The sequence below is a fragment of the Rhyacophila brunnea genome, unplaced genomic scaffold (genome assembly GCF_057557595.1).
Source record: "Rhyacophila brunnea isolate RB1 unplaced genomic scaffold, BYU_Rbru_1.0 scaffold_23, whole genome shotgun sequence".
In the NCBI taxonomy this organism is placed as follows: domain Eukaryota; kingdom Metazoa; phylum Arthropoda; class Insecta; order Trichoptera; family Rhyacophilidae; genus Rhyacophila; species Rhyacophila brunnea.
Genome location: NW_028232893.1, coordinates 19,680,236 through 19,824,414, shown reverse-complemented (window position 1 = coordinate 19,824,414; position 144,179 = coordinate 19,680,236). Strand labels below are relative to the sequence as shown.

At 33.7% G+C, this 144,179-nt stretch overlaps 3 protein-coding genes and 1 long non-coding RNA gene across 4 annotated transcripts; 2 read left to right on the top strand and 2 right to left on the bottom strand.

Moving 5' to 3' along the window:
• The first annotated feature begins 26,092 nt into the window (after positions 1-26,092).
• LOC147069664 (alpha-tocopherol transfer protein-like) lies at positions 26,093-37,587 on the top strand. The gene is made up of 7 exons (XM_085950463.1): positions 26,093-26,245; positions 29,118-29,277; positions 30,887-30,945; positions 31,503-31,702; positions 33,416-33,526; positions 34,509-34,611; positions 35,689-37,587. The coding sequence occupies exons 1-7, from the start codon at positions 26,107-26,109 to the stop codon at positions 35,838-35,840; spliced, it is 924 nt and encodes a 307-aa protein (XP_085806589.1). The 5' UTR covers positions 26,093-26,106; the 3' UTR covers positions 35,841-37,587.
• Positions 37,588-38,234: 647 nt separating this feature from the next.
• LOC147069663 (uncharacterized) lies at positions 38,235-46,265 on the bottom strand. Its single transcript, XR_015071173.1, has 3 exons — positions 46,133-46,265; positions 44,414-44,479; positions 38,235-38,394 (listed from the first exon to the last, which is right to left on the bottom strand). It is a non-coding gene; the product is annotated as an uncharacterized LOC147069663 (long non-coding RNA).
• An 819-nt stretch (positions 46,266-47,084) lies between these two features.
• On the top strand, positions 47,085-109,753 carry LOC147069662 (uncharacterized). The gene is made up of 9 exons (XM_085950633.1): positions 47,085-47,356; positions 92,326-92,690; positions 97,758-97,942; positions 100,849-100,942; positions 101,765-101,945; positions 103,375-103,489; positions 105,021-105,233; positions 107,829-107,968; positions 108,500-109,753. The coding sequence occupies exons 2-9, from the start codon at positions 92,348-92,350 to the stop codon at positions 108,867-108,869; spliced, it is 1,641 nt and encodes a 546-aa protein (XP_085806759.1). The 5' UTR covers positions 47,085-47,356; positions 92,326-92,347; the 3' UTR covers positions 108,870-109,753.
• Positions 109,754-115,704: 5,951 nt separating this feature from the next.
• LOC147069661 (putative odorant receptor 85e) lies at positions 115,705-142,419 on the bottom strand. The gene is made up of 6 exons (XM_085950864.1): positions 142,315-142,419; positions 128,925-129,114; positions 126,627-126,761; positions 123,655-123,957; positions 122,115-122,274; positions 115,705-115,789 (listed from the first exon to the last, which is right to left on the bottom strand). The coding sequence occupies exons 1-6, from the start codon at positions 142,417-142,419 to the stop codon at positions 115,705-115,707; spliced, it is 978 nt and encodes a 325-aa protein (XP_085806990.1).
• Positions 142,420-144,179: the final 1,760 nt, after the last annotated feature.

Sequence of the window (144,179 nt, the reverse complement as noted above, 5' to 3'; positions counted from 1 at the left end):
TTCACGGTACATATTAATATTATTATCCATTAAAAATCACATTGTGGGGTTGAATGTTTTTACAATTAATCGTCTCAAAACAACTTTACTGTTAAATTATCAACGTCACATCGGTGTATTTATTGATCAATAAGGTACGTATATACATATTATATGAATACGTGTATTAATTAAGGCGCTAAGTACCAAAAAAATAAAAACTGTCATTTTTATAGAAAAATGTTCTACATACCAACGCCAATAACTTCAACTATAGTCTAAGTGCCTCAAGCAAGTCAAAAAAAATACAGCAAAATAATTAAACCTGTCGACGTTGTAAGTCCGTTGGCGTGTTTTATTTATAATGGTGTAAGTAGCACTGCAGTGGTCAACGGAATTCAATATAAAATAGCTGACGATGGTGTATTGACACTATAAAACTACATTTTTCAAAAGGTCTGCTTCATGAAATTTTACTGCACTGACTCGGTATTTTGTAACTACAGGCAATACTACTTTTTGGTACTTAGAGCCTTATTTAATACACGTATTCATATTATTATATAATATTGGAAGAAAAATACCGAAGTATTAGTAAAAACTATTAATACTTTTTTAACGTGCCTATTCTTGGACGATCGCCTGTCACTGCGCAAAATAATATAAAGAAATAATATTATTTTATTGTATTAAACTGCATAATTATAGTTACGATCATTCAACTATGATGTAAAGAATTTTATCTATAGGTGAGGAAAGAGGAGTATTTTGATGCACGCTACTGATTTTACACAATATTTAAACACATAAAATACATATGAAATTTTCGAGCCTTGGGCAGATAGTAATTATAGTGAAACTCATCATTTTTGCAAACCTTATCGTGTATTGAATGAGTTTAAATATTTCCGATTATTAAAAATTATCTAGGTGGCAATTATCAACATGTAATTTTTCTGACCCAAAAGTGATTACTTAAGGGTGATCGTAATAATACCGCGAGTAAATTATAAGACTTCAATATAATATATTTCTTATAAGTAAAACAATTAACGTTTAATTTATAAAACCTGTAGGTATAAAATATGCAGTTTTTTGGAAGGCAGATTTTTATTACTATGTCGTATTTTATAAATATTTTTATCAATAAAATATGTTTTGATAAATTCTTTAGATTTAAGAAGGAGCCAAATAATTTTTGAAGCTATAACAGTGTTGTGTATTTTGTTTCTAATTGTAAAAACATTGATTTCATAAAAAATGGATAATGTAATTTGAAATCCTTTTTATTTATAGGTACGAGTATCTATTCGAGCTTTGATATTGTGGCTATGCCAAAGCTTAATTTTATATACTTACCTACTTAAATAAAAAATAAAAACATGCTAGACATTTTTTTATTATTTTTAAAAATCTATATTAAAAGTATGTTAAGTATAACAATACATTTGAAATAATCCTGACACACGGTTAGTAATTAAGGTAATTTAATAGTTTGATACCTATACATATGAAATTTAATACAGATTGCCAATAAGTAACGCAATTTAGAAAGGATTGTTTATTCAGAGAGTATTGTGCAAACCATTAGTAAAAATTTGTCACAATTAGATAGTCGGTATTCCTACAGCACAGTGGTCAGTACACATGGGCGCGATTCCCGAAGTGCGCAGGTTCGTAGTTGTTCAAGATGTCGTATTTTTTTCAAAAAGATTCTTTCTAGATGTTAGCCGGCTCTCACATCGAAGCTCGTCCGCTTGCAACTTGTCGAATACGTTGATGTGACGTGATCGTTATTCACAAAACACACGTTGCCAAATGGAGTTCCGCAAATTGGTCGAATGCGACTTTTTAGTTTGAAAAAAACATCTATTGTTGCAATCGACAAGCTACACGCTTCTCAGACTGCGAGTCTAAGACACCAGGACGCATACAGACACCTACGAATTGGTCATTCTTATACCGGCCCGCCGATCGCCGCATCCAAATATCTATACGTTTCGAATGTTACGTGCGACTGTCGCTAGTTAGATGTGCGCGGTCTTCATATGTGACACCGCATCGTCGTTCCTGGAAGATTTTATTTATGGCTTTGCGGCAGACAAGGCGAGTTTAGATGTGAGAGCCCACCAGGAAAGCCGTGGAACCGGCTATGTATTTTTCTCAGAAGTGTTTTCAAATTACGTATGTTCAATAAAATAATGTTACATTTTTAAATCTTTCAAACTATTCATTGAGTTTTGAAAAATAAGCTTTTTACATTTTACCGATATTTGGGGGCAATTTTCGATGTACCTATCAGGTTGTTATTATCCTGATATCTTCCAGTTACAAGGGCACGACTGTTCATTAATGGATTCGCAAATCAAAACATATTTTTGAATATTTGCCACTCTAATCTGTTATTTACGTGATAATTTTGTAACTCAGGTATTTCCATACTACTTCGCAACGTTATAATATTATACGCCTATAAATATAGTGACTTTAGGTCAACTTAATATTATAAACGGCATACGACCAAGATTTTTTAGAGAGGAATTGAAATTATAGCATCCAAACTGGCTAAAATCAAAACCGGTTAACCGGGTAACCGTGCGTTTCGAAACTAACCGAAAACTAACTGTATTTTTTCTTTGTTAACCGACAGAATTCTTAGTATCCACCGTATACACTCTATATATAGTTTTTAGTGGCCTTCCCGGACGCCAGAATCCGGTCGGCTTGAAGAACAAGCAATCTAGGTTGAGGTTCTCTTCTGGCATCCGTAGCACGTGGCCGAGTCAGGTCCAACGTTGCCTCTTCATTCTCAGCATGATGAGAGGCTGCTTGATGCGTTCTCTTATCTCCTCGTTGCTCCTAAAGTCATACCACCGCACACCCGGTATCCGTCGCAAACATCTGTTTTCGAAGCTCAGTATACGGTTGCTTTGAGCCTTTGTAAGGCGCCATGATTCGCTACTGTAAAGCAGCACCATCAGAATGCAAGCATCAAATAAGCGGCATTTGGTTTTGACCGAGTAGAATTGTGAGTCCTAGACATTCCGCATCGAGTTGAATGTTGCTCCAGCCATTCCCATTCGGATAGCGAGCTCTTTCTGCAAAATGCTATCTTCCGCGTTGTGTACCCCCAGGTACTTGAAACTGTCGAAGCTCTCGATGTTTTGTCCGTCGCTAATTAGAGGGAAATCTGGATCAGGACAGGTGCTATTGCACAAGACATTGGTTTTCTTCGCGTTGATTTTCAAACCAACGCGAGATGAGTTGTTATGCAACATGTCGATTGTCTCTTGAATGCCAATTGTGCGGCCACAGTTAAATTTCACGTTAGAACCACTGCTTCAGATATTAGACCCATATTCAAGAATACTACGCACAAACAAGACGTAGAGTGTTCGCATGACATTTGAATTCTTAAATGGATTAGCTTGTCGCATGATGAATCTTAGAAGCTTACTTGTACATACATATAAATGTAGAGGTTATATAAAACGGTGAAAGGATAATGAAGAGTTAAAAGTTATGCCAAGATCTTTTGACATAGATTGACGCTACATTGAACTCTTTGACATTACATAATTATATTTAATCGGGGTTCTTGACCTAGAAAAAGTAATAAAGAAACATTTGTCAATTTTTGAAAGTTGTACAATATTCTTACATATTCAGTGATTGATATTATATTTTACCAATAAGATACTCATTCATTTATGACACTACAACCCTTGGCGGGTCTTGGCACCCTTCGAAAACTTCCTCCATCCTGGACGATCTAGCGCCGACATTCTCCAGTTACTTTGATAGAGCATTTTTAAATTTCCCGTGGCGGAGTCCAAGTCTTCTCCTGCAATCGGGGGTTGCGTACATAGCCCGCCTCGCCGGTATATCCTCCAGCATTTTATGCACGTGGCTGATCCAGCGCAGTCTCTGCATGTTATGCCACGTGATCTTTTCGCCGCCATAAAGTGTGTGCAACTCATAGACTATAGATACATCTAGACGCCACCCGTTGCATTGCTAAATGAAGCTACGTGTCGTGCGCTTGTTTTGTGGGCGAGCAAACGCATTCGCCTACTAATGTTCGAGACCATAGACCATTTCGCTAGTGCTCGCACTAGACGCTCAGAATTAAAATATAATTTTCTATTTTTTTACATTATATGGTATTTTCAAGCGGTCAAAATCCAACCAATTAGGTAAAGATAACCATAATTTAAGTAATTTTAAAGAAACACTAGATCACTGATATTAAAATAAATAATAATATACAAATAAATTGTCACGAACATGTATTAACTTACCTATCAAACGTAATACCATCTTCTTGCTTATCAGTACGGCTACCATGTTTTAATACAACACGCAGAACCACCTTTCCTATGTAATTAACTAAAAATATTTACCACTGACTTTATGTTTAACACAAAAAATAGCAAATTTAGCAACACGAACTCGTAGATTATCGACGCTGCGTGAAGCGATTCAGCACGATTTGCCGGCGATACTTTTGGAAACTAACTAAGAAAGAGGTAGACCTTTTATCTTACTCTAGCGCGTGTCGCAGAGATTATAAGGGTGCCGAATACTTTCTCACTCGCATTCATGCATCGTTTTTGTTCAGGCCTTGGTGCAACTCCTAATTGAGTGGTTTACAAGCATAGTGAACCAAGTCCATTCTGGTTGTTTTTGAGTAAGCTAGGTTCAAACCTAATATTTGAGTATTTCTTGTTCTGTAAGGGTATGATTTCCCTGACATAATAATTTAAATGTACTCAGACTAACACTTCAGAAGTGCAATCATACCCTTACAGAATTAGAAATACACAAATATTATGTTTGAGCCTAGCTTACTCAAAAATACACAGAATGAAATTGGTTCACTATGCTTGTGAACCACTTAATTATACCTTAGGTACATTATTTACAATTTTAAATATATTTTTAGATAGACCTCTATGACATTTATTCGTGTTAAATACTACCGAATTAACCGGTTAATTATTCGTAAAAAAACCGTTACTCGGTAGTTTTAGCTCGGTAGTTTTTCTGGGTTGAGAATCTATGGAGGCACAAATAAACACGTGGTCGAACCAGGTGGAATGTGATTATATTATTAATATAACATAGGTAATTATTATTACAATATAATTATATTACTTTGACAATACGTTGCTAAGAGAAAAAAAATAAAAATACTTAGGTATATTCTTTCAAAACGTTTTTATTGCAAACGAATTCGAATCTTGAAAAACCAAAATATAGCATTAATATGTTAATACGAGGAGAGCTTCATAAGTTCGCGGAATGGGACAGAAAGAAAAGAATATATTATATTAGAATATGCTTTATTTTTCAATATAATCTCATCGGACATGAGTACACTTAATATATCTATTGATTAATTTTTCTAAACCTTCTTAGAAAATAATTTTCCGGTTTGCCTTAAAAATGCTTGTTTACGGCTGCCTGTAGGAATTCATCATCAAAACGTTTTCCACGTAAGTTTTTCTTCAAATTTGAAAACAGATAATAATCACTAGGTGCCAAATCAGGACTGTAAGGTGAGTGAGATAATTCCTGTAAGCCGCATTTTCTCATAGCAGCCATTGCAATTTGAGCCTTGTGAACAGGTGCGTTGTCATGAAGTAAGAGGATGCTTTTTGTTCATTTTCCCCTCTTTTCTACTTTAATAGATTCTTTTAAGTGACTTAAAATATTAGCGTTCTACTGTTCTGTGATGTTGGTGCCTTTTGGTTTATAATCTATTAACAGGATTCCTTGTGAATCCCAAAACACTGTTGCCATCACTTTCCCAGCAGATGGTACGACTTTAAATTTCTTGGGGGCTGAACCACCTTTTTTATGCAACTGCATAGACTCCTGTGTTAACTCAGGTTCATAATGATAAACCCACGTTTCACCTCCCGTAACAATTTTGTTGACAAGCTCATCTTGATTGACGTCAGTCAGCTTTAAAAACTGCTTAGAACATTCCACATAGTAACTTTTTTGATATGGCATAAGCATTCGTGGCACCCATTTTACGCTTACCTTTGACATCCCAAGATTTTCGTGTATAATTCTGTAAACTGTTATTTTGGATAGATTGAAGCTTTCTGCGATTTTGATTAGTTTTATCTGACCATTTTCCATAAGGGCATCTTAGATTTTTAGTACCATTTCATGTGAAGTGATGCCACTTGGCCTTCCACAATGGTAATCATCTTCTAATGACTTTCTACCTTGTTTAAATAAACGTGACCACTTGGTCCTGATTTTACCACAAGAAAGAGTGCCATAAACCAATTTCATTTCATTTTGGATAGTTTCCACAGTTTTTCCCTATTTTGTGAGGAATTTAATTACATTGACATTGTTAAAATTATCATAGACTTCCATTATTTATTCGTTTGAATTGGAAGCGATTTAATGGAACATAAACAGGATTACCTTACACTAAAAAAAAAAATTGTAACCCCAATACTTGCTACTTTCACCACCATTCTGCGAACTTATGGAACTCCCCTCGTACCTACCAATGCCATTTTTTTCTACGGAGATGTCAATATGCGGCATAATTTAAGCGGCACGTTTGTCGTTTTTGCTTCATTCCAGTCTAAACCGTTGTAGTGATAGCACATGTTAACACGTAAATTCTAAGGCTGTAGAATTAAAATAGTGCCCTATACTAATTCCATACAAATTAATTACATAATTATTACCTACCACATTAAATCCAATATTAGTGATATTTTTGTTAATACAATTAACCTTTGTTTAAATTATAGTGATAAATAATAATAATTAATGAATAATTTTACATTTTTCGGTATATTAAAAGTGTTTTGAATAAGTATACAAATATTTTAATATCTTATAATACTATAAAATATTACATTTAATCGAATTAAATTCACCAAATTTAGTGACGTCAAATATAGTCATTTTAAAAGTTTGTGTGTGTTTCAAACCGACAAGGAAAATATCATCATTTCCTAAGGTAAAATATATTATTTTATAATACTTAAAATACGTTGATTGTGTAATGAAATCTGAATAATTTTAATTGGTTTATTTTCAAATATCGCGTAGAATAAAAAATATTATTCTTCGAATGCTTTTTTTATGGCATGGATGTATTGATGCTACATTATTTATCTTTATTATTCTTTTATTTATCAAGAGAGTTTCCAGACGGTAAAGTTTGAAATAAGGAATATTTTGGTACTAACTCAATATGTCATTTTTTCGAATTAGTGTCTTCTGCCAGAACAGTGACGAAACAAAGATCGTCTTGAAAATGGCCAACTTCCGATAGATAGAAAAGACAAAGAAGAATTACTAATTTTATCTTTCCCCACATAAGAGTAAGTCTTACATCCCACCATATTTGCTCCCATAGGCAGCATTACTAGCAGCTTTTAATTATATATATTATATAATACTAGCTGACCAGGCAAACGTTGTTCTGCCATATAAATTATTTCTAGTGAATATTTTGGTTGTTAAATAAAAAGTAACGAATGTATCGTAAGTGTGTGGGGATGGGATCTATGACAGAAAGAGGAATAGAGCGCTGTAGACGATGACCGCCGATAAAAACAAAAAAACATTAACCATTTATTTTCTCAATTTAAAATGAGTAATGATGTTCATAATTAATGAATTACCTGTGACAGGATCTCGTTGTTTAATGTTTATGCAATATCCGTCTTGTCCCTTACATAAAATTAGCGGATATTGCAGAGCGTCGTATGAACGGTGTGTGTCAGCGATGAACTCCAGATTATTGTTTCTTCTTCGAATCACGATTTCTCGCGTCGATGTGCGGTCGCCAACCATGATTCCAGCAATGTCGTCAACAACAGTCGCATTGAATCGACGTACGTGCTCTCCAGCTGGTGTTTTATCAGGATTGATGACAATAGCGTGATTGTCACTTTGCGATTCGTGCATGTGTGCTTTGAAGAATTTCAATAATTCATTGTGCTCATTCAACAGGGCGTCCAGTTCGCCGACGATGCGCCTGGCATTAGGCGAATTGAGGCTATTGTAGCCGCAACGTGCATCCACATGATTGATGTCCTCACCGCCGCGCCCATGAAGTAGATTTGTAAAAATGTATGTGGTTCGTTTGGCATTAGCAGTAATGTGCCTACTTTGTGGTATAGTTGACCTTGATTTTGAACGTAGAATGGAATTGTTGACCATTTGCCGCAGTATTGTGAACTATTTCTGTTGCTCCGGACGAAGTCATTTGGAAGCATGAATTGAATGTGCGAATGGACTTCAGGAACAGGTTTGAATCTGGAACCGTGCCAATGAGCAAGCTGTTCAATGGTTCTGGTGGTATCTCAATTTCTGATAGTTGCACTTTTCCTGATGCGCAACACATCCCGGCTGACTCATGTTTGAATTTGAGCGCGTGACAATGGGGACATTCTTTGTCCATAGCACCAATCAGCACTTTCGGATGAGCGGAATATTCAATATCTGGCTCGTACTCGAATGCGAGACGAAGGAACGAAGCGGATGTAAATGTTCGATGTACTTGTTGGCGTTGTCGGTCATTTGCTCTGCGTGTGTTAACTACGAACCGGCGCGCTTGGCTCCGTTCCAATTGTCGTTGTTGATTTCGTTCAGCTCGTGCCTCTTGTGATTGAGATGCACGCAATTGCGACATGCTTACACGCACGTTTTTGTTATCTTGTTGGATTTGTTCGTCTGTTCTTTCTACTCTACTAATTCGCATGTTTGTTGCTTTATTCGTTCGACGGCCCAAATGGCCCCCCTTGCGTCTTGCTGGCATTATGCACTGTAATACACGCACATAAAAATAGATAAATTAAAATAAATCGTACAAAATTTTGCACGCACTGCGTTGTGATTTGCCGAATGAAATGTCAAAATGACTAGACGCTTCTCTTGAATTCTTCTCGGACGTAGTGCCATCTGTCATTCAACAACATAAATAATTTCGTTCTGTTTGAAATACGAACGACGGTTAAATTTGTTCATACAAAAATAATATAATCGCGATTAAAAAATGGGAGGATGGGGGTAGGAAAATAAAAATTTGAGGTTATAGGTATTTTTATATGCCAAATAATAAAAAAAATAGAAAAAAAAATTGTCAAAAAAAAAAAAAAAAATTTATTTGGATAGAGATACCCTAATCACCTAGCGGTATGAAATATACTTGTTGACCTATTCTCATACCTAACAAATATACATAAAAAAATTCATAAAAATCGGTCGAGCCATTTCGGAGGAGTTCGACCACAAACATCGTGACACGAGATTTTTATATATATAGAGATAACATATTCGGCAGTATTGGTGTATCATGAAAATTTACTGGGTTGATGACATTTTACCAATGAACAGGTTTTAAGAAGCCAAGTGAACTTTCATCCATTATAAAGGGTAAAAAAACGGTTTCAACGGTTACATGTAAATTGTACGTAGAACATTTCACCGTGGCACAGTTCGCCGTGAGCTTTCTTATCGGAAAGAGATAACCGTATACTATACGGTCTCCAATTTCATTAGATTCAATATGAACATTAATTCAATTTTCATAGCTGATTTTGGCAAAATTCATGAATTTAAGAATGAAAACATAACCTCACAAATAATCCAATATATCGGCTATTTCAAAATTTGTTTGCCGCTGGCTTCCTGTAAACAGACAAGAACCGTGTTTTATTTAGACATGAATGTTATGTCAGCACTATACGACCCAAAGACCGGTTGGACGGTCTTTAATATGCGGCCATATATATCCGATACAACATTTCACGGTGAAGTGCGATACGGTGAACTGCATATTATGTACAAGTTTTTTTTATTGAGAGCAATGAATAATTAGAGTAATTATTACTCTAGCTCACAATGCAGTTAAAGGAATAGGGTAGAATAAGCTATACAACTTTTAGTAAGTCACAATGTCGAAAGCGTTGCTGAAATAATACGATTGGACATAAGGAAGGAAGATCTTTGGAAGTGCATGATGAGATGGAGATAAAGGAGAGTGTATTGATCATTACAAGAATACACTGAATACAATCATAAGGATGCTTATAATTGCGGGTAAATGATTGGTGATAGCGATGTGACCAAGAGATTATATTAATGAACTGAGAGATTTGATTCGGGTGGAGTGATGGTTAACTATATCGAGTAAAGGACTCGTGAAAATAGACAATAATAGTGACAGACTCGATGAGTTGAGTGAGGATTCCTGCATTTTCCGTCCAATTTATACAAATGTAGTAGGTACATATCATCACCTTACTATTAAAACCTCGTAAGTCTGATTGAGAAGAGTGTTGAGGGGAAGAAAAAACGTAATAAAAACAGTATTTTAAACACCTCTCTAATCGATGAATCTGCTAACACTGGTTGTGAAATACGTGGTTTTAATTTAATGTTTGAAACCACGAGACATACAAGTTTTAAATTGTGTCGATAGATGAACAGCATACTAGTCTAGAGAACTGAGGTTTTGATATGATTTAAAATGTTTTTTTGTTTAAATTTTGTCAAGCAAACTTCATTTTCCCCAAATATCGGAGTGACAAGGTCTTAATAGTAAGATGACGATAATATATTATCGCAAGAGATATTATCGCAATTATCAATCATAACAGACCTTCTGATCTAGTTAGGATTGAGGAAATGTTGACGAATATTATCGCTCTATTGTTTTGTTTCGACAATAAAACGTACATAATATTAAAGTATTTCACTCATGTAATGCTGAGTGGTATAATTGATACATATCTCACTGCATTTTGGTCGCCAATATTCGATAGAATATGAAACCAAAGACTGATTCGAATTTTACTTGAAAATGTGCGAAAACTACTAAGTGTAAGAATTAAATTTATTACATACATTAAAAACTGAAAGCCAAGCGAGCGAGAAAGACCAAGATAGTACACCTAGATTGGAGCTGTTGTCCCAAGAAGCCACAGTACCTACAACATAGCTTGTCACTTCGCGAACACGAATAGGTATCATTCTCGCCTTTCCTCCTCGGATTGTTCGACATAACATTTATTGACGTAAACAATATAATAGGATACTATATTTTTTTAAGTTCCAAAAATAAAAAAAACAACAATAAAAAGAAATAGGCAAAACAGAACAGCGATAAATAGAATTATGAAAATTCACAACAGAGGTCGAAATAATTATAATAATATTTAATATTGAAATTCTCGTATTTCTATATTGATATGTTGTATAGATTTTTAATGACACAAGTTTTTAATACGCCGTAAAAAATCAAATTAAATAAGTAGTTTGTGCATTGAAATCGCCGGAAAGCCTTAATTAAACGGAACTCTATATTTCATCGTACTCAATTTAATATGTTCAAAATACTTGGGTGACTAGAATGTAATAATCAGTTTAATAATTCTGTAAATATAAAAAAACAGACATTTACCAATTTGAGTATGTATTATGTTCTGAATTTTCATACTTCTTTTTATCGCTGTTCTGTTTTATCACCGTTCTGATTTGTACGGTTACCATTTTTCTCGTTGTGACCAAAAGATAGAACATTCGTTTCGGCAAATGACATTCTATAAATATTAAACTACAGTAGTATAATTGGCGAAGACCCCACCCCATACTAGGCGATTATTTAGAGCAGGGGAGGGCAAAGTTTTTGGATGGGGGGCCAAATTCAAGAATTCAAAATGAGCGTTGGTTGAATTTGTCTGAATTAAGGGCATTGTAAAATTTGGAGATTTCTTCGAGACGATGCAATTCTCTTAAATCAGTGTCACACTGCAGATCAATAATCTCAAGTTGTTGTCTGTCGGCACACTATCAATATCTATTGAAATCGATGTTCAACGTAGAAAATAGTGGTTACATAGTGTGAGACGAGACGCAAGGAAGACGTACTGAGATAATACATTTACGAAACAACAAATTCTTCAAATTTTAATCTATTGTCAATATTTTTTAAAAAATTATAAAAAAGTTATTCATAATCAGAAGTACAATTAAATGATGGTGGGCCGCAAAAAAATATCCGGCGGGCCGCAGTTTGCCCTCCCCTGATTTAGAGCTTACCTTAATAAAAATAAAAAAATCTTAATGACAAGAACTCAATAGCAAACTCTTATTTAACAATTATAGTATATAGATAATAATGATATAATAGAAGGTAAGTCAATATAACCTTAGTAAAAAAAAAGTTATAGACAAAATATAAAAGAATCACTGATGATAGTAAGGAATTCGCGGGTCTAGGACTATTCGGCGCCGGGACAATTGGGCGCAATAAAAAGGATTTCAAGTTATACACATTTATATTTTTTATAAAAATTGATGTTTTTTTAAAATAAATATAAAAAATATTAAATCTATAAATTAGTCAAAAATCTAAGCCCTAAAAAATTGAAAACTTAATAAACTAAATTTTAATTATAAATATAACCATAAAAATAATGTAATAATAACGTAACCTATGTACCAAATATGTGACCAATTCACATTTTTTTTACAATTGTAAGTTTATCTTTGACTTAAAAAAAATCTTTTCAATGTTTTCAGATATATAATATTCATATTTATTAATTAATAGAGTTGAAATTGTAAATTATCAATAAAAAAAATCTTAAATTGCAAGCTTCGTATTATCCGCTAGGTTCTCTGTTGGCATATGGGATCCCCCGTAAGCGGTGGTTTTGGGTACCTACGTGGAGTGAGGACTGTGAATAATTTTGCCTGTGATACGCCGCAATATGTATTACAATACAACAGCAATTATTGTTATGATATCATGATTATGCTTCATTTAGTTTTTAAACTAAGATTATTTTTTTCAAATTTTATTTATTTTATTATATTATATTTATGTCTGTACTTATAAGCGGTCGCATTGTCTGCTTCATGGGATACTTCAACTGCTCTCAAAAGTTGTAATATTTGTATACGTTTCTTCATTCGTCACCCTTGATAATGTCCCTCCCCTTAGCAACGCCTGACCTGCCTACGTATCATATCGATATCCGAACCTATTTGGTTAAGTGGTAAAATCAGTTTCGAAGCGCATTTTTACGTCCAATTAATAATAAAAAATAATATTAATACAAATCGTTTAAAATATATAAGATAAATATTTATAATACTAGTATTTGTATGAATTTATGCTAAAAAAATATTCAATCTTTGTTCGTTTAATAATAAATCAAATGTTTAGAGGTTACTTAAAATCTATGCAAACGAAATATCCAAACTTTTCGTGGAAACATTGATTGGTACTTTTTGTTTTTTTTTATAATCTTCGTAATAATAAATCATTGAGACATTATTATTATTTGAAATATTACAGCAATATGTCATCTTTTTTTTTTTTAAATATGAGGTAATTACGCAGTCAGGGCTTGTCTAGCAACATCTGGAAATACATTGTATTTCCGTGGATTTATTTTTGTTCATTTGATCAAATGCAGTATCGAGGCATTGGTTCTGTGTTCCTTCCTGGAGACCTTCGGCTTAGGCAGTCGTCGCCAACGCCGTATCTCGAAAATGTTGATTATTTTCTTCTCTGGCTTGTTATATCTAGGATTACACCACATACATGAAAATAGAAAAAATCAAAGACTTCATTAGTCATATTATATTTTTATTTATTGAGATATTGCGATCTATTCATATATTATGAAGATGTTTTATTTTCTTCTAGCACCAACTCGAATCATTATATAAAAATAGTCGAATCCTATTATACACTATCGCCAGCTCTCGGTGGCAAAGGGTGGTGATAGGCATTCAAGATCCGGCATTAATAGTGCACACTAAACATTATCAGTCAAACGTATAATTATGTTTCCATTTAACTAAGATACAATGTGTCGATAGTGTTTGTTAGTTTTTAAAATTCAAATTAAGCCCTGCCTATTCCAATCCATAGTTAATAAGATGTCACATACATAATTTTAGTTAATTTATAAATGAATTAATATTTTTTATCTATTATGGGTTGGTTTAGGAACGACTTAATGAATTTAAAAAATCTAACCAACACCATTTGTAATTTGTATTCTTAATTCAACGAAAACAAATAAGTATTTAGTGCACTATTTATGTCGAATCTTAATAGCCTGCCTCCACCCCTCGCTACTATAAGCTCTATTCCAACTTGTTAATTCAAAAACCAATTATCTTTATTAAAAATATCTATATAATAACTTGTAGATCAATTCTATATACGAAACGGTTATCTACATTGTTAATAATTAACACGTAACATTTGCTATGCAGTAGCACCGCGCACTGTTTTATCCGTATATTTTCTGGTATAGCGATCTGAGTATTAATAACTCAATTATCGTCCTCTATATCGCTCTATCTAATTAACGCGACTTTCAGCGGGTCTATTCTATACACAAGCCTGCGTTCGGTCCACTACGGCAGCTAAATAGGGTAGGAAAGTATAAAATGATTAACATTGTATTGTAACAATTACAATTAATAATTAACCATCTGAACTGTCAAAACTGTCTATCTCGGTCTAAAATTTATCGCAGCCAAGAGAAGTTCTGTTAAAACATAGTACTTATTGTAACAATTATAACTAAATTATTGTAATAATAATTTGATACTTTCTAACCCTATTTAGCTGCCGTAGCGGACCGAAAGCAGTCTTTTATTTATAGAATAGACCCACCCGCAGGAGTGCATTAAAGAAAAGTTACATTTGACAGTTAATATCACTCAAGATAGTTAACTATTAGAATGCATCATAGCATTTTTATCACTATTTTATATTGATTTTAGAGTTAAGTGTTACCTTGCAATAGAGCTGTTATACACTTTTTTGAAGTTTTGTAACATGTTGTTCTGTAACAGAAGACCTTAATAGTATAAGGAAAAATTGGAAATATTTTTTCATTTGTGTGTTTGTGTTGGTGACGTGTTGTGGATAGTTTTGTAACTAACTTAACTCTTAGTCCTAGCAGACAAAGCTATTGCCCTCTAAATAGTTGATTGATTTTGCAATCGCCACCTTCGGAAAATATCAACAAGATTATTCAGGGACATTAATAATAAATAATAAAATTTATGATTTTTGTGTTAACTGCTTTATTATGCAAATCGACATGCCGTCTACATCTCACAACATATTGTGTTTATTGTGTAAGTTGTCCTCTCCAAATCGTATACCCACGAACTTTTTCAATGTGTCTGCCTATTATAATTTATTTATTTTCTCACATACTATTAAGGTGGAGAATACACAGAGAGAAATACAACAGAATACGTAAACACCGAAATAAAATGAGTTTTACAAAACTACAAGTTGTTTCAATACATATTTCTACACTACTTGTGCGTTTTCCATGCGCTTAGGCTTACCTTTATTGCACGGCCCCCTTTTCAATACTGTGGCGCAGACAATGACATTAATATGGACGAAGCATCTGGAAAAAAATGACATTCACTTTTTTGTCGGGTCTGCCGAATGGCATAATCTATTCTAACGCCATTAAAATAAAAGTGATATTGCTATAAATTCCCGATGCTTTTTGTCGGGTCTGCCGAATGGTTCGGTTCGAACGAGTTCGCTCAAATGAACATTGATACTAGAAACACTGTTCTAACGCCATTACAATAAAGGTGATATTGCTATAAATTCCCGATGCGTCCGATTGCATGACGTCTACCTATACATGTGCGAATGTCGCTATGAGCGAATTTACTTATACCTACTGTATTGAGTGCGTTGTCCATTAATAATGTCATTGGGCGCAGGCATATTCAACACGTCGATCGCGCCATAGATCCTTGAGGAATTAAGTTGTGAAAATGTATGAAGCATGTTAGTTCAGTTGTAATATGACATTTTGAATAATTAGCAAATGTGAAAGATATTTCAAATTAACCATGAGTAATCCCACGTGACCTCACATCACTTGATTTGTATTGTATTACCCAACGAACTGACGCAGGAGTGAGAGAAAGAGAAGATATAAATTCCCACGCTTTAAACTGATGCATAGTTTCTTCTTACCGTCACGTAGTAGGCTCTCTGTACAGTACGAGAGTGGTTTGACTATGATTGCAATGGGTGCCTAAAATAAGACTGAAACTTATCATTTCCACGACAATTAATGAGAAATTGAGTATTGTTTTTTACTAGTGATTGACTAGTGTTGCTGTTTAATTTGTAACACCTGTGTCCTCAGATAATATATAATATGTTTGTTTAAGTTTAAGCATGCTAATGGGAAAGTGTGTTAGATCACCGACAGACAGTTTTGAATTTTTTTCGACCATGGCCGATCCTGATTAGATCATAATATGGACCTTTACATAGTGGAGGTTTGTATTAACATATTTTGTTTTTACGAGAAATGGATGTCAGCCACTTGCTCAACATATTAGGTCCATACTCTGACTCATACTCAAATTTAAAAACAAAACGTGTACTTGCCAGATCCAGAATTCGAATCTGGGACCCTAGACGCTGTAAGCCGACGCTTAAGCCGCGTGGCTATCGTGGGTGGGCGTAGGTGGGTATTGATAATGGATAGTAAATCATGGCTTATTTAAAGTTGGGCATATATCCTCTCTAGCTCACGTGCGTCTACTGGCAGAAGATATCTACTCGATATTCCGTGCAACTTCGTAATTTTTTCAGTCACTTCAGTCGGTATCCATTGCTCCTTTAAAACGAATATTTTGTTTATCTTTGGCTCCACTGTCTCCTAAAACATGTCAAAAGGTTTCTATACATTTGTAAAGTTCTTAAAAATAGCATTTACGCTCAATTCTATTTTTAAAAAATTCCGACAAAATAAAACAAAACATGATAATATGTCAAACTTTTGTTTTTTTTTCATTTAAATTACAGCGCTGTCTAATAAAGCAGAATTGGTCACATCTATTACAACTTTAGGTCTATAAAATAGTACACAAGTGATTTTTTTTAATGGCAATAAAGTTGGTGGCATATTACATTTAATCGTGTGCTAAAAAATTCGATGTTGAAAAACACAGTTAAAAGTTGTAAATGAAAGTGTACAAATGTGGACACAATGTAGTAAGTCTCCAATGAAATTTATTAATAGTATTTGTCTCATCAAAAGGCTCATAAATTCTTCTAAATCGTCAATATATCTTCTTCTTAGTCCATGTCCGTGGTTAGTTTTTTTTAAATTCATTTAGCCCTGCCTAAACCAAACCATAATCAATAAAAAATATTATTTTATCTATAAAATATCTAAGTTTATCTATGGTTTAATGGCATAACTATATATGATGGATATTTTATAGATAATCGAAAATCTTTTGACTATTATCGACTATGACGTGAATTAAGCAGGGTTTAATTGAAGTTTAAAAATAAAAAAAATGTCTACACATTGTAATCTAATAGCGCCTGTACACGTGCACGGATTTACAGGCAGCAGTAGTGCGTATTTTATACCCCGTTTACACGTGCATAGATTTACTGTGCACAGAAAGAAAATGTATGGGGAAACATGTATAGTCCTGCAGTTGGCAAGATTGCGTGAATAGATCAAGCAAGATTGAAAGCTTCCAAATTGTGATGATTTTTAAGTAAAATCTGCGCCTGCGCAGTTGAACGATATTGGCGAACCTGCCGGTAAAAAAACGAACTACCCATTTCGAGCTCCGATTTTCAATACGACCTGTCAGATAGTAGTATAAAATGATAACCTCGCATCTCGCTTACTCTTGAATGAGATGTGAGAGACAGTCAGCACTTTTGCGTGTAAACAGTTATTGTCATGACAGTTTAAAATAAGCACAATTGCCGACAGTAATTCCATGCATGTGTACAGCATTAAACTATCATGACAATAACGGTATACACGTAAATGTGCTGACTGTCTCTCCAATCTCATTCTTTAAGAGTGAGCGAGATGCGATGTTGTCATTTTATGGTACTATTTGACAGGTAGTGAAAATCGGTCAACTTAAAAATTCGTTCATAGTACGTTTTTTTTTGCTGGCAGGTTCACCACTATCGTTCTACTACGCAGGCGCAGATCGAAAAAAATCCTATTGTCGCATGACAATTTAGAAGCTTGCAAACGTTTTTGATTCATGCATGCAAGCTTGCAATTGCAAGATAATACATGTTTACCCTTACATTTTCTTATTATGGCCGCGATTATACGTACTGTCAACTAACAGTAAATCCATGCACGTGTAAACGGGGTATTAGTTCATTGAAAACAAATACTTTTGATTGGCAAAGTTCAGTGTGCACTGTTTATGTCGGATTTTAATAGCCTACCTTCACCATTCGCTACTGCTGAATATAAGTATTGAACATCCATGATGTTGACATCGCAGAATGTGTGAAAAATTAAAATTAATTATGAGGTTACAAAATATTTTTCGCATGTCAATATAAAAGTGAATCTTTACTATCTAAGCTTTAGAGTTAGAGGGGTCACGAACGTTGAAAATAAATTTGACAGTTTTTAAAGGTCAGCTGTTCGCCTTGACTTTTGGGGTCTTTAATAATTCATTGTTTTATATTATTTTCAGCCAAGTTAAGTTAAAATTTCTCAATACCCAATTAATCAGTTGACACACTTTAGTATAGGATTTTTTTCTAGGTTTGCTTAATCATAATATTGCACAAAACGTTGTTTTTCTTCGCGTTGAATTTTAAACCGTATTAGGTTGGTTGATTTTTATTCTCTCTGGAATCTAGTATGTTAAAATCAAAATTATTCATTACTTATTGCAAAATTTGTGTGGGTAAACAATATTTTCGCAGAAAATATTCTGTTTATAATAGGAAATTCGTGGTTTAAGGTAAAAAAAGGAATATATTTTATTTAAATGAAGGTAATAAAATGTCATTTAATCATCATTATCATCAAACCAGGATCAATCTGCTGCAGGATGAAAATATCCTTTACTGCTGTCACTCTTCTCGGTCCCTAGTTCTTCGCTGCCATGTACGTCTAAAGATTTTTGTGAGTAGCACTGTGTGACATCATTTAACCAACGTTTGTTATTCCATCAAATGCCATTTTCATCTACTTAGCAACCTCTTTTACATCCGGAAATTTGTACATAAACAGTTCACCGCAGGTACGCATCGTGCGCCGCAGTACGTGAAACATGAGTTCGTGTAACATTTAATCAAATGACGAGTTCTTCGTTGAACATTTCACCGTGGAGTATATTTGCACGTATGCTACAATATGTGGCGAATTTAATGAGATGTTTTTACTAGGTTAGGGTTAATCTAATTGGAACAGTACTATTTGCAAAATATCGCCGCATTTTGTAAGATACGTACAAATGTATTCCACGGTGAAATGTTCAACAAAAAACTCGTCATTTGATAAAATGTTATATACGAATTCATGTTTCACGTACTGCGGCGCACGAATAAGTGTCCCACGATGAACTGCATACGTACAACTTACATGTAACCCTTTTACATAGCGTAGTCTTGTCTGCCTCCTTATCAATTAGTTGATATTTTTGTGATCTTTCCGCGTTATCCTCAACATGCATCTTTTGATGCTACGTTGTGCTGCTAGTAATTTTCGATATCTTTTCAATTACGGGGGCAAGTTTCACATGCATGCGTGATCGCTGATAGCATAATTATTTTAGATTGAACACAATGTGACGTCAGATACTACTCATAACTAAATCTCATAACCAAAACAATCAAATAATAAAATCATATCTAAATATTATTTAGGTATGGTCCCAATACTCTCAATATTGAAGCTCGATTTGATATAAATAAAAATTATTTTAAGTTATACACATTTATATTTTTCTAAATATCGATGTTTTTTTAAATAAATATTCTTCTTCTTATTGTGCCATACCCTAGCTGAGATCGGCCACCATCAAGGCGATCTTATCTTTGTCGTCTGATACCCGGAATAGTTAGGTGGAGCTGCACTCGTACCAATAACGGAGGTTCCTAAGCCACGAAATGCGGCGCCGTCATCTGCTACGCTTCCCATTGATCTTTCCTTGAATGACAAGTTGGGGAATGCCGTATTTTTGTCCTCTCATAATGTGGCCGAGGTACTGTAGTTTCCTGGTTTTAATACTACGTAAAACTTCTCGGTCATTCTCCATTCGATTGAGAACTTCAACATTTGTCACCCGGTCAGTCGCAAGGAATTTTGAGGATGCGTCTATACAGCCACATCTCGAAAGCTTCAAGTCTCCGTGACATCTCTTGGTTTAGCGTCCATACTTCCATACCATAGAAAAGAATTGAGAGAACATAACAACGTACCATACGCAGTCTCAGACCTAAGTTAAGATCTCGATTGCTAAGGAGGCGTCTAAATATTAAAACTATGAATTAGTCAAAAATCTGTTAGCATAGAAAACTTAATCAAGTGAATTTTAATAATAAATATGATGATAAAATAAATTGTAATAACAAGATGGTACCCTTTAACAAATTCACATTTTATAATTTTTTTTTTAAATAATTGTAAGTTTATCTTAAACTTAAATTAAAAAAATATTTTTTTTTAAATGTGTTCAGATAGATACCTACATATTTATTAAGGCTATACTTCAGCTGGGGCACGGTCTAAAACGATCGTGACTACGCGACGCGAAGATTGTGCAAACGACGCGTGCAGAACAAAATATAATCTGTCATAAAAATTCAACATGCATGCGTCCATTTAATGTTATGTTAATTATTCTATTAGTAATAATAATAATAATATATTCATTGACATGTTTTCTTTTTCAAGTAAATGGATAACTTTTTTTAGTCATCTTTACACGATTTAAGAATAAATCCCCCGACGCCATCACAAAACAAATTGACGTGTTCACAGCTCGACTGTCGCTCTCCGATTGGCAGCGAGTCTTAAATTTCGTCGCACCTATAGTTGAAAATTATTTGCCGTTTCACTGAAGTATGCTTTTAATAATTAAATTGTAAGTTATCAAAAAAAAATCTCAAATTGCAAGCTTCGTATTTTTCCGCTGGGTGCCTCTGGTAGGTAAAGACATCGCCTTTTTCTGTCGTGTTATAGAAGAAATGAAAAGATTAAAAAAAAATTGTATTAAAACATCGTAAAAATTACATTATAATAGATTGAACATTGGCTAAAAATAGACATCCAATTAATTGCTAAATAATTAATAAATGATATGCTGTTGAAAATGAATTCAACACGAATTATAAAAATGATCCAAAAATATGACATTTTAATTTAGTAGGTTAACGGAAATTGAAATTATTTTTGTATTTACAATATAAAAGCCATAGAATTAAATTGATTTGCATAAATTCAAATATTTTCACATCTCCCATCATGGGGCTTTGTGCAATATGCGCAAAAGAAAAGACAAAAATGTAATATTTAAGCTATATTATCTCAAAAAGTAGACCAATGACACATATTTAATTAAAAATTTGTATGCGGAAGCCGTTCACGATGAATATATTAATATAGATTTCAGATGATTTCACAATAAAGTTATTTTTTTAATATTGTATGGATACCCATGATTTGAGTTGATAATGATCGCCTCCAAATTTTAATAGAATATCATCATCATCAGCCAGAGTCGATCCACTGCTGGATGAAGGTCTCTCCCAGCTCCACCCACTCGCCTCGGTTCCTAGTTATTTGCTGCCATGTACATGCAGCAGTCTATCCAGCGGGTTTTAGGGTGTCCTTGTGGGTACTTATTGACCCTTCGGTACCACTGTATGATGGCATTTATCCAGCGTTTCGTCGCTCCAAACCAATCGGTTTGTCGAATAGACCAAATGTAAAATGTTCAGGAGACGAAAAACAAATTTGATTATCCTATATTTAAATACATGGAGGTATTTAAATTGTTGTTTTTACAGCATATGAATGCTGTATTCATTACAAAGTAATTTAAAGAAAAAGGTGGTTCTGGTCCATTTAGATACAAAAAATCATTCTGCTTTAAAAGGTCGATTTCGACAAAAACGGATATTCGACAAACCAATCCTATAGCGACGGTTTGTCCAATCGCCGAGCTACATGTCCAGCCCATTGCCATTTAATCTGCCTTAAAACGTATATCACATCGCGTACTCTGTTCTGATTCCTTATACATTGGTTTATTTTGTGATATTACCGCGTTATGCCGTTAACATGCACCTTTCCATGCCACGTTACGCTACCTATAATTTTTGGATTTCTCTTAGGTTCATTAAGAGTCCATATTTCGCTTTACGTTTTAGACACAATGTGATGCTACTTTTGAAGATACTATTCAGGCGCCCAAATTGGAGTGCATTGTCAGTTTGGTTTTGAGAGCAACCTCGTCATACATAATATTTTCATAGCAGTGACGATGGTATGTAATGGAATATATTGGAATTCGATCATGGCCTTCACATCCTGAAGCGGGCCCCAAAGCTAGGATATTTGTCGGGCCCCCTACCTATCGCCAAGGTTAAAGGCAGTGTGACGCTCTACAGTAGCGTTTTCCAAATGGGGTTCACGGTAAAATTGTCGGTATTTAGTATATTTTTAATACTTACATCCACTTTAATTATGAAGTTAGTTATCAAGTAATGACACAATTCAAAATTACATCGTACTATTAGATATTTTAAAATATAATCATTAATAAAGAAAAGGCGACTTTTTTTACTATTATAGCAAATTTTTAATGTGTGTTTATCTTACTTTTGACTTGGTCGACTCGCCATGCCGGGCCCCCCATGAGCCCGGGCCCCCAGGCTAGAGCCCTATCAGCCCCCCCCCCTCCTCTTGTGGGGACCATGAATACGATATATAATATCGTCTCTGTTCTGGCAAAACACACTAACTGGAGAATACTAGTTTTGAGTCATTTGAGTTTGAAGTTGTTAAAATGGTCTATCATGTGAGTTTATTAAGTAATCGTAAAAAGGATGACTTTAAAATAAAGACTGTTTATTTATTAAGAAGGTTTCCAGATGGTATAGTTTGAAATAAGGAAAATTTTGGTATAACTAACCCAATATGTAATTTTTTCGAATTAGTGTTTTATGCCAGAACAATGACGATATTATCATAGCAATGACGATGGTGTGTAATGGAATATATTGGTATTCGATCATGGCCCCCACATCCTGAAGCGGGCCCCAAGGCTAGGATCTTTGTCGGACCTCCTACCTATCGCCAAGGTTAAAGGTAGTGTGACGCTCTATAGTAGCGTTTTCCAAATGGCGCTCACGGTAAAATTAACGGTATTTAGTGTATTTTTAAACTTACATCCATTCTAATTATGAAGTTAATTATCAAGTAATGACACAATTCAAAATAAAATATAATCATTAATAATGGAAAATAGCGACTTTTTACTATTAGAGCAAACTTTTGATGTGTGTTTATCTCACTTTTGACTTGGTCGACTCGCCATGCCGAACCCCCCATGAGCCCGGGAAACCCAGGCTGGAGCCCTATCAGCCCCCCTCCCCCCTCCTCCTTGTGGGGTCCATGAATACGATATATAATATCGTCTCTGTTGTTAAAATGTTTGAAATGGTCTATCATGTGAGTTTATTAAGTAATCGTAAAAAGGATGACTTTAAAATAAAGACTGTTTGTTTATTAAGAAGGTTTCCAGACGGTATAGTTTGAAATACGGAACATTTTGGTATAACTAACTCAATATGTCATTTTTTCGAATTAGTGTCTTCTGCCAGAACAGTGACGATATACTTTCGTGCAAAACCAAATTGACATTAAGTATATCACATTCGAACGTCTCAATAGTATCTTGAGAATCATGCGAAAAGGCTAAGGTGCTCAACAATAAATTTATGTACACTACCATTGCTTACGTATGTATTAAAAACATATTATAGGTATCTTTAAAGGAAGATAAATCAAAAAATTACGATTAGAACTAAATTCAAAATTTTAGCCGGAAAGACATCAAAAGAAACCAATGAATAACATGTTAGTACTCGATGTGGTAGACGTCACCAAACTAATAAAACGGCAATGTCAAGGTCGGACATGTCGCTCGGCGAGTGTAAAACAGCTATACTAAACGACCATAAAGAAGACTGGAAGGAACTAGAGGAAGCCTCCATTCAAAGGTGGATTGATCTCTGCCGATAATAATATTGATGATAATGAATGTGTGAGTGTCCTACGAAAATGAACCACCCATTATAGACGTGAAATAGTGTGTGTTGCAATCAGTGCATAAACCGAGAGAAATTGTCAGTATTTGACGTATGACGTATTTAAATTTATCCAGATTCTTCCACACTCGAGATCAGTGGCCTGCTTCTTCCATACCCGTTAAGTATTTCAGTTCCCATTATTTCTGAGTTCACTGGTCAAAGTTTTATCAGTAGTAATGTAACGAATTTAAAACCTCTGGGTTTTTAAAGTTGATGTTTTGAGCGGGCTATTTTTGATTATCTTTTTAACACTTCAAATAAATATAATATATTATTTGTGTTTGCAACATATTTTTTTTAAATTCTATTCCCAAATACAAAAGTATTACCAATAATAACTTGTTTTATTTTATTAAATTATTTCTAATGGGCTTTTCCTTGACGTTCAGTTAGTGTTGAATTAACAAAAAATTTATTTAAATATCCAAATTTATGTTGCCATGTTTATGATACTTATAATATCAACGAGAAAAAAGTTAATTTGAAAACCAGTTACGTAATACAGTGATTCCCAACCGAATTCCGCGGAACGGGGGCTTCGCGATAGTTCGCAGAAACTTTTTAGTTATATAGTTTAAAAAAAAGGGTTTAATTTTAATACGACTATGTATTAATACAGTAAAGTATGTCAAGCTTGTCATTTCGACTAATTCTGCGTTGATTATGAATCTGCCAGGTGCTACTCTGGCGTTGTTGAGCAAACGATGCCATCTTGCAAAAGTGATGGTTAAAAACGATTTTTGGGTAATATTTTATTAGAACATGAAATAAAAATCATTAAAATCTACACAAACGGGTATATTACATAGTTTTGGTTTAGTCAAACGGGGTTTACAACGACTTATAACCTATAACTGACAACGAAAATTAATGTTAGCATTTAGTTGTTTTCTCGATTTTTTGCCTTTTATTGGATTAATTCTTCATCTCTATACAACAACTAGATAACTCTGATTTTGGTGATTGTTGAGAAAATTAAATTTAAACTTTACTTGATTAAAATAAATAATCTTCTTCTTCTTTGGCCATATCCGCCCCTTAATTGGAGCATATGGACACCACGCGGCGCCTCCAAGAATCCCTGTCGCTCGCCAGTTTTCTTGCTTCGTTCCAGGTCAAACCAGCATCCCGTAGCTCCGCCGTATACTCTCTGTAGATAGTATTTAGCGGCCTTCCAGAACGCCGGAATCCGGTCGGCTAGATCTAGGCTATAATTACTATTTAAAATAAAAATGGAAAATTGTGCTTGTTTAATTGCGAACAATTAAATAATGTTCACTTGTATGAAAAAATATTGTAGATAATTATATAAGTTTATTTAACACAAAATTATTAATACAGTTCCCATTAACTTCTGACTTAGGTACCTAGTTTTATCATTTTGTAGAGAAGGAAATATATAATATTCAATAGCTAACTCAAAAACAATGTAAATCAAGTTATCTAGATAGTTGTAGTATTGAGGTGACGAATTGTATTATCATCAGTATGTTTAAATACACTGCAGTAAACCTTCTTTATTATTCATTGCAATGATTTAGAACCTTAATATTTCGTCAATCCAACGTACCTTAGACGGCCTTTCAGTCATCGTACTTATGTAAGATGGGGGGGGGGTATGAATATTACTATTTTTATCGATAGTACCTTACTTAGGTATTCACTGATTACTGACTTACATAATATATGCCTTTTGTAATTAATAATTTATCCCTTATTTAAAATTTATTTTATTTAATTAAACGTGCAACATAATCGCAAATATAATCGGAAATTCCCAGTAAGACAGATGCCCGTAAAACCAAATTTCACCCTGCGAGATGATGTTTTAAGTTGGCTGACATGATTATGGTGAAATCAGCTACACAACGATTAAAAAAGTAAAACAATACAAAAAGTAACACTATTTTTTTCTATTTTTATAGTTACTAAAACAAACCAAGATGACTCTCGTCCGACCATCCCAAGAAATGGAGTCGCTGATCAGAAAAGAGCTGAACGAAAATGTTGACACTAGAGACAGCGACCTCCAGCATATCAAGAAATGGCTGAAGCAGGAACCACACCTTCCTGATACCTGGGGTAAATATCACTATCATCATTCAATGTATATTGTCTATTCAAAGATTTTCCTTAACTTTCATGCAGATAAATCATTGCACTAGCAACATTGAATGAATTGTTTTTAAATTAAAAATAATATGGACATAATTAACGCCTTTGGTTTGGTTCAGGGAACTCAGAAATAATTACTTATATTAGTACCTATTTGAGAATTTTCGTGTTTCTCCTTAACGGCCCACATGCTCAGCGTAGGTTAAAATGGAGCTTTTATGGTATTTTAAGACCATAACCCTGGACATTCTTTCAACATTAAAGATAATCTATTTACATTATTTTGAAAGCTTATTATCCTTTATATTTATTTTAAACATTTGATGAGTATATAAAGTATTTTTATAAACCGATTTTTTTAAACGGTACATGTTCAAACACGAGCGATAACATGGTATTACTCCCTACTTCATTTATCGTTTGTCAATTTATGGCTACGGCCGTATGTTGTAGCTTAACCACTGGGAAATGCCAATAGAAATGGCGTATTTCAAAAATATACTACCCTATTATTAGGTCAATAATTAGTTAATAAAGCAATCATTATTAGTAGCATGTTTATCACATTTGAATGGTCAAAGACATAGCTCATAATCAGTATCTTTTGAATTATCTTCAAATGTGTAAATTTTGCCCTTTTTTGAATAATCAAATGCCTAATTCTTGTCAAATTTGGGATCACAAAGATCATAAAATATAATATTTTTTATCGATTTTTATCGGATGTACTGAAATATGACTATATTCTAAAACATTAGAGCGAGAGGTTTAAAAGAATACTATTTATATTATAAAAATACTTTATGCAGTCATCAAATGTTTAAAATAAATATAAAGGATAATAAGGCTTCAAAATTATATAAGTAAATAGATTATCTACAACGTTTAAGGAATGTCCAGGGTCATGCTCTGAAAATACAATAAAAGCTCCATTTTGACCTACGCTGAGCATGTGAGCCCTTAATATAGCATTGAAAAAATATCTCAAACCATAATACTTGTGAATTTGATATAAATAATTCTGCATTGTGGAAAAATAACTACTGTTGACTATATCAAATTTGTAACAGTGTAATGAAAATTATACTATGGTTCACAAGGCCGTTTATAGTCAAGCCGTAGCACTAAATGGCGAGCTCCGATGGTAGTGCTAGTTATTGCTTAACTACGAATGCAATGCCGTAACCTGTATATTTTCGGTTGGATATTATTTCGTTTATATTAATTAATGTTACTTAATTATTATTCTGGCGCTACAGACCATTCAGATCCATGGCCGACTTCACAACCGTCTTCCAGGAATCTCTATCGCAAGATGTCTCTCTCCAGTTGGTTACACTCAGTCTCTCCACATCTCTCTTGACGTTATCCGCCCATCTCCTCCAGGAGTAGCCCAGGGTTTCTTCATAAACTCTATGGAGAGCTCTAGACCCTTCGCATCGAACAATGTGATCGGCTTATATCGGGATTAAATTGTTAGCAGAGCTTTTTTCTTATTTTCTAAACTCTTTCTTCAAGTACCAAGGTGCATGGTTTCCACATCAGTCCCGTGCAGTTTCGGTTCGGAAGGAGGAGGTGAGGCACTAAAATCTTTTTTAAAAGTCTTGATCTTCGTTTGGGAACCCATAGCATTTATTGTTATATTAGTATATTACTGCGCAAAGAGCCTACTGCGTAACGATAAGAGAAAAATACGCCTCAGTTTGAATCGCGGGCGTTCACATCTATTCTTTCTCTCACTCATGCGGAAAACTGTGAGTGAATACTAATTAATTACTGACGAGGCCACGTGAGCTTCCTCACAGTTAATTTGAAATCTACTTCCAAATTAGGCTGTTCTCGTATTCCAGCCCAGATATTTTCATCCGGGGACTCCAAGCTTGATTCCCTGTGAAGTCAGAATATATTTACTTGATTTTCTTAAAGCATGGGTGGGTGAAGATTGTTTCACTTATATTACTGTTTCACTACACTACTGTCATTTTAAAAATACAAAAAGATAAAGAGTACTTAAATCATAATATTATATTGTAATTCAATTTACACGCTTCTTGTATTTCCATGACTCAAATCCTGCGTGGTGATTCAATGGTGCGATCGACCAGAATCCATCCTGCGATCGAACAATCGCATTACTTAGATAATAATATTATATGAATATGAAGACATGCTTAGATAATATTATATAAAACAATTTTAATCCTCATAATAAATCTGTTAATATCACTTCCATCCTGTCGAAATCATCATCATCATCGGCACTACAACCCAATGTGGGTCTTGGCCGCCTCCAGGAAACATCTCCACTCCCCTCTGTCTTCCGCAAGCTCCCTCCACCACCTTAGTCTCAGTGATGCTGTGTCTCTTTCTATAAACCCTTCTTTTCCCTTCTGGTCTGTTGAAGAGAACCCTCTTTGGTGGTTGGGTGTCTTCCATTTTTGAGACATGGCCTGCCCAACGAAGTCGCCCCACTTTCACGTGTGAGACTACAGGGGGATCTTCATACAACGTATATAATTCATGTTTGTACCTTCCTCGCCACGTGCCATCCTCCTCACATACAGCTCCAAAGACTCTTCTTAATATCTTTCTTTCAAAGATATCCAGCTTCCTCTCATTTTCTTTTGATAAAGCCCAGCATTCCGACCCATAGGTTAATATGGGTCTGATGAGGGTTTTTCTGTCAGTTTCTTCCCTGTCGAAATCTGTATGTTATAAGTAAATAAATATTGTGGGTAGTTTTTATTTCGTTTTATTAGTTGAATATTTGGCAAATGAATATTTTCGCACTCAGAAACTTTGTCACAGTATTAATTATTTACTATTTCACTCACCACAGATGATGGGAGATTGATGACGTTTCTTCGTGGATCTGACTTCTCTCTAGAGATATGCAAGAAGAAGCTAGACATGTACTTCACGATGAGGAATGCTGCTCCAGAATTTTTCAGTAATAGAAGCCTAGACAGACCTGAAGTTCAGGAGACTCTTAAAGTTTTGTAAGTTTAGTTTTCTTTATCTTTCCAAATTACCAGAGTAAGTAAGTTGTCAATGACATATTAATATAAGAATATTATTCCTTACTATTTTTGACGTTATTTTTTAATTAATTCATAATCATTCGAACTGCCACAATTACTGTCAAATACGAAGTTTGACATATTATGTCCGGTGGCGAAGGGTGGAGGAATGCAATTAAGATCCAAAATAAATAGTGTACAGTAAACTTTGTCAGTCAAACGTATTTCTTTACGTTGAACTGAGACTACAATGTATAGATAGTGTTTGTTAGTTTTTAAAATTCAATTAAACCTTTTCTAATCCAAGCCATAGTAGATAATAGTCAAAAATATTCGTTTATGTATAAAATATCCAAAATTATGCCATTAACCGATGCATAATTTAAGATATTATATAGATAGAAGAATATTTTTTATCGTTTATGGTTTGGTTTAGGCAGGTTTTAATGAATTTTGAAAAACTAACCGATACCATCCATAATATTATGTACTTATTCTTAATTCGTCAAAACGAAATAAGTATGACTGAAAAACTGTGCACTATTTTTGTCGGATCGCCCATAGCATATTTTATTAATTAATCTGTTATGGTTTGATTTAGGCAGGGTTTAATTGGACTTTAAAAACTAACCATCACCATCAGCAAATTGTATTCTTAGTTCAATAAAAACAATACTAAAATTATGTATGACTGATATAGTTTAGTGGGTTACATGTAAGTTGTACGTATGCAGTTCATCGTGGGACACTTATTCGTAAGCCGCAGTACGTGAAACGTGAGTTCGTATAACATTTTATCAAGTGACGAGTTCTTCGTTGAACATTTCACCATGGAACCGTTGAATATTTGTACGTATCTTACAAAATGCGGCGATAGTTTGCAAATAGTACTGTTCCAATTAGATTAAACCTAACCTAACCTAACCTAATAAAGACATCTCATAAAATTTGCCACATATTGTAGCATACGTACAAATATACTCCACGGTGAAATATTCAACGAAGAACTCGTCATTTGATTAAATGTTACACGAACTCATGTTTCACGTACCGCAGAGCACGAATAAGTGTCCTGCGGTGAACTGTTTACGTACAAATTTCCTGATACGAGTTTAGTGTGTACTATTTATATCGGATCTTAACAACCTACATCCACCCTTGCCACTTATTATTGTTAACATTTTCGTAATAAAGAGATCGCTATCAAAATTAGTCTCCCACTGTAACGGTAAGAGGGGGCTACGTCTCAGTTTAAAGCGCTGAGATTTACATCTTCTCTTTATTTCACTCCAGCTGCAGTACAATAATATGGTACTAATGAAGTGGTACAACGAGGTCATGCGGGTTAATTTAAAAACGACTTTCATAATAACCCGGTTAGTGAAATAAGAATTAAAATGGTTAAGGCTTTCTCTAAATAATTTATAGTTTAAATTTAAGTATTTTTAAATTAAAAAAACATATTTTTGAAAACAAAGTTTGCATCCATTGAATTCCGGGCGTATATATATCGTATAACGAATGTAACATTCTTAAATTTTGTGAATTATTCATAGAGCTTATTATATGTTTTATTTTCGTTTTTCAGTCAATGCCCACCATTACCTGGTCTTACTGCTACAGGTAGACGAATCTGCATGATTAGAGGTAAGCATTTCATCTGTTTACTTTCCGAGATAATTAAAGACAACCATTGTGGGAAATGACACCTCCGATGACGATATCGCGTCAAAACTGAGGAATGCTATGGACGTCTCTTTCTGTGAGCGTACATTGTAAGTCATGGCTACCACATCCTGAAGCGAGCACTAAGGTTAAAGCCAGTGTGACGCTCTTAAGTAGTATTTTCCAAATAGTGTTACGAGGTAATGTTAAGGGTATTCTGCTTGAATTGTGGAGTGGAGTGGAGAATTGTCGAATATCAACATATTATTTTAAAATTGCATCGCACAACCACTTGTTTTAAATAGGTGACCTATTTAATATTAAAGCAAATGTGTGATGTGTGTTTATATCACCTATCTGGTCAATCCGCCACGCCGGGCCCTCCCCTGAGCCCGGGTCACCAGGCTATATCCTGTCAGCCCACCTCCTTGTGGGGGCCATGTTGTAAGCCTTATGTGTAATTCTAATTTTTTAATCATTATCTGACTATTTATACTCATTTTGACACATCGATCTATTAAAACTCAAGATAATTGCAGGTGCCAAAAGGGACGATAACATCACCCCAAATATAGCAGCACTGATAAAGGTTGGACTCATGATAGGAGACATACGCCTGGCCGAAGAGTTGTGCGGAGTAGCTGGAGACATATATGTTATTGACGCAAGTCAACTGCTTACTGTGCACACAAGCTTGCTGACACCTGCTGTCATTAAAAAGTTTCTTATTTGCATAGAGGTACGATGGATATTTTCTTATTTTTTTTTTATCACTTTATAGTATTATAGCATTTCTCGAAAAATATGTTCCAGCAAACGTTTGTGATGGTTTGACAAGTGATTTCTGATGAATGGCGTATGCGCAGTAACTAAACCAGATACGGTTTGAGATTTGACATTACTGTATCTGTTCCCGTGGGATTCTGACCAGTTCTGACGGTCAGAAATAGTTTGACTTGCAAAAGACAAGCCACTTTCTTCCGACGCTTCTGTCAAAGTGATGGTTATCAAGACAGAATCTAATCTAAAAACGATATTAATTTTTTTTGTACGAATATTACATATTATTTGTAATTTTCTCGACGTATAATTTATTACATGTTACCTATGCAAATTATAATATTCATATGCATGTATAGATTATTATTATTTTAGACATTTACGGTTAGAGATTCATTGAATTAGATAGGTTACCTATAACTTGGTAATTGATACAAATTATGTATACGTAATTGTATGCAAACAAGAAACCGCTTTTGTCCTAACTATCCCATAATTCCAACCTATCATTATATTAGCTTGTCTAAGTGAATTGAATTGAATGAAGACAAATAAATAAATTTGTTCTTGTATACAACGAGCTATATCAGGTTGGAGTTTCATTACAAGTTGACATTTGAATATTGCAACACTAATTTAGTTGTCGAACATCGCGTTTCCGCAAAATATCAGTCAAACTAATTCTCGTCTGACGAACCAGGTTGATTCAGTTTGAAGGGTTTGGACTAGTTTCGTTTGACATGCTCGAACAAACCTGATGTAAGTGCATGAATAGTTGCCATGTATCAAGTTTTACCTAAAATGTAAATTGAATAATATAAATTTTGAATGGTTAATTTATCAGTGATTCATTGATTAAATGCACCCACCGTATATTTATTACAATATTGTTCCTAGTATTTGGACAATATTTCTTGAATGGCAAGTATTACAAAACTTTGTCGACACTAGGGAATCCAATCCCGGGATCTGAACATTTTTTTATAAACCTTCGGGATTGGTTTTATTATCAATCACAATCAATAAGTATATGTACAAAATTATATTAATGAACTATATGTACCTGCACAAGGGGAATCGCCGGTTGCTCACGTATAATAAGTAACCATTTTTGTTATCATACGCAATCGTAAGAACATCAGAAAAAAAATTAATTCGTTCATTTAGCCAGCTAGACGCCGCTGACGTTCTGGCACGCGAACGGTATTACAATATTATTTACTCCAACCCGTGTATTTCCAAGATTGAACGTACACAATATTAACTGACATACAAAATGTCTTAAATAGTATAAATTATACAAGACATTTTTTGACCTATTTTATCAATGCTATTTGTTTAAATAAATAAAATAATATTAACTATCGAAAAAAACGCCAATCCCGGGTTCGTCAAATTGTAATCCCGTAATCTGGGATCAAAATTTTGTCTCGGGATTGGATTCACTTATTGACATAATGCTTACAATGTATTTTAAATGTTAATTCAGAGGTATTCCTAAACTCTGCTGAATAACGTATAAGGTTACTTATTTAAATAAATATTACTATGTATATGGTCACATTTTCTTCATCTTCTCTTTCATAATAATCTTCAATAATACCATTAAATCCAATTTGATACAAACCATTTTAATTCTAACTTAATAAATAATATATTATCTATGTTTCAGGATACGTACCCAGTGAAAATAAAAGAGATTCACGTGATAAACGTTATTCCAATTGTAGAAAAGGTGTTTGTATGGATGAAGCCTTTGCTCAAAGAAAAAATGAGGAATAGGGTAGGTTTATTTATAAAATAATATTAAAAATTTATTCCATTATTATATTGAAATATTGACTCACGATATTCATAAAGACAAAAATGACATCACATCAAACAAATGGTCGGCCCTCTGTCTTCAGAGTATAAAGATGACGTTCCTGTCAACCAATAAAAGGATTTTTATCTAGTGTATCTTTATCTAGTGTGGTGCACTAAGTAAGATATTCATTATTCCCCAACCTGCCACACAGTTATTATCTTATCTAGGGATTGCAATACCGAATGAAAATGTCAATACCGGTTTTTCGGTATTTCTTATTGAATACCGGTATTTCTTAAACATTAAAAAAAACAGAAGTAGGTGCTTATCAATAAATATAGCGATGAAAATCTTTTTAACATATTATTTTATAGCAAAAATCTATAACTACATTTATTATGTTAACATTTAAAAATATGTATTGATCATTATTGTAGAACTAGTAATTTTTTACAAATAATTTGAATGTATTGATAATTTTAACTAAAGCTCTCAAAATTCATCAAGTGCAAATAAGTCCGGCTGCAGGAAAAGCTTCTTAAATTCAACGCCTGTAGGTACAGTCATCAATAATTATTATTATAGAATATTTGAACATTTTTGTCACGGATGTTTTATATTTCGAAATAATATTATGATAATTCATCGCGTTAATAAAATTACTTACCTATATAAAATATATTTGATGAAATTTGTTTTATTATTTTTTCACGTGAGTCCAAACTCAATATATTTGCATTTTAGCAGCACATAACTTATAGTTCATTTTCAAAAACGTGGACGAGTGTGTTTTCTTAATACCGAAAATTCCGGTATTTTGGATTTTTAAAACCGGTATTTCGGTATTGATAAATACTGGAATACCGGTTTTGAAATACCGGTATTGCAATTTCTAATCTTACCATTATACTGTTCGTGCCACTAATAATAAGTATTTCTTTGAATTTTATTATTTCAGATTTTCTTTCACAGTAACATGGATTCTCTATACAAATACGTGCCACAAGAATTACTACCCATTGAATATGGAGGCAATGCGGAATCATTGGATGACATACACGGTATGGTTTTGTTACATAATGTGTGTTTTTTTTTACTAAAATACAGATACCAGTGGCGAGGGATGGATGTAGACCAGTGATTCTCACGCGTGAAATTTAACTGTGGCCGCACAATTGACATTGATAGTTATATGGAAACGTCTGGTGGCCGCACCAAATTTCACTTTTGTTGTGATTGAAAAAAAATAAAGCTAAATTTTATTTAATAAAAAATCGGATCAACTTATTTATAGATAAGTCCATTTAATAAAATACATTTAAAGATTTTAGTACATACCTAACTATCTATTTATTTAAAAATCCTGCAAATGGAAAATACCCTTTTTTCCAATGCGAGCCGCATAGCTACGTCTAAGCTTACACCTGTCAACTCTGGCTTCGATATTTTTTTTTATGAAGTGCATTGCACTGAATAATCTTTCACAGTATACAGTAGTAGGAAAAATCGACAATATTAATAAAGGAATTATTGCCAATTCTTTGAATTGACTTTATTCTCAGAAACGAACTATTACACACACGATCTCATCACAAAAACATATTATTTGAGCGCGGCGAGAAATTTAAGAGAAGTCATGTGTATTCAACCAATATCATAATTTTATAAATACATTATTCTGTAAAGCGCTGGTGGCCACCAGGGCCGCACATGAGAACCACTGTTGTAGACTGTTAAGATCTGACATAAATAATTTCCTCTTATTAAATTGTGTTTGTAGGCTGTAGCTGTAATAGGTACATTATAAAGTTAATTTTTTTTTTTAATTTTTGCTTCACAAGCAAGAAAATGAAATGTTCTACTGATTTTAATAAAAATCTACCTATAATAATAATCAATGGTAAATAAAGTACTGTTGGTTAGGTACTAAATACTAAATTTTTTGGGGAGGGAGCCTTCGATTTTTATTTTCTGATTTCGGGGGCCGCGATATGAAAAAGTTTGGGCAGCACTGCTATAGATAACTAATTTACAAATAATAATAATATGTGAACTTCTATTGTTTGAGATTTCATTGTCTGGCTCCTAAAATATAGGTACATCTAAGCCTACTAAAATGTTGTTTTTAACACTTACAGAGGCTTGGATAAAGAAACTCAAGACTTATGCAGAGTGGTTCAAGGAACAGGAAACTGTGAAGGCGGACGAATCTCGAAGACCAGGAAAACCAAAGACCTACGATGATCTCTTTGGTATGGAAGGAAGCTTCCGACAACTGAAAATCGATTAAATTGACGTCAATGACTTTGCTAATAAAATACTTTATTGCACATAGAATAGCGTTTCTCAAAGTGTGGTGTGTAGCCAAATCAATGGTGTTCGGTATTGCTTCTTCTAGTGTACCAAAATGTCTGTTTTAACCAAAGAGATTTAATTATTCATATAGAGTGAGTAATAGTAACACAACTCTAAAACTTCTTTAGTCACTATGGCTGAGTTGTTATCTATAGAAAAATCATATTATTGGTATTGGCAGCATTGAATCTATAATTTGTAAATAAGAAAACTTAGAAATCAGTAATTTTTCAATTTGATGGCCAGAATCTTAGGTAATTCTGTTAGAACATTATATATTATCTAGTATGTATTATTAAATAATATACTTTAACTTGAGAGGAACTGCATGGCTGCGGTAATCCTACTAGAGGCATCTAGCGGCATAATACGAAACATGCAAATTAATACAATTTTCTGATAATTTACATTTTTATTTAAATTTATCAATACGTAGGTGCCTCCACGTCATTAAAATTATCAAAAAATCATGATTAAAGTTAGTTGTTACATATAAAAAATGGCGGCTGATGAATGTCAACGACTTTGCAATCAGATTCTATTACAATAAGTAACGCAGGTGGATTTGATATTTGTATGAATATACATAATGATGGCGGAAAAGTACCGGTACTGTTCGGTTATACGGAATACAGCGGAAAACGCATTTTGAAAATAGCCGATAAAATGGATTATTTGTTAGGTTAACCTAACCAAACCTAACCTAACCTAAACTAACAAATAATCCAGTTTATCGGCTATTTTCAAAATGCATTTTCCGTACCTACTTAAAAATCAAAACCCAAAATTTTTCAATAAAGGTAAAAATTGAGGTTACCGACTTTGAAACTAATAGCATCAATTTATGACAATATCAAACATCGATATCAAGTTGTAAACTTACCTTTTTTATTCCATAAATCTATATTTATTATAAAATACATAGACTTACATTAAAAACAATAATTAGGTAGATGTTAAAAATCCATGTAAATAACAATATTATGCTATAAAACTTATAGAGACATCTAGCATTGAAAAGTAAAAGCCGACTATCGACTGACGGACATAATATTATTTTTTATAACATACTGCTCAGTCGTTTCTTCTATGTTTTACCGCTAGATGTCTCTATATACTCTTAAACGAAATTTATCTTTGAATCATTTTTTTAAATCTTTTTATTGGTTTTATATACCACACGTATTAATTAATAATTAAAAAACATTGAAATGCAAGTGATCAGTAGATTCTATTAATTTCCATGCTTCCAATTCTGCCACTGGAAGCCCATAACAGGCTGAGGCTCGCCCCAACATGAAGAATCTGTGAGCACTAATGGGCAACACTCCATGACGACATTCATCCACCACCTATCTACTCTTCAAGCAACACAAACCATCAATTAATCCATCATCATCAATAATTTATAATAATAAGTTCCAAAGTACCTATCTATTTTTTAAATTTACATAAGATATTATAATATGTCTGCACTGCTAACTTCAAGGGAAACATGGGAATATGGCAACCAGTGGTATTGGTAATTTGTACCTACATAATACTTATCCCAGATATTACAGTTTTTATGTTTTGTTAATATAGTATACTTACTTATATTTTTTTGTATATTTTAATGTGGGTATATTTGTATTAAATATAATAAACCATGTTTCTAAAAAACCATTGGTAAATAATTTTTATTCCAGATTATTCATTTCTTCATATTCCTAGATTTTTTTTTATTCTACAACGTTTACTTCCTTTTTACAGCGTTTTTATTTGGTCTTATTCTTATTTGTCCGGTACAAATCTTGCAATCTTAGAATATATCAGAATACGATACCAATGCATTCTTTTAATACTTTTAGCCATCTTTAAGTAGAATTAAATTCATTTTCAGTTAATTCTGTTTTGTATGAAAAGTTATTTCGGAAGAAATCCTTAATCCAATCCACTATAATTGGTTGCTAGGAAACTATTAATATATACTATGGAAATCAATATGAGTGTCAAAATGACATTTCAGTATTATTTCTATCAAATACATTTTTTTTCGATCGTTTAAGCTAGTCAAGTTACGTTTATATGATTCAACAGAAAATTTAAAAACGTATATAAAAAGTTCTTTTTATCTTATAATTATTTGTAATATGCAATTAGATTCACTTATTGACAGTATAATTGAAAACAGACAATAGATAATTATTTATTTATTTAAGAAAACAAAACATTGTGTAAGTACATAACAAATGAAACTTCAGGACGACAACGTGACATTTCCATTATAACAAATATTGCTCTAACAAGAGAGAAGAAGAAAAAAAAACATACATACTTACAGACATACAAAGTTATCTGTAGAATGGCCAAAAATGGAACTACAACTTACCATAGGACGCCATTTTTTAAATTTCATTTGAATGTCAGATTTTGTCCAGTTACGAATCTTGATTGGGTAGTTTTCGACAGTGGCTCCCCCTTCCCATTCTTCAGATAAGTTTGTAGGTCTGTAAACAATTTTATACAGTGAAATAAATAAAATGCACAGTACATGCAGTACATCATTGAAAATGTCCATGTCTTTTGGGAGTGCGTTGACTAGTCTTGCACCCCTCGCTGATGGTGCCTGATAAGCTTGAATCGAGGAAATAGTATTGACACAGAATAGGTGATGGGCTGCGACCACATACAAGGCGCATATAACTTTAAAAAAATAATAAATAGGCAAACAATAATAATACCAATAAAAGAGTAAAATAAATTAAGTAACAAAAGGTGTAAAATTTAACCATATAAATACAAATATTATATAAACCAATAAACTAACAATTATTATAATACTAAGTTTTCCCAAGTATATAAAATACCTCATCTAGTCCCCTGGATAGGTACCTGAAGAGTAACTAAAACAGCAACTGCATTATCTCTTTAGATGTCAGGTAACACCTGTTTGATCAGTCATGCGACGACCGATCTTGGCCACCGTCTTCAAAGCAGAGGATCCCCATTAGGTGACAGACAGTAGTATTTCTTGGCTTTCTCATAGATTATCGTTCCGTCTCATGGAAAAAATAAGTTGACTTTCTGAGCTAAGTAGGTCATATAATAAAAAATCTAACATAAATATGTACCTTCATGAACTATGTAAACTCACTAAATATAAATGCAATTATCAACGTGCATTTACTATTTTGTTGAGTGTGTGTCTTAGCAATCGAGGGTATCCGTTGTTTGTTCTCCCAAGGAATCTGTCATTGGTAATGGCAATTGGGATGGCAATAACTCTGTTCAACCAAATCACTTCGTATATTAGCATATTCCACCTGCGTGAGGATGAGTATAGGTGGGCATCGTTTTATAAATTATTAAAATAGGCTCTGCTTAGCTCATTCGGTGTACTTCCTTGTATCTAATTAATATTTTGGTGTATTTACACTTCTCTACTGTTTAATGCTGATCTATTTCTTTTTTTTTTATATATTACTGTTTTATTAATATTCTTAAATTAATAATTTGTAAGTAGGTATAATAACTAAAATCTGAATTTGAATTTGAATTAACACTCCAGAAAGATCCCGAAAGGCAAAACCTTGGTCGCAAAAAATTACATAAATAAGAATAGTAGTAAAAAACGTATTTAATTTCCATCAATGAGGTTCCCTTAGTCCAGGGATCGGCAAACTTATGGACCAAAAGAGCCAAATATGAGTGGCACAACGGTTAAAAATTGTTTCGAGAGCCATACGTATATTTTTATAAATATGATTTATTTAAATGAATTAATTGCATTTTGTTTATTTATTAAGCGAAGAAGAAATTATAAATACATTTTTTACAGAATATGAATTACATACAATTTTCACGCATTCCTTAAAACTAATGTGAACAATGACCTTCCTTACATATTTTTGGAGAGTTTCTGTATGTTTTTAATTTCAGGCACGACTCAAAATTCTCATCGGTTATTTGGCTTCTCTAAATGCTATTTATATTGTACATGTTTGAAAATGATTGTTTACATACCTATTATGTAGACTCGAATATGAGTTAGGAAAGCTATTCCATGTATTAAAAATCGTAGTATCTATCGTATGTATATCTTTTAGAGCGCTCCACTCATGTTGTGAAATTAAATTGCATTTTTCTCTCTTCAAATCCTCAATTTTGGTGGCAAGACCTACAAATTTGGAGCTCCATAACTCTTTGCTTATTATATGCAATATCAAATGATGAAAAATTTAATTTGTCGACTTTTACAATGGGCGGATTTAAAACAACAACAATCACACATTTTTGCATCAACCATCGTGGAGGAAAAATTAGTCTCGCGATAATGTCATTATAAATAATATAATAAGTGTACAAATCAATGATAAAAAATACAAATTGTGAATTTTGCAAAAGTTTTTGTAAAAATTGTGAATTGGGAATTTGGCAAAGAGCCGCATGTGGCTCGCGAGCCGCGGTTTGCCGACCCCTGCCTTAGTCGATAGCATTAATATCAGAATATTCTGACAGAAGATAGTGACTCACATGAAGTTTATACAGAACTAGCCTACTATAGTGAAATAATCCTTAAAAATGCGCAAATGCGATTTCTTCTAGTAGGTACGCAGGAATAAGGCATTAATATCTTTTTTTTATGGTTGGAAATGTATTAGGGGCAGTTTCTTACTTACTAAACAATCGAATGATAACAAAAAGCGATAAATCTTTGAAAAATTAAGGTTATGTTATGACAGCATATTTTTAAAAAACAATTTATGACTTTTCTATTGGATTTCTAAAAATAAGTGTTTCCGATATAGTTTAACCTTGCATTGAATAGATTCATTTTTATTAGCTGATAAACAATAAAATTCTTGAAATTATATTAAATCAAATTTATAACACTACATTTTTTTTAATAATATCTTATTCATCTATTTTATACTGATTTTTTGACAAAATCTTCATAGATAATAATGACAAAATATGGTAATCATAAATGTGATATAGGGAAGAAAATTATATCCTGAATTTGAGAAAACCTTACATAGGTACTTACATATAATTTTTTTTCTAATACGATCATATTATGGGCCTCCATAAAGTGGAGGTTTGTATTGTCAGATTATGTTTAAACGAGAAATGGAAGTCAGCCACTTGCTCAACCTATTAGGTCCATACTTTGACTTATACACAAATAATTGAAAAACAATATGTGTACTTGTAGGACTCACGATTCGAACCTAGGACCCACGATGCTATAATCCACCGACTATCACTATTTTGTTGGCGCCGAACGCTAGCTAACGACAGAGCACAGGTGAATTTTAAATTTCGCTTAAATCAAATTTCAGGTAACATTTTTATTTTAAAAATTACTCTCCATCTTTAAAAGTTTAGTGTACTCATATTACAATTTATATTCTACGGCATTATTTTAATATATATATGCTTTACTATTCGACATGTTGTTATTATATTAAAACTAGCGATAGCTTGCGATTTTAAAAACTAACAAACACTATTCTGCAATTTCATTTACAACAAATGTGTTGGTAAGACTGACAAAATTTAGTGTACTTACACTATTTATGTAATATCTTAACAGCCTACCTCCACCTTTTGCCACTAGTCTGTTGTGATAATTTATTTAATTTTATTAATTTACCTACCTACCAACCTAAATTTTGTCATCATTTAAATAATTCTAGTGGATTCTATTTTTAAAAATATATATTGTTTGTGGATTGAAAAAACAATTGATTACGAAACAGTAAGCTATGAGTAAGCTGGAGAGAAATGAACAATTGTCATTTATAATATAAAACGAGCATTAATTACAAACAAAATAAAATATAATTATGTCAGAAACAATAGCGAAACGTGAGCTTCGCAGTGTAAAAAAGCAGGTAAATGTGGGAAATGAGGCTCCATCAGACGCCAGAGCCGAGGACAATCAAGTGATGGAAAAGGTGGGGAAAAAAATCATTGAGGCAAAGAGGGGTGGAAAAAAGAAGAGAAGTAAAAAAGGAAAAGGTGGAGCTGGCACGTCAGGAACTGGACCCGCGATAAAAAAACCCAAGCGTAAAGCGAAGAAAGGAAAAAAGAAGTGAATATGTTGTATAATCAAACGATCGAACGAAGACAATGAAAAAATTCCTTGTTATTATGTTATTCAAGTTTATTACATTATATGGATTACTCCTATTGCATTGTGATAAATTCCTGTTACCTACTGAGTATTTAAAATATAAACAAAACTTATATAGTATTTTGTAAATGTAAAATTGGGGCTTATTTTTACTAGTTACATATCTATTTACATATTATTAGTACCTACGCAGCAACGATTGAGTCTGAAATATGTTGTAAAATTGTATGCAGTATGTACTGCACAAATAATATTAGGAATGAGAACCACTTTGATGCAGTTGAGAAATGTAATTGTGTTGTAATTGAGTAGAGGATTCATGGTAACCAATTTGTGTAAATCAAATTCTAATTTATATTCTGTAAATGAGGTTTTACCTTGATTACCATTCAAAGAAAAATTTAATAATAAAAAGCTGTGAATTTTCTAATTTGTTCATATTATTATTGTGACGTAACAGTCGACATCTTTTGTTTTTGAATGCCAAGTTGATTTGTTTTACAGCTACGAGATCCTCAAACCTACCTATTTTTTGCATAGAAGACCCTGAATTGGCAGAACATTTTATTTTGCAGTGCTTGCTATCAATGGCCACGATGCAGTTTGGAAACTACCAACGTGCGTTGGTCACTCGCTACCATTTTAAGTCCTCTTGCGATGGATGTCACATTCGCTGGTGTTTTGTAAAAAGGACGAAATAACCAAAATGCTATTTTACAGGACGAGGATTTTTAACTTTTGACGTTTATTTAATAATTAGGTAGGTAGCTTTTTATGATTATAAAATGTCTAACAAGTTTGTAATAAAGCTAAGAAAGAACACTGTCTTTATAATAGGCTTTATAATATAATATATAGGTATGTCACATTTGCCTTTTATTTGTAATACTAATTGGATAATATTCGCCCTTAGGAATATCGTTTTTAAGTACTTTCCTGTGGAGTTACAAATTCGCCGTTTTTACACAACAAAGCTATTGAGGTATATGGTATATTATATTGTTTTTTCATTAAAACCTCGATTTCGCCAAAATGGTTGATTCGCCCTTTTTACAAAACACCGACGAATTATGTACGCCAACTAATTCTTACTATATGGATGAACAAGTTACATAAATATAATATCTGCAACTGTTGTTTTCGCCATACGAAAACTGAAAGTCATTGCTCTAAAAGAGAGTCCAATAGCCAGGTATCTACAATAAATTTTGTAAGTATTTGTTATTTTTATTACAGGAAATTCTCTAAAGAAACTTTGGAAGCACCAATATCCAGTGACGTCCCTAGATAAAATGCTGCCCCTAGGCAGCGCCAAAATGCCACCTTACTTTTTATACATTATTTTTATCATCCTTTCATGAGTCCAATACCTAAGAAATGTATTGTATGGATACATTACTAACAAAATATCAGACTAATTATTCGTAAATCTGCACGTGTCGTTTCTGGTCACCAAGGACGTCGAAGAGCAACGGAAATAAGCTAGATATCGCAAACCCAATAAAACCAATGAGCTGAATTTTTAATGGAAAGATATTTTTGTTATTACTAAGTTTAAATAGCTATTTCTATAGTATATTCCAAATGATTTTCCTCGATTTGCCGCCCTTCGAGTAACTGCCGCCCCCAAGCGCTGCTCAATCTGCCTACCCCCATGGGACGTCACTGCCAATATCGCAATTCAACATCTCGAGTATAAAGCGTCAATTACATTGAGCTTCTTTACTAGCTGTTTGTTGACGAATTTATAATCTGCCTGTAAAGTCACCCAGTGTAATCATCTAACAAGCTAACATGTTCGATGATTACACTGGGCGACTTTACAGGCAGATTATAAATTCGCCAACAAACAGCTAGTAAAGATGCTCAATTTAATTGAAGCTTAAGCAAATGATTGGGAATCGTCGTGCCAATATTTCAATCTAATGAGATTCGTCAGTAATGAAAAAATCCTGCACGGACTACTTACTATACAGAAGTAGTTGCCTCTATAAGCTCGCCATCATCTCAAATTGCGACAACTTCGTCAACATGTAAAAGAAAACATACCCCCCAAACCTAAGGGAAAATAATATTATGTTGGAGATAGAGAGAAAAAAAAGTTGATTGAAAAACGTTTGACTGATAGTCGAGATGCCGAATACTGGTGTTAAGACGTGGATTATTTATTTTTGAGGAGAATTATGCCGACAATGAAAAAATTGACAGAAATTCAAAAATTTCGTTTCCAGGGTAAAATAAATGACGTCTTGTTATTGGAAGCATAGACACAAAATGACTTTAATTTATTTGGAAATTGTAATCAGCAAGGTGCAAGTTCTGGATTAATTAATTCACAAAATGTTACAATTTCACCATAATTGACTTGTGTACTAATATATACTTACCCACAATGGCCGCGCGGTTTAAGTGTCGGCCTTTAGCGTCGTGGGTCCCAGGTTCAAATCCAGGATCTGACAAAATCAATGGGGACAGTAGGACAATACAGTAGCTAGCAAGTAAATTCGCGCATAGCGACATTCACACATGTACAGGTAGACGTCACGCAATTTCCATTATGCGATATCACGCATCGGGAATTTATAGCAATATCACCTTTATTGAAATGGCGTTAGAACAGTGTTTCTAGTGTCAATGTTCATTTGAGTGAACTCGTTCGAACCTAACCATTCGGCAGACCCGATAAAAAGCATCGGGAATTTATAGCAATATCACCTTTATTGTAATGGCTTTAGAACAGATAATGCCATTCGGCAGACCCGACAAAAAAGTGAGTGTCATTTTTTTTCCAGTTGCTTCGTCCATATTAATGTCATTGGACAAAATACACATTGTTTTTCAATTTGTGTTTGAGTCAGGGTATGGAACTAATAGGTTGAACATCCATTTCTCTTAAAAAAAAAATCTGTTAATACAAACCTCCACTATGTGGAGGCCTATATGATCTTATTAGGATCGGACATGGTCGAGGGGTGTATTGGTAACAAGTTCATTATTTTCTTACGTGAAGTGTCACATTTAATTATATACAATCATAATATATTATCCTGTAAATTAAAGTAGTTTTTGCATATTAAATAGAACCATGTATACAATTGACTAATTTAGAGAATTTGGAATTATAGTAAAAGTGAAAAGTTCTTTTCAAATAATTAACTGCAATGCGAAAGCGATTCTGAGATATCACTTAATTCCAAATCAATTAAAAAAAAGTGATAAATATGCTATATCGTATTCAGACAATTAATTATCCTGGAAAGTGAACTTTATTGTCAGGCATTACGTTTTTTAACTCGGCCTCTAATGGCGTGTTAACTGTGTTAGAGCGAGATAAAGTAGGTGCCACAATTACATAATATCTAAAATTGAGATGCAGCAATTTTGAAAACTTACCACGAGGTGTCATAATGTCATTGAGTAGTTAATTAAAAGTATTAAATACCTACTTTATACTTGAGTCTAATCGGTTGCATTTGGAGTCAAGTAAGACGCAGTTATTATAACTGCTTTGAATACGGATTTTTATTGATCCGAGTGATATACTTACGTGTTATTTAGAATCAAGAAAAATAATAGAAACGTGTTAACGCGTTGACTAAGTACTTAGTTAAAATAATTACAATATAAAAGAACTTTTTATATACAACGTTTTTTAAATTTTCTGTTGAATCAATAAACTTGACTTGACTGTAACCTTAAACGATCAAAAAAAATGTATTTGATAGAAATAATACTGAAATGTCATTTTAACATGTCATATTGAGTTCCATAGTAACGCACGTATATATTAATAATTTAGTTGCTAGAACCCAATAATGGTGTCGAAATAACTTTTCATACACAACAGAATTAACTGAAAATGAATTCAATTCTACTTAAAGATGGCTAAAAGTATTTAAAAAATGCATTGGCATCGTGTTCTGATATATTCTAAAAGTTTCAAATGTCTAGCTAGTCGGGAAGTTAGTTAAAAATCGATTGCAAGATTTGTACCGGACAAATAAAAATACGAGCTAAGAAAAACGTTGTAATAACCTATGTTTGCTTTAATTGAATGCATTTAGGTTCATCTCTATAGTTTTTTTTATTATCTTTGGGATATTTACACATCTTTTTTGTTTCTTAAAACATTTTCCAAACTGTTAAACCGATTAAAAAAAGTCTAACACCAAAAGAACGCAATACAATAATATGAAAGCTAATAATAATCATTACAATTTAAATCGCCATGTCTCCATCTTGTGTAGAAATTATTTATTACAACCATCTCAAATCAGCGCCGCTTTGCGGATTTAAATTGAACTACGTAAGCAATAAATTATTCAGAACTGCCAACTTTAAAAAAATGTTTTTCCCTCTCAAGACGTCATTAGGTAAAATCAACTTAACCGCGAAAATCTGCCTTCATTTGATTATAGTCCGCGAACGTGAACGCAATACGTCGCACTATCCACAGATCTAACGTAAACTATAATAATATTATTAGTGTTTCAAGTATTTATAACTGTATTGGTTATTAACATATTACTATATTTACATAATATACGACATTTTTAATATTTTATGGTGACGTACCTCGTTAATCAATCATTTAAATTTACGTAAGACGTATTTGTTAATATATCGTAGTGACATTAATCATAAATCTATAATAAAACATATTTAATAGAAAGTTATTTTGAAATAACAGCAGTTAATTTTGTGATATTACTTTAACCTTACCTTGTTTTGATGAGTGTCTAGTACCTATTGCTAAATCGTTAAATTTTAACTAAAACAATAAATAATTATATTACGGTTTATATCTGAAAATATTAAACTTAATAATCGGTGTTATTTATTTTATGCATATAAGTATAAAATAATATATATTACATTCAGATTAATAATAGTATTTACATACTTAATTAATAATACAACAAATCAATACATATTATCTTATTAATAGTTGGTATAAATAAGATATATGTATATTATTTAAAAAAAAAAAAACATTTACAGTAAAGTTGATATAGTAGTCATAATATTTACATAGTAAAAATAGCTTAGGCGTGATTCATATGTGAATAGTTTTAATAATTATTCAATATTGTCAAAATACAATAATCTTTCTGCAAGCAAGCAATGAGTGTTTTTAAAACAAATATTGTAAATAATATCTTACAATAAAAAAATATGTGAACACTAGTGTAAGTTTATTTGAATGCCTAATCAGTGACTGCATAATACTTAATAATATTTATAACGTTTTATATAAAAGTTGTTCTTGTGTTTACAACGTGATTGTCGGGCGAGTTTTGGGTTTTTACGCTGCTTTCAGCTATAATAAGGTATGTTTACAGTTTTTTTTAATAAATAAAAAAAATAATTATACGTTTCATATTGTAGAAACTAGTTTCTATAAAAATGGATGAACTCTTATAGTTATTATGTCATTATATTATTATTATTATTATGAGGGTATTGGTTTCAAAGTTGGTTATCTTCAAAAGAAATTTAGCTTTTGCAAACATATTAGAAAATAAATAATGACAATAATAATTAGAGGAGCTGAATGCCGAAATACTTACTGAATGTATCCGGCATTATGTCGCTTCTGTTCAAAATATTACAACAGAAATCGTCTTGATAATCGCTTTTAACAAATTAATATTCTTCACAACATTATGACCCTGAAAATAAGACAAACTGGAGTTGTGTACCAGACTCTAGTGATCTTCTTCTGTCGTCTCCATGCGAGAGATGCACATAGACTCTTCCCTATCATACATCTGCAGCCAGTGACGTCCCTAGACAAAATGCCGCCCCTCGGCAGTGCCAAAATGCTGCCACATTTTTTTTTATTCAGTACCTACTTTTTATCATCCTTTCGTGACTCCTATAATATCTAAGAAATGTGTTGTATGGATACATTACCTACTAACAAGATATATACCACTGAATCTAATTTAAATGCCATCTCTGCTTCAATATACAATATTGCGAGTCTACGGTTTCAGATAGGTAGGTACATATTTGGATAAATTTTAAATTAGGTATGCAGGTGTCATTGCTGTTCACCAAGAACGTGACGTCGAAGGACAACGGAAGTAAACTATACATCGCGAACCCGACAAAAAAGTCCTGTTAAAACTTTTATAGGAGGTACCTACTTAATAAATACATTTTGTTTCCAACCAGTGAGCTGATTTTTTTAATGGAAAGATATTTCCGTTATTACTAAGTCTAGGTTGCTATTTCTATATACCTATACCTAATGATTTTCCTCGATTTGCCGCCCTTTGGGTAAATGCCGCCCCCAAGCGACGCTCAATTTGCCTACCCCGACGGGACGTCACTGTCTGCAGCTGGTTCCAATGAATGGGGACACACCATCACATGTTCCGCATTTTCTTCGGCGCCACATTCGCAGTTTGAAGGATCATCAGAATATCCCCATTTCTTTGTGTTATTTTTGGTGCTAGTTACTCAAATTCATATTAAATTTATTATCCTCAAAACTCCTAAAGTCCTCCAAAAGTCCTACGTGCATATAATTGGTAGTTTCTCGTCAGGCACCATTAAGAAGGCAGCGTTGTCGCATCTCACGTTCCACCTCGTCATTCTTTCTACAGCCGGCAGCTCCGAAATCTTCTCGGATGCCCTATAGAAGATTTGTGTACTGTTCGGTTATGAGGAATACAGAGGAAAACACATTTTTAAAATACCCGATATACTGGATTATTTGTTAGGTTAACCTAACCAAACCTAACTTAACCTAACCTAACCTAACCTAAACTAACCCAAACTAACAAATAATCCAGTATATCGGGTATTTTAAAAATGTGTTTTCCACTGTATTCCTCATAATCGAACAGTACCGAAGATTTTCCTAAATTTAAAGCGAGATTGCGTATGTGTATGTCCATTTACTGGATTTCTTTCATCATACATTTGGACTGTGTGATGTACATCGGCGGCTACTTCTTTACGGACATCAGAATGTACCTACACTATAATAGCCACAGGATTTCTACATTTAATAGGACGTATGACTTGGTATATCCTGCATATCTTTGGTACTGCTTTAAAATAATATATATATTGTCATTTCCTCTTTTGGACTTTAATATTTTTATCATCCATGTAGGCGTTCCTCAAAATTTTTCAAAATGTTTCAAGGGTTCAGTCAAACAAAAAAGGTTCACAAGTTTATTTTGTAATTTACCCCTTTGAACGTTAATATATCGTATCAGTCATTTTCTTATTCGATTGTATCATCATCATCATCATCAACAACCGGGGTCAATCCACTGCTGGATGAAGGCCTCCCCAAGCTTCTTCCAACTCTCTCGGTCTCTCAGTTTGTCAATCCAGCGGCTTTTAGGGCGACCCTGTGGCCGTTTAGTGCCCCTTGGGTACCACTGGATGACGGCATTTGTCCAGCGGCCGTCCTTTCTGCGAGAAATGTGCCCCGCCCATCTCCATTTCAGCTGTTTGGCAACGTCTATTACATCGCGTACTCCTGTTTGCTTCCTAACCCATTCGTTTTTCTTGCGGTCCTTTCGCGTGATGCCCAACATACACCTCTCCATGCCTCGCTGTGCAACTCTTAGTCTTTGGACATCTCTCGTGTTGAGGATCCACGTCTCGCAGCCTTTCCATATATTCCAAATTCCAATTGTATATTTTGTGATTTCCTATTTGTAACCTCAATATTAAATTTATCACCTACGTAGGGCATCCTCAAGATTTTACAAAAATGTTTCAAGGGTTCAATTAAACAAAAAAGATTGATTGTTACTGGTCTACCATTTCTTAAGTTTAATTTTTAATTTACCCCTTTGAACCGTAATATATCGCATCAACCATGTGCCTACATTTTCCCCGAGATTTTACAAAATGTTTCATACATATTGTGTTCTGCCAAACAAAAAAGATTCTAATTTATAGGCCATCCATGGACTGAAACCGTATGCGGTTCCGAACCGTCTGCTTATCTAAGTTTATCTTTTCTGGTCATGGAAATATATTTCCACAAAGTATATTATAAGCATCTGATCGTATCCGTTTATACCATACACTTACAAATTTAGTGAAAATATATTTTCACACCCACAGTGGCCGCGCGGCTTAAGCGTTGGACTATCACGCCGTGGGTCTCAGGTTCGAATCCTGGGTCTGGCAAGTACACATATTGTTTTTCAATTTGTGTATGAGTCAGGGTATGGACCTAATAGGTTGAGCAAGTGGCTGACATCCATTTCTCGTAAAAAACAAAATCTGTTAATACAAACCTCTACTCTGTGGAGGCCCATATGATCCTATTAGGATCGGACATGGTCGGAGAAAATATTTTCATGAACAAAAATCATAAGTTTAGAATGGCAGACGGATATAAACGGCATACGGTTTCAGTCCATGGATGGCCTGATAATATATTACATAATATCTCTCTTCTCTTCTCTTCTTGGTCGTGCACTCATGGCTGAGGATCGTGACCACATTTAAATTTTGCCATCCTTTGAGCGACCAAGACTTCCATCCTTCTCGATCTTCCGCTTCTCTCAGGGCAGAACGGATGGTGCCCCCAGTCAGCTCTTTCACTTGGTCGCTCCATCGCGCAGACGCTCTTCCTCTGCTTCGCCTTCCCTGGAGGCTACCCAAAACTACCAGTTTCTCCAGGTTGTCCGGTCCGCGCCTGACAATATGTCCAAAAAACTGCAGAATTCTTCTCAGACATATCGTCGAGAGCCGTTCCTTTATCTTCAGTCCCTGGATGATTGACTGGTTCGTCCTGTGCTCCGTCCAAGAAATGCGAAGCATTCGGCGCCAACACCACATCTCAAAGGCATCAATTGCCTTCCGTTCTCTTGCCTTCAGCGTCCACGACTCGACTCCGTATAGGAATATCGAGAACACTAAAGTTTGCACAAGCATCATTTTTGTGGCAATCGAAATTCCCCGTTCCTTCCATATAGTGGTAAGGCGTGTCATCGCACTTTTTGCAATTTGTGTGCGCCTTCTTATTTCCGCTTCGCAGCTGCCCTTTCCACTGATGGTCGATCCAAGATATACAAACTCGTCGACTATTTCGAGGTTTTGGAGCGTACTTGGTGTTGGTAGAAGGTTGGCCCGATCAACAACCATTAACTTGGTTTTATTCCTATTAATATGGAGGACGTATTTGCGACTATAGTGAGCATTATAATATGGTCCCATATAATAAAGTAAATCAAATCTTCATAAAATAAGTGGACTATATTCATATTATGCGAAGTCATTTAATTTAACACAGTTTGTTATTGTCATTCTAATTGGCATTACGAATGGCAGGTTAGTCCTACACCTTCAGAAAACAAACAACCTATACATAAAAGAGTTCTTTTACTAAAAGAGGCGTACAAGTCACACATACCAAGTAGGTATTATGAGTGGCAGAGTTTATTTAATATTTATACCGCGTATAATTCATACAATTTTATATATATTTTCTACATAATATTGAACATCGTCTTGACTTTGATAATATGGTGTAAATCAAACCCGGGTGCAATGTTGCAACTCTCTTCAGTGCGGGACATCGACGTCACGCGGTTAGCCGAAACGAATGAAAAAGCAGTTGCTGCACATTCGCCGATACGATATTTCTTAGTTATACCTACGCCCGACATTGAGGAAAATTTGTTGATATTTTTGTTACGAAAAATGTTCCACCGACACCATGTACTTTACGTGTGTTTTTTAAATGACAATAAAATCACATTGATAAATTTGAGACTGGTTTCTATGCACGACCGGACTAAGGCAAAGTCAGCCGGATTGCATCATGACAGCCTCATGTAGAGGAGTCACAAAAATCTTTTAAATCTTCTCTACCATTAGGCTGTACTTCAACTGATGCGAAGCACAAACAGTAAATCCACTCTCGCGCTTGCTTCAAACTTACGCACCTGTCACGCCCCAGCATTGGGACGTATTTTTTTCGACTTATACTTGGTGTGAATGAAAACTCTGCCATTCTTGGTAGTATTAACTTGTGTGTACCTGATAACTATCTGAGAAATCGGGAGCATTAGTTGTTTGTTCTCCCGAGGAGTAGAACTAACCTGCCATTGGTGATGGCAATTGGGAGGGCAATAACTCTGTTCAACCAAATCGCTTCGGATGTTGATATATTCCATCTTCGTGAGGATGAGTATAGGTGGACGTTATTTTATAAATTCTTAAAATAGGGTCTGCTTAACCCATCCGGTGTACTTCCTTGTACCTATATATTTTTTTTGTATTTACACATTTATACTGTAGAATAACTTAATACTGATCTATCTCTTTTGTTATGTACCTAATATTGTTTTAATAATATTTCGCTGTTTCTAAATGTCATGTTGTCAACGTCTTAAACTTATAATTTGTATTGTCCACAATATGTAAAATAAATGAATTGAATTGAATTGAATTGAATAGTGTAAATAAATACAAGTTCGCGCCCCTTCATTCGTTCCATCACTAACTCTAGCGCCTCCCGCCATGCCAAACATGCAGCGCAGAGATCGATTTTGTAGCACCGCTGCACGGGGAGCAAGGGCCAGCCACGTGAAGTGTCTCTTGGTTGCCGTATCTGCTCATGAACTCGAGTATTTATAACGCAGTCATACCAATGTACCCCTAAGATTCGGCATCGATTCTCAAAACTCAAAAGCCGAGACCTTTGAAGCTTAGTAAGATGCCACGTCCCACAGCCATACAAGAGACCAACAAAATTTGGTCCTCACAGAATACAACCTTGACCTCCATACAACTCCGAGTTTGCTGAATGCAGACCCCGTCACACCCATGTAGATTTCAAGTTCACTGGAAAGACCACCATCGTCGGCAAATAAGTATGCTTCTAACTAGGGAATTATAAATTAGGCTGAGAATAATAAACTTATGGGTATATAGATAATATTGTAATGGTTTCCTTCAACATCGACATAATATGACATTGGCCCTGGTTATTAATGACGACATTTAGTTGCGTAGATGGGTTATACTTATATACTTACTAGTTAAAATCATTCTTATATATTATATATTTTTTTTATGTTACGAAAATGAATTATAACTAACTGCCCACGTTCACGAACTACGTCATAAATGTATTTAGACTAAACCCGTCTTTATTCTATGACGCAAATCTTTTTTGTTTTTTAAATGATATTAAATCACAACTGTAATAATGTTATATTACGATGAACAAATCATAATACTATAGCAATATATAATTAAGCCAATTAAATGAAAATATTATCCTTTTTATTTTTATTTTTCATTGATGAAAACAAAATATAGTTGCAGTATTATATACAAGTCAGACTATACCAGTGGCGATGGGTGGAGGTAGGCTGTTGAGCATGGCCCCCACATCCTGAAGCGGGCCCCAAGGCTAGAATCTTTGGCGGGTCCCCCTACCTATTGCTAAAGGTAAAGGCAGTGTGACTAGCTACAGTTTTGTATTCTAAATAGTGTTCGAGGTAAAAATTAGGGTATTTTTAGCGATTTTTTTTGTATTTTTAATACACCCACTTGAATTATGGAGTTATCGCATATTAACAAACAATAATCAAAAGTTGTATCGCACAACCATATGCTCTTAATTTTGCTCTAAGTGAAATAGCGCCGCAGGCGACATTTTTTTACTATTAGTGCATTTTTGTGATGTGTGTTTATCTCACTTGGCTGGTCAATTTGCCAGGCCAGGCCCCCCTAAAGCCAGGGCCCCCAGGCTGGAGCCCTGTCAGCCCCCCCCTTGTGGTAGCCATGCTGTTAAGATCCTACATACATAGTGCACACTAAGCTTTGTCAGTCAAACGTTTTTGTTTTCATTGCACTAATGGTAAAATGTGTAGATAGTGATTGTTAGTTTTTAAAATTGAATTAAACTCTGCCTAATCCAACCCATGGTAGATAACAGTCAAAAAATATTCGTGTGTCTCAGTGTTGCCAACCGTACTATAATTATAGTACAATACTATAATTTTGATTCTGCGAAAAATGTAAAATACTATAATTTTACACCAAATATGCCAAAATACTATTATTTTAAAGGATTCGAGCCGAAAAATATATCTGTACTATATTTTTTACAGAAATACTATATTTTTTACGCTTTTGTACTGTAATCAGCATAGAAAAATATGGCAATACTGGTGTGTCTATAAGATATTATCTAAATATTCAGTATACATAATTTTAGATAGAAGAATATTTTTTTTTAGTTTGGTATAAGTAGGCAGGGCTTAATGAATTAAAAAAATCAACACCACTTAATTCAACGAAAACAAATAAGTATGACTGAAAAGTGTGCACTATTTTTGTCAGATCGCCCATAGCATACTTAAACTATTATGGTTCGGTTAGGCAGGGTTTAATTTTATTCAAAAAAATAACAAGTACCATGATGTATTCTTAGTTCAATGAAAACAAATAAATTTGACTAACATTGTTGAGTGTGCACTGTTTATGTCGGATATTAACAGCCTACCTCGTCCCCTCGCCACTGCTATATATATACATAATTGCAAATTTCGATGGTAGTGTTAGTTATTGATTATATTCCAATACACCTATTCGCAATACATGAAGATTTTCGATTGTTTATTACCATTAATTTCAATATGAAAACATCGTCATTTTATACAAACATTTTACCATAATAATGCGTTTGAAATATGACCAATAACAGCACTGATAATAACAATTGTTACTTACAGTGTCATCGTCGCTATAGGATTTGTTTCCCGAATAGACCAAATGTCAATTTTTCAGGAGACGAAAAACAAATTTCATTGTCGTATATTGAAATATCAGTAGATGTATCAATTATTCTTTCTACACTGTATGATTGCAACATTATCTAAGAATAGATTCCAAGAATAATATACTGGTATAAATCAGTAAATGCACAGAAAATGCGTTTTATTTACAAGTACTAGTTGTGGATATTCGGGAAATTTTTTGCGCTCTCTCAGAATAATGGATATTCGGGACAAAACATGGACGTTCGGGACTTAAGACCGTAGCGTATTGCTGCACGGCCCACGGATTACTGAGTGGTTAAAAAGTACGCACCTCAAATGTTATATTTATTTACACGATAATTGGTAATTATTACTTTTACTATTTAAATACCTAATGATCGTAATAACCCAAGTTCGTAGGTACGAGTAATAATAACATGCGGCATTCGCTTTTTTCGGTTTTTTTCGTAATAAGTAATAAAATAGTTTTTAATAATCTTTTTTTTTTATTCAACCAATAATTCACAAGATTTAAGAATGTACCATTCTAATTATTGAACATACATAATTTTGAAAATCACTTCTGAGAAAATATATTAAAACCAATAGAAAAAATCTTTTTGAAAAAAGTAAGACACCCGGCAGGAATCGTCCCTGCATCTCCTGGGTTTACGACCAAGTCCACGAATTATCCACTATGCTACGAGGTGACATACTTATGACGACAAACTTTAACTATTGGCCTGTTAATACCTGCTCATCAGTATTCTTCAAAATCAAGCGACTATTGGCGATCGGTTTTTGTTTATTAAATAAAAGTAGGTATCTACTACTTCAATTACTAACCGACGTCACGGATTTCTCCAATATTTTATGATGGTACTCGTACTTACTCGTACTTGCTAACAATTTTATATTAATTCTTTTTCAAAAAAAAAAAAAAAAAAAACTATGTATATATATCTGTATATTATTATACCTATATATTTCTATAATTAACAATTAAACTTATTACAAACCACCAAATAAATATTATATATTTACTATTTGAATGACAACACAAAATAATAGCATCTATAAATTAATTACCATTGGCTGCTAATATTAGGTAGGTACCAATATCCTAAGTATATAATATTCACCAAATAAATAGTTACTAACATACATATTAAATTAAATTAACTATCAGCGCATTCAAAAATAAATCATAGCATCGCCTTTATTTTCATAGAAATACCTAGATTAAAAGTAAAATAAAGACAAACAATGTTTGATTAATAATAATTTGAAATAATAATTATTTTTTACCTCATAGTAGTTGCCGGGTCATACTGTAGAATTCATATAACCGTTGGGATTTTGTGTCATTTATCAAAACAAAATGCAGTTATTTAGGTTAAAATACTCACTTCCATAACTTTACTATAAGTTCAGGGCAAACTGGTGATGTATCAGCTATAAACGATCTCTTCAAATTAGATGAATTCACTATTAAAACAATAGTAACTTTAAAAACAATATCAATAAGACGAAATTTGAAAGAGGATTCCAGACGGCCGAAAAATATGAAAGTGGGCGTGATTGTTTTAGAGCTAGACAGCGTGAATGTGAGAGCGAGATGCACGGCGTCAGCGCGGTTTGATTGGCTAAAAGTCATATTCGGGAAATAAAAACTCAGCCAGAGATTTATTTCGACCGAAATTAACTTGGATATTCAGGTACGAATAGTTGGACATTCGGGAGAACAACACGGAGTAATTGTAACTTAACATGGCGTATTCGGGTTTTTCAAAAAAATATCTCTGTTCCTAGATAAAAAAATATTTTTTTTATAAATGATTTCGGTAGAGTTCGATAAAAGAAATTGAACTGCATTAAAATGTCGATTTCGACAAAAATGGATATTCGGGAAACAAATCCTATAGCGACGTCATGTCACCACCTTACTATAATAGTAGGCTTTGGTTATACGTATAATATATATATATGAAGGGATATGTATTGCAATCAGGGAAGTGCGTTGATTTCTGGGTATAATTTTATTGTAAGACGATTCGATTCTTGAGTGTAGAAAAATATGGGATGAAATTAAAACTGATGTATTAAATAATACCTAATATGTTCTTTCAATAGTGATTATGTTTGTATCATATTAGAACTTAGAATTAGAAATATTCTAACTTACATTTGATTTTTTGAAGTTATACTTCTTTAGACGCGTTTGGAAAATCAGATCAGAGTGTATTTTTGGCATGTGACATGTAACACATAATTTATTTTTTCACACGAAAAAAATCGAACTCGATTGGATTCGAACCACGATTGTTCGGTTATCAGCCGAACGCACTGCCTTTACGCTACAGTATGATAATGCAATCGTGACGATTATACACTATAATACTATAGTTTATTCCGTTGCCTAGGCGGCGAATTTATTATTATGTGTACGAAGAAATGTTCCGTTGCCTAGGAAACGAATTTATTATTGTTGCCCAAAATAATATAAAAACAACGAGAAATAATTAAATAATGTATTTAGTGATATAAGTTAAAGTGTCTAGAAATAAACCAGCGGCACTCCAATAAGCGGCCCTCCTTCATTCTAGTTTTTATTGATATGGGGCTATTAAAAAGTCAATTCTATCTTATATTATACTTTATTATTTGACAGATCTGAAACATGACGTCTCGCGCAATGTACCTACTCCTTTTTATATGTGATTAGCTGTCAAAACTAAGCTTAATATTTTTAATTGTGATAGGTACTTTACTTTTGTTTGGTATTACATATTTAGTTTATGTGAATGACGTGATTGAATGTGAATTATGAAAATGATGTGAATTTCGACTAACGCGGTGTGCGATTATTTTATTTTGTTACGCCAAAGAAGTATAACTTCTATCGCGCGTACAAACGCGCACGTAAGTACACACACCGATTTTTTAGGAGAGAGTTCTTTGAAACAACTTATTGAAGTTATTTATTATTTTTGTTTATAAATATATGCATCATATTTTTGTAGGATTATTGATGTAAAAATTGTTGCATTCATTTGTCCATATAACTAATAAATATCTGAAGTAGGCTGTTTTAAACAACTATTCTGTAAAATATTTCAAATGTGAGTTAGAATAGTTCTGCATTCAGCTGACATGCACAATAATTGATGACATTCAAAGGACTGTATTTCTTGAGTTTAGTTTTATTAATCTCGCTCTCGTTAAGTCATAAACCAAGACTACTTCAAAAGCCTTGGTCTGTGGCGACTATCTTCCGCGTATCTTATTAATCTGTTCAGTGGTCACAACAGATAGTAACTACAAAATTATATTCAGAAGAATGATTATAATATTATAAATATATCTGAAAATTTAACAAAAAATATTCCTATTAAATATAATCTATGTGATGTTTACCAATTCAGTGGTGTCACTTGCATTACGGTTTCAGGCATACTATTCAACTCATTTTATTACGACGTTTTTCTTAGCTCGTATTCTTATTTGTCTGGTACATATCTTGCAATCGATTTTTAACTAACTTCCTGACTAGCTAGACATTTGAAACTTTTAGAATCTATCAGAACACGATGCCAATGCATTTTTTTAATACTTTTAGCCATCTTTAAGTAGAATTGATTTCATTTTCAGTTAATTCTGTTTTGTATGAAAAGTTATTTCGGAAGAAATCCGTAAAAAGTAAAACTATTATTGGTTGCTAAGTGGGTCCTAGCAACTAAATTATTAATATTAATATATACGTGCGTTACTATGGAAATCAATATGACATTTCAGTATTATTTCCATCAAGTACAATTTTTTTTGATCGTTTAAGCAAGTCAATTCAAGTTTATATTATGATTAAACAGAAAATTTAAAAACGTTGTATACAAAAATTTCTTTTTATCTTGTAATTATTTCATTTATTTTTCTGTTCTTCTCTTTCTTTGTTTTTTGCACAAACATTTTGGTTACACGTAAATTTCACTTGTTAAAATTCGCCGTTCATCGTGAGCTGTCACATAGCATTCAGATCAAAAAATGTCGCGTTGTTCATTGAGCATTGCAGAAAATAATGTTCAAATTTTATTAGATTCAATAATAACATTTTGTTATTATATATAACAATTTGATACTTACATATTTACTAACAAACCTTGGAATCAATCAGAATTTTATATAGATGTATAAGTAATAATATGTATGTACACGATGTCCGAGTCCCTTACGCGTCGGCTTATAATGTCGTGGGTCCCAGAATCCAAACCCGATTCTGGCAAATACGCATATTGTTTTTCAATTTGTGTTTAGAGTCAGAATACGGACCCACAGGGCGCATTACGCCAGCACCTCACTTTCTCACTTTTTTAGAGTCAGTCCTTAGTACCAAGGTGCATGGTTGCAAATAATCGGTCCCGTGCGGCTCCGTTCGGGACGAAATGTGAGCAATTAAATATTCATTATGTCGCAATACAGCGCTGTGGAAGGCGGCCGTGCATAATCCACGGCTGTACAGACACGGCGGGTAGTGGAGGGTGTATTGGACCCAATACAGTGATGCCAACCGTACTATAATTATAATACAATACTATAATTTTGATTCCACGAAAAATGTAAAATACTATAATTTTACGCTATATATACCAAAATACTATAATTTTAAAGGATTCAAGACGAAAAATGTTCCTGTACTATATTTAGAAATACTATAATTTTTACCCCTTCGTACTATAATCAGCATAGAAAAAGATGGCAACACTGACCCAATAGGTTGAGCAAGCGGCTGACATCCATATCTCGTAAAAACAAAAATCTATGAACACAAACATCCACTTTGTGAAGGCCCATTTATGGTGTTATTAGGATCGGACATGGCAAAAAATAAAAATGATTATATTTCTAATTTCTTTGTCTACCTAATTTCTTCTGTCTTCCCCTTGTTTTCCGGCAGTTTCTATTACATAGTTTTAAGTATTTTATTTAGACATGAATAATTATTCGAGCTCAATACTATACGACTATCGTTTTCCGGTACAACAGCTCACGGTTAACTGTGATACAACCAACTCCATAAATGTATAAATTTCCGGACGCCACGATAAATTAATTGTACCTATCATCCAATACTGGCCCGGATCGCAGCTTTTCATATTACTAAATTAAATTGTCTATGCCCACAAATTCGTGACCTTCTGTGGAGGATTTCTTGAAACAGCTGTGCGTGAAAATAATTTTAAAATGTTACGAAATACTGAAAATATAACAATACGTTATGCCGTGTACATGACCAATTAAATCAAGAAGATATTATTAGAAAACACATAATGTTTGTATAATATTAAAGACATATGCTTTAACGTGAAAAACAGTAGCATTTCATGGCTTGAATATAATTATTTTATTATCGACGATAGCGTCTTTATTATCCGTCCGTGTGAATTACGTAAATAAAAGTAGACATTTATTACTTAGAATGAAGAAATAAATACATTGACTGATTCAGTGTGATTGTATTTAAATCGATATATTGAATAGATTTGACGAACGGATTTCAAAATTTAGCCCTAAGGCGTAAAACCCACTTAACGGAGCGAGTGGGGCTCTCGCGCAAAATTTCACAAGTGGCGTGTAAATCATCGAAAATACAACGTAATGAAATACGCCAGCGCACATTGGATTTGACGGCGCATTGTGCCCGCCTGCCCCATGAGTCACCGTTGTGTGGCTTTTCAGCCGGACGAATTAACGAAAATACAACGTAGTCCATTCATTGAACACGGCGAGCAAAATCACGCTCTGGAAGCGTCGTCGATAGACGGGCGAGAAGCCATTATTTAATAACAGAGAACTCATTGTTTAGTTATTGCGTAATTACAAGCCCCGAGAAATAATATAATATTTTTATTGCTTTGTTATGAGAGACGCTGATAATAATAATTATTTTGTGCTTCTTGGGCCCCTTAATACATTGGTGAAGGGTAATGCGCGGGTGGAAAGGGGCCTACTTAGTAGTGAGCGCACCGAATGCTTTTTTGGTGGGCTTTATGCCTAACATTGCATGATGGCAACACTTTAATATAATTACATCATGGGCCCCACATCCTTAAGCGGGCCCCCAGGCCGGGATCTTTGGCGGGCCCACCTACCTATCGCTGAGGTTAAGGGCAGTGTGGTACTCTAAAGTAGTTTTTCCCAAATAATACACTGGAGTTATCATTTAAGTATATCAATCATCATATTATTATATCACATCAAATTGTAACGCACAACCACCACATATTTAAAATATTTAATAGTCCTTAAACAGAGTAGCTCCGCAGCCGACTTTTTTTACTATTAGAGTAAATTTGTGATGTGTGTTAATTTCACTAAGCTGGTCGACCCAATAAGCCGGGCCCCTTCTATGCCCAGGCCCCCAGGCTAGAGCCCTTTGTGGGGGCCATGAAGTACATATTATTTTGCTAATCGATCACATAAATTTCCCCTGCCTAAAAAACCCTGCGTAAATCAAGACATAATGGATAAGATAAAAAGACTATTCATATATCCATAAAATATCTCAAATATGCCATTAAATCCTTCGTAACGTTGGATCTTTTATAGATAAGAGAATAATATTATTTATCTATTATGGTTTAGTTTATCTAGGGCTTAATGAATTTAAAAAAAACGAACTCCATATTTTGTTACAATATGTATTCTTAATTCAACGAAATCTTTGCACTATTTTTGTCGAATCGCCCATATCATACCAAAACTATTATGGTTTAGTCTAGGCAGGGTTTAACTGATTTTTAAAAACTAACCAACATTCTGTGCATATTGTAGTCTTATTTCAATGAAAACACATACGTATGACTGAACAAGTTTAGTGTGCACTATTTAAGTTGGATCTTAACAGCCTACCAGAGGCACTAAAAATATAAAGCTTGCAATTTGATACAATTATTGATATGGAATGCAAAAAGTTTAAATTGATGCACGGCAGCTTGGAGTACTAAAATTTCGATGTGCTTCCATATTCGTTCCCCTCGCGATGGATGCATTTGACATTTTCTTATGTATGTGTAGTGTAAATCATTTTTTACGTTTTAATAATGCAAAAAGTTTTGAAAAGGAAAGAAGAAGAAAAACACAAATCAGTTTATTCGGTCTATAAGCAATATTTACAAAAGAATCGTGGCAATAACAGGACAAAACATTCGACATTTCAATGTTGCCATATAACTAAAAATATACCAATTTAATAGGTAAAAAAACACAGTATGCCATTGTATTAAATTAGTTTTTTTTTAAATCAAGGAAATGGACATAAATCAAAACCGAGTGTAATGTTGCAACTCTCTTCCGCGCGCACAGGCGAGGCCATACCGGGACAATGAAGATAGCCGAAACTAATGAAAAAGCACCTCATATCCAGTGAAATTCATTACACGCGACAAGCAGATTTTTTTTTACCAAAAATGTCTTATACCTACAATCTCGACGTGTTGCAGTCAACACGAGTTTCTATGTGCGACGGGCTCATTCGTTAAATGAATGAATTACATATATAATGTACATAATAAATACAGACACCTTAGTTTTCTTTACACGGCCACAAATATTCGTCGGAGAATTTTATTTCCAAATATTCATTTTCGTATTAGTCATAAATTATATTATTGACATTTACAAATATTTGAAATGACATGAAAAGATAATATTAATTTTAGATTGCATATATGTCAATAAAAACATATATAATATTGTACTGTATTAAGGTGAGGCTCGTTTACGCCAACACTCATTTTCTTTAAACGTTTTCCTTATAGAAATTAACAAATTATTACCATATATAGATAATATTATTATTATACATAAACATATAATATCAGAAGGTAAGTATATATCACTGACATGGGTGAATCGACGTTTAGTAACCATTTTCAATGAGTAAATGCATACACTTAAACGGAAATTTATTCCGCTATAAGAGCCACAAGTATGTAACCACAGAACAAATTAATAAATAGAATTCAGATAGGCTATATCCCAATACACTACATTTTGAAGCTGGGTTTTGAATGAGTGAGTGTCATACGAAAATGTAACACACATTCTAGACGTGCAAATAGTGTATGTCGCAACCTTCAAATACCCCAATATTGAATAGCGTCAGTGCATAAACCAAGAGTAGTTGTCAGAACGAAGCACAAGCTTAGAATGACGTATTCTTGACACGTGTTTAAGAAATATGTTCTACTGTAATGATATGTTTAGTTTAAGATCGCAAAGGTTTAGGCATTATTAAATCGATAATCGTCTGTAAGAGGAGGGTGCATCTTTAATTTCGACGACTAACGCAACTTCCGTGCGTACTGGTTAATAGCTAAGACTGTAATTCATAAATTTGCACGTGTCGTTTCTGGTCACCAAGGACGTCGAAGGGCAACGGAAGTAAACTAGACATCGCGAACCCAACAAAACCAGGGAGCTGAATTTTTTTAAAATAATACTAGGTATTAATATATTATATTCCACAGGATTCTCTTCGATTTGCCGCCTCAAGTAACTGCCGCCCCCACGCGACGCTCAACCTGCCTACCCCCACGGGACGTCACTGTGTTTAAGTTTATTCCATATTCTTCCACACTCGATATTGGTTGCATGTTACTCCATACCCGTTAAGTATTTCAGTTCCCATTTATGATTGTGTTCCCTGTATGTAACTAATCCTCTAGCTCTTTCCACACTTCTCGGTCCCTAGATTTTTGCTACCACGTGCAACCTTCAACATTATGACTTCGTCCCAGGTTCGTCCATTCAACGGGTTTTAGGGCGTCCGTGTAGTCGTATAGTTCCTCGGATACTGCGTTTGTCCGCAATATACATAAAACTACCAAAATAATATAGCCCACGGTGGCCGCGCAGCTTATGCGTTGGACTATCACGCCGTGGGTCTCAGGTTCGAATCCTGGGTCTGCCACGTACACATATTGTTTTTCAATTTGTGTATGAGTCAGGGTATGGACCTAATAGGTTGGGCAAGTGGCTGACATCCATTTCTCGTAAAAAACAAAATCTGTTAAAACAAACTTCTACTTTGTGGACGCCCATATGATCCTATTAGGATCGGATATGGTCGAAAAAAAAATATTAAAATAGAAATGAAACAATAAACAACCATAAAAATATTTCTGTGCTTATTAATCAATATAAAGAAAAACTAAACTTAGTATAATAGTTGCAGTTGGACGTAATACCAAATTGAAATAAAATTCCAATAATGAACCACTACAAATTTATTCAACAATGCATTTTATATTAAAACGATAATAATAAATTCTACGTTGGTGCAATAAAATCGTGAGTCTGTTATGTTATTATGATAAATATGAACCATTATATTCTTATGTTGTCACGTCATGACAATAAAATTTTATAAGATTATTAACCCTGCATAAATCACCGGTAAAGTTAAACTCGAATAATTAAATATAGTAAACGTATCTGCGAGTGAAGAAGACCTAGATCAGGGGAGGGCAAACTGCGGCCCGCCGGGTATTTTTTTGCGGCCCACCATCATTAATTGTACCTCTGATTACAAATAACTTTTATATATATATTTTTTTAAATATTGACAATAGATTAAAATTTGAAGAATTTGTTGTTTAAATGTATTATCTCAGTACGTCTTCCTTGCGTCTCGTCTCACAGTATGTAACCACTATTTTCTACGTTGAACATCGATTTCAATAGATATTGATAGTGTACCGACAGAGCTACAACTTGAGATTATTGATCTGCAGTGTGACACTCATTTAAATTGCATCGTCGTGAAGAAATCTCCAAATTTTACAATGACCTTAATTCAGACAAATTCGACCAACTTAAAGATTATGCAAGAAAAATGTTCGTTATTTTTGGATCAACTTATATATTATGTGAACAAACATTTTCGATCATGAACCTCAATAAAAATTCTTTACGATCAAATATCTCCGATGCCTATTTACAAACAGTTTTGAGAATATCAATTACAAAATTAACACATGAATTTAAAAAAATGTTCAAAAATGTACAACAGTTTCATTCTTCTTATTATTTTTTTGTAATGTTTATTTTTCGTGATAATAAATAGTGTATATCTAAAAATGGTATTTTACTTGCGGCCCGCGCTAATTTTGAATTCTTGAATTTGGCCCTCCATCCAAAAAGTTTGCCACCCCCTGACCTAGATAGTACCCAGCTCTAGATTGGAGCTATTGTCCCAACAAGCTACTAGTAATAATTTACTTACTTCATTCAGCTGGCGCTACAGACCATTCACATAGCTGACTACACAACCGTCCTCCAAGCATTTCTACTCCGAGATCTTTCTCTTCAGTCGGTCACACTCAGTCTATCTATCTCTCTTTTGACGTTATCCATCCATCCATCCAGTAACGTCCCGTGGGAGTAGGCAGATTGAGCGTCGCTTGGAGGCGGCAGTTACTCGACGGGCGGCAATCGAGTAGAATCATTAGGTATATCTAGAAATAGCTACCTAAACTTAGTAATAACTGAAATATTTTTCCATTAAAAAAAAACAGCTCATTGCTTGGAAACAAAATGTAGGTATTAATTAACATACAAAATTTAACAGGACTGTATTTTTTGTCGGGTTTGCGATGTCTAGTTTACTTCCGTTGTCTTTGGAGGTTACGTCATTGTTGACCAGCAATGACACGTGCAGATTTTAGAATTACAGATAGGTACATACTTACCTAATTTAAAATTCATCCAAATATTTTTGCCAGTCACTCGCGAGTTTTGAAAGTTGTCAGGTGTATTTTTAAATGTATCTGAAACCGTGGGCTTGCAACATTGTCTATTGAAGCAGAGATGGCATTTAAATTAGATTTAGTAGTATAGATTTTGTTGGTAATGTATGTATACAACACATTGTATTAGATATTTTAGTCATGTAAGGATGATAAAAAGTACTGTATAAAAAATGGGACGGCATTTTGGCGTTGCCTAGGGTCGGCATTTTGTCAAGGGGCATCACTGCATCAATCACTGCCTACAGGAGTTCTTTCATAAAGTTTATGAACAGCTCTAGATCCATTGCATCTAAAAACGTGATCGCCCTCAAGATATTGACTATATTATTGAGCTTAAAGTGTTTGCAGAGGTCTTCATATAAGTAGGTATTCTTAGATAAGAGAATTCTGTTTTTGAATATTTACATAGCCTTCTGTTGTTTCTCGTTAGGCTGCATATTTCACACTCGTACAGAGCGTAGGTATCTATACTTACCCGGAATTTTGTTTATTTGCACAATAGCTTGGACCCAGTGGCGCACCCAGGGGGTGGGCCAAGGGGCCCTGGCACCCCCCAAACATGAAAATTATCAGAATGATTTTAAACATTGAAATTTAAAGCCAATAAACTATACCTTGGGGCTTAAAAATACGGCAAAAAATGATTTTTAATTCTCCAGCACCCCTTTTAGAAAAATTTCTTAGATTTTAATTTCTAACACAACACTAATCTCAGGTTTTTTAAAAACCCAATCCTTAATGGAACTGTCAAAAAATTCTCGGTGTTTACCCGAATTCCGGAGTGGTGTAGGTCATGGCTGGGGAGGGCTGACAGGCCTCTAGCCTGGGGACCGGGGCTGTGGGGGGCCCGGCGTGTCGGGTTGACCAGATAAGTGAGATAAACACACACCATAAATTAGCTTTAATAGTAAAAAAAGTCGCCTGCGGCGCCACTATACTTCACGGTCATGAACATTTTCAATTACTTATATAATTGTGCAATATATTTTTTGACTATTATGTGTCGATACTCGACAGCTTCATTATTAAAGTAGATGTATTAAAAATCGCCAATAATTCACTGTATAAGTACCCTTAATTTGAACTAAAACACAATTTGAAAAACGTTAATGTAGTGTTGCACACTGCCTTTAATCTTAGCGGTAGGTAGGGGGGCCGCCAATCCTAGTCTGAGGGCCCGTTTCAGGATGTGGGGACCATGGTGTAGGTAAAAGACAAAAGACCGATAAACGAGAAGAAGAAAAAGAGCCTATGAGACTAATTTACATTCTCTTCCTTGGGCCCCCCCAATATTAAATCCTGGGTGCGCCACTGCTTGGACCTGAATATATTCTCCTCCTTTTCGTTCGCTGGAAAGTTTGAATTTCATCTCATTCATTTGGGAGATGTTAGCTATCAAGTATTTAAAAACACCAGTACTCATGAATGTCGAGTTACCCACTAAAATATTTCCCGCGTGCCAATTCTTCCTCGACACTCTTAAGTACATGGTTTTTTCAATGTTAATGTAATTACAACGTTTTTCTTATGTCGTATTCTTATTTGTCCAGTGGTTGTTTGTTCGGTACAAATCTTGCAATCGAATTTTAACTAACTTCCTGACTAGCTAGACATTTGAAACTTTTAGAATATATCAGAACATGATGCCAATGGATTTTTTAAATACTGTTAGCCATCTTTAAGTAGAATTGAATTCATTTTAGGTTAATTATATTTTGTATGAAAAGTTATTTCGATACCATTATTGGTTGCTAGGGGGTCCTAGCAACTAAATTATTAAATAATATATACGTGCGTTACTATGGAAATCAATATGAAATGACATTTCATTATTCAGTATTTCTATCAAGTACAATTTTTTTGGATCGTTTAATTTTAAATCTGTAGTACTTATTACATTATTACATTGTTATGTTTTCGACAACGGAAATCCTTATTCATGTATAAGGGTTTATATTATGTTTGTAGTTACACGGCTAAAGGGTGGATAAATTGGGGTTGATCAATAATAATATAATATTGAGGAGGTACATTGCAATAGTCGAAATCACACCGAACGAATATTTATACCAATGGTATAGAATTAGTAACTTAGGGTGTCGATGAATTAAAGAAAGTACAATTTGTCGTCACTGGGGAGTTATATACATAATAATTATAAGATAAAAAGAACTTTTTATTTACAACGTTTTTAAATTTTCTGTTGAATCATATGATTCAACAGAAAATTTAAAAACGTTGTATATAAAAAGTTCTTTTTATCTTATAATTATTATGTATATAACTCCCCAGTGACGATAAATTGTACTTTCTTTAATTCATCGACACCCTAAGTTACTAATTCTATACCATTGGTATAAATATTCGTTCGGTGTGATTTCGACTATTGCAATGTACCTCCTCAATATTATATTATTATTGATCAACCCCAATTTATCCACCCTTTAGCCGTGTAACTACAAACATAATATAAACCCTTATACATGAATAAGGATTTCCGTTGTCGAAAACATAACAATGTAATAATGTAATAAGTACTACAGATTTAAAATTAATACATAAACCATAAAACATCACATTTAATAATACAACATAAAAAATATATCCCACAATATTATAAAATACATAAAACAAAAAAACCATATTAATTCCCTTTTGTAGTCTAATATGTATTTATGGCTTGTTCGCTAAAACCACAGCGGAGCGATAATGCAAATGAACCTATGATTTTTTTGTTCTCTGTGAAAAGTCAGAGGACTTGTTTCTCAATATAGCATGTCGATGTTTTTTTTTAAATTAATTAAATTAACATTATCTAAAAACTATATACTATTCGTCAATAAAAATTGCATACAACATATTTTGTAATTAATTAATACAAATTTTTGATTAAGAATTAATTTAAACCAACCCTCTATTACCATGTCTGAATCTAATAGGATCATAATTATGGACCCTTCATAGAGTGGAGGTTTGTATTAACAGATTTTCTTTTTACTAGAAATGGATGTCAGCCACTTGCTCAACCTATTAAATCCATACTCTGATTCATACACAAATTAAAAAACATTATGTGTACTTGCCAGACCCAGGATTCAAACCTGGGATCATGATGCTATAGGCTGACTCTTAAGCCGCGCGGTCATCGTGGGTGTGTAAACCAATGTGTAAGTTAAAGTAAAAAGCTCTTATTGTTTCGACTTCAGTCTTATTAGGTCTTCCCATGTTGTGCCAGCATCCCGTAGCTCCACTGTATATACTATGTTGATAGTATTAGACGGCCTTTCAGTACACTGGAATCCGATTGACAGGTTAGCCATGGTGAAACTCTGTTCAGGCTCCGCAGCACGTGATTGAGCCAGGTCCAACGTCGCTTCTTCACCCTCAGCGAAATGAGAGACTACTCTCATTTATCTTTTTGCAGTATTTATAGGCCTTCAAAAATTGTCGTGATTCGCTACCTTGAAGGACCATCATCAGAATGTAAGCATCAAATAGGCAGCATTTGGTTTTAACCGAGTACAGTTATGAGTCCCAAACACTCCGAATCGAATTGAATATTGCTCTATCCATTTCCATTCGTATTGTGAGCACTAATTGCCATTTTAAACTGTCTACACTCTTGATGTTTGCCATTTCAAATTAAAATATTATTTTATTTCTGGTTTTAAAATAAAGATTTGGAAATTATTCTAGAATTTTCGCATTACTGATGTTTACAGTTGCTTTGGGCCATTAACTTGTACTCAGAAAGCTTCAACCATAACTACAACAAAACTGTGTAAATAACATTGTTTCAAAACCAAAATAGAGTTCCATAATGTACACGTAACTATCATTTAAGTTTAACATAATCACTTTTTTCTAATTGTCTACCGAACCGAATGTTTTGTAATAGATTGACAACGATTATTAGTAGAGAAAACCTGTTCAATATTTGAATACCAACTTACGTACATTTATGGGTATACTCAGCGCCATCTTTAGATTAATAAAGCCTGAGCATAATACAAGCAACGAGTGGTCCACTTTTTTGCTGTCAAAATCAGATCCCAGATTGTTTGACATATTGATTCGCCCTTTCTCGTTTCAAATTGAATTATAAAAAATTCACAAATCAAATATATTAACTATCAGTATTATAATAAATAATATACATTCTTATTATTCATCAGCACTGTCAAAGTCTGACTAGTCCTTCACACAAAAACCGGTGGTAATGTCGATTTTCAAAAAATATGTAGCATTGATCTATGGATTACATTTGTAGAATGTGTGTTAATGCTAGTGTATTATTTATCATGTAACTTAACTATTCAAATCAAACCATTCCCTGTGTGAACACGACAGACGCGTCATCATGAACACTCTATAGAACAATGACAGGCAATGACAGTTCATACATATACAAAACGGGAGGGGCGGAAAAAGTAGGACCAGTCGTTGTGTATGTACCGGCTTTCTACTTGAGTCGGCAATGGTATATCCTAATAGTTACCTCATATGATTTACTAAATCTAGTCCTATTTTAAAATCAAAGTAACTTAGCATCCAAATAACACAAGATTTGAATGTCAAATAATACGCGATTTACTGACTGAAAAAAATATTATTAATTTCAACATTTTGAGAAGCGCTATTGATAGAGACTTGCGTCGTTGAAGTCAATCACATTTGCTGATTTGTCGTCGAAGGGAATAACCAAGCGAGTGACATTTCCCAGAAGCTAAAAGCCATACAAGAAACAATTTGCATATAGTTCTATAGCATTTAACAAACACGATCAGTAACTATATTTAGGTATAAATCATTGTTAAGCATATATTATAATAGTAACATGTATCAACATAAAATTGAACTAATTATATCAGACGACACTTAAGTACGCATCATTCGAACATATCATAGTATTTTGTATTAGTCGATATCAAACCTTTCAATCAAGCAGTTCACAAATAATCTCTCAATTGAATAATCGTTCCTCGCATATTAAACTATCAAAATAATAAATCCATATTATCATACAATATTAAAATAGTTATGAAACAATAAACAACATTAAAACAGTTCAATGATATGTCATATAAAATTAGACTTAGTATTTGGACATCACACTAAATTAAAATACCAAACAACACAAAAATGGTCACCCCGACAAAAAGTGTTTAACAACTACAGTATCCAAGTCCTTACCTCGATGCAAAAACTACTATAATAATAAAAAATCAGCCCCTCATTTTGTTAAGGCTATACCTCAGTTGAGGCATAGTCTAAAAAGATTGTGGCTAGGCGATGCACGGATTGCGGATCACGGGTGCAAATTACGCATGCCCAACGAAATATAATTTGTCATATAAATCCAACATGCGTTCATTATGGTTCTGTTTATTGTTCTATTAGTAACAATAATAATATATTCATTGACAAGTTTTCTTTTCAAGTAAGTGGGTAACGTTTTTAGTTATCTTTACACGATTTAAGAATTAATACCCCCGTCGCCATCATGAAACAAATTGACGTATTCACACCTCGACGTTCGCTCTCCGATTGCCAGCGAGTCCAAAATTTCGTCGCGCCTATAGTTGAAAATTATTTGCCGTTTCACTGAAGTATCGTCTTAAGTAGGAACATTTTTGTCATATAGTTTTATTTTACGAAATATTTTTGATGGCTGAAAAGCTTAAAAAAAGCTAAAACAGTGGTTATAGGTTCATGTCCCGTCGGGTGTCGTAGTGGGTATATAGTGATACCGGGGGGAAAAGAAGAAGAACTCACATGTCTTCTGGGTAGATGTCCTGATCCGGTATCACTTCGGGTTGCAGGTCATGTGTGGACATCAGGATCCATAATTCAAGATAAAACACGTCTTTAATTTGACAGTCCCACGTGGAACTACATTTATTTAAGCTAGGGCATAGGCAATCATCGATAATATTACATCATTTTTACATCTAAAGAGGTCTTAAATTAGTTACCACACTGTCTTTATATTAGGGGTCGGTTTATCATTATTATCCCGCGCACTAAGCACTGATTCACTTCTTCGCTCACTAGGGAATTGATTAACTTTCGTTGGGTTTTTGCGCGAGTCACCGATTGGTATTACAACGATTACGGGTTATTAACGATCGATTTAAAAATGGGCCGGGAGCGTCATTAATTGCGCGGGAGCACGCCCCTCCGGCGTGAAACTTATTTCATGTTATCGCTTTGGTAGGTAGGTCCGGACTGTCCTTATTTCAAAAATCATCTTTTAATTTTTGGAGGGGTCCATCCTACGGAGGGGAAGAGAAAGGGCAGGTCACCGACTAACGGGACAAACATTTCGGACGGGCCGCTACGGGCCGCTTCTACCCTCGAGCCGGGTAATAAAAATGCATCTTTGTGAATGACCGTTTACGAAATGTTATTTGTAATATTTTCGTGTAAGTCAGAGGTTCTAAACATTCTACAGGGAAGTCGGATATATTTTTTTGTTAAATTGCTGATCTAGAATTTGAAACTGTCGCGCCGGGGTCTTTTCTTTTTTTGTCTGGTGACAATAGGTACATAAGATATATTCAAATTATGTATAATCATTTCAATTTATTTTGCGTAACTCAATATTTTTAACCAGGTTGGAAAGTTTTGTTAGAAGCGTTGAAAGCTTTATAAAATAAGCTAATATAAATATTATCGTGAATCTCTGTGGCAAATTCTGCTAGGCTATGGTGTCCCACGGAAACTGGTCGCCGTGATAAGTGCTCTCTACACCAATACAGAGTGTCGCGTAAGAGCAGCCGGAACATCCTCTGACCTCTTTGAAATCACGTCAGGAGTCAAGCAAGGATGTGTACTTGCGCCCTTTCTTTTTATCATCATGATGGATTTTATAATGCGTAAGACGGTTTGCTCCGACAGTGGGATACGCCTACATCATGATGACACAAGCGATCTATGCGAAGAAAGACTGTGCGACTTGGAGTATGCAGACGACGCAGTCGTGTTTGACTCGACGATCGAAAGGTTGGAGGTGACCGTGAACAGGCTAGCCGCGAACTCGATGCGTGTGGGTCTTCATCTGAATGCCACTAAGACCAAATCCATGTGCAGTGCTGCTTGCATCGACGCCGACACTCCTCTGCGGGTTTCTGGTCTGCCCGTCGAGCTGGTGTCCAGATTCAAGTACTTGGGTTCCACGGTTGCCGATGATGGTGGTATTTCTAGTGAGCTTGGAATCCGCATGGGTGTGGCGGGCTCTGCGATCAACCAACTTGGAGTCGCATGGAGGTCAAGGCTGTATTCTGTGAGGACCAAATGTCGTTTGTTTAACGCGTGCGTGCTACCTGTACTCTTGTATGGCTGTGAGACATGGCATCTTACTAAGCTTCAAGAGTCTCGGCTTTTGAGCTTTGAGAATCGATGTCTCCGCAGAATCTTAGGGGTACATTGGTACGACCGCGTTACAAACATCCGAGTTCGTGAGCAGACACAACAGCCTTCGTTGATTGAAGTTATCACGAAGAGACGATTCACGTGGCTGGGACATGTATTCCGGATGCCGCCAAAGAGTGCGGCACTTCGTATCCTTGTGGCACAGCCTCAAGGGTTCCGTCGCCGTGGCCGGCCCTCCCTCACCCTGCAGCGATGCTACAAAAGCGACCTACGTGCTGCAGGTCTGACATGGCGGGAGGCACAGGAGTTGGCGATAGACCGAGGGAAGTGGCGCCAACTTGTGCTTGCCCTATGCCCCAACGTTGGGACGTGACAGGGTGAAAGAAGAAGAAATATTATTATGTCACTTAGATGGGTTATGAAATTATTAATATTATTGATGTAATTGATTCCTCTAACTAATTTTCCATCAGTGTATGGCATTTATGTTAGATACCTGTAATGTAATATTAAACAAAGAATTGACATTGCAGAACCTGTGCTAAGTTAAGGAATAAAACTCAAGTCGGCAAGATATGCAAATTTGATACACAATGTACTACAATGAAGGATCCAGACAGAATAAAATCGATATTTTTATGTCAATTCCAGGTGCACTGATGATTCGATGTTTGTTTTATACAACTTATTTTTTTTCTATTTTATGGCATATACCAGGCATGTCCAACTGCAAGTGTGTTGTGATCGACTATTCAGTATTAATACTGGCAGTGATGTATTGTTGTATTTTACAACGTTTTTATTAGCTCGTATTATTGTTTGTCCGGTGGTTGTTTGTCTAGTACAAATCTTGCAATCGATTTTTAACTAACTTCCCGACTAGCTAGATATTTGAAACTTTTAGAATATATCAGAACACGATGCCAATGCATTCTTTTAATACTTTTAGCGATCTTTAAGCAGAATTGAATTCATTTTAAGTTAATTCTGTTTTGTATGTTTCGGAAGAAATTCGTTAAAAGTAATATTTTAGCAACTAAATTAATAATATATACGTGCGTTATTATGGAAATCAATATGAAATGCCAAAATAACATTTCAGTATTTTATATTTATTCAGTATTTCTATCAAGTACAAAAAAAAAATTTATTAATACATAGAAACAATAAAAAATTTAAAAACGTGGAATATAAAAAAGTTCTTTTTATCTTGTTCAATTTGGCGCCACTTCCCTCGGTCCATCGCCAACTCCTGCGCCTCCCGCCATGTCAGACCTGCAGCACGTAGGTCGCTTTTGTAGCATCGCTGCAGGGTGAGGGAGGGCCGGCCACGGCGACGGAACCCTTGAGGCTGTGCCACAAGAGTACGAAGTGCCGCACTCTTTGGCGGCATCCGGAATACATGTCCCAGCCACGTAAATCGTCTCTTCGTGATAACTTCAATCACCAAGGCTGTTGTGTCTGCTCGCGAACTCGGGTGTTTGTCACGCGGTCATACCAATGTACCCCTAAGATTCGGCGGAGACATCGATTCTCAAAGCTCAAAAGCCGAGACTCTTGAAGCTTAGTAAGATGCCATGTCTCACAGCCATACAGGAGCACAGGTAGCACGCACGCGTTAAACAAACGACATTTGGTCCTCACAGAATACAGCCTTCACCTCCATGCGACTCCAAGTTGGTTGAACGCAGATCCCGCCACACCCATGCGGATGGTACCTCTATTACTGATGTTAATTTACCACACCCTCATAATATACTGTCTTACTCATTCTTCAACTTGAACAAACGTATTATATTTGGCTTAGGATACTAAAGCGTTACAAATTCCCAAATAATCAATAGGTACTTACTCAATTTTCCATTCGCCGTGAAAATGATAAGTTTGGTCTTGCTTTAAACAAATCTTATTGTAGTCATTGTTAAGCTATTCTTCTACTGTATAAAGAGGTTACTGCGCGACGGTAAAATAAACCACGCCAAATAAAATAAGAAAAGTTGCATAATTAATAATTACATTCAGTTTATTTCGTCATTGTGTAGGTTCACTTTTTATTTGCGCATCTCACGCAGACGAAGTCGCGGACTATCGCTAGTTATTAAATAATAATGCAGTGTCGATACAGAGATACGTGCAAAAATTTCAATTATTTTTTCTTGCACAATCGAATTTATAATAACACATATCCACATCACGCAGTATAACGTATATCTTTCACACATTATTATTTATATATATATATAACGTTATACGATAACGTACATATATTATATTATTTCAGCTGTCGCATTTAAATTTATTGTAATTAATATTCCTATGGAAGAACTAGTAGTCACTTGTCTCCGTGTTCGTGAGAACATAGCGTTGTGACAGTATCTCACCTTGCAATCGTTCAAGTGGGAGAAAAAATCTTTTATAAAATGTCAGTGAAGCAAGAATATTTATTTTTAATTAAAAAAATATTATCGAAGTCACGCAGTAAAATACGGTAGGTCCGGGTTAGCGTCCAAACTATGGATTTATCACGCGTGATTATATGTTTAGGAGAGATAGGTGTTTACAGGGTAGGCTTATCATTAAAATACGTCTGTTGGAATTTGAATTGTGTGATCGGAGTACCTAGTTTATAAAAGTAAAATAGAAGTAATTTTGATTGGATTTATAGCTCTAACTTCCAACGTCGATGACCCTGGTAATGTAATGTCGCTGTTAGCGCGAGCAGTTTCCTTTTTCTTTCACAATCCATAGAATCTAGAAAGTTTCACAGCAGTTAGAGGCACCTTTTTACATTTTTATTACCACGTTTTTCTTAGCTCGTATTCTTGTTTGTCCGGTGGTTGTTTATCCAGTAAAAATCTTGTAATCGATTTTTAACTAACTTCCCTACTAGCTAGACATTTGAAACTTTTAGAATATATCAGAACACGATGCAAATGCATTCTTTTAATACTTTTAGCCATCTTTAAGTAGAATTGAATTAATTTTCAGTTAATTCTGTTTTGTATGAAAAGTTATTTCGGAAGAAATCCGTAATCCAATCCACTATTACTGGTTGCTAAGGGGGTGGTCCTAGCAACTAAATTATTAATATATACGTGCGTTACTATTGAAATCAAAATGACATTTCAGTATTCTATATTAATTTGTTTGTTGCAAAATAGCAAAAAAATGATTTGTTGACAATTGCCTTATTTGTCCTTAATTATTAATGCATAGAATTGTCAAGTTTATATGATTCAACAGAAAATTTAAAAACGTGGTATATAAAAAGTTCTTTTTATCTTGTAATTATTTCCACATAAGAGTACATAAACTTTGAAGAAATCCGATATCGAGATATCGATTGCAAGATTTGTACTGGATAAACAACCACCGGACAAATAAGAATACGACCTAATAAAAACGCTGTAAAATAGGAATTGTTAAAGGCTTCACCTTCAAAATCTCACTAAAAATGTATTATATGAATGTATACGCTTTTTATATTTGCACGACACGGAGCCAACTCATAACATAAAAGATACTATTTATCATTGCTAGCTAGGTCCCTATTTATGTATGTTATGCATCGTTCAATGTGCATTTGTTCCAATTTCTCACGCCTCGTTATGTTTTTAAATCACACTCTTGCAAAATCAATAACGTATATTGTTAAAACACGAAGGAAAAAATAAATAAACGCTATGTTTATTTTTGCAATGGCAATAATTATAATTCCAACATCACTTCGCCCCGCTTTTAGCGAACTAGAAAGCCATTTTGTATAGCAGGATTCCGAGAAATGATTTCGACTTCAAGGCAAAATAAATAATGAACGGTAATAAATCTCGAAGAACTGGGTCTATGGTGATTTTCTTGTCATGTGCATTGAAAATTGGATCAGGCATTGGCTCACCTAAAGGAGGGATAACAACAATTATTTTTTGACTGAAACAGTTTGTCGGAGGAAAGTTAACCAGAGTAAACAACGTAATCGATAAAAATAGTAAACAGTTGTTGTCCGATGAACGATCAGACCCATACAAAATTGAAGGACTCACCTAACGTTTTGCCTTTCAATGATAATCAAAACTGGAAACTTTTATCTCTTAATTACTTTGGAATCGAACAGGGATTAGAACCCTTCATTTCAAATCTTGAAAATCCCAAACTGGACCAGCGCATCTATTTTATACACAAGACTGCTATCGCCCTCTATCGACAACCATCGAGGGTAGTTTTTCATTTGTTGTGTCGAAGTTTTAGCACTTATTATAACAATTACAATAAGTTAGTTGTAATTGTTACAATACGTGCTATGTTTTAACAGCACCTCTCTTGACTGTTAAATTTTAGAGCGAGATTGACAGTTTTGACTGTTTAGACGGCGAACTTATTGTAATTGTATAATAAGTACTAATACTTCCATACAAAAAATTAAAAACTACCCTCGATAGCTACCGATAGCAGCCGATATCAGTCTTTTGTATAGAATAGATGCGCGGAGCCCCATAAATATGTCGTGTTTCTACGTTTTACTATTTTTTTTTTAATTTTCTAATTTGCAATATTTTATTATTTTGATGATCTTTCACTCATTTCACCGTTCGACATGTCCAACCATCTATGTGTCCTACCCATTTGCATTTCATCTACTTAGCGACTTCTATCACATCGCGTACTCTTGTCTGCTTCCTTATAGTATTTATTGAGCAATTAGTAGAGACGCATACTTTTTGGTTTTTAAATTGAAATAAAATATAAATAATACCTATAAATAAAAAGTAAATAAGTAAACATTCTCTAAATTTACTAATAGATAATTATTATATCTCTACTCTCTGTACGCCCCTGAACAAAAGTAAGAATTAAAAAAGTTGAAAATCGAATTTAGTTTAAACTATTCCAAATTGCAGGTGAAATTATGATGATTTTAGGTAATGATAGGTTCCAAAAACCCTATTATCAAATTGTTAAACATATATTATAAAAAAAAAACACTTAAATTAAGTACCTACTAGCAAACCGCCCTCTGGGTCCGGGCGAACACGGTGTGGAATCGCAGGTGAGAAAAATGATAATGGAGAAGAAGTGGAATGTTTTTGGAGGGAGTAGTGTCAAGATGATTACTGTTTTGGTAAAAACTGATTTATTGACAACGTAGATTTGGAGATTGTTGTGACGGTGGTTGGCCTTTGAGCAAGTCAAATTTCGTAATTTTGTTTTCTAAGCTCTTTTCACTCTCCAAGATGCATGGCTGCTACATCGTGCAGCTTCGTTTCGTGACAAGGAAGTGTGGCACTAAAATATTTTCATTTTGACACGTTTATAGCGTCATGAAAGGTGCCAGTGTACAAAACGCGGCTGTATACACATGGCGGGTGAAGAAGGGGTAACTAAACTAAAACTGTCGCTCCTGTTTTTTCTCCTCCGCACTTAAAATCAACTATTATTCAATATTTTAACAGTGAGATAACATCATAGATCCACATTGAAGTTAACGGCCCTACTAAACCAAATCCGCCCACACTACACCCGGTTTTAATCTTGCGTATCACGTCACCCTACGTTTGGATGTGAAGCATCTTTTTTTATGACTGGGAATATCTCAGGAGCAGTTACCCAAGACTAAGGTCGCCATGCACTAAAGTGTGCTTTGACTGAATTTACATGACTTTAAGTTAAGGTACCCATGGGAGATATGAGCACGTAGAAGCAATATTAAAAATTGTAGTAAGTAACAAATTAAAGCTAATACAAAACTGCCGAAAATTTTAAGTGAAGAGATCTTCACGTTGGCAGTATGACGCCGCAAATTTTCTAAATGAAATACAATTGGCCTTTATGGCGACCAGGTCGGACGGTCCGATGGCCCCAATAGCTGGTTGAACCGACTTGAGCAGCTCTTCTTTCTCCGTACACATTTTAGGACATTCCTAGAGGATGTGGTCTGCATTCTGTATTTCTCCGCCATATGGACATGTTGAACGGGTAACAAGATCAACCTCAAATAACCTGCCAGCGAAGCCACCATGAATGGTGTCAAATTAATATAGGTATTGAATGGCATTTTTCCTTTGAAGAAATAAATCTACCCAATTTTATAATCTTATTTAATCTATTGAATGCGCCGGATGAATGGAGGTTTTTTTTTCAAAACTAAAACGATGATATCATGTTAATTCTATTTCAAACTATGTGACTAATCGTTGAATAGACTAAAACCAGACTTGGGACTATATTGCACCACAAGATCCGATTCTATTTTCTACAAAAAATCTAAAATCACAAATAATAACATTTGGCTTGTTATATATTCATCCGAAATTTAACTTGACTTGTTGCATGTTTGAATTATTAATTTTGAGAAAGTTTTGAGTTAATATAGCTAAAAAATTGAATCGAGATACATATTGCACGTTGTTGGTATTTACCAGTGGCGAAGGGTGAAGGTAGGCTGTTAGGTTCTGACATAAATAGTGCACATTAAACTTTTTCAGTCATCCGTATTTGTTTTAATTGAACTAAGACCACAATTTACAGATGGTGAAGGTTAATTTAAAAAAAATCAATTAAACCCAGCCCAAGCCAAACCACAATAGTTTTGGTATACTTTGGGTAATCCGACAAAATTATGGACACTTTTTCAATCATACTTATTTGTTTTCATTGAATTAAGTATAGGTACTTATTGCACATGTTGTGGATTAGTTTTTTAAAATTCATTAAGCCCTGCTTAACCAACCCACAATATATGAAAAATATCATTATATTTATAAAATATCCAAAATTATGTATGATTTAACCGCTTAAATTTAGATATTTTAGAGATAGACAAGTATTTTTTGACTATTATCAATTATGGCTTGGTTTTGCAGGGTTTAATTGAATATTAAAAACTAGCTAACAGCATTTGTAAATTGTTGTCTTGGTGCAATGAAAACAAATACGTATAACTGACAAAGTTTAGTGTGCACTATTTATATCGAATATTAACAGCCTACCTCCACCCTTTGCCACTGGACTATTTACGACTAAGTACAATTAATTTTATTTCGTATAGCAGATTTAAACGCATTCACTGTATAATTAAAAAGATTTCAGGTTACTTATATTTGCATAATATAATATGTTACCGTGACGGCAAACGGTTATAAACACAATTTTACAGGAGAACAAAAACAAAGTTTTGAAATCAGTCAAGAGTTAGTTTATACGATATTTTGAAGTATATTAAGCGGAATTAGCATCCCAAAACAAACCTTAAATTATTTCTTTTAAAAAGATTGAAGTTTTATTTATCTTGTATTTTAAGCAGATATATATTTTTGCCGTATTAACTTTTTTCACATTTGGTTAGATGCAGGTATATTTTAACTTTACTTTGGACCAATAAAGTTGCCGCTCTAATATTTTTCCGAATCAAAGAATGCACAATTTGGAACATAGTATGGAAGCGTATTCGAAATGTGTACGTAAACAGTTCACCGCGTGAAACTTATTCGTGCGCCGCAGTACGTGAAACATGAGTTCGTGTAACATTTAATCAAATGACGAGTTCTTCATTGAAAATTTCACCGTGGAGTATATTTGTACGTATGCTACAACATGTGGTGAATTTTATGAGATGTCTTTACTAGGTTAGGTTAGGTTAGGGTTAATCTAATTGGAACAGTACTATTTGCAAACTACCGCATTTTGTTAGACACGTACAAATGTATTCTACGGTGAAATGTTTAACGAAGAACTCGTCATTTGATAAAATGTTATACCAACTCATGTTTCACGCACTGCGGCGCACGAATAAGTGTCCCACGATGAACTGCATACGTACAACTTACATGTAACCAGTATGGAAGAAAACTAAAAAAGTGAAAAAAACATCAGTTATAACGGTCTGCCATCACAGTATCGATATAATTTATAGATAATAACTCTCCCATTACTGTAATGTCACCTTACGTTACTCAGCTTATTAAACTGTAAATATTTCAGTTAATATTCACTTCGTCATCTTTATATTTCGGCTAATTCTAGAATCATCAATATTATATATAATTAAAATGTTATTATTTTAAAAATCGATAGCATTATCCAGTAAATAGTAAATACATTGAATATGATATCCGTCAGATTTCATTTACCTGTCATACATAATTATAAATGCACATTGCATACAGAGCGTCGCATTCCATTACGAACAAAAGAGATAGATCTAAAGATATATGCGACAAAGAGAAGCATTTGTGCAATTGTGAGAAAGAGATATGAAAATATGGCGTGATATCATGATAGTATTATGATTTGTAGACAAAATTAAGTAAACTTGTAGTAGACAATTAAGCTCTTAATAAAAATGTGTATGGAAAAAAACACCATCATCTTTTTTTTAATGTAGGCAGCCAAAAACAATACATTGACAATTATTTAAAAGATGAATAATCATACAAAATACCAAGAAATACGTACATTAGTTATGTAAACAAAACAACTGACTTTATTTTAAAGGCAGGCAATAGAAGAAAAAATAATGATTTTGTTACCAAACAACCACACGTATAATTTAATTGTTCTATTCAAAAATCGAACTGTCTTCAAAATTCATAATACGGATATAATGGGTCAATGAGATTGAGCTACTTTACGTGCTGCTTGTTGGCGAATTTACAATCTGCCTGTAAAGTCGCCCAGTGTCATCATCGAACAAGCTAACAAACGTTTGCGCAGTAGAGCGTAGTAGCGACCTCCCGGTATAAAAACGAACTACGTTCTGTCAAAATAGTCGCTAGCCTGTTGGTTTCTCAGCGAATGGAAAGTTTTGTGTGTCATCATCACAATCGCAATAGTTAAATCGCCTGCTTTTAAATTCGCCAACAAACAGCTCGTAAAGTAGCTCAATGTAATTGATGCATAAGACTTCTTCTATCTCGATCTAGAGTCCAAAATCTACTATATTTTCAGACTTTGACATTCTATCCAGGAAAACTCGTAGGCCCATGAGAAAATTACATTAAAATTTATTAAAAAACTGCATTACATGTCTTCGAGTTGTGCCTTATCAAATATAATCATTCGATGTAAGATAGCAATTTTATAGATATCTTTAAGTTTTTTAATTTTTTGTTTCCGTCTGTGGTTTTTTATTATAATCAATGTGTGACGATTTTTTAATGGGCCTTGACAAATGTGTTTTTTATTTTTTATTAATTTATTATGTATAGAATGACTCAACGATATACTTATATCGTATCATCAACGATATGTCCACCAAAGTTCGGACATGATAAAAAGTGTAGAAAGGCTCTATACTTTCACCCAATAGTGACTTTATATCCGCACTGACCTTCTAGTTCAGGGGGAGCAAACTGCGGCCCGCCGGGTATTTTTTTGCGGCCCGCCATCATTAATTGTACTTATAATTACGAATAACTTTTTTATATTTTTTTAAAAAATATTGACAAAAGATTAAAATTTGAAGAATTTGTTGTTTCGTAAATGTGTTATCTCAGTACGTCTTCCTTGTGTCTCGTCTCACACTATGTAACCACTATTTTCTACGTTGAACATCGTGACACATTTAAATACTTTTAACTCCGCGATAGAAAAAAAATATATGCCCATGATATGGTAAAAAGTTTGAATAGATTTCAATTAAAACTCAAGTTATTCCTTCGACAAATATCGAATAATAACGTGAACCACTTTCCAACTTTGAAGTTTCTGAATATACCAGAATATAAATTTGAAGAATATGGTAAAATTATTAAAACTCTGAATGACGATTTTTCACAAAGATTTGGTGACTTCCGAAAAATTGAGACAAGTTTAGCAATAGTACGCGTACGCGATCTATTTTCAATAGATATTGATAGTGTACCGACAGAGCTACAACTTGCGATTATTGATCTGCAGTGTGACACTGATTTCAGAGAATTGCATCGTCGTGAAGAAATCTCCAAATTTTACAATGCCCTTAATTCAGACAAATTCGACCAACTTAAAGATTATGCAAGAAAAATGTTCGTTATTTTTGGATCAACCTATATATGTGAACAAACATTTTCGATCATGAACCTCAATAAAAATTCTTTACGATCAAATATCTCCGATGCCCATTTACAAGCAGTTTTGGGAATATTAACTACAAAATTAACACCTAAATTTAAAAAAAAAAATTAAAAATATACAACAGTTTCATTCTTCTCATTAATTTTTTCCTAATGTTTATTTTTCGTGATAATAAATAGTGTATATCTAAAAATGGTATTTTACTTGCGGCCCGCCGCTCATTTTGAATTCTTGAATTTGCCCTCCATCCAAAAAGTTTGCCCCCCCTCCTGTTCTAGTTTAATTCAAAGCAGGATAATATAAATGGAGTTGGTTCAAAACAACAACGAATTTCGAGAACCCAAAGGTGAATAATGGTGATATACCATTTATACTATAGTATTGCTACCGTCCAGGCAACCCAAATTCTACATACAAAGTTTAAAGATAATAAGCCAGGTAAGTGTATATATACTTTACAGGTGCGCATATAAGGGGGACGTTTCCAGGTCCGGACCGCCCCTAGAAATGAAAAAATATACATTATTTATGTTAATGGAATATAACTAAACTTGTTCTTCTTCTAATCTCAAAGAGCAAAAAAATTGTCGCCAGGCCAATATGTCTGTGGTCCTAGCAACTAAATTGTTAATATATACGTGCGTTACTATGGAAATCAATATGAAATGTCAAAATGACATTTCAGTATTATTTCTATCAAGTACAATTTTTTTGATCGTTTAAGCTAGCCAAGTCAAGTTTATATGATTCGACAGAAAATTTAAAAACATATATAAAAAGTTCTTTTTATCTTGTAATTAATTTGGTTTGTTTTTTTTCTCTACTAATTTGATTTACCTGTACTTTTTATTCTAAATTTCATATTGTGAACGTCTTTAATTAGTAATTTGTTATGTCATCGATGTGTCTTTTATTTTAAATAATAGCCGTAGTCTGTTAGTCTATGGTGCTGCTTTAATAATGACCATTTAAGGAAAAGTATTCATAGAAATAGTGTAGAAGGTCAGTATTATGTCATATTATATTAAAAAATTACATATTTATTGGAAAATTTATAATAATATCTATTCACTCTGTGTAATTAATTAATCATATAGCTCAGGGGTTACTCATCAAAGCGTACGCGAGTAATTTACAATCATGATAATATATTATAATAGGGGTTATAAATTATTATTTAAACTATGTATTTTATGCAGACAAGTTAAATAACTCAGTAATCAATCAAAGCCAAAAATATTCGTGGAAAACAAGGAACAAAATGTTATTACTGACACTGGGTTGAAGTTACTACATTTGGAAGAATGCTGATGATCAGGTATTAAAAGACCAATGGTTAAAATTTTTCGTCATTAGTATGTCACCTTGTAGCATAGTGGATAATGCGCGGATGGGGTTTAAACCCAAGAGATGTAGGTTCGATTCCTACCTGTTGTCTTACTTTTTTCAAAAAGATTTTTTCTATTGGTTATAATACCTATATTTTCTCAGAAGTGTTTTTCAAAATTATGTATTACACGTATAGTTTGATTAATATTATATAATTTTAAATATTCTTCGAGAAAGGTTGTTGGAAAAAATAATACACACATGAAACATTTCAGTTGAACTGTTATTTATATTATTAACAATTAAAAATATGTATTAATACTCATTATATACTATATGTCTTCAATTGCAAACCAGACATCAACCCGCCAAACCACTTTCACTTGACTGACGTTAAGGCTTCTCTAGACCTGACGTAGTGATCGTACTTAAATTGATGTTCAGGGCCTGCTAGAGAAATTAAAGTGCCCCTGCGAACAGTTTTTGAAAGGACTCGAAAAATTGTAACGCCTCTGTGTCATATGGGTGTCACGTTTTTTGTCAACATCTAAACAAACCGAATAAAATAATTACAACATAAAAAGAACTTATTATATACCACGTTTTTAAATTTTCTATTGAATAATATAAATTTGACAATTCTATGTATTAATAAAAAAAAATACCTTTCAATACAGTGAAAAGTTTTTAGAGATTCATCATACCTGATGTTCATTATTTATAATAATTTAGGACAAATAAGGCAATTGTCAACAAATCATTTTGTTGCTATTTTGCAACAAACAAACAAATATAGAATATTGAAATGTCATTTTGATCTCCATAGTAACGCACGTATATATTAATAATTTAGTTGCTAGGACCCCCCCTTAGCACCCAATAATAGTATTTTACTTTTTACGGATTTCTTCCGAAATAATTTTTCATACAAAACAGAATTGACTGAAAATGAATTCAATTCTACTTAAAGATGGCTAAAAGTATTAAAAAAATGCATTGGGAACGTGTTTTGATATATTCTTAAAGTTTTAAATGTCTAGCTAGTCTGTAAGTTAGTTAAAAATCGATTGCAAGATTCGTACTGGATAAACAACCACCGGGCAAACAAGAATACGAGCTAAGAAAAACGTGGTAAAAAATCATCATTCGTCAATCATTGAGGTTCGATCCGATGCTCATACAATTTCCGTTTAACAGCGAGAAAAAGAAGTATTTTTACTAGCATGAACGCAAATTAAAATATATCTAATAAATCATTAGCATGTTATCATTAGCCAGAATCGATTTATTGCTAGATTAATACCTCTCTAACTCCTTTCAGTTCACTTGATCCTTAGTTTTCTTAAAAATCATTAAATTTCGTTGATTTAGAGGGCTTTAGCTCTGCTTTGTGACTACTTATTTCCCCATAGGTACCACTGGTTGTCAATCTAGCAATTAAGCTACGAATACACGACAGTTAGTTGACGTTACTACATGTCGCAGGAAGTCGGAGGCCAGGTGTTCATAGTGATAGTGATTTTTGATAAGACAACATACAGGTGTACCCCGTGTTCACAACTTTTGCAGAGAAACTGAAAAGTTTGTCTAAAAAATATCAATGTATTTATTATATATACACAATTATTTTAGTGCCATCGGCATGCTTTGCTATATTTGGGTTTTACGGCTTAACCGCCATAAAATACCCTGCTACACAATATTGGTCCATGGTGAATGTTTTACATTAGTATTTATTAATCTGTTCTGTGATCTCAGAAGACAAAGTGTGAAACGTGGTACAACTGAATCTTAAATAATATGAAATCGCTGCTACATATTTTGAAAAAAAAAATAAGGAAAATATATATTAAAGGAAATTAAAAAAAAACTTTGGACCTAGTGAAATTTATTCACATATCTTTCGCTTGCCAACGAGTGCCCTATGATAAGTGAGAATATTTTACAAACTCAGTCATCAGATGGCTACCGTCTTTATATTTAATCAAAGTTTACTAAATGTCATTCAAAGAGAGCATCCAAAACCTTGATACTTTACAAACCTTACATTTTTTTAAGTATATATTTCTTATTGAATTTTAATAATAAAATAAATATTGGAAGCTTAATTAATTATCAGTATAAGCTATATTTTCCCCTTACATATACATGATAAAAGTTTTTCTAGGACATTTTTGGCTATACCTTGATTCGTCACTGTGCATCGTGCAGATATATAATAAATTCAATTCGCACCGGCGTCTCGTTAAGTACGTGACAACAAGGTTAAAGTGCCAATTATTACAAAATTAAACTCATCTTAAATGGGTTTAGGGCACTTCTACAATTTACTACTGATTCCGACTTGCCGAGTAGATGCTTGATTATTAATTATTTTTGTCTGTCTCCAGGGCTCGAAATGGACCGGAACGCACCGGAGCGCCGTTCCGATTAATAAAATCTCGTAGGAAAATAATTTGACCGTCTGAGCGAGATCGGCCATAAAACAAAAAAAACTAACATTTATTTTTATAAAATACTCATAAATTTAGATAACTATGTTAATATTTTCGTAAAATCATCGAGCGCTCTGGTTCGTAAAATTTTACATTTCGAGCGGTGTCTGTCTCTATTACTGTGCTTTGCTAATTGTACTCGTACAGTAACGTCCCTAGACAAAATGCCGCCCCTGGGCAGCTCCAAAATGTCGGCCCATTTTTTCAATACAGTATTTTGTATCATCCGTGCACGGTGTAGTTTCTCGTCACCATGGACATCGAAGGAAAACGGAAGTAAACTAGACATCGCGAACTCGACAATAAAAATGCAGTCCTGTTAAACCTTTTATGTTAATTAATACATTTTGTTTCCAACCAGTGAGCTGAATGTTTAATGGAAAGATATTTTCGTTATTATTAAGTTTAAGTAATTATTTCTATATATACCAAATGATTCTCCTTGATTTGTCGCCCTTCGAGTAACTGCCGCCCCCAAGCGACGCTCAATCTGCCTACCCCCACGGGACGTCACTGTTAGGGCACTTCTACAATTTACTACTGATTCCAACTTGCCGAGTAGATGCTTGATTGCATTATTTTTGTCTGCCTTTATAACTGTGCTTTGCTAATTGTACTCGTATAAGGGCAGGTCTTACATGATAAATATACAAACGCATACAGTAACACAACCACAAAATAAAATATATCAGCACAATCATACAATTTTGACGAATCTATTTAACGTTCATATTGATATAATTTAGCGGTGACCGGACAAAACAGAACAAGACAAAACAGAACATGACAAAACAGAACATGACAAAACAGAACAGTGACGAAACAGAACAGTGACGAAACAGAACAGTGACGAAACAGAACACCCAGGGGAAAATGAAACATTAATTTATGTGGATTCTATTTAGGTTAGGTTAGGTTATTATTTCCTTGTACCTAGTCACCCAATCATTTTGAACATATAATATTGATTACGATGAGATATCTTAAGCTTGCCGGCAAAGTCCCGTTTATTTGAAGCTTTCTAGCGATTAGGAATGCAGAAATTAGTTATATAATTTGATTTATTATGGCAAACTGAAAATATGTCCTATTAAAAATCTATCAACATAATAGAGATAGGACAATTTCAATATTAAATTTATATTTTTCCTGAAAGGTCATAGTTATATTTATTGTTGTTCTGTTTGGTCACTGTTCTGTTTGGTCACTGTTCTGTTAGTATTTAAGTATAGTATTTAAGCCAGTAGCTTAATGCAGTACTTCTCAAACTTTTTCATACCATGGGCCCCTGAAATCAGAAAAAAAATCCAAGGCTTCCTTCCTCAAAAATTGTAGTCTTTAGTGATCGAGAGTACTTTATTTAACATAAAGTATTATAGCTACATCTTTTTAATAAAATATTAGAACATTTCATTTACTTGCTTGCCTGCCTACAAAAACAATTTCATGAGAGGGAGTGTGTTTATATATTATTTTACAACGTTTTTATTAGGTCGTATTCTTATTTGTCCGGTGGTTGTTTGTCCGGTAGGTACAAATCTTGCAATCGATTTTTAATTAACTTCCCGACTAGCTAGACATTTGAAACTTTTAGAATATAACACGATGCCAATGCATTTTTTAATACTTTTAGCCATCTTTAAGTAGAATTAAATTCATTTTCAGTTAATTCTGTTTTGTATGACAAGTTATTTTGGAAGAAATCCGTAATCCAATCCACTATTATTGGTTGCTAGAAAATTATTAATATATACGTGCGTTACTATGGAAATTAATATGAGTGTCAAAATGACATTTCAGTATTATTTCTATCAAATACAATTTTTTTTGATCGCTTAAGCTAGTCAAGTCAAGTTTATATGATTCAACAGAAAATTTAAAAACGTTGTAAGTATATAAAAAGTTCTTTTTATCTTGTAATAATTTACATAATAAATCAATATCCGGTACAATGTTTGAAATGCTAATTAGCAGGGTTTGTTCCAAAGTCACCGTTGAAAGACACGACCTGTGTTTATTTTTTATTACCACGCAATGTGATCAGATTTTAATGATTTAGCAAATGGTGTTCTTATCCAATTGTACTTTTGGTTTTCATTTAAGTTTAGACCTCGAGATGTTTACTGATTTGTATCAGGTATCGTCCACTGATCATGTTTTCATGACTTTTTTTAAATTTTCAAATACTGAAATATTTCACGGCTCCCTGGCAGGAGCTCCAGGGCCTCTTAGGTGGCCGCGTCCCCCATTTTGAGAAGTACTGGCTTAATAGATAAAGCATAGGATTTCGATAGATGTAGGTTTGTTCATAAAAAAAATAACGAGTGGTCGTCCGCTTATGAAGTCTTTGGTTGTAGGTTTCAATCCTGGGTTTGATAAATGTGTCTGGTGTAACTTACATCCACCTCTTTTTAATGTGGCAACATCCACACTTGAATATAGAACTAATGTAAATAAATTGAAACTATTTAAGCCCCATTTATATAATATATATATATATATCGGGTAATTTCACAGCGGATGCGGTAAACACCAAGATATCATTTGCATAGCATTTGGGGGAATTAGATGCCTATACGCTTAATCATTGGGTTTAGCATATGAGTAAATGAAAGTTCCTTATCTCAAATGGCTATCATTTTACACGCCTTTCTTTAAAATCAACTTCTACAGTTGTCAAGAAAGACGTTCTTAATTTTATCCACTAGATCTTTTTCTTCCTTTTTGATAAAAAAAAACAATATTACAAATTATCCTTCTCAATTTTATTCGTCATAATGATGAAGATCTTCCTTTTCTCCACTTTAGGATATGTCTGCCGTTTAGTTAGATCATAATATTATGGAGACCACATTTCGCCTCCGAGAGTCCCTGTCGCTCGCCAGTTTTCCTGCGTTATCCCAAGTCATACTAGCGGTTACGTGTAATTTGTATGTAAAACATTTCACCGTAGCACAGTTTGAAGTGGGCTTTCTTATCGGAAAGAGATGGCCATATACTATACGGTCTCCAATTTTATTAGTTTCAATATGAACATTAATTCAAATTTCATAGCTGATTTTGGCAAAATTCATGAATTCAAGAATTAAAACCTAATCTAACCTAACAAATAATCCAGTATATCGTCTATTCTCAAAATTTGTTAGCTGCTGGCTTCCTGTAAAGTGTAAACAGAAAAGAATCGTATTTTATTTAGACATGAATTTTACATCAGTAGGTAAGTACTATACAACCCAAAGAGGTTTGACGGTCTTTAATATACGACCATATATTTCTGATACAACATTTCACGGTGAAGTGTGATACGGCGAATTGAATACATACAAGTTTCCGGACACGCATACTAGCATTCCGTAACTCCGCCATATACACTTTGTAAACAGTATTTAGCGGCCTTCCAGGATGCTGAAATCCGGTTGGATTGTATAGCAGGCAAACCAGGTTGCAGTTTTCTTCAGGCGTCTGCAGCACGTGACAGATCCAGGTCAAAAATCGCTTCTTCACTCACAGAGTGATGAAAGGCTGTATGTTTAGCTTAAGGATTGCAATACCGAATGAAAATATCAACACCGGTATTTCGGTATTTCTTATTGAATACCGGTATTCGTCAAAACATATTATTTAAAAAAGAAGTACCTATGAATAAATATAACAATTACAATTAATTTGAAATACTATTTTATAGCAACCTAATAAAGTACCTACCTACATTTATTATGTTGACCTAACTGACCTGACCAAGTCTCGGGTACAGAAAAATCTCTGTGAAATTCAACGTTCTTTGGATGTTCTATAAACGTTGTATCAATTAATAATAGTTATAGAATAATTGGAAATATTTGGCACGAATGTTTTCTTTTTCAAAATATGTTAATTTCATCGCGAAAATTCTATAAGTATATTTGAGGGATTTTGTTTTAATATTATTTAACTTTTATTGGTTTCCAGTCAATATATTTACGTTTTGGCAGGATGAAACTTAATTTAATATAAAATACAGTAGTAAGTAATGAAAAAAATAACAAACACGTATATACTTTCTTAATACCGGTATTTTGGATTTTTGAAACCGGTATTTAGGTATCAATAAAAATTTAATATCGATTTTTAAATACTGGTATTGCAATCCCTAGTTTAGCTCTCGTATCTCCTCGTTACCCCTAAAGTCATACCCAGTCATCCGTTACAAAAATCTGTTCTCAAGCTCAATATACGGTTGCTCTAAATCTTCTGCCAAAAGTGATTCGCTACTTTAAAGTAACACAATCAGAATGCAAGCATAAATAGGCAACATATAGTTTTACCCGAGTACAATCGTGAATGTCACACACTCTGCATCAAATTGAATGTTGCTCCAACGCCTCCAACTATCCCCATTTGGACAGCGAGCTGTCTTTGCAAAATGCCATCTCCTGTGATGTGCACCCCTGGGTACTTATTTGAAGATACCATGGAATAATGAAGAGAAATTTAATAGCTTTATAACATTTTTCTTATTCTAGTGATAGTCTTGAATACATTGAATATGTAATGAATTTATTGGCACTTTGACAATGTTTTCCACTTATTTGTATCCTTTCATTCTAAAAGCAGAAATGACATCACGGTACGTTGAATATCACAATGATGTTGATCAGCTTTCACTTGCGTTAATTATTTATATTGATTCTATATAAGGTGTAGCTTGTGATTTCTCCATTTTTTCATTTCTCAAGATTCGAGAATTTCCGAAATCAAAATATTTGTTTTCTCGATAATTCTCGAAATTGACAAGAATTGAAACATTTTTTATTGAATAATCAAATTCTCTTAATCAGCTTAGCCTAATGACAAATTTCTAAGAATATCATTGATTATTATTATTATCGAGAAATGATATTTCTCGTATTTTCAGAAAATTAATTTCTCGTGATTCTAGATCGGCATTTTCTGATTTTTCCTTGAGAATTCTCGATCACAACAGTATGTAAGGCTGTTAGTTTCAAATTCCAAATTCTGCTATTGAGATTTATTATCGCAAAAAATTGCCAAGCCCCCCCCCCCCCCACAACTTTTTTCATAATTCTCGGTCCCTTGTTCTTCGTTGCCACGTAAATCCATCGAACAATCAGGTTTGTATCTGTGTGGTCGTTTTTTGCCTCTTGAGTATCAGTATGACTGCATTTTTCAAGCGACATGTATAGCCCATTACCATTTCATCAGATTGGCGACTCACATTGCGTAGGTACTATTGTCACCTTGTCCATTGGTTTCATTTGTGATTTTTCCGCATTAAGCCCAATATGCACCTTGCACCAATATGCTACACTGTGCTACTCATTCGAACACACACTCCTGAAAACATCTATAAATTATGTTAGTAGTGTTATTAAAGTGATTTAAATTACAAATGTTTAATTTCTGTTGCGTGTACATACACACATTTTTACAATAAGTTATTACTGAGCAAAAAATAATTATGAATTATATTTTTATTCTATTTCAGAAAGCCAACCCCGGTACCAAGAATGTCACAGTCCGTCGCAGACCAAATCATGTCTTCAATCTCCACCTGCAGGCTTCACAGCCTCGCATTCCTGATGCTGGTCCTCTCCAGCATAACCCTGTGCCCCACTCCAATAGACTCAGCTAGGATAATCAGAAGCCTGGATGATTTCGAAGAACAGGCCACTGTGGTCTCCTCTCAGAACAAGTATGACTACTCTGAAGTTTTGGACATGTCTTTGCTGTTTTATGAAGCGCAGAGATCTGGGAGATTGCCTGATGATAACCGAATACCCTGGAGACGGGATTCTGGATTGGATGATAAAGGAATTAATGGAGAAGATTTGACAGGAGGATATTATGATGGTGAGAATATTTTTATAATACCAAGGAGATTTAACATCGACTAATAGAGTAATCCACGATGGCCGCGAGGCTTAAGCGACGGCCTATAGCGTCGTGAGTCCCAGGTTCGAATCCTGGGTCGAGCAAGTACACGTATTGTTTTTAATTTGTGTATGAGTCAGAGTATGGACCTAATAGGTTGAGCAAGTGACTGACATCTATTTATCGTAAAAATAAAATCTGTTAATACAAACCTCCACTCTTTGGAGGTTCATATAATCCTGTTAGGATCGGACATGGTCGAAAGAAGGAGAAAGAATATCTATGAATCTAATACTATTACAACACTTGATTTCAAACCTATGTGGTACCTACTTATGGCAACCGATACACCCATAAGTTATGGGTGTATTGGTAGGAACAAATTATTTTCTGTACGTTGGCATGGTCCCATGGATGCTGTCTTTTTTGTGAAACTACGTTTTCTACCATATATATTAAGGGAAAACCTCTTGGATAGTTGAATGTCTTCCATCGTTGAGTCATGGCTTGCCCAACGGAGTCGCGCTACTTATCCCTTGAAAAATAACCCATATATCGAAAAATCCAGTTAATTAACCCCCCCATTTGAAATATTGGTGGATTAAATTTAATATTATGATAAACAACAATTATTAATACGTCAATATTACAAGTTTAGTTGAATCTTTTTCATAGCAGTATGGTATTGTTTTATTATTCTATCATTTACCACGTCAAAGCAAGAAATGGACATAATATTTTATTTATTTATAAATATAAAATATGTTATCTAAGAATTTGGAAGTGTCTTTTAGGATATGGTTGACCACAAATCATTAACAGCAGTAAGCTGAATTTATAAATCGAAAAAATATCCAGCAATTCATTCTCTCTTGAATTTGCCACCCTTAGAATAACTGCCGCCCCTATCACAGGCATACACTGCCTGCCCCCACATTACGTCACTGTCTTGATCCATTAATGCATAACTCTGTTACATTACAATAACGTTATTAAACAAGCGTGAATCTAAACAAATTATCCAAACCACAAAATATTTTACAATCTTGTACCGTCGTTTAAAATTAAACCTTCTATCCGGTGTGCGGTTGCCTACTTATTTCCCATCAGGATATAAAAGTAAATCATTTTTAAAAATAGAATACTGATTATAAAAAGTTAATTTGTTTAACACGTGTAATGACTAATTCAATAATTATATTCAAAATACATTAATATTATAATTAATTTACTTGGATGGCAACATAATATTTAATATTACTTATATCATTATAAGTATTATAAATTTATTTAGTATTTATCCAGTAAGTTGTAATGTAAAAAAGGATTAACTTTATATATTGCCTTACTACGGTTTCACGATCTTTGATAATAATATGTATTATATTATAATTTAGTGCACTCGCGATGACACCGGGTCTTAGGTTCAAATACCGGGTCTGGCTAATTTATAATATTTTTCAATATATGTTTGACCACAAGACATCAACAAGAGAATCATGTCTGCGAATAAATGCTACTTTGGTCTGTTAAGACATTTTAAGTCCCGCTTACTATCTCGTCTAACTAAAAGCACTCTTTACAAAACACTTGTAAAGCCAGTGCTCACATAAGCATCGGAAATCTGGACATTAACTCTGCGAAATGAACGAGCCCTGAACATCTTTGAAAGAAAAATTCTCCGCCGTATATATGGACCGATCAGGGATGGCACCAATTAGAGGAGAAGATATAATGCTGAGCTCTACGGACTGTACGAAGATTGCAGCGCAGTTCAATCAATTAAGATTCGGAGACTGCGATGGCTAGGTCATGTGCACCGTATGAATGACAATGAATCGGCAAAGAGAGTGATGTCCAGCAATCCAATAGGACGTAGAAGAAGAGGGAGGCCAAAGATTCGCTGCTTAGATGGAGCTGCCAGTGACTGCCGTATTCTGGGGGTACCAAATTGGAAAGCGGCCACACTGGATAGGGACAGGTGGAGGGAGCTGTTGGAGGAGGCCAGGACCCACACCGGGTTGTCGCGCCCCTGATGATGATGATGATGTTTGACCACAAAGTATGCCCCCAGTAGATTTTGCAAGACTGGCTAATATCAATTTCTCGTAAAAATAAAAAATCTCACTGTGTATAAGCCCATAATATATGATCTGTTTAGATTTTAAAACGGTGATGTAATGTAATGTTATCTATACCTTTGGGTGTTAAAACAGTTTTTGGAGAGTAGGTAGTTATTTACATATTCGCATTTGTGCTACATATTTACATATTTACATTATTATACACCCACGGTGGCCGCGCGGCTTAAGGGGGGACATGCTCGTCGAAGGTCAAAATTGAGTTTTTATTGTATATTCAAACCATGATCCTGGACACTCCTTAAACGTTGTAGATGATCTATTTATATAATTTTGAAGCCTTATTATACTTTATAGTTATTTTAAACATTTTATGACTGCATGAAGTATTTTTGTTACATAAAATAGTATTCTTTTAAACCTCTCGCTCTAATGTTTTAGAATATAGTCATATTTCGGTACATAACTGTGCAGTGGTGTTAAGATTTTTTACATTTATTAATTTTTAAACGCATTTATAAAACCATTAGCATAATTTATTACGAGATAATTTTTGTAAAATATTCACGATAAAAAATTATATTGATAATCTCTGTGATCCCAAATTTGACAAGAATTAGGCATTTTATTATTCAAAAAATCGGCAAGATTAACACATTTCAAGATGATTCTAAAGATATTTATTATAAGCTATGTCTTTGACCATTCAAGTGTGATAAACATCTTATGAATAATGATTGCTTTATAATAATTATTGACCTAAGAATAAGGTAGTGTTTTTTTGAAATACGCCATTTCTTTTGTCATTCCCCAGTGGTTAAGCTACAACATACGGCCGTAGCCATAAATTGACAAACTATAATTGAAGTAGGGAGTAAAATGATATTGACGCGCGTGTTTGAACATGTACCGTTTAAAAAAAAATAAAAAAAAATTCGGTTAAGTACATGTTCAAACACGCGCGTTAACATAATTTTACTCCCTACTTTAATTATAGTTTGTCATTTTATGGCTACGGCCGTATATTGTAGCTTAACTACTAGGGAATGACAAAAGAAATGGCGTATTTCAAAAAAACACTACCTTATTCTTAGGTCAATAATTATTATAAAGCAATCATTATTCATAAGATGTTTATCACACTTGAATGGTCAAAAACATAGCTTATAATAAATATCTTTAGAATCATCTTGAAATGTGTTAATCTTGCCGATTTTTTGAATAATAAAATGCCTAATTCTTGTCAAATTTGGGATCACAGAGATTATCAATATAATTTTTTATCGTGAATATTTTACAAAAATTATCTCGTAATAAATTATGCTAATGGTTTTATAAATGCGTTTAAAAATTAATAAATGTAAAAAATCTTAACACCACTGCACAGTTATGTACCGAAATATGACTATATTCTAAAACATTAGAGCGAGAGGTTTAAAAGAATACTATTTTATGTAACAAAAATACTTTATGCAGTCATCAAATGTTTAAAATAACTATAAAGGATAATAAGGCTTCAAAATTATATAAATAGATTATCTACAACGTTTAAGGAGTGTCCAGGATCATGGTTTGAAAATACAATAAAAACTCATTTTTGACCTTCGACGAGCATGTCCCCCCTTAAGCGTTGGACTATAACACCGTGGGTCTCAGGTTCGAATCCTGGGTCTGGCAAGTACACATATTGTTTTTCAATTTGTGTGTCAGTTAGGGTATGGACTTAATAAGTTGAGCAAGTGGATGACATCCATTTCTCGTAAAAAAACAAAATCTGTTAATACAAACCTCTACTCTGTGGAGGCCCATATGATCCTATTAGGATCGGAAATGGTCGGAAAAAAACAATTCTGTTATTACAAATTGCTCGATTATTGTGTTAGGTGAATAATGTAATGAGTTATTTTTCTCCATATATTTCTTTGATTCTCTTTACGGTCAGAACTAAATATTTTACCACGTGTTTATTAGCTCGTATTCTTGTTTGTCCAGTATAAATTCATTCTTATTTGTCCAGTACAAAGTTTTTCTTGTTTGTCCAATACAAATCTTGCAATCGACTTTTAACTAACTTCCCGACTAAATAGACATTTGAAACTTTTAGGATCTATCAGAACACGATGAAAATGCATTCTTTTAATACTTTTAGCCATCTTTAAGCAGAATTGAATTCATTTTCAGTTAATTCTGTTTTGTATGGAAAGTTATTTCGGAAAAAATTCGTAAAAAGTAAAACACCATTGTTGGTTGCTAAGGGAGTCCTAGTAACTAAATTATTAATATATACGTGCGTTACTATGGAAATCAATGTGAAGTGTCAAAATGACATTTCAGTTCTCTATATTTATTCAGTATTTCTATCAAGTTCAAAAAAAAGAATTTATTAATACATAGTATTGTCAAGTTTGTATGATTCAACAGAAAATTTAAAAACGTGGTATATAAAAAGTTCTGTAATTATTTAATAGTGTTCTTGTGTTTTCTTTGTTGTTTAGTATTTCGTGAGATGTTTGGGGTAAATTTTTGATTATATTGCCCATACATTGCTCCGAGAGCCCGTCGCTACTTCTCTAGAAAAAGAAGGACTTTCAAAAAGATTTACATTGAAATTAATTAGTTAATCTCAGAACTTCTTTGAAATGTATTTACTTATTATCTCAATCTGTTACATGAGGTAATGTCGATAAGATTTGTTATATAGATCCACAGGTAGGTATATTATGACAATGAGTTGAATCAACAATAAGACCGCTCTTTATAAGGCCCTTGGTGAATTATTGTGAATCTGTCTTCTATGAATTCATTACCCATACCTAGTAAAAAACCTTCTACCTGTCTGACCCAAATATAAAGTTTCACACTGTAGCAAATAAACACCACTTCTTAATGATCGATCTATCCGGTCATTACGGTATTTAGGCCTTCTTAGATTATATATATATATACCAACTCATTATGATTTCAGCTGGTGACTATGTCAAGTTTGTATGGACCCAGGCTGCTGCAAGCACAGTTCTCGCTTGGGGCCTGATAGATGGCGCAAGAGGATATGAAAAGAGCGGACTCCTTCCTCGAGGACTAGAGTGCCTGAAGTGGGCAACTGATTTCCTGGTCAAGTGCCACGTGGGGCGTAATGAACTTTATGGACAGGTAATTTAAAATGTATTTATTATATCAAATATTAGCTATTATCTTACACCTAAATTTATGCACGGTTCGCTGTTACATATTACATATTCTCGGTTATTAGCCATTTTTTCATGTTAATACTACAACAGGAGTACCTACGGACCAATGACGGTAGTGTAGTGGGAACATATATACAATAACAGAAGCACTAAGGCGTTGATAAAATCACATAAATGCTTTGTGACCTCACCGGGAGCCGAACTTGAACCACCCGGATGAGAAATCAGTGTCTTACGTTTTGGACGATGAAAGCGGCCGTAGCAAAGTTTGGTCACTGAATTGTTAACAATTTCATCCAAGGTGAAATGGTCAAAATCTTACACATTATAATATTGTAACGATATAATATAACTTCCAAAACCCGGCATAAGGATACGGAAAAAAATATTAAACCTTCATAACCTACAGAAACCGATTAATTATAGTAATACAAGGGCAAGATTCCTCGATATTATAAAAACCGAAGATTCTTATAGGGCAAGTGATTTAGGAAACACATGAAAAACTTAATAATAAACATCGGTGCAGGTGCGGAGTCGGATGACAGCAATGACTATTATGAACAGAATAGTGAATCAGATGAGATGTCATAGTAATGCCCGATTTATATTGTAAATTATTTAATAAAAGTAATTTTAATGAACTGATACGTGTAATACGGGCTGCCGTTTTTGTAACTGACCGAAAAATTGTGAACCCACCCAAACTTTAAAAACGCCATGCTTATATGCCATGTGTCTAGTTATAAATATTTCGACCGATTTTATCAATGTTATTTGTATAGAAAAAAATAATATCAACTATCGCAAAAAATGTCAATCTCGGGACCAGTCTCGGAATCGTCAAATGTAATCCCGAAATCCCGGGATTAAAATTTTGGATCGGGATTAGATTCTCTAGCACTGACCTATCGATATATTGTCATGTACTGCACAGAAGAAGATAGAATAATTAATTTAGTTCATGACCAACACTGACTTGACTCTCAGATTATTATATTGATAAAATTTATTGAGTAATCACACTTATTCCGTGTGTTACATAATAATTGATGCTAATGTCACTAACAACTTACCGACGGACGCGCCAATTTATTTTTGACTTCTGTTTGTTTATTTTTAAGGTCAAGCGAATTATAAATAAGTAGACTCTGTCGTTAGTGTTATTACATAAGATTTTTACAATCGTCCACTTGAAGAAGTCTACATACAATATAATATATTATGAAGTCTTTGGTGAATTTAAAGTGTAATACTAATTATATTTTATTAGAAGAATGAGACTTTTTAATTTCTCCATGTAACTCACTTACTTCACCCTACAAAGACCTGCAATGCGTACCTAGATCGTTTTTGTAGGATTGCAGCAGAGTGACAAAACTTTTTAAGTTATGCCACAAAGGTATGGAGTATCGCAATCTCTAACTCTGAAGCGTCTCTTCATGATTATTTCAATCACTGAGAGCTTCCGTGTCCGCTTAAAAACTCTAGTATTTGTAACACGATTGTACCAATGTAGTCCTAAGATTCGGAGGAGACATCGATTTTCAAAGCAAAAAAATCCTTTGAAACTTGATTAGATGCCATGTCTCACAGGTTTACAGATGGACATGTTGAACAAACGACTTTGGTTCACACGGAATACAGCCTTAACCTCCACACTACTCCAAGTTCATTAGAAAGACTTCCTTCGTTTGAAACTGTGGCACCTAAGATTCAAACCTGGTCACAAACTCGACAGTCAGACCGGAAACCATGTAAAAGAAACAATATATAAAAGATATAAAACGATAGAAAACGTAATAAAATTGTACTTCTTCCTTTCTTAGTCTATGATCAGGTTATACCAGCTTTCCGTAGCTCTACAAGTTTACCATGTAGATGGTGTTTAGCGGCCTTTGGAGATGTAAACAGTAAAGTTTTATATTTACATTATGCCCGTCAACACGTATTCAAATAACATATGCCAGAATAGTATTAAAACTGGGTACTTAATACGTTCTTCACTCACCATTTGATCGAGCGGTAATTTGTAAGAATTTTAAAAAACATCTGCTGTATTTTAAAATACAATAATAACGTAGATTGTTTTTATATTAATTAATACGGAAACTATCTTAGAAATGTAAATATTTTTATATGTGAAAAGATTATCACTCGGTGAAATACTTGACGAAATCATATCATCCAGTTTTCCCAACTCTACAACCGAACTATTATTGTCTATGTTCATTTGTATATTCGGCCTTGATTGGTAAAGTCAGATATTCACTCGCGACTCCGTGAATATCTAAACTCAATCAAAATTTATAATGTAAATCCTACGTAATCAACATTAAATATCAATGTATCTCTATTCGTAATGCCGTGTACAATCTAAAATGTAGTGCTACAATATAAATCCGAGAAAATACATCACTGTGTCTTATTTCTATTGTGCCCCGAACATATAACATCTCACACACGACGCAACCTTCTACATACAAATAATAGATGTTGGATCTACACACACCGAACAACTCAAGACCTAGCGTCTATCTATAGTCTCAATGCTATTCTGATATCTGTTATTTGAATAAATGTTCACAGTCATAACGTATACGTACAATTAACCAGACACGCAGTCAGCTCCAACGTTGTTTCTTCACCATCAATGGCTGCATGGTCAGCTCTCCTATCTCCTCGTAACTCTTGAAGACATACCATGGCACACCTAGTATCTGACGCAGGAATCTGTTTCTTTTCTCGGCCAAAAAAGCTCTCTCAGATCCATGGTCTATATGTCTTCAAATTGCTTTCTGTTTGTTGGATAATCCCATTAAATTTATTTATATCAATAATGTTGATTATTTTGTTTGTATTTTCTAGGTTGGAGATTTTTACCTTGATCAGAAGTTCTGGGGGAGACCTGAAGATATGAATATGTCAAGACCTGCCTATAAACTGGATGCTCAAAATCCAGGTGAGATTTATATGTGCATGTATATGTGCTGGACATCTAAGTAAGCCCCACCATCTAAGTTTTATCATTCTAAGTTCACCCACGTTCATTATAAGTTCATTCTAAGTTTACCCACGATGGCCGCGATGTTTAAGCGTCGGTCTATAGCGTCGTGGTCCCAGGTTCGAATCTTGGATCTGGCAAGTACACATATTGTTTTTTAATTTTTGTAGAGTCACAGCATACACCCAATATGTTGAGCAAGTGGCTGACATCCATTTCTCGTTAAGAAAAAATCTGTTAAAAATAAACATCTACTATGTGGAGGCCCATATGAACTTATTGGGATCGGACATGGTCGGAAGTAAACATAATTATATAAAAACTATTTCTTTTATTTAACGAATAATTCACAAGATTTTAGAATGTAACATTCCATATATTGAACATAATATAACTTGAAAACACAGCAGATAGGTATATCTATATACCTGCTATAAAAAATCACATAATTATAAAAAATAAAAAATACGACGCCTGACGGGATTTGAACCCGTGTGTACATTAGTATCGCGCCAATATGCTTTTACGAATTAAGCTACAAGGCCTTCTACTTTTGAAGTGACGTGGTAAAACACCAAAATTTGTATGAATTACGCCCTTTTCCTTTCCACATTCGATATTCTTTTTTTAACTCTACAACAAGCCGTGGTGCCAAATAGTAGTGTTATTAGTAATAGAATAGAAAGAATCACATCTGCTTACAACCACATCCAAAAAGTAACGCAATTGCCAATATTTTTGTGTTTCTTAGTTGTGCTACATTTTTATGGTTTTTCACAGGTTCCGACCTAGCCGGTGAGGTGTCAGCCGCACTAGCTGCCGCGAGCTGTGCTCTCAGACAGCATGGCGACGTAGAAACAGCTGATCTGTATTTAACACACGCAAAACAACTGTACGAATTCGCCACGGAATTTAGGGGACTGTATCATCTTTCTATGAGGGGAGCAGCACAATACTATGAGTAAGACACTGATTTGTGTAATATGTTAATAGACAAAATATTCTTTCAGTTTTCCATCATAATACCAGAGCAGGACATAGAACCGGAACCGAATCCAGGAACCCGGGAACCCTGAGAACTCCTTAATTCTTTTTGGAACCGAAACCTCTTAAAAGAGACGGAATTCCATTGTCAGTTTTACTCAAAATTCACTTTATTCCAAATAAATACATTTCATTTTTGTGATTTTACCGAGGCTTTAACTGCGACCACTGTCATATCGCCTCTTATCTTCTAGGAGGGGATCCGTCGATCAGGTCCTCACTTCTATTCTGTTAAATATCTTTACAATTTTGCCTAGCTCTCCCGTCTTACCCACCGACAGGACACCCTTCAATTCGTTGACATACTCATAGATATCTGCAATTCGCAGCTGTACTCTGTGAAGTTCATATTTAAGGCATCGTAGTGCTATATGTACAATGTCCTCTAAAACATGACATTCATCGCAGAGTTGTGATTCGCTTCTTCCCATAAGGACATCAAATCTTTTGCCCATTGTGTGCCCTGTTCTTAGCCCAGTATTAACTTAAGTATTATATGACATTATATAGGTTTGAGTAAGTAATTGTAATGTTTTTTTTAAAGATGCGTAATTTGAAAATACATGTGAGAAATATATAACCACTGGAAAAAACTTTTTTGAAAAATACGACAACGCCCACGCCCGATTCACGCCCATGTGCATTGACCGCTAAGCTACGTCCTATATAATTGTGACGAAATTAACTATTGATTTGAATTCCTCTGGGTGTCGTATTTTTTTTAACAAGATTTTTTTAAATGGTTATATTATATAATAATATCTTACAGGTGTTTTCATTTTATGTATGTTCAATAAAGCATGTAACATTTTTAAGTTTACTGAATTATTCATTGAATAGAAGAAGTGGTGTTTTTACTAAATAACTGAAACCGAACGATGAATCCGGGGTTCCAATTTTTGACTTGGTAGAGTCGAATACCGGAATCGAACATTTAAAAAAATGGTTTTATCACCTCAAAACTACCTACCCATTACACAACAGTGGGGCAACTATAAATTCACGGAAAATGTGACAATCGTAAACAAAATTCATGTTATCTACATTAAAATTACTAGAGTATGTATACACTTATATATTAATTATGATTTTATGACTAACTGTATTTATAAAAAAGTTAAATGTAGTTTGTCTTTCGTATTATACTTTTCATAGCTAAACTGAACCCTTTTCAGTACAATGCAACACGTTATCATCTCTTGAGATATACCTCTATTATCCATACCCAAAACTTCGGTGAAAAAAGGTGGAAGAACAACACTGGTTACAACCCAATAACCAAAATTAATGCGACCATTCAAGAAAGTCTCAAGCAAGATAAATAACCATTACTGATATTTTTCCAGATCTACAGATTACGGTGACGAATTAGCTTGGGCTGCATCATGGTTATTCAGAGCGACAAACAACACCTATTACTTGAGCGAAGCGGATCATCACTATAATGTCTTCAGACTAAAGGTATTGCTCATTACAAGGTTTATTTATCTTCTAGTGGAGGTCAGAGCTTTATCATCTGCTACCCGGAACAGTTCAGTAAAGCTGCACTCGTACCAATTACGGAAGTTCTTAAGCCACGAAATGCGGCCTCGTCATCTGTTACGCTTACCATTGATCTTTCCTTGAATGACACGTTAGGAAATGCTGTACTTTTATCGTCTCATAATGTGGCCGAGACCTGGTTTTGATACTACGCAGAACTTCTCGGTTCTTTCCCAGTCGATTGAGAACTTCAACATCTCCGTGATATCTCTTGGTTTAGCGTCCATACTTCCATACCACAGAAAATAATTGAGAGAACATAACAACGGACCATATTACGCAGTATCAGACCTAGGTTAAGGTCTCGCTTGCTAAGGAGGCATCTCATTTTAAAAAAGCACTCCTTGCGATCTCAATTCCTAGTTTTTTTAAGACTTATTTATTTTGTCATAATCATTTAACAGAACACATGACGAACCATCAATCATACAAAGACTAGGTACAGATAAAGGAACATTTTTTATCTATTATGGTTTGGTTTCGACATGAGTAACATGAATTAAAAAAAAAAACATCTGCAATTTATACTTTTAATTCAATGAAAATAAGTGTGTACTATTTTTGTCGGATCTCCACAGCCTACCTCCACTAGTATAGTTTGTACGTTTGATTCAATGAAAACAAATAAGTCGTATGACTGCCAAAGTTTAGTGTGCACTGTGAATGCTCGATCTTAACAAACCTACCTCCACCCTTCACCACTGTGTTATACATAATATATTATAATAATATATATAAATCAATAAAAAAAATAACCATAAAAGATCATAATACTGATAATATATGAATAACATTTTCGTTCCTTCTTTCCTTTCGAGTGACCTCACAACACATCCACGCATTTTGTATACAAATAATCTTATAAGTACTTAATTGAAAACACAATTTTTATACAAAAAAAATATCATCATTACTCATTTACACAAGCCCTAGGGTCTTGCAAATTGGTACAAAGAATGCTCATGTAATGATACCACTTAGGGCTTGCGCAGACAGAGCGCGGTCAGGCGGTCTGCGTTCCGCGTTCGGAGTTCGGCGTTCTTTGTACTGTATGGACTTCATACTGTATGGGTACACAGCCGGCGGTCAGACCGCGCCGGTCAATTGGAACGCTAGAGTTCTGGAGTTCTATGCCCGGAATTACAAAGAACGCCGTACCTCCCGTCCAGTCCCGTCATAGGAATTTGAGCAGTCACACAACATAGAGCGAAACCACACGGGGGAGTGAGTACGCAACAGCGGTGCTTTCTTACTTCCACTCGCAGTCGGAATATAGCGGTCTCGCATTATGCAGCGCTTGTGTCAGTACAACGTTTGTAAACAAATGGAACGCTTATTGTTGACCGCCACCTGTCTGCTGTCCCTGAACGTTAGCGGTCAACGGTCGGTTGAACGCAGAACTCCGACCGCTCTCTGTCTGCGCAAGCCCTTAATCAATTAACCATTTCAGGAACGTCCCAATGAATTCTTCATGGGTCACCGCGTAGCTGGAGTGCAAGTGCTGCTGGCCCAGCTGACGAATCGCTCCGATCTTAGAGAAGCAGCATCAGCCTTCTGTGAACACCAGGCTATGGGCCAAAGACGCTCTCCTAAAGGACTGCTATGTATAGAGAGAGCTGGTGCCTTGGCTCATGCTGCCAGTGTTTCGTTCCTATGCCTACAGGTGGTGTAATTTTACTTTTAATACCAATCATCATCAATGGAAGTCATAGCTAAAAGATCTAATGCTTAATCAGCACTTTTATCGCTTGGCCTCACACGTGACTTTAAAACAATTATTAAAATTCAAATTTATTTATTTGTACAATATATCGAGTGCTTAAAATCAAACAACGTTATCTACAAAAAAGTGTTTTTTTTTTTTTAGACAACGTTATTTTACATTTTCGGCTACAAATTTATGTCAACCTTTTCTAGGTAAAGTTTAACGTTAACTAGGTACATAAAGTTACCCTTGTTATCATATTTTTTTTAAACCATACCTATAAATTTTGATATCATGAGTTACAAGAAACTAAAAAAACGTTTTTTGGCTCACCTGCACTTGCACTTCTGTAGATATGAGGTTCGTATCTTTCAACCTGAACGAAACAAATCAAACTAAACCATATACAATATACGTACAAATTGTATGAGTAGAAAGTAGACCGGAAATGGTTTGAGATTTGACGTTTGGTTCAGTGTATCATTGAAAATAAAACCGTTCTCGGACCATCAGCCATGGTTTGACATGAAACGTCAAACCAATTCGTACGATCCATAGACTAATGGCAATTTGTCAAAGTGTTGATACGCATTATTCGGCATTTATATATCGTGAGGTGTTCATATTAATATGTTAGACATTTACACCATATGAGTTCACTTGAATTATGTATATTATAGATTAATAATCAATACATATTATTCATAAGTAACCATACGCGAACATAACGCCGCTTTTGGTCTTATTATCTCAAAATCCTGCCATATTTTCTATGCAAAGAGCTCGATTTAATATCATTACTATAATTATTATGTCAGACCAAGAATTTACTTTCATTTTATTTATATTTTGTAACGGAGACAACGGTAACAAACTGTGTTAAATCAACCCGGAATGTTCTTTATTTTACCTAACGAATTTTATCAATTTAATATGTTCGATTGTCGTCTAAGTCACAATATCATACTGTCGACATGAACAAGTGGTCAATTATTATGAAAAGCTTTAATCAAAAGTAATTTTTAAAAACTCGTCATACCTATAAATCTTTTGAATTAACTAAATGGCTACCTATTCATGAAACATTCTTTATATTTTGTAGATTTAAAATGAATGAATACGACAGTTTGTTAAATTTGTATTATTGTAGACCACGATAAGAGGTTAGAATTTCATAACAAGTTGACGTTTCAATAAATATGTTTCTGTTTTAGAGACTAATATGTCATGAATTAATTTTAAATACTGGCTATACTAATTAGTTGTCAGAAAAGCGTTTCCGTGGACATTCTACCAAACGGTTCCAAATCAAATGGTGCCATTTGATTCGTTCAATTCAGGTTCAATGATATGAACCTAGTGTTGTTTGACATTAAGACCTCGATATAGTCATCATCATCAACCCGAATCTATCCACTGCTGAATGTTGCCTTGCGGACATTTTGTATCTCTCAGGTACCTACCACTGGATGACTAGATTTGTCCAACGATTGTCCCTTCTTCGAGCTATGTGTCCTGCCCATCTCCATTATAGGTTCTTAGCGAACTCTAACACAGTGGATAAGAAAACAGACGAGAGTTTGCGATGCACATATAGTGAACTTTACAAAAAATTATAAATTTAAGACGTTCACTACATGACATTTAAAACCAAAACAGTATAAAGAAAAAATTATTAATATATTATGCAGTATTACAAAAACAGTATAAAGATTAAATAGATACAAACATTATAACGTAGATAAATGGAAGTACACTGAATGAGATAAGTGGTCCCTATTTTTAGAATTTATGAAACAATACCCATTCATCCTCACGTAAATTGAATATATGAAGCGATTTGGTTGCACAGAGTTAATACCCTACCAATTGTCATCGCCAATGGTAGGTTAGTTCTGCACCTTGGGAGAACAAACAACTGATGGTCCCGATTTCTAAGATGGTTATCAGGGACAAACAGATTAATACTACTAAGAATGGTCTAGTTCTCATTTACACCGAGTATGATTCGGAAAAAAACACGTGGCCAAATAATATAGATATCTTCTAGTGTTTAAGCTACAATATGTTGTTAAGCATAACTAAGCTAGTTGGATAAAATGAGGAGTCCAATCTCTTTGGATAAAACCATGCATAGTATCCATATAACCTCAAGTAAAGGAGTCTCAAAAATTTCTTTTGAACTTGCCCTACCTTGCGGTTATTTCAACCGATGCGTGGCCCAAATAATCGACCCACTTTCAAGCTGGCTTCTAAGGAATTATAAATTTTTTTTGAATATGGTAACATCTGAAGAACCCGAGCACTACTCGAGCAAACGTATATAACAGTGTCAAAGAATGAATATATTATCTTTTTTGTTTTTAAATAATTGTTTTGGATAATTATGCAAAATAGTATAATATATGTGTGTGGAGGCTCTCAAAAAGTTTTTGAAGTTAAATTTTAGTTTTTTAGTTTAGTTTAGATAATAATTGACAGTTAGAGCACCATTTGAATATGAAAGTAACAATATGTAATGAAATAATAAATTGTATCTTAAAACATTTTCAGGTTGCGAACATCGGCATAGCGCCTGAGGAGAACCGAGCTCTGGCGAAACAGCAAATCGACTATATGCTGGGAGACGGTGGTCAAAGCTTCGTCGTTGGCTATGGACACAATTCTCCGAAATACCCTCATCATGCTTCCAGGTATATGCATCAGAAACTTAATACCTCAATACCATAAGATTGCTAAAATACCTGTCTGATTGACCATGAAAGGATATGGGGGAGCTACTGACCCTAGCAGGTCTATTGCAACATAACACTTGACTCGAAAATTATTGTATTAAAAATGCTATGATGTATACAAGGCTCTGGCCTTTCGTTCGGTGGCTCCGGATTTGATTTCCGGTTAGGTCAGAATAAATTTAAGTGATTCTATCAAAGTTGGAGAACCTATTTGTGATTGTTTTACTTCTATTACTAACTACACTTATGTTTCACTACACTACTACGATTGGGCCTCATGGACTGTAGTATTATTTAAAAAATATTACATTCTCAAATCTTTTGAATTATTCATTGAATAAAATATAATCGTTTGATATTATTTTCCATAGATATGTTGTCAGTTTTTCAAAAAAAAAAAAATTGTACAATAAGCCTACTCGTAGAGCTTTAAAAGTTGTAGGTAAAAGCTGGAATTTCTAGTTTTAACACAAATATTATTGCTTTCAGCTCCTGTCCAGATATTCCCTTACCTTGCGGCTGGGACCAGTTCAGGTCCAAAGATCCAAATCCCCAAATCTTATACGGTGCCTTGGTATCTGGACCCAACCAAAACGACCTATTCGAAGATTCCAGAGAGGAATACCTTTACAGCGAAGTGACCATAGACTATAATTCTGGCTTCCAGAGCACATTGGCGATGCTGGTCGATCTCTATCAGCCGAACAAGACTACAAACTATCATCACGTCAGCCGGAAAAAGTTCACCAACTCGAATATTATAAGTAAAGAAATCGGAAAAGTGTCAGAGGATTTTAAAGTTTTTAAAAATAATGATATTAGAAATAATAGTGCAGGATTTAAAAATGTTAAAGCTTGAATTATAGAGTAATAACTATTCTAATATACTAATGAATCATGACGTGTATTCTTAAATGTAAAAAAGAAAAAGAAGAGTGTATTATAAATGTCAAGAAATGCGGAAAAATTAGTGCATACAGTGGCGATTAAGTGAACTAAACGATATATCATACAAAGTATGATTTATTACATAGAAAGCCATAATATTATTTTTATTGACATTATTATGCAATATAATTATTGTTTTTATGTATAAATAAGTATGAAATAAAATAAATACCAGTATATTAATTTAATAGTTTGTAGTGTCTTAAGTATTTTAACTGTATACATAGTCAGTCATTCAATGTGAATGTTTTATTTCCATCAACTCGTTTCCAAGGTTTCCATTAATTATTTACTTTCAATACCTAATTAAAGAATGTTTTTTATAACGGTAATAACAAGAATGTTGCCTCAATAATAATAAAATAGAAAGTGGTATGTAATGTACATGTATCAAATTTTATTAAATTAACATAGTGTTTTGTTATTTTTAATTCTGTGTAGTTCGTGTAAAAATGTTCATGTCGAAAATGTAAATTTCATAGGAAAAAAGCAACTTTTAAGTGATTCTAACATTTGCAATAAATTGTATATAAGTAATACTAAATAAACGACATTTATATGTTCTATAATCTTAACTTTTTTTAATAAATTGGAATGGATAGAACAACTTTACTAAAATATTTACTGAACCAAATTACCGGTATAGCAAAAAACGTACTATCAAATTTTAATAGCTTTCTCTGATGTTCGATAAAAATATAATTAAGTACCATAATAGATAGGTAGTATTTTTACCAGAACAACACATAATTTAAATAACATAATTCTATTAATTGAATGTAAACAAGTTTTAGTTTATTTAAATAAAAAAATAAATACACCATTAGGTAGTTAAGTAATTACTTTAATTTAAGTTTTAATATTTCACTACATCATGCATTTTACATTTTTTTTAAATAATAATTAAATGACTTATCCATAATTAGAAATAATAATGTGAATTTGTTTCTGAAATATTTTATTATTTATCGTCACCCTAGTTCTAACTTAACACAAGGTATGATATTGTATTACTTTTGAGTTAATCAAGATTGAATCTAAATATAATGCGATATGCGATACGATTTTCGAATAGCAAAGACAATATTCTGATGCACAGGTGATAACTGATTGGAAAATTATTTTTTTTAAGGGTAAATTTTCACAATAATATGTTATGCATAGTTATAAAAATTGTGACAATGTAGGTAATTTATTATAAATTGTACTTATTTAATTAGGTATATAAAATAATATTTGTATGTGATATTTTTGGTAAAGTCATGAAATGAATAAAATTAAAATATATTATACAATTTTTAGACCGCCCTAAAATAATAAGAATAAAGCATACAAATGCTTTTCTTGTGTAACTTTCCCAAACTATTATATTGAATTGAAAATAGAGAAAATTGTGATACGAGACAATATTATTAGTAATCTTTCTGTATACATAATTATATAATGTTATTTATTATTAAAAACTAATTAAGTATTAAAATCCCTATCAGATACACTGTCCTTAGTATACAATATATTGCAACAAATAATGGCATGATGCTATTTATAAAAAATATTATTAGATAAATTGTTGTGCAAAGTAAAAACTTAAAACCTACATAATATGATAATAATGTAATGTTGCCTTAAGACGACGCCTTTACTCAGCTTTTTTATGACTATAAAGGATTCTATATATATAGTATTTTTACATATTATATATACATATAATACTATAAGGAAGTTATACACATTTATATTTTTATAAAAATAGATGTTTTTTAAAATGAATATAAAAAATATTAAAACTATGAATTAGTCAAAAATCTCTATTACAAAAAATAGAAAACTTAATAATAAATAAGTCTATAAAATAATATATAATAATAACGTGGGACCCTGCACAAAATTCACATTTTATAACATTTTTCTGAAATTGTAGTTTTATCTTTGACTTAAAATAAAAAATATATTTCTTTTTAATGTTTTCAGATACATATTTATGAATTATTAATACAGTTTAAATTGTAAATTATCAAAAAATGTCTCAAATTGCAAGCTTCGTATTTTTCCGCTAGGTGCCTCTTTTATAAAGCCTGTGTAAAGGCTTCACCTTAATATCAACAAAAGAACGTTGTCGATATAAATATAGACCCTGGATTATATTGTGGCTTAAATTCATGTATATACCTGGTTAACGTATTCAAGCCCAACGGTTAGCTCAAATTCACTCTGTGGAGGCACGCATCCTCTACTTTTAGACGAAATTTTTATTCTTTGTCTTTTAATTGGGCACCGCATGAATGATTGTTTTCTTGATGTTGAGGCGACATCTAGACTCGGAATACTACTTGCTTAGACGGATCGGAAAGGACCAGCAAAAGCTTCTGCCACTCTATGTCCAGTCACCTTTTCGCCTTTCCATGTCATCGAATTGGCAAATCCACCATCCCTTTTTATATAATCCCAAAACGATTTAGGATTTTCGCGAATGCAATCCTTTAGCGATTCTATCGGTTGGATTTAGGCTGTGAAGATTCTACATAAATAGTGCGCACTAAGCTTTGTCAGTCATACTTTGTTTTATTTTCATTAAACTAAGAATACAAATTACAAATGGTAATGGTTAGTTTTTAAAATGTAATTAAACCCTGCCTAAACAAACCATAATAGTTTAGGTATGCAATAAACGATCCGACAAAAATACTGTGCACACTTCTTTAGCCATACTTATTAAGTGTTTTCGTTGAATTAAAAATACATTTATTATTAGAAATTGTAGAAGATTTTTTTTTATTCATTAGACTCTGCTTAACCAAACCATAATAAATAAAAAATATTCTTCTATCTATAAAAAATCGAAAAGTATGTATGATTTAATGGCACAATTTTGAATATTTTATAGATATATGGATATCTACTAGCTGACCCGGCAAACGTTGTTCTGCCATATAAATTATTTCTAGTGAATATTTTGGTTGTTAAATAAAAAATAACGAATGTATCGTAAGTGTGTGGGGATGGGATATATGACAGAAAGAGGAATAGAGCGCTGTAGACGATGACCGCCGATAAAAACAAAAAAATATCAACCATTCATTTTCTCAATTCAAAATGAGTAATGATGTTCATAATGAATGAATTACCTTGACAGGATCTCGTTATTTAATGTTTATGCAATATCCGTCTTGTCCCTTCCAGAAAATTAGCGGATATTGAAGAGCGTCGCATGAACGGTGTGTGTCAGCGATGAACTCCAGATTATTGTTTCTTCTTCGAATCACGATTTCTCGCGTCGATGTGCGGTCGCCAACTATGATTCCAGTAATGTCGTCAACAACAGGCACATTGAATCGACGAACGTGCTCTCCAGCTGGTGTTTTATCAGTATTGATGACAATAGCGTGATTGTCACTTTGCAATTCGTGCATGTGTGCTTTAAAGAATTTCAATAATCCATTGTGCTCATTCAACAGGGCGTATAGTTCGCCGACGATGCCCCTGGCATTAGGCGAATTGAGGCCATTGTAGCCGCAACGTGCATCCACATGATTGATGTCCTCACCGCCCATAAGTAGATTTGTAAAAATTTATGTGGTTCGTTTGGCATTGGCAGCAATGAGCCTACTTTGTGGTATACTTGGCCTTTGATTTTGAACGTAGAATGGAATTGGTGACCATTTGCCGCAGTATTGTGAACTATTTCTGTTGCTCCGAACGAAGTCATTTGGAAGCATAAATTGAATGTGCGAATGGACTTCAGGAACAGGTTTGAATCTGGAACCGTGCCGATGAGCAAGCCGTTCAATGGTTCTTGTGGTATCTCAATTTCTGGTAGTTGCACTTTTCCTGATGACCCATCCCGGCTGACTCATGTTTGAATTTGAGCGCATGACAATGGGGACATTCTTTGTCCATAGCACCAATCAGCACTTTCGGATGAGCGGAATATTCAATATCTGGCTCGTACTCGAATGCGAGACGAAGAAACGAAGCGGATATAAATGTTCGATGTACTTGTTGGCGTTGTCGGTTATTTGCTCTGCGTGTGTTAACTACAAACCGGCGCGCTTGGCTCCGTTCCAATTGTCGTTGTTGATTTCGTTCAGCTCGTGCCTCTTGTGATTGAGATGCACGCAATTGCGACATGCTTACACGCAAATTTTTGTTATCTTGTTGGATTTGTTCGTCTGTTCTTTCTGCTCTACTATTTCGCATGTTTGTTGTTTTATTCGTTCGACGGCCCAAATAGCCCTCCTTGCATCTTGCTGGCATTGTGACTTTGATACATGCACATAAAAATAGATAAATTAAAATAAATCGTACAAAATTTTGCACGCACTGCGTTGTGATATGCCGAATGAAATGTCAAAATGACGCGACGCTTCTCTTGAATTCTTCTCGGACGTAGCGCCATCTGTCATTCAACAACATAAATAATTTCGTTCTGTTTGAAATACGAACGACGGTTAAATTTGTTCATACAAAAATAATATAATCGCGATTAAAAAATGGGAAGGTGGGGGTAGGAGGCTGAAAATTTGGAGTTATTGGTATTTTTTTATGCCAAATAATAAAAAAAATACAAAAAAAAATTGTCAAAAAAATAAAAGATTTTTTTTTTGGATAGAGATACCCTAATCACCTAGCGGTATGAAATATACTTGTTGACCTATTCTCATACCAAAAAAATATACATAAAAAAATTCATAAAAATCGGTCGAGCCATTTCGGAGGAGTTCGACCACAAACATCGTGACACGAGATTTTTATATATATAGAGATTATAGCTTCGTTTACGCAGGGTTTATTTAAATTTAATAACAAACCAACTCTATCTGTAGTGTATAATCGCAGTTCAATAAAAACAAATACGTATATCTGACAAAGTTTAGTGTGCACGGCTTATGTCGGATCTTAACAGCATAACTCCACTCTTCACCACTTGTATACATCAACCCTGAATTTTTTACCCTAAAGAAAATACAAATATTGTCATTCTCATGTTTTATTATTACCATGTAACCATGGAGACCATAAGACGATTATAATGTAATATTATTATATTTATGGTAGGCACTAGTAATTTTTTATAGCATACCAAATTTCAAATAATATCTACACTTCTAAGTATTAGATGGTACCTCTAAGAGGTACGTAAGTATATTAGATTAATAATTATTGTAATAATCAAAAATTGCCATTTACTATTATACCTATAATATATAAGAAAATCTCTATATATATACTATAAGTAACTATTAATGAAGGCATTCCAATATATTTATAATGAACGTATTAGTCTAGTGTTTAATAGTATGTATTATTTTTTAAATTCTGTACATAGTTATAATATCATGCCAATTGTTTCCATAGTATAAGCATTTTTACATAATAAAATGTTTTTTATAAAACAAATATTAATTTATTTTTAAAATAACCTATATAGAAATACGCTCGATCGAATAAATCGTTGTCTATGGATTACGCATAAGCTGGATTAAGTCAATTATCTCGATAAGTAGATTTATTTATATCTGGGAACATTTTTGCGACCTGATTATAAATTTTAAACTTAGTAGGTGGGGTACTTAGAACTAAATCATGAGTATTTAATATCTTTTAATATTGAGTTTGAGTCTCATTTATATTTCTCAAAAGAGTGAAGTAAGAAAAGGACACTTTCAAAACCTGAAAAAATAAAATTTTAGAAATTATTTAAAAATATATACCAACCAATAATAATTCAATAAGGACACAACTCAAAATTTCAAGGTTTTGAGTTAATAATGCCATTCGATGTAGAAAGGTCTTCTCTTTACGATTCAGTAAAAAAAGAGTCAAAAATTTATTCAATGTGTCACAAAATCGAAAAACCCTTTCTGAGATTAGTCATTGATTCAGATATATACCGGAATTTCTGGGTTAATTCCTTATTAAATTGTATAGTTTCATTGCTAAATTTCACTAAACTAAATATAAAAACATACATTGCCATCAAAATCAAGGCGTTAAAATTAAAATGAGAATTTCTGCAAAAAAAATCAAATGTTATTATCTTGGAACAAGATTGTTTGAGTTGTTTCCCAATTGAAATATTGTATCGATTTATTCCATTTTCATTATCAATAGTTTAACAACTTATGGCAGGGGCCCCGTTTCCTTCAACATCTTTTTCCACCTCCCCCTATCCCAAACCAGTGTCTTTCAGGTGTCTGTACCGATTGTTCCAGCATCCTTGTTAATTATCGGCGTATTAGCACTGTTTCATTCTTGGGAGTCAACCTAGTCGAATGAATCCGGGGATAGGATAATTCTTTTTGGTAAACATTGTAGATCTCTAGGTTATGTCATATACGTCATCTTCTATCATGGGCTTATAATATATCATACACAGCACGGAAATCAAAGCTGGGATAAAGTACATTTATATATCATCTTGTATTTAACCAAAGTTTTTTTCAATATGAAACAAAACCCTCACCATAAATTCAAAAAAAATGATAAACATGGAATATGCAAGAACAAATGAATATATGGCGACCATTAACCAGCTGGGTAGGTGTATCAGATAATCCAGTACAACAAAAGTACGTGGAAATAAAAGACAAAGGATTTAAACAGAAAGGAGAGGCCTTTATCAATTAATAGAAGTAAGAGTGACTGAGGTTGCGTATAAATATATTTTAAGCTCACCCCTATGTAATTCTCCAGTGTTAACATATAAAACTTTCCTCCTGTAAAACACACTGGTTGAGATGTTCTTATCAGGATGGGGAGAAGGTCTCGTTTTGCTCTTGGACTAAAAGTTTGCCATGGACCTCCGCAAACAGCCGTTCCCACCTCAGAACTCTACAAATATTTATATTTACGATATATACATAACATTATATAAAAACATCCAAATTGAAACTGATATTCATAGACAGCAAAAAAATATTATCGACGGCAAACAAGAAGATATCACGGAGAGTTGAGGTTGTATAGACGCATCCCCAAATTCTTTTGGCGGACAGGGTGACAAATAATTAACTCACATTATGAGGGAACAAAAGTGGGAATGGGACGATTTGACACCGCGAACTGGCCTCCGGTAATTGGCCGCCGGTACAATCGGACGCCGGCCCAATTGGACGCCGACCCAATTTGACGCCGACCCAATTGGCCTCCGGGAGGATTGGACGCCGCACAGTTGAATTAAATGCGCAAAGGAATAGACGTACGTTACGATTTGTTGGAGTAAATAAGCAAGTCAGTTTAATATGCTTCCATCTTCTCAGTAGTAGTTGTAATGGATTTCGGCCATTCGGGATTTTAGCCTTCGGGATTTCGTCCGGCACCCAGTACCTAAGTAGTTTATCAATCAAACTACTGAAACATTTATACTTAGCAGATAATTTACTTAATATTTTGTTTGTAATTTCATACTATCTTAAAATACGCTTGTATGCATAATAATATACATGTTTAAGCTTTATTATAATATTAAGTCGATAAAACGCTGAAATATAATGTTATTTTCATTTTAACATCTAACATTATTTTTAATACTTGTTGTAAATATAAATAAGTACCCATGTATAGACAAAAAATAATTGATTATGCACATCTTTAAGTTTTAACGAGGGAAGAATTATTTTCTTTTAATAAACATCATAAGGCATAATAATTATTCTCAATTCATATTAAAAATGTTTCAAGCGCAAAATGTATAAGGTACAACTACTGAGAAGATAAAAGCATATTAAACTGACTTGCTTATTTACTCCAATAAATCGTAACGTACGTCTATTCCTTTGCGAATTTAATTCAACTGTGCGGCGTCCAATCCTCCCGGAGGCAAATTGGGTCGGCGTCCAATTGGGCCGGCGTCCGATTGTACCGGCGGCCAATTACCGGAGGCCAATCGCCGGAGGCCAGTTTGCGGTGCCAAATCGTCCTAGACCCAACAAAAGTACAGCACCCCCCTCGTTATCCAAGGAAAGATCAACGCTAAACATAGCAAAGGACAACGTCCTATTTCGTAACTTTAGAACCGCCGTGATTGGTTTAGCTTATATTCAATAAACTTGAATAGGAATCAACACAATATTTTAAATAAAAACAGTAATATTGATTGTTTTTATCTTACTCGTATCATGACCTCGTTTCCAAAATAACACAAAAGAAATAAATCTATGCACGTGAGTGTCCCATATTCCAAAATTGTTATCTGGAAACTCTGCAACCAATAAAAAATATTAAAATACTCAGTAATAACCCGCGGAGGTAAGCAATTCATACGTTGCTTATGGGGTGCACATTAAAATGGTGCCAATTCTGCTTACGAGTGATATGAACATAACGAAATGGTGAATGCAGACAGTAAGGAATTAAAGAAGTAAGGAAAATGGAGTCAACATCACGTGATTAAACATCAGAAGCTGCAGTTAATGCTTGCATCTCCTAGCGGCTTTTTTAGTTTTATTTTTATCATTGATTAAACGCGAAAAAAGCTGTAAAATTTGTTTTTTTTTATCAATTGACTTCTTAGCTCCCTGCTCTTGTTGTATTAGAACAAACTGCAGAGACGTTCAAAGTTGGTAGACTGAGGAGTATAGCATGGTAGCAGTGTGTATTTTGTATTCTGGAACAGTTGTATGAAGAACCTCGACAGTAAAACGGTATTGTGAGACACTCTGAGAAAATCAAAGATGAACAAAAAAAAATGATCGGGCAATTAAAAATCAAAACAGTATCAACAAACCTATTGAAATTTATTAGCAGTCATTCAAATATAACAGCCGGTTGTTATTTTGCCTCATACCTACTTGCTAAAAATGGAAAACCGTTCAGTGATGGGAATATAATGTGAAAGAAGGGTGGTTAAAATGCTCCTATAATATGTTGAAATTTTTAAAACAAAGAAAAAATTATTCAAAGAATAAAAAATATACCTTCGGCTAGAAATACGATGAAAGGCAGATAGAATAGATTTCGTGTCAGAAAATAATATTATTTAGAAAATTTGAAATTAAATTAAAAAGGTTCGCCAACCCTGATATAATCTATTTTATTTTAGTTAATGAAACTTTTACCATCGATAATTCAAAACTAACACTATTAAAGTGAATACAAGAATGATCTTCTTATATTAATAGTCTAGAAAGATTATAAATGAGCCCATAATTTATCGAACGAGATCATCTGTTACATAAATCTTTATTAATGGCAACAATACTATCTACAGCATAATATTAATGAGCCCGCAGTGAATTAGGACGTGACGTTTGACCTATTGCCTTTTTACTAAACACCTTTGGTTGACCTCTCCATATGAGATATACGAAGTGGGTTGCCAAGTTATATAACGAGTCTTCTCCGATGTAATTGAATATATTACATAAGATATATACATTAAACATGTCTTCACTATCATAATATTAAGAATGGTTTTAGCAGAGCATGTGATCAATATTTATGTCATTGGCCCGGTCCCCAGGAGCCCTCAAACGGCTATTTATTTCCGCTGCAAACATGGGACTCCGGATAAACGAACCTAAAACAAAATATGTGACAGTTCTCCAGAGTGAAACATAATATTTTATGATAATAACATCATAATAATTGGCGGCGATGATTTTGAAACTGTGAATTCATTTGATAATCTAGAGTCCCTTGTCACAAACACTAATCACCCTCGCCAAATCGTGCTATTTTGGTCTCAAAAGGCTTTTAACCGGTTAAGTGCCCAAAGCGTCTTTGGACGCCCTAATTATACCAACTCTTATGTTAATTACTATCAATTAACTAATTGCGGCATAGAAAGGATTAAAGAACAAGGCGCTCTCAAGAAAAATCAACACTACCTAATATCATATTGTGAACGTCCTAAATTTGTAATTTGTGATGTTCACAGAATGTAAAAAAAATAAAATAATTGAATTTGAATATAAAATTTTCCTGTGCTCAGATCAGAATGCTGTGCACTTAGCAAACATCTTTAAGAGGAGAATTTTTACAAGAATCTTTGGGGCTGTTTAAGAAAGTGGCATTTCGAGGTTAAGGGGGGACATGCTCGTCGAAGGTCAAAATTGAGTTTTTATTGTATTTTCAAACCATGATCCTGGACACTCCTTAAACGTTGTAGATAATCTATTTATTTAATTTGGAAGCCTTATTATCCTTTATAGTTATTTTAAACATTTGATGACTGCATAAAGTATTTTTGTTACATAAAATAGTATTCTTTTAAACCTCTCGCTCTAATGTTTTAGAATATAGTCATATTTCGGTACATAACTGTGCAGTGGTGTTAAGATTTTTTACATTTATTAATTTTTAAACGCATTTATAAAACCATTAGCATAATTTATTACGAGATAATTTTTGTAAAATATTCACGATAAAAAAATATATTGATAATCTCTGTGATCCCAAATTTGACAAGAATTAGGCATTTTATTACTCAAAAAATCGGCAAGAATAACACATTTGAAGATGATTCTAAAGATATTTATTATAAGCTATGTTATTGACCATTCAAGTGTGATAAACATCTTATGAATAATGATTGCTTTATAATAATTATTGACCTAAGAATAAGGTAGTGTTTTTTTGAAATACGCCATTTCTTTTGTCATTCCCTAGTGGTTAAGCTACAACATACGGCTGTAGCCATAAATTGACAAACTATATTTGAAGTAGGGAGTAAAATGATATTAACGCGCGTGTTTGAACATGTACCGTTTAAAAAAAATAAAAAAAAATTCGGTTAAGTACATGTTCAAACACGCGCGTTAACATAATTTTACTCCCTACTTTAATTATAGTTTGTAAATTTATGGCTACGGCCGTATGTTGTAGTTTAATCACTAGGGAATGACAAAAGAAATGGCGTATTTCAAAAAAACACTACCTTATTCTTAGGTCAATAATTATTATAAAGCAATCATTATTCATAAGATGTTTATCACACTTGAATGGTCAAAGACATAGCTTATAATAAATATCTTTAGAATCATCTTCAAATGTGTTATTCTTGCCGATTTTTTGAATAATAAAATGCCTAATTCTTGTCAAATTTGGGATCACAGAGATTATCAATATAATTTTTTATCGTGAATATTTTACAAAAATTATCTCGTAATAAATTATGCTAATGGTTTTATAAATGCGTTTAAAAATTAATAAATGTAAAAAATCTTAACACCACTGCACAGTTATGTACCGAAATATGACTATATTCTAAAACATTAGAGCGAGAGGTTTAAAAGAATACTATTTTATGTAACAAAAATACTTTATGCAGTCATCAAATGTTTAAAATAACTATAAAGGACAATAAGGCTTCAAAATTATAAAAATAGATTATCTACAACGTTTAAGGAGTGTCCAGGATCATGGTTTGAAAATACAATAAAAACTCAATTTTGACCTTCGACGAGCATGTCCCCCCTTAAGATATATTGAGGAGCTGTATATGCTTTATAGGGAAGAAAAGATCACATGGCTTATGAAAATATAGAGACTGTGCTGGATCCGCCGCGTACATAGAATGCCAGAGTATACCCAGCAAGGCGGGCTATGTACGCAACCGAAGGGCAAGAGAAAACCTGGACGGCTGAAATCGAAATGGGTGGACTGCATCACAGGAGATTTAAGAATATTCGGTTAAAGCAAATGGAGAGTGTCGGCGCTGGATCGTCCAGGATGGAGAAAGTTGAAATTCACAGAAAAACTAAGACCCGGCTCTATAAAACCATCATTCGCAGTCGTTGCATACAGGTGCGAGTCATGGACTCTAAATATGAAAGCAGCTGAAATGGTGGACTGCTTTGAGAGAAAGATCCTGAGGCGGATATACGGACCCATAAATGATGGTAGGGAGTGGAGAATTAGGTACAACACGGAACTATACCGCTTATACCAAGATTCAAAACTCTCCACCTTCATAAAACTCCAGAGGCTAAACTGGGCAGGCCATGTCCAGCGCATGTCTAAGTCACGGATACCGAAGAAGATCCTCGAAGGAAACCCCGGGGGGAAAGGGCCAGTGGGAAAGCCACGCACACGATGGGGTGATAACATTACAAAAGATGCCAATCAGCTGCTAAAAATCAGGAACTGGAAAAGACGTGCGGAGGACCGTTCCGGCTGGAGGACGGCGGTGTAGGAGGCTAGGGCTCGACTTGAGCTGTAACGCCATCGAAGAAGAAGAATACGTAAATATGATAAACCCTCGATAGTCGCCGATAGCAGCATTGTTAATAGAATAAACCCACTGGAATTTAAAATGTTTTTCAAAAAATCTGTTGAATGGACATACATTACGAATTTTTTGAAATGATTACCTATTCGTGTGAGGTGTGTAATAATTTTACATAAAATTATATATAATTTGAAAATACTATTGTTTTCAATTATTGCAATCATTTTTTTTTTTTAAACCAAAATGGGATTTACGAGGTTTATCAGATAGTCGGCACCTCTATTTACAGCAAAAAAATAAATGGTCATAACTAATTTAGTTATAATATTATCGCTCTACGTTTTATTTCTCTCTCGCAATTAAATATAATAATAACTTAATTCTTTATACTTTCTAAACAAATTCATTGCATCAATCAGATATATGAAAAAAGTTTATATAAAAAGATAATCATGGTGGAAATAAAGAATTAACAGTAAAAAATATTATTAGTCAATTACTCAATATATTTTCATGAGCTGTTAAATTATTAATAATTTTGATAATAATGCATCAAATTCCATATTTAAAATTAGGTAACATCGTGGACAAAAAAATATAAACGCAATTCGATTATGACAGTTATCGAAATATTTTTTATTTTTAGTGACTTTTCACACATTTTTACAATCCTAAAATCGGATTCGTGTTACAGTATTACCACATTACTGACATAAGCATTAACAAACATTATTAATTTATTCAATTCGTTGAGCACTTACACAGACTATTTATTAATGTAGCTCTAGAACTCCAGGTGCCGTATGAAGGTCGAAAATTAAGAATTTAAGATTTGATATAAATTGTGACGTAAAATATTTTGCAATCCGTGTGATGATATCGTAACGTGAAATGGGTATTACGGCTGTAGTTGTCTGGAGAAAGCTAATGAAAATGAAAATATCTGAAATTAATAATATAAAGCAACATACCACACTAAAAGAATACATGACAAAGCATGCTAATAATGTGATCTGAAACATCTTCAGCAGAGATATCGGACTGCAGAAATCGTTCACAGAGTCACAGTAGTCCAGTATTTGCTGATGATGGGCTGCACAGTCTTTGATTGCAGCCATGACTTCAACATCGTATGGTTCGTAAGGGTCTAGAATAATACAAATATTACCTATATGTATATTTTTATAGACGAGACATTGTTGTGTTTGCAAATAAAAAAATAAAATACCTCCAAGACATTGCAGGAGCTTGCAAATGAGTGTCGTAAAGATTATGTTTCAAGAGTAATATTAAATTACTTTGCTGGCATCCACTACTGGATAAAGACATGTATTACTAGCAAGATTATAGAAGGTATCAGGTGTTCATCAAAATTATTTACAATTTAGTATTCCATCATTCATTCATTGAGAGATATGAATTTGAGATTCCTTTCTAAAAGGTATGTTTCATTATCATCCGCCGGGGTCGATTTACTGTGGGATAAAGGCCTCTACTAACTCCTTCTACATTTCTAGATTCCTAGATTTTTGAGAACCTTATGAGTAGGGATTCCAATCCCAGGATCCCGGGATCCCGAGCTATTTTCAATACCTATGAATCCCGGGATTGATAAACATAATCCCGGGATTTCGGGTTTGATTTTTTTTATCAATTTTTATGGAAAATAAAATAAAAGCGAAAATATAACAGAAAAAATACTACATTAGAAAGAAACTGAGTTTGAATGAAATTTGATTTATACCCATGTGTAGGTTGCCGATTCATTTTATTTTTTCACATATATTATTAAAAATGACAAAGATTGGAAAAAAACAATGCTTCGCACTTTTAACAAAGTAATTCCATCATGATATCATACGTTTTACAGCAGTTTCATATTTGGCTGACTAATTAGATTTATGAAGCGGAAAGGCCATAAGTACGCCATGATTATTTACTTTACTATTTTAAATCTCGCTAATCCATTCATTATGTCTTTACTATCAGAAACAACAATCTCATATTAAATTCACATTATTATTTATATTACAATATTATTTATTCCATTAAACTTGTGTATTTCCAAGATTGAACGTATACAATATTAACAATAAATTATACTAGATTTATTTTTGACCGATTTTATCAATGTTATTTGTAAATATAAAAATTTTATATGAATAATGGAAAAAAATGCCAATCCCGGGATGTCAAATTGTAATCCCAAAATCCCGGGATCAGAATTTTGGCTCGGGATTGGATTCCCTACTTATGTGTTCGTCTATCCAGTTGGTTTTATGGAGTATCTGTTGTCGTTTAATCGGCATTTTTATCAAGCGGTTGTTCACTCGTTGAGCAATATGTCTATCCCATTGCCATTTCATTAGCTTAACGACCTCTTTTACATCGCGTACTTGTATCTGCTTCCTTATTCGATGGATTTTTTTGTAGTCTTTCAACAATATACCCAACATACACCTTTCCATGCTGCGTTGCGCTACTCTACTAAATATGTATATTTAATTCTAAATAATAATATATTTACCCATTTGAACATCATTATTTTCCTCGTCATCAGATATATTTTCCACCGAGATTATATCTTCATAATCTCCAACTTCAAGCATTGGATCATTGACCTTTGCATTTCCACAAAAATATTGCCCAAGCTCATCCTCGGGCAGTGTACAACGGTTGGGGCCACTTCGCTGGGAACCGATGCAAGAGACCAGATCCTGAACCCGAAACCCTCGTGACAATAACGCGGTGAAACGGACATTTCGAAGACTGCAGCAGAGGATGTCGAACTGTCCACATATCAGGATACATTCGGACATAAAGAGTATACCTGAGGAAAATATGGACGTAAATTACCACTAATTGGAGTTTATTTACGAGAAATAGTTGTATAATTTTCAAACTATAATTTTCCCAACCTATTAGGTCTTTGCGCTGAAAATCATATATTAAATACAACAAGCTTTTTTTTTCAACTGCCAGATCGAATCCACACTCCACGGTTTCATACATTTTGATCTGTCACACCCACAATACCTGCATGTATTTACTGGCAGCTATTATAGTGCGTATTTTAAACTATCGTGACAATAACAGCTGTTTACACGTAAAAGTGCTGACTGTCTCTCCAATCTCATTCTTCAAGAGTAAACGAGACGCGATGTTGTTATTTTATGGTACTATTTGACAGGTAGTGAAAATCGGTTAACCTCAAAATTCGTTCGTAGTTCGTTTTTTTACCGGCAAAAAAAGTTTCTAGACATTCTTTTTAAGTATAATAAAATCTAGAGTTTCTGTCAATAAGACAAATCCAATCTGGCATATTTTTGTAAAAATGGCCAATTGGCAACACTGATTACAGTCACCAATCATCAGACACAAAAAACTGAATATTCCTGGTATAGTTTCCAAAATGTCAAGTAGGTACATTTACTCAAATAATGCGGAGAAAGAACAATAATTAATAATAAGTATATTTGTTTTTATGTTCCTCATTAATTTACTTCGATTATTAATAATTAATAATAACGATGAATCATTTAATTCATTTCATTGTTAATATTAACATTATATAACCGATATTATTTCCGCCATGAAGGTCTCCATTATTTTTTACGTCGTGTCTCTAGTGCAAATAAATCCGCGATAAAAATGGCGTCTGCACGATGTTGCCATTTAATTAATAAGAAGACGAAATAATATTGCGCGACCGATCCTTTAGCGATCAACTAATCAGCAACCATGTTTATTGACGCATCTTTTTTGTGGGAAATAAAATTAATTTAATCCCGCTATTTTTCCGGTGACGTTCATTTTTATCATCTGGCAATAATTGTTGTTATTTTATTGCGTGTCTTAGATTAAGATTGTTACATCAATATTTATTTGCATTCATTTATTGGTAGTCTTTCCATTTGCAATAATTATTGAGTTTTATATTATAAATTTATAAACTACTATGTACTTACCTACTTATCCACAACAATAAATTTATTGATTATAATTGCTTATATTCCTTGAACAATCCATAATATTTTTTAGCTTAAGTCAAGATGCATGGAATGTTACGAGTATGAACGCTATAATTTATTATATGTTTAACGGATAGCGAAAAAATGTAGTCAAAGGTAGTATGGCGTGTAAAACTATGCGCCTACGAAGAGATAAGTGACAGAATATGACATCTGTCAGTGGCGATTGCTAAAAATTTACGCAAACAAACCCAAAAGATGATACCTTATTAGCTTGAAACCATTTAAATATGTATAATAACGATTAAACTATATACAACTAGCAGTATTAAATACATCTCATTGTATCATCAACAATGTTAAATCGAAAACACACGATAGACAAATTTCTTGCCATGCTATTAAAAAAATATACGAATCTATTACACCGTACTAGGTATACAGTATCCAAATGGGTCAATTGGTTCAGATTAACTACTGATAAAAACAATATAAGTTTAGATATTTTAAATATTAAATTTATACTGTGCAGCAAGCATACTTTTTGAATGACATACAAAAAAATACGTTATTATAATATGTATATTTGACTCGATTCATCTATAATACGTCTATCTGTAACGTAGCACACACTCATACAGACAGATACGCTCTCTCTCTCTCTCTGCCAAAGGTATACACAGCTAACAACAAAATGTCTCTCCCATAAATTTTCACTCAAAAGAGTTTACGTCTTTGTTGCGCGATTGCAGAAAAAGAACACATGCGTTGAATCCCTCTCATACACGCTTCAGTTAATCGCTTAGTCACATATATGCAATGACATTAATATGGACGAATCATCTGGGGAAAAAATGACACTCACTTTATTGTCGGGTCTGCCGAATGGCATAATCTGTTCTAACGCCATTACAATAAAGGTGATAATGCTATAAATTCCTGGTGCTTTTTGTTGGGTCTGCCGAATGGTTCGGTTCGAACGGATTCGCTCAAATGAACATTGACATTAGAAACACTGCTCTAACGCCATTACAATAAAGGTGATATTGCTATAAATTCCCGATGCGTGATATCGCATAATGGGAAATTGCGTGACGTCTACCTATACATGTGAATACGCGAATTTACTTGCTAGCTACTGTATTGAGTGCGTCGTCCATTAATAATGTCATTGCATATATGCATTTTGCCCACACGCTTATGCAAATTGACAGAATGTTCACAGGTTGCTCTGGCAGCTACTATTTTTAAGAAGTCTTAAAAATCCGAGACTTTTAACGAGGTTGCATAAATACCTCGCGACATTCTAAACTGGCATCATATCTTAATGTTGTTTCAATTTATTTTAACGTAACTAAGCATCTCAGACTTATCTACTTACTCTACCATTAGGAGTGTGTCAAAATCGTACTTTTCATTATAATTTAAGAATAGTTTGCGACCCCCTACTCGCTAACTCCCAATGTGTCATGACCTACAAGATGGGAACCAGTGCGATAATATCTATAAATTTCCATTAATTTCTTACCGAAATTCGAAAACCCTATAGCCACCATCATCTGTCCAAATAACTGAGTTGCGTACGCGATTTCGTAGTAAGGCGATACCTGGACGTCAACTGGATACCATATCTTCAGGGGAAGAAGACGAACACCGTCCTCACCTAAAAAATAATAATGACGCAACTAACTGATTAGCTGGTATTACAAATAATTTGTAGAATAGCTTTTACTTCAGAGTTTATCATTATTATTAGGCGAGTTCAATACCGGTAATATTCCTGAAGTGAAAGCAAGGCATACCACTATTAGCCGGGTCGCACATACAAATTGGTATCAACTGCAATGTTGAATTTGGGGATGATATTAGCATTCATAAAACACAATCTGTAACTTAACAAAGTGGAGGTTTTGTATGACTTTTTGTTTTTAAAATAAATTGATGTTAGCCACTTGCTCAACCTATTAGGTCCATACTCTGACTCAAACACATATTGAAAAACATGTGTATTTGCCAGACCTAGGATTCGAACCTGGGACCCGCGACATTATAAGTCGACGCGTAAGCCGCTTGGGCATCGATAACATAATACCTACCAAATTTTGACATTATTATATATTATTGATTTAATTTAAGAAAACACATTTTTTTAGTACTTATTCCACTCAAAGGTTCTACGAAACCGGTCCAGCGGGTCTATTCTTTACAAAAGGCTGCTTTCGTCCGCTAAAACCGCTAACTAGGGTATGTTTGTATCAAATTATTAACACGTATTGTAACAATTATAATTAGCCGGTATTAATTGTTGCAATAAATGATATTATATTTTAACAGCATGCCCCCTGCCTGTGCTAAAATTTAGAGCATGAGCGATAGAGAGAGAGCGAGAGAGAGACAGTTTCGACTGATTAACTGATTACAATACAATTACAATTATAATATTTCAATATAAAATGTATGTAACAAATACTAACACATTATCACGTTACCGGTCGATAGTCGCCTTTTATATAGAATAGACCCGCAGATTTATTTATTAAAAGTGGAATAAGTACTAACAAACATTGTATTTAATTAAATTAAATCAATAATACAATGCATTTCCACCATGCCATTGACAGTTAACACAATAAAAGACATTATTGTATAGTTGAAAAATTTTGAAACATTTTTGTGAAACCGTTTATTATACATCACTCGAATAAGTGATTATAATGAACATAAAAAATGACAGCCTCGAAATTTCAACTCAGCGATGTTCATATTTGTAAAGTTTACCAATTTAGGGTCCTATTTATAACGCAAATTCGTAGGTTACCATCGTTTTAAAAAAATACATGTGGTAAGTACACTATTTTTTTTGAACGATTTTCATGGCGTATTCTTTTTTACGTATTTTTGACACAGTTAAAACGGCGTTCACATGCATACACCTAACAGTATACTCGCAATGCATTACCGCTTGATAATGAACTCTGCAATGCAATCGAAATGTCGCGGAAAGAATAAGAAAGTACACGATGTGACAACCCAAAAATCTAATACGATAAATTCCAACTGTTATTACATTCAGCAAGCCTATGAAATGCTGTTACTCGCAAGCAACGGAATTAAGTAGAGTAAATTTTGAAAATTTAATAACTTTTCATAGGCAGTGACGTCCCGTAGGGGTAGGCAGATTGAGCTTCGCTTGGGAGTGGCAGTTACCCAAAGGGCGGCAAATCGAGGAGAATCATTAGGTATATAGGTATATACATATCTACCTAAACTTAGTAATAACAGAATTATCTTTCCATTAAAAAAATAAGCTCACTGGTTGCAAACAAAGGGTTGGTAGGTAGGTAGGTAGGTACTATAAAAGTTTTTAACAGGACTTTATTTTTTTGTCGGATTCGCGATGTCTAGTTTACTTCCGCTGTCCTTGGACGGCTTGGAACAGCAATGACACGTCCATATCTAATTTAAAATTTATCCAAATATGCCTCTCGCGAGTTTAGGAAGTTGTCGGGTGTATTTTTAAATGTAACTCTGAAGCCGTACTCGCAATATTGTCTATTGCAGCAGAGAATACAACATGTTTCAACATGAGTCATTAAAGGATGATAAAAAGTACCTACTGCATAAAAAAAATGTGGCGGCATTTTGGCACTGCCTGGTGGCGGCATTTTGTCTAGGGACGTCACTGTTCATAGGTATATTTCATAGGTTTCTCATAGTAATGAGACATTTAAATTCAAATTCAATTAAGTACCTTCAGTTAATACAACCTATGTTGAGATACTTTAGCATTTAAAATTAATATTGTAAAACAGACTCCTTGTCTTACTGTGAGTTATCACTGGAATCACTCCCCAATGCATGGCGCCAACGATGCAGGATACAGAAAACATCATACTGTACCGCCTCGCCTTCTCGAAGCTTGGCTTCATGTTAAGAGACGTGAGTCCTGGAGCAGATTTAAACCTGAACGTTTTGTCCAGCCTTTTTAGTAATGAGTGCAAGTCTTTCCAGTAGACCTATAAAATATTTAAACAATGTAAAATATACATCCATGCCATATGTATGTGAATCGCACTCCAACTTTATTATTAATCAAAATTATTGAACTAAGAATTAGGTAGCATTTTTTTAAAATACGCCATTTCTATTGGCATTTCCCAGTGGTCAAGCTACAACATACGGCCGTGGTCATATTGACAAACGATAACTGAAGTAGGGAGTAAGATCATATTGTTAACGCGCGTGTTTGAACATGTACCTAACCGAAAAAACCGATTTTTTTTTTGGTATCGTAAATATTTCACTATAATAATGTCATTATAAATTTTTCTAATGGTTTTATAAATGCGTTTAAAAATTAATAAATCTAAAAAATCTTATGGATGTACTGAAATATGACTATATTCTAAAACATTAGATCGAGAGGTTTAAATGAATACTATTGTATGTAACAAAAATACTTTATGCAGTCATCAAATGTTTAAAATAAATATAAAGGATAATATTAGGCTTCAAAATTATATAAATAGATTATCTACAACGCATTCAGGCTAATACTTTGAAAATACCATAAAACTCCATTTTGACCTTCGTTGGGCACGTGGGCCGTTAATTGTATTTTTTCTTTTCTTATATTGCTTGTCTTATATAATATGTATTATATACTTTTTTATGTTTTTCTAATTTTTTGGCTCTCTATATTTCTTCAACGATTTTCAATAACACTCCACCTATATTCATTACAGCTGTACTTCATATTTGATCTAATTTAATTTGATTTATTATGCTTTTTGTCTCCGCCCGTTATTGGAACCATCACATATTATTTTCTTCTATATTATATTTATATTTATTCTCTGTGATTGATCCTGTTGGTTGACCTAAATAAATAAAAAAAATAACATCGAAATGATGGCCAAAAATCCAATTTTCTATAAATACCGTCGAATTTTATTGATCTTAATTTTAGCCGTATATTTTGTGGTGCTGAATACTAACACACAATTAATTTTGGAATTTCGCAATTCGAAGTCTATAAAATACCAAGATGGTTGAAAAAAACATCACAATATTTTTTTTTCTGACTTGATTGATCATATTTTTTTACACAAAAGAAGAAAAACGTTGTCTTTTTAATTATTTTAATTATTTATTTAATTGTCAATGATGCCGGCAGATCTAAATAAGTATGTACTTTTGTATAAAACTATGAACTTTCGCATACACTTAGAGTAACATTTAAAGGGGCCAACAGAAGACCTGTATACTTCTGAAATATCCACATACGTATACAACTGCTGATGCTTTACATTCAAACATAGGGCTTCGTTATACGCTCGATTAAGACTGAGTGTGGTGTGGGGCGGTTGGTTTGGATTGGAGGGTCTATGTTTGTGGTGTACCTATATCGAAACTGAGATAGGTGGACTGCGTCACAAGATATTTAAGAATGATCTATCAAAGCAACTAGAGAGTGCCGGCGCTGGATCTTCCAGGATAGACGAAGTTTTTAAAAGAAACCAAGATCCGCCAAGGGTTGTTACTGTAAATTTTTTCGTTTTATGTATAGGTAACGACGATTTTCTTCAAAGTCTTTGGATAAAATTACATTAAGTAGGTACTTATATAAAATATATATTATATTAATATGTCTAAAATAATATAATGACAGCTTACCTGAAAATATATAAGCAATGCCGTATTCATGATGTATATGACAGTATTGATCATATTAAAAGTAAGGCTGAAAACGTTTCCATCCCAACTTAAGAACAAATCCGCAATTGAAAACAACATTATGTGAACACTTATAAAATTCACGAAAAGGATATAAAAAACGTTTACGAAATTGAGGAAAATCGTCGGATTTTCCGTATATATTGGCAACATTGCCATACTTTTCATGTAGAATATCACAATCTTCGTATATTCCTTTATTTCTACATCGTCATTTGGTGGATTTTTTCTGCCTTTATTGATTTCTGCTCGCCTGGTATTTGGAATCATTTTATTAATTTCAAAATGTTTCTTCCTTTTTTCCTCAGTAATAAATCTTTTAATATTTTTATAAAACGACATTTTATTTAATTTATTCTTTATATTTAAAATACTGGATATGACTTGACGGAGTATATTATAAAACTGTGTTTTATATTAATGTCGTGAGCTTTTAAATAATGTCTGTGAACAACCATTAAATAAAGCTATTGGAAGATATTATAAATGTTTTCCGGATATATATATTTATTTATTACAATGTCAACTATACAAGAATATTATATACAATGAAACTTTAATAATTTCCTTCGTTTAGTATTTGACTAAAATTCACTGTATATACATGGTGTGCTAAGTATTTTAATACAATCAAAAATAAATTGATCTTTGCTAGTATTGATAAAATTATTTGTAATGTTGTGCCATTCCCTTCGGAAGCATGTCACATTCAAGGAGAGCTTTACTCAGTAATAGTTCCATGAAACTATACCTGTAATACTAATCATAGAATTTCTTAAGTGATGAAATTTCTTCCTCAGCCGTTGATATTTTCTTGTATAATAACCTAAGAAATATTGTAGACGCTTGCATTCTGACGGTGCTGCTTTACGGTAGTGAATCATGGTACCTTGTTAAGGGTGTGCGGTGTTATGATTTTAGGAGTAACGAGGAGATAATAGAATGAATCAAGCAGCCTCTAATTACGCTGAGAGTGAAGAGGCAACGTTGAATCTGACTCAGTCAAGTGCTGCGGATGCCAGAAGAGAATCTCAACCTGACTTACCTGTTCTTCAAGCCAACCGGATTCCAGCGTCCTGGAAGGCCGCTAAATACTATGCGATGGAGCTACGAGATGTAGATATGACCTGGAACAACGCAAGAAAACTGGCTAGTGACAAGGATTCTTGAAGGCACCGTGTGGTGTCCATATGCTCCAGCTAAAAGGTGGACGAAGACGAAAATTATTAAGGATGAATTAGTTTTTGTAGAATAATAATTTGTCCCTTTTAAATTATCTACTGCGCGTGTATCTACTGTTAGTTTTAGTGATAAATATTTTAGAGTAAATGCTTTATAACTTTGCACTCCGTGTAAAATGAAAATGATGTAATATATTCTAAAAATATATTTTTTTACATATATTATCTATTGATGTTCTTATTACTAAATATATTTTATGCGAGATAATCAAGCAAAGAGGCGTATCGGTGTAAGAAAAAGTGCAAAGTTATAAAACGTATACTCTACATCCCTCTAAAAGACAATAGGTATTACCCACTTATAATAATTGTCACTTTAACTATACCACAACAACGAAATCACATTAAATATAATAAGAAGTATTTACCAATCTAGTCCTTGATGACTTTGACACGACTTTCAAAAACGGTTGCCTCACTAGAAGGGCAACATTAAAAACAACAAAAGACTCACTCATCATTTTGTTAAATAAAACATTATAAATGTTTAATCACGAAATTCTACAATCATCATCATTATTACATTTATTACAATATGTTAACATCGTTTCGTTCGTGTCATTCTGTTAATGTTTTTATAATTGTAAATAAAAACAAACGCATTATAAAAAACGACACGTTTAAATGCAATGCAATTGATTTTTTAAAACAAGTGAAAACAGTATTACAATACTCTATACGTGATCACTGATCATCTTTAGCGAATGTTAACCTTATTGTTTCATTTATGTTGAAATATTTATTTTATTAAAATCGACAGCAATAATTTATAGCTAATAATTTAACAAAGCTTTGAGACCAGAGCGTTGTAGCAGGTGTACAGAGCAGTGGAGCAATGGGGTTTTACCCGGAGCAGGAGCGGAGCCGGAGCACCGAAAAAGTGTAGTGCTCCACTGCTTCGGATGTTTTTTTTTATTATTAAATTTTCATCCTAAAATCCAATGAAAGTATTATTTATTAAATTTGACAACTTGTAACACTGGAATTATTTGAAGTAAGATACACTATCAATCCAAATAATTATAACTGCTAAAACACGCACATTCGATAATCACTTTTAAATGCGACATCTCGCAATAACTAGTAGATGAGCAGACTAGGCTAGTGACGCACACTTAATTTTCCGCCCCTGTGGGGGGCACTCCCATAAGGAGTAGTGCCTCCCAACCGCTCGGTCTGATCCTGGTAGTCAATGTGCCACCGGTTAGATAATTACGACCCTCGACAAAGCAGAACAATTTTAATACATGTAGAAGTCCCGCAGTTTGCTCTGGCAAGTCCCACCACTTCTCAGAGTGAACTGTGGAAGATAAGTCGGTCGCAGACCCTGTAAATATAAGGTAATAAGGTAATAGGATTAAATCTCGATTAAATACATGTTTGGATAAAGGGTTAATTAAGTTAGATTAAATGTAAGATATGATTTGATTTGTAATGTATTGTGTAATGTAAATTGTAATATAATAGGTAAATTTAATATAGATATGCAATGGGTTAGTCAAATAATAAAGCGTGATGTATAGACGGGCGTTAGTGGTATATAGTAATTAAGGAATTAATGTAATTAAAGTAATATTAATATTAATCATATTATGTACATCGATATCACTATATGTTTGGTTGATAGACTGACATCCGTCAACCTTATATAAATGTGTAGCATATGGCGGTATCGGTGATCGGTGTGAATTGGTAAGAAATACGACCACCCCTAACGGATAAAAAGGCAAGGTTCTAAAATCCGATTATCAGTCTGTTTTGTGGGTTTGGGAGTCGCCTCTGCGACGCCTTGTTGCCCCGGGACCCTCACGATCTCGTCTGCATAACTAATTAGAAATAATTAAGTTAATGTTAAATAATTAGTTAATAATAATCAAGTTAATTTTAAAATAATTAAATAATAATATTCGAATTAATTTTTAATTAATCAGTAATAAATGTGGTTATTTTTGTGACTTCGGATATTAGTTGACTCTTGTTTATTGAGACTACGAACTGTGAATTTCGAATATTAATTGATTTGACTTTTCTTTTTTTTTTACTAATTGTGGTGTATGGATAATAACAATAAATCGAGTTTCTTTTAATTATTATAACCTTTGGGACTTTCGATACCAATGTGAATGATACCTTTGGACTATAATCCTTGATGAAGGAATGCCATAAGGCCAAACATATTCTAATAACAATAAAATACGAGTTCTGAAGATTTCATCTGGTGTTTAATTGACTTTGTGCCCCGTGACTTCTTGGTTACTCCACGTCCATGAGGTTCCTGCCTGTTCCTCCACATTAATGAACCTCCACTTCCAAGTGCCTGAGCTAGTCAGGAAGTCGGAGGCCTTCACTAGGTTAGGTTTATCACTAGACTCAAAGTGCGGAGTGTTTGGGTATGGGGAATGTAGTAGTGGACGGAGTAAATGTGAAGTCAGTGGCAGCTGCTAGATTTTCTTAACCCTATCCTTTTCAATTGCCTTAAATCATTAAAATATATTATGATAATATATTTTTAATATAACCCCTTCCCCCCAAATCATTTTTATGTGTGCGTACGGCTCAAGTCATAACATCTGGAGGTCTTGATAGCGGATGAGTTTATATGAAACAATGTTTATAATACCTTCATTTAAAAATTCAAAAATTGGTCACCAATAATAATTGCATTGTTGTTAATAAATTTCTACGTGATTGTAAATTAAATCGGTAACTTAATTGGTTAAGCTCGCCCCCGTATATGTGTATTTTTTAACATGTATTTTTGTGGTTGTCTCAAATTACATAACTATTTTCATTTTTTTTTAAATATTGAATTATTAAATCGTGTGTATTATTTGATGTCATTTCGTGAATTTCAAACACCCGCTATAATCAAGAATCTAATATCTGATTCTAGAAATTTAGTTTAACATTGAATATTAGACGAAAAGTTTTAATTATACCTTTCACCGAAAACTTTGTGTCGCATAGGGTTCTTATTCTGACTTAGTTACTCACCGACTACTGCATTTAAAATAATTAGAAATTCATGCATTTTCCAAACAAACTTGCTAGTTATACTTCTCCAAGTATAACTAACTTTACCTTCAAAATTAACCAATTTCAAAGAGTTTGTAGTATGCCAGGCATGTCCAACATATCAACCACGAGGTGGATTTTGTTCGATCACACCATAGCTAGGTATTGAATCTTAAAATATTGTAAAAAGCGTATATATTATCAAGTTGTAGTGTACATAGCACGATTTCATTGCAATATTGAAAATTTAAGCATACTGTTTTTTCTTTGGTACTTACATAATATAAAGCATTTGGTACAGTTCGGTTATGATGAATACAGCGGCAAAAACATTTTGAAAATAGCCGACATACTGGAATATTTGTTAGGTTAATCTAACAAAACCTAACCTTACCTAACCTAACCTAACCCAACCCAAACTAACCCAAACTAACAAATAATCCAGTATATCGGGTATTTTTAAAATGTGTTTTCCGCTGTATTCCTCATAACCGAACTGTACCAAGCATTTATCTTTTACTCTACAAGTAGTCAATATTACACAACCTGTTTGTAAGAACAATCACAATTATTACACATATCTATCTAATTAACTTGTATCTTCGTGTAATATTAATTATTATTGGAAACAATATGCTCTGTTCAAAACTTACATGAAAAGCATCGTAGTTGAAATCCTATATAAAAACAATGTAAATGGTAATGCAATCGTATGATTCATAATATTATTTTTTTTATAAATAACCATCCCCTTGCTTTTTCGTATAAGGTGGTTGGGTGGGTCAGTTGCATTGATGAGTGGTTAATTATGTCCCTTCATTTATATCTTTAATTTGCTTTATGGCCAGAACTAAATATTTTGTGTAGTGTTCTTGTGTTGTTATATTGTTTAGTACGTCGTGAGGCTTTTGGAGGTCAATTTCATGGTTATGCTGTCTACACAGAGTCTTGAGAGTCCATCGCTCCCTTTCTAGTATAAGGCAGTCGCTGATGACATGCCACACAGTTTGAAATGTGTAGCCGTCACATAGACAACAGTCATCGTCTCTTAATTTAAAACTTTTTAGATAGGCTCGCTCAGTGGCATCTGTGTGAGTTCGTGTTATTGTATATTTTAACCTTTCCCTTATGGTGCTAAAAAAGCTGTTCATTCTGGTGTTGCCATCTTAGGTAACAGTGTGAGATTGTCAATTAGTAGGTAAAAAATAAATGTTAAGATTTCTCAAGTTATTTTATTCTTCCTTCAAATATTTCGAACGTCATTGAATAAAGTAAAACAATGAAATTCTTCATGTCATTGTTGTTGTCAATTTAAATAAATACGTAAGAAAAATCATATTATTACCATGTTTTTATTAGCTCGTATTCTTGTTTGTCCGGTACAGATTTTTCTTGTGTGTCCAGTATATTTTTTTTCTTGTTTTTTCCAAGATTTGTATTGGACGATTGAAGATTTTTAACTAACTTACCGGCTAGCTAGACATTTGAAACTTTTAGAATATATCAGAACACGACGACAATACATTCTTTTAAAACTTTTAGCCATTTTTAAGCATAATTAAATTCATTTTCAGTTAATTCTGTTTTGTATGGAAAGTTATTGTTGTCGGTTGCTAAGGGGGTCCTAGCAACTAAATTATTAATATATACGTGCGTTACTATGGAAATCAATATCAAATGTCAAAATGACATTTCAATATTCTATAATATTTATTCAGTATTTCTATCAAGTACAATAAAAAGTTTTTATTAATACATAGTATTGTAAAGTTTATATGATTCAACAGAAAATTTAAAAACGTGGTATTTAAAAAATTATTTTTATCTTGTAATTATTTTAAACCAGTTTTGTTAAGAACTTTATTAATAATGACTGTCGAATGCAAAAATAAACCGTTTCACTGGTTTTTCGGAAAGTCATCAAAGAAATATATAATTTTGAAAAATCTCAGAAACGTGCCGATTAGAAAAAAAATTATAAGCGAGACGGAGTGGATTTTGATCTCACATAATTTCTTCTATAAATATACCTTAATAAACATGGTTATAGACAATGACGTCCCAAGACAAAATGCCGCCACATTTTTATATACTTACATTACTTTTTATCACCCTTCCATGACTGAAGAAATGTGTTATGCCGATACATTACTAACAAGATATAGGTATACCACTAATTCTAATTGAAATGCCATCTCTGCTTCAATAGACAATATTGCAAGTCTACGGTTTCAGATAAGTACATTTAAAAATACACCTGAGAACTTCCAAAACTCGTGAGTGACTGGCAAACATATTGGGATAAATTTTAAATTCCGTGTGAACGTGTCATAGCTGTTCATCAAGAACGTGATGTCCAAGGACAACGGAAGTAAACTAGACATCGCGAACCCGACAAAAACATAAAGTCTTGTTAAAACGTTTATAGTACCTAATTTATACTTTGTTTCCAACCAGTGAGCTGTATTTTTTATTGGAAAGATATTTCTGTTATTACTAAGTTTATGTAGCTTTATACAAATACCTAATAATTTTCCTCGATTTGCCGCACTTTGGGCAACTGCCGCCCTCAAGCGACGCTCAATCTGCCTACCCCCACGGGACGTCACTGGTTATAGACGTCTTAACGATGATTTCCAACACAATTACAATGCATTTTTACATACATTATATGAATCCTCAAACTCTGCTTCTATCTTGTATACTAAAATATAGTGCTATAAAATCGTAATCATGCTATTTTCGTTATATAATATATTGAGATTCTAAGTATAGGTACAAAAGTATATTAAATCATTCTTTCTTTGTAATATTGATTGTGGTTTTGTGTATCGAAATATTTACCGATATCGTCCGTTTCTACCGCCAATATCTGTTTTTCGATTACTTTGAATAGAATTCGTAAGGTACCTTGGGTCGAGAATGATTCGGCAAGGGGACAACTGGGCGCCACGCAATTTATTGAAATTCGAAAATAAATAGACGTTCGTGAATTATAGTTACTTTTAAATATATATTTAATATTGTTATTTATATTTATATTTAAATAATATTATTATTATTTAATACCTACTTGGGGAGAATTTAAATATTATGCACATGTAAATAATGACTTAATTGTGCATATGTTTAAGTTTCAACGAGAAGAGATTTCACACATGATAATTATTATCAATCCGCAATAAAAACCATGATGTTAAGAGCAAAATCAATTAAAACTTCTAAATAGTAGATAGAAACTAATTAAAACTCCTTGTCTACTTTCTGTATAAAATCGTAACGAACGTATATTTCATTGACAGTGGGGCGCCTAATTGTCCTGGCGCCTAGTTGTCCCATTCCCGGTGCCGTTAATCTCTACCGTAAAGTAGCACAGTCAGAATCCACGAATTTAACAAACTGCATTTTATATTGACTGAGTACAAAGTCGCTTTAACCATCCCTATTTGGATGATATTCTGTATCTCGTGATGTGCAACCCCACAGACTAGATTAATAAATATAATTCATATAGGCACAATACACTACATTTTGAAGCAGGGTTTTGAATGTGTGAGAGCCCTGCAAAGATAAAACACACATTATATACGTGTAATAGTGTGTGTTGTAATCTTCAAATACACCAATATTGAATGAACGTCAGTGCATAAATTGAGAGCAGTTGTCAGAACGAAGAACAAGTTTAGAATAACGTATTCTCGACACGTGTTTAATTTTATCCCATATTCTTCCACACTCAAGATCGGTTGCCTGTTACTCCACACCCGTTAGGTATTTCAGTTCCCATTATTTCTGTGTTCCATGTGTAACCCCTGAATGCTGAACAGATATCTAGATCGGGACAATCTGGGATTATTTATTTGCTCACTAATATCGATTTCATGTAGTTAATTATAATTATGTTACAATATTATACATGAACAAACATCAATCATAAAAAAAATAACAATAAATGTAGTGACACTATAAAGACCATGTACTCTAAAGGTGTTATACTTTCGAATAAAGATTTTCATAGACAATAGCATAATTGCGCATGCGCGCAAACACACAATGTTGTAACGGTACAATAAAATTAGATAATAGTTATTATGTTGGATTATTATAATAATTATTTAATTATTATGAAAACTAGCACCTCAGATGGTCAGAGATAATCAACATTAATTTTATACGACCCATTTTATAATAATTATCACATAAAATTTTTACAAATCGTCATAGTATTTCGTTCTTTTTTCTTGTGCTATCGTCTATCAGGGTGATCTGCTCTTGGAATCTGCTACCCTAAATATCTCGGTTGAGTTACAATAACATAGATGCTTAGGCAACGAAATCAATATTAGTCTTTTTTCAACACTGAATCTACAAATAATTTCTATTATTAAAAAAAAAAACAATTTAAAAAAAATAGTAGCATCGTCAGATTACAGCTAAAAGTTGGTAAGTTGATAATTTAGGTATTTAGAGTAACGAATTGTGTCTATATAGAAATATGTATGAAATAAGTATTATGCCTGATTTTAGAGGACATTTAAAACTTCAAATTATTGCAATCATTGTACAATTCGAGACTTACCAACTTTTGACAGTAACCTCACAAATTATTATCATAGCCATTGGACTGACTGGGATTCAAAGCTCACATTCTTCACTATCCGGATGAGTGCTCTTATTCTTTAAGCTACCGTTCCCCGTTTGATTCATTAAGGTGAAAGATGTAATGTTCGAATCCCACTAAATCCAACTTTTTCTAGGATATATAATATTCTAATAAACAACTCCACCAGCTAGCTGTTAGTTTTCTTAATTACATAACCAAGTTGTATCTGTATGTCACACGTAACGTGGGTCAATATTAAGTATCTTATCTATGGGCAATATCGAATGCAACAGTATTATAAATACAGCTTAAAAACATGTGGTTAACACTGGTGATTGTGGTAAATGATATTTTTACACCCACACTATAAGTCGCACCTGTTCGACGTAGCTACGCTGAGTGTGTAAGCGCCCCATACAAACAGCTGTCGCTAGCGGTTGTATCTCTTTTATGAGTCCGTAAATCAGTGACGAGGGATGGAGGTAGGCTATTAAGATTTGACTTAAATAGTGCATACTTTGTCAATCATACCTATTTGTTTTCATTGACCAATTTGCAGATGGTGCAGCTTACTTTTTAAAATTCAATTAAACCCTACCTAAACCAAACCACAATAGTTTAGGTTTGCTATGAATGATCCTACAAAAATAGTGCACACTACTTCAGCCATACTTATTTGTTTTTGTTGGATTAAGAATAAATAATGCAGTTGGTGTTGGTTAGTTTTTTAAATTCATTAAGCCCTGCTTAAACCAAACCATAACTGATAAAAAATATTCTTCTATCTATAAAATATCCAAAATTATGCCATTAACCCACACATAATTTTAGATATTTTATAGGTAAATGAATGTTTTTAACTATTAGGCATCTACTATGGTTTGGATTAAGCAGGGTTTAAATAAATTTTAAAAACTAGCAAACACTGTCTACACGTCAGTATAGTGCATAGATAATAAAATGAATTTACCGACTCGTTTTCTTCTGGGTATGTTATCAATGCAATTCCTATCCACCCGAAGAGTGATTGCTTTTTTAAAGCATTTCTTTTTATTTATTCGTGGGTTCATTTACAATCCGTATATATAGGCAAATATTAATTTTCATGTTCCCACCAATATCACTCGTAACTCTACGGTCTTCAAGATACCTCGTCGCAGGACAGATGTTATGTTTCATGATGCTGTATATCGTGCGATTAACTTATTTGATGGCACCATAAAGGTTGATTTATTTTTTATTAACTATATAATGTTTGTGGAACTGTTAAATATGTTAAATTTATAATTATATATATTATCATGTATCTTTAATATTTACATAAACACATGCTGTCTTTTCTACTTTCTTGTTATATTAGTTGTTATTTGTAATTAAGATATTTTTATAATTTTGTATTTATTATGTATTATGGCGCATCGGCTAATCGCTGCAATGTCGTAATACTCCTTTTCTAAATATATAATAATATGTTGAATCTTTACAGCCTACCTCCACCCTTCGGCATTGCCGTAAATAGTTGAAAACATCTATTTTGAATTGCCAGTGAAAGTACGAATAAATCTGCCCGAGGGGATACATCGTAATTTAATTAAAATATTATTGTTAAACAATCTTTTTTTTCTTTTGTCTCATTGTTCCTAATAAGTCAGTGATAACTGAAATTGAATCTACATGCTACCCTATTGTTAGCAAATACGTAATTATAATTGAAATATAAGTTTAATTGAATTCTTGACAGTGATGTTAATTGAGTGTAAAAAAAATCTGTTATAAATTTAAAAGAATGATATTCTATTCGGGTATCAGATATATATTTTTTTTAATTTCATAAAAAGAGCACGGGACGGAACCAACCAATCATTCAGATACTCCAGATAAAGGAACGGCTCTCAAAAATATGTTAGACGCATGGCCCACACACCCTGAAACGGGCCCTCAGGACAGAAAATTTGGCGGGCCTCCCTACCTGTCGCTAAGGTTAAAGACAGTGTGATACTCTACAGTAGCGTTTTCCAAATGGTGTCTGAGATTCAGTGTATTTTTAATACATTCACTTGAATTATAGGTAGCTCGTTTAGTCGGGTTAGATATAATTAGTTGTTGTGTTGTGTACAATGACATTGTTAATGGACGACGCACTCAATACAGTAGCTAGCAAGTAAATTTGCGCATTCGCATGTATGGGTAGACGTCACGCAATTTCCATTATGCGATATCACGCATCGGGAATTTATAGCAATATGACCTTTATTGTAATGGCGTTAGAGCAGTGTTTCTAATGTCAATGTTCATTTGAGCGAACCCGTTCGAACCGAACCATTCGGCAGACCCAACAAAAAGCATCAGGAATTTATGGCAATATCACCTTTATTGTAATGGCATTAGAACAGGTTATGCAATTCGGCAGACCCAACAATAAAGTGAGTGTCATTTTCTTTTCCAGATGATTCGCCCATATTAATTCATTGGTTATTATATATTAAGTCATTGGATGTGTAATTAAAAATTGTATCCCATAATTACATATTTCAAAATGTTAATACTTCCGAAGTAAAATAGCGCCGCAGGCGACTTTTTTACAATTAGAAAAAAATCTAATGCGTGTTTATCTGGTTGACCTGCCATGCCGTCTCCTCATTGAGCCAGGGCCCCCGGGCTAGAGTCCTGTCAGTCCCCGCCTCGCGAGGGCCATGCTCAGACGCATCCAGCAGTTTTTTGGACATATTATGGAAATATCGACGAATTTTAATTGCCACGAAAATTAAGTTTGTGCAGACATAATTAGTTTTCTCCATATACGGTGTAAAGCCATAGGACCCTGAGGGCAAAGGAGCGGATGGTAGTTTTGACGCCTTCGAAATGTGGTGTTGGCGCCAAATGCTTCGTATTTTTGGATAGAGCACAGGAAGAACCATTAAATTATCCAGCGACTACAAATAAAGGATCTGTTCTCGATAAAGAATAATCATAAGTGTGAAATTTAATACGAATTGCAAAAAAAAGTAAACAATAAAATTTATTAAGTACGTTTAATATTATATTCAGTGATGTCCCTAGACAAAATGCCGCCCCTAGGCAGCGTCAAAATGCCACCCCATTTTTATACAGTATTTTTTATCATCCTTCTATGACTCCAATATCTAAGAAATGTGCTGTATGGATACATTACTAACAAAATATATACTTACCATTAAATCTAATTTAAATGCCATCTCTACTTTTCAATAGACAATATTGTGAATTTCAGATACGTTTAAATATACACCTGACAACTTTCAAAACTCGCGAGTGACTGGCAAAAATATTTGGAAAAATTAATTAGGTAGGTAAGTAATATGTACCTACCTATAATTCAAATATAATTCTCAAATCTGCGCGTGTCATTGCTGGTTATCAAGGATGTGACGTCCAAACAGAATGAATGTAAACTAGACATCGCAAACCCGACAAAAAGTAGACTCCAGTTAAACATTCTAATATAAATAATACATTTTGTTTCCAAACAGTTTTTAATGGAGAGATATTTCCGTGATTATTGAGTTTAGGTAGGTATACCTAAGGCTGAGTATATTATGAACTTTACTATATAAGCAGTGTTTTTGTAAACCTTCCACATAAGCCCCATGCTTTTCTTGTGTAAAATTGAAGAGTGAGTGAACGAAGTGGTATCTGCCAAGTACCAATAGTGGATCAGTCGTGAGATAGTAACGGCGGTAGTTGTGGCGCTCCGTGAACCATGTCACCCGCGGCGATATTATGCAACTATTCTTTGCCGTTGGCTGTGGGAGGAGTCGTGCGATGTATACAATAATAAATTTTATAACAACCAATATTGCACACAGAAGATAGAACCTTCTTTGGTTTCCTTAACAAGATAGCTGAAGCAAATGTCAGTTTTTCATATGCTATGCAACAAATAATAAAATATTATAATTACCAAAGATATTGCACACAGATTATAAAACCATTTTTGGTTTCCTTAAGACGGTACTTCAGTGAAACTGTAAATAATTTTCAACTATAGGTGCGACGAAATTTTGGACTCGCTGGCAATCGGAGAGCGAACGTCGAGCTGTGAACACGTCAATTTGTTTCGTGATGGGGACGGGAGTATTAATTCTTAAATCGTGTATAGATGACTAAAAAACGTTACCCATTTACTTGAAAAAGAAAACATGTCAATGAATATATTTTTATTGTTACAAATAGAACAATAAACAGAACATTAAATGGACACATGTTGGATTTATATGATAAATTATATTTCGTTCGGCACGCGTCATTTGCACAATCCGCGCATCGCCTAGCCACGATTTTTTTAGACCATGCCTCAACTGAGGTATAGCCTTAACAAGATAGCTGAGGCAATTAATGTCAGTGTGTCATATTATGGTATGCAACTAATAAACTAACAGTGTTATATTTTGACATTTTAAACGTTCAATGAAAGTTAGTATCAGGGGTGAACTCATTGAATGCGTGT

Excerpts from the sequence above, each read along its gene's own strand:
- LOC147069661 (XM_085950864.1), bottom strand. The coding sequence starts at position 142,419 with ATGTCCAAAAAACTGCTGGATGCGTCTGAGCATGGCCCTCGCGAGGCG. Across the intron at positions 122,275-123,654 it reads AAATAATGATGTTCAAATGG|ACCCTTACGAACCATACGAT; the intron begins GTAAATATATTA and ends GTATTATTCTAG. Across the intron at positions 115,790-122,114 it reads TTATTAGCATGCTTTGTCAT|AGTTCTGAGGTGGGAACGGC; the intron begins GTATTCTTTTAG and ends AAATATTTGTAG.
- LOC147069662 (XM_085950633.1), top strand. The coding sequence starts at position 92,348 with ATGTCACAGTCCGTCGCAGACCAAATCATGTCTTCAATCTCCACCTGC. Across the intron at positions 100,943-101,764 it reads ACTGGATGCTCAAAATCCAG|GTTCCGACCTAGCCGGTGAG; the intron begins GTGAGATTTATA and ends GGTTTTTCACAG. Across the intron at positions 103,490-105,020 it reads ATAATGTCTTCAGACTAAAG|GAACGTCCCAATGAATTCTT; the intron begins GTATTGCTCATT and ends TAACCATTTCAG.
- LOC147069664 (XM_085950463.1), top strand. The coding sequence starts at position 26,107 with ATGACTCTCGTCCGACCATCCCAAGAAATGGAGTCGCTGATCAGAAAA. Across the intron at positions 29,278-30,886 it reads CAGGAGACTCTTAAAGTTTT|TCAATGCCCACCATTACCTG; the intron begins GTAAGTTTAGTT and ends TTCGTTTTTCAG. Across the intron at positions 30,946-31,502 it reads ACGAATCTGCATGATTAGAG|GTGCCAAAAGGGACGATAAC; the intron begins GTAAGCATTTCA and ends AGATAATTGCAG.